Source organism: Lissotriton helveticus, chromosome 5_1 (assembly GCF_964261635.1).
Source record: "Lissotriton helveticus chromosome 5_1, aLisHel1.1, whole genome shotgun sequence".
NCBI classification, from domain to species: Eukaryota; Metazoa; Chordata; class Amphibia; order Caudata; family Salamandridae; genus Lissotriton; species Lissotriton helveticus.
Window position 1 is genome coordinate 143,494,373 of NC_136065.1, and position 144,179 is coordinate 143,638,551.

The 144,179-nt window shown below is 45.8% G+C and overlaps 1 protein-coding gene across 1 annotated transcript; it reads right to left on the minus strand.

The window, feature by feature from the left end:
* Positions 1–4,462: 4,462 nt before the first annotated feature.
* NOTCH1 (notch receptor 1) lies at positions 4,463–105,582 on the minus strand. The gene is made up of 34 exons (XM_078641922.1): positions 105,269–105,582; positions 89,160–89,241; positions 53,983–54,251; positions 53,155–53,487; positions 45,531–45,653; positions 44,658–44,891; positions 43,380–43,535; positions 43,001–43,186; positions 42,569–42,682; positions 39,773–39,886; positions 36,687–36,920; positions 36,318–36,428; positions 34,456–34,648; positions 33,159–33,304; positions 32,092–32,205; positions 29,788–29,907; positions 28,398–28,550; positions 27,129–27,357; positions 25,543–25,744; positions 25,132–25,285; positions 23,892–24,076; positions 23,206–23,338; positions 22,242–22,499; positions 22,043–22,155; positions 20,560–21,128; positions 19,334–19,762; positions 12,740–12,888; positions 11,891–12,107; positions 11,577–11,661; positions 11,196–11,361; positions 9,760–10,058; positions 8,696–8,843; positions 8,510–8,607; positions 4,463–7,801 (listed from the first exon to the last, which is right to left on the minus strand). The coding sequence occupies exons 1-34, from the start codon at positions 105,321–105,323 to the stop codon at positions 6,386–6,388; spliced, it is 7,587 nt and encodes a 2,528-aa protein (XP_078498048.1). The 5' UTR covers positions 105,324–105,582; the 3' UTR covers positions 4,463–6,385.
* Positions 105,583–144,179: the final 38,597 nt, after the last annotated feature.

Sequence of the window (144,179 nt, forward strand, 5' to 3'; positions counted from 1 at the left end):
TTTCTTCACTGCTTCACTATCTTTCTCTTGCTTCTTTATTCTCCCTTTTCTGCCTCTCACTTGCTGTGGGTCGAAGTCTGATGATGAACAAGTCCCAGGCTATGAGTGTGGATGACCTCCATCAGCAAACATTAAGCACTACCAGGACCTTCTTTGCCCTACACGCGTTTCCTGGACCACATGCACTCACTCATTCATGTAGTCTATCACAGTGTTCTGTGGACCCTTCTCTGCGCTAACAGGGAACTCGTCCTATTGTGGTTTGGATATTTTAAGAGTACCCTACAGCCACAACACTCATTCTGCTGTCACCTAGGGGCATCGCCTGTTACAATGGGTGGTCGGAGTTGTCTGGTTTGCAAGCATCCAAGGCATGCCTACTTAGCCGCCTTTATCCGTATGAGTTATGCATGTGATATATGGTTATGTTGGAATATAGTTGGTTTGTTTGACCAGCAGTACCTCTACTGCCCATCTTTCTCTCTTATGCCACACAATTCAACACCACTCCACTCCATACAATTCAACTCTACGCCACACAATGCCACTCCACCACACTCCAATTCACTTCATCCCACACCACACATTTCCACTCCCCTCCACACAATTTCACTCCCACCCAACTCCACACCACATAATGTTGCACAATTCCAATCCACTTCCTTCCACTCCACACAATTTAACACAATTCTACTCCAAACAATACCACACAATTACACTCCACTTGCACGCCATACAATGCCACACAATTCCATGTCACATCCCACTTCAGTCCACTCAATGCCACTCCACTCAACTATAATAGTATTTATATAGTGCTTACTACCCCTGATGAGGCGCTGAAGTGGTTTGTGACATGCTTCTCCACTCCATGCCACGCCATGCCACTCCTTGTCACACAATTCCACTCCATGCCCACATTACTTCACAACACTCTACTACACACAATGCCACTCCACGCTACACAATGCTACAGAATCTACTCCATTCCACGTCACACAATGCCACTCCACGCTATACATTGCCACTTCACTCCACACAGTGACACTCCACCAAAGTCAGTAGGTCTCACCTATGAGGGCTTTGGCAATGTTTTGTAGTCATGATGTATGACAGCGTAGATGCTTAGCAGTGTAGCCAAAACTAACTTAACCCTTGCATGCTGGTGACGAACCCCAGCCGTCAAGCTCCACGGTGCTCGTGTGCTGATGACGGCTGGGGTTCGTCACTGCCCGCCCTGTTCGTTTGTTTACCGCACAGCAGCGGAAACGGGCCAGCAGCGAAGGGGTTAAAGCTTTATGAGGCAGCCAGGAATAATGCATTTTTTTAAAAAGTGCATTAGTGTCGGATGAATATAGTAAATTTTTTATTATTGTTAGCCATGCTGCACAGCTGCCACACTGCTATACAGCAAGGCCACAATCATTACCAATATCAGCACTGCCCATGCTGTACAGCATGAACAAAAGGCAATGGCAGAGACAATAGTATTGTATTGTATTGTAATTATATTTATAAAGCACTTACTACACCTGACAAGGTGTCAAAACGATTTTTCGGCGAGTAGCATGCTACTCCAGAATCCATAAGAAATTAGTGGTGAATTAGTATAGTGAAATATGAAATTAATTTGAGAGGTGGACATGTTCATCTGTTATTTTGATTGCAAAGGATAGTGGAGGGATAGAAGAGGGAAGGATTTAGAAAATTATTTTATTTGTTTTAGAGGTCATAGCAGTAGGAGGAGGCTTGGGATGAGTAAAAGGGTTGTGGCGGTAAGCTGTCAGCACAGAAGACGGTGTTCCATGTTCATAGCAGAAGATGCTGCTATCGATCATACAAACAAATGGTTCCGGTAAATGTCTTGTTGTGAAAAACAATTTGCTGTAGGACTTGCATTCGGCCCCACCAACTAAATACCAGCAAAAACTTGCTGTTAACTTGTGATTCCTTAATGTCAAACACGATTAACAAGCAAGGGCACCATCTGACTAAGGAACAGCCACATGGCACACTCTCCCGAACTATATGGATCAAAATTTAAAAGAAATTAAATGTGAATACATTCGAAAATGGCAACCTTTTTACGTAAACTGATCAAAAGTTTTGTTTTTGATTTTAGCATACTCACAGAAAACGTAGCGCAGTGTATATGTATGTACACTTTTAAACTTAAATGGAAATAATGCCAAAACTAGAGAGTAGGAATAGTCTCAGAGGCGCAACCTACTGACTCTGCCAATGCTTGTTTTTTTACAGTCAGGACAGACGGTCTTTCTCACTCAGCTTTCCCCGTCACTATGCATGTGAGGTCACAGTTGTACATGACATGTTCGAATGAGTGGCATCCCTCCAATGACTCATGAAAATAAAGAGAGCAATACACAACAATCAACAAAACTTGGAGATGAGATTGATTATTTATAGCTTTTCCACACAATCAATGTCTTGGTAAAATAGAAATATAGTTGTAATTGTATTTAGTTAGTACCTACTTCCCCTGACGAGGCGTCAAAGCGTTTTTCAGCGAGTAGCAAGCTACCCCGGAACCCAAAGGTGGATTAGTGTTGAATTAGAAGGGGGAAATATAAATTGTTATTGGAAGTGGTAGACATGTGAGTCTCTTAGTTGGATGGATAGGATAAAGGATGGATAGAGGAGCAAAGAGTTTGGAAAGGGCTGTTTGGGAGGTCATAGCAGTAAAATAGGTTTTGGGAGGAGTCAGAGAGCGGAGGCAGGGAATAATAAATAAAAATATAGCATAATTTGTTGCATCTGTGTGTCTACCGAATTTGGTGCAGATGGTCCTATGGTTATGGTCTCGAATCGATTTGTCAGGAATTACAAAAATGTAAAACATCTTCCAAATTCCACAGTAAGAACTTGGCTTGTAATAATATGAAGAAATCTACGCATCGTTTGTTCCTGAATAGGATCTGTGTTGGCGTAGGCAATTTTAGAATTGCACAAAATCTTAAGATGCGGGCCTGCTGAATCTATGTACGTTGCCAGTTTTCATACCTATTCTCATCCCATATGCACGCTCCTGGGGAATGGTTTAAGGTGTGGAAAATGAGACTTTGTATATTTACTTATTTATTCACAAATGGAAGCACCGCCTTCGTTTGCACCCCTTGAAAATATGGGCACATTGATACCCAATTAGCATATTTACTTAGGATTTTACCCTCTCTAATTTTAAGTCCACTGAATGGGAGTGCAGCTTTGTACCACATTCCCAAAGCCCACCTTCCGGCCCCATCTACTGGGAACACCCATAAAACTATATTTATGACAGCTCAAGATCCACCACAATGGCAGCTTTTGCCATGGATGTAAGTGGGATTTAGGGTTGGAAAATTCCTGTTACACCACACTGTGAAGCAGGAGTTGGGTATTCTGACATTAAATATAACTTTCTCCACTTTTCGATGTAACTTATGATAACAATATGTGTTTATGAATTATGACATTAATAAAAAACTATTCTTAATTTTAGCATCATTGGTCCTCTCTTTTAAGATAAAAGCAAACTGAAGGCTTGAGCTATTTTGAACCTCTAATCATTACTATGGACCACAATCCATTCCATCATTTCTTGCTCACTGTTCGATTTAAGACAGGGAGAAACCATATGCAGCACGTTCTCGGCTCAGTGCCGAAAGAGACAGTTGAGTCCGACTGCTAGGTCATGTCCTTTTGGACGGGGTCCAAAGTAAATGGTGCAGATTTTGGGGCCTCGTGACTCTGCGAATTGCCTCCCTCCTTCAAGGAAGTCTAGATTTTCCATAAGTTATAATATGGTTCGCCCCCGCCTGTTAGGAAAGGTTACTTTCTATGTCTATGCGCTCTACCAATTAATGTTGGGTGACACCCGCAACAATCAAATAGTCATCTACAGGAGAGAGAGGTTTTGCCACTCTTGCCTCCCAACTGGACAATACATTTAAGGAAGAAACATCTGAAATGCATAAAACAGGGAACGTTGCAGTGATATCTCTCAGAAAATTGAGATCCGAAGGGGAAGTAGCATGAAATATTTAACACCCGGCGCCACTGGTCCAGTCTGCAAGCCTGTTCCCACCTCAGTGTATGATTTATGTAAACTGTGATAATCAATACTTAGATATGTTTAATAGTATACACCTTCCCCTGTTAGGTGCACAATTTAACCCGTTGCGTGCTTCTGTCGGCCGTTGGCCGACGAGAGCACTACCTCGCTAGTGCTGCTGACGGCCAACGGCCGACGCAGCCCCGCCCAAAATGCGGAAGTGCCGCACTGTCGCACTGTCGCGGCAAAGGGGTTAAACATTAAGTTGCAGGAAATGTAGATGATGAATTTACAATAAGATGCTTGTGACAAACCGAACAATCTTGCATAAAAAGAGGGGAGAAAAGAGATATGTGGGAGGAAAAAGATAAGACCACAAGAGAAAGGAATTAATGAAACAAAACAAATTAGTTTTATTAAAATCTAGACACCTTTTAGCATAATTTTTATTAGAGGAAGACACATCAGAGATTACAGATCAGTTAACAAAAAATACATTGCTTTTGCAAACTACAACTTTGCAGGTAGACACTTGTACTACAGCACTCTTTTGTAAACTACAGTATAAAGTAGTTTATAAAACATTACCGTAAGAACCGGCACCAGCTGACTTCACCATGCCTGATGGGAGGTGCTGCAAAGTCACTACTGCATAGTTTCACCAGCAGATAACACAGTTAGGAATAGGTTGCAGACAAGTCTATTTGGCAGACTTCAAATCTTGGTCACTACTGGACTGTGGCACATATTGGAAATTTGCACCATCTACATCCCAAGACAAGTAGTCACAGGTATATACAGTGTTTTGTTGCAGACTGTTCCATGACATTCTTCCAAGCACCATCCCTGTTGTCGGCACATGACAAGCGCGATGCATCTGAACAGCATGATATAAGAGTCACTTGCTGAGATTTTTTAAACAAAATCCTCCTTTTAAAAAGATATTTACAAACATAAAACATCGCCACAGGCTCATACAACACACTACATGGTTGCGTTTTTGTCTCAGTGAATGATGCATCCTGGTACACAGGATAAAATACACCGGCCAGACTGCAATGCCTCCTGCCTAGTCTTGTACAGAACTTTGTTCAGCTGAAAAACATCCATTTCAGTATATACATCAAGCTGATAAAAAGTTCATGCCACATTCAGAGGAAAGCGGATGTAGTTGGGAGAGGTGAATTTAGGATTTAGATTGGGTGACATCACCTTCTGTTAACTTTCCTTAGAATCTGAATACATTTCTGATGCATTTTCTAAGGGTGTTGATCAACTGAAAGGCAGAGTTCTGCCACCTTAGAAAAGTCCTGGCTAACAAACAGCTTACACAAATTTTCTACTCAACTTAATTCACAAAGTCTGGTTCACAAAAGCAGTAATTCCTGTTGGTGGGATATTTACTGCTAGTTAGATCCTATCAAAGAAGATCATTTTAAATCCTACAATGGGATATTACTCTAAGAGTTCTCTTTTGGTTCACGTGGCCTATCAGATATACCAATTTGCTTTTGTATAATAGTGCCTTTTCGCTAAACGTTCGTGTCCCAGCACATCATTTGGCTATTGGTATATCAAGTAAAGGGCACAAGATTTAAACTTCGTGATTAAAGGGGTTTTTCCATATATTCATATTCTTCTCAACTATGTTTAGTAAATTGTCATTCAAGCAATGTGGTTATCTAAATTTAGCTTATTGACTTTTTTGAAAATCTAGGGCCTAAACTTTCAGCAGCAGCAGCTGTTTACATTCAGGACATAAGGCAAAGCATCAACTAGTTATTAAAGTCAAATATATATACAACTTTATAATACTGAAACTTTAAACAAACATTGAAGATTCCAGGACACAGTTTATAGTACATTTTAAAAGATCAGTTTCCTGTTTCATTTCTCAGTGTACTGTTGATGTTCACCCCGCCACATTTCTTGTCTTTACTTTACAGGAAAATCAATAAATACATGTATTTTTCACAATCAAGAATCTTTGCGTATATCTTTACAAAAAATATGAACATTATATTAATGATATGAATAAAAAATCTCTATGAAGAGCTAGTTTCAAATTTCTAGAAATTGGACAAAGCGTTGAGCTTTGAATCTTTAGAAACAGAATGTATAAATAAAAAAAGGCAGTGTTTTCATGTAAAAGTACATAAATAAATACTAAAAAAGTTTTTAAAAAAAGTTTTCTTCTGTATAAAATTGTATAAAAGGATCCTTCAGTCAAAGCACAGTGTTTTTAGAGTTTTTTTCCAAAAGTTTCTTTTAATTATATATTTAGGTAAAACCTTTAAGTTCCACTGTGTACCGCTGTCTCTCGAACAAATTATTTTACTTAAATGCCTCTGGGATGTGTACAATTTGTGCTTGCATGCTCGTTGGGGGGCTTGAAATACCTTCTGACCAATCGGAAATGTTGGAATGAGGAGAAGAGCTTGACCATTGGTCTGGGGATTCAGGAGATGGAGTCAAAAAGGGGTGATCGGACACCTGAAGTTGGTGGCTAGGAGTGTTGTCCATTGCAGAAGAGTAACTGTGTTGGGATGGCGGTGTTAAAAACTGTGTAGTTGCTATAGACTGGGTGAGTGAAGACGGTAGGGATGATGTGAGAAGCTGGGTATCTTGAGGCAAAATTGTGTGAACTGCCATACTGTTGCTGGTCAACTGCTGCAGATCTGCCTGTGTTAAATCGTTGCTGCAGAAGACTTGACCAATATGATTATTAGCAGATGAGCTAGAATTGTGGTGTTGCTGCATAGTTTGTTGCTGCTGCTGAATTTGCTGTTGCAGGTTCTGCTGTTGCATTTGCTGTAGCTGTTGAGCCTGCATCAAATGGGGCTGGCTGCCTATCCTTGAGTTTGGCATTGCCTGGTAGCTCATCAATTGGGACAATGTTGTTGTGGGCAAGCCGTTCTGCAGAGATGTCATCATGCTGTGAGCTTGCTGGTGGGCACTCGACTGGACATTATTCCTCAGTGCACTATACTGGTTTGAAACCATCCCGTTTTGTAACCTTGAGAGCCAATCGCATTGCCCATTCATGGTCGGTGCTCCGCCCACAGTAAAGTTCAAAGAGCCACTGCTCATTACGGTACTGGGGCTTGAGACAGAGAGATGGGAAAGACGTGGAGGCACTGGCTCAAAAGTCATTCTGTTGGAGCCAGCCATTGTCATGTCTTGTTTTCCTGCTAGGTTGTGATGATTGAGGGTCATGTGACCATCGGTCATGCCTGGCAGGTGGTTCAGAGCCATTGAAGGAGACTGTTGAAATGGAGAGGTCATCAGTGGTGGGGAAGCCACGTCTGAAATGTAGCCATGGGGGGATTCAAGCGAGTCCACCGGCGATAATCCACCAGAGCTATCCAGAAGATTTTTTCCATCCTGGGATTTTTTCCTCCTGGCTTTGACGTCTTTGGACTCCTTTCCATTGCAGCCATTACTTTTAATACTTTGCTTTCTGGCTTTCTTCCCTTGAGCAGCAGGTTTCATATTGCTCAGGTAACTGCTGGGAGAGCAGATCTGTGGGGACAACGTGGGTGCCCCCAGGCTGTTGTGCATCTGTGGGCTCCGGACCAAGTTATATTCATCCAGAAGTCGCACGATGTCATGGTGCATACGCTCTTGAGCAATGTCACGAGGAAGCCGGTCCATATGATCAGTGATGTCCCTGTTTGCAAAGTGGTCCAAGAGAACTTTGCCAGTCTCGTAGCTTCCTTCTCTCGCTGCAAGGAATAGTGGCGTTTCCTCCTGTAAGTATAAGGAAAAGAAAAGACAACAGACATAAGCCTTGTCTTTGTTTTCATACTGATGCATATTGTTACAATGTGATTAATGTTGCAGTTTAACCCCTTGGGCACAGTCGGAATTTTGCCGCGGTGCGGCAAAATTCCACATGTGCGCAGATCGGATTGCCCCCGGCCGTCCGACGCACACGAGCACCGCGGCGTCGCATGCAAGGGGTTAAGCAAGGATTTGTGAATTTCCTGCATATCTACATTACAACGAGGCATTTAAAGCTATGCAACATGTTTATCAGTCTGACATGCATTTAAATTAAATACAGGCTAGGGGCTAGAGTTGGTGATTGCACAAGCATGCATGTAAACACACACACACAAACAAACGCATCCAGCATGCATGTATATACACACACACGTGCATCCACAACACAGGATGCATGAGTACATCAACACACACAGTCTCACACCACATCCACACAAACATTCATTGAGCAGAAAAAAAGAGGAATCCCTTATGATATTGCGCCACTCTGTTACAAACACAATAACAAGTGATATAGGGATTACAAAGCACCAAGTAAACCAACATTAAGTAGTGACATAAATATGCCAACCACAGAGTAAGGGATGCTTAAGAGAGACCACCGAGCTCCTCCTCTGCTTTTAGTGCTTAAGGAGTAATGTGGCTTCGACATGCGGCTGCTTGACGGGTTACCTTGTTGTCCTGCATGTCTTTGTTGGCGCCGTTCTTCAGGAGCACGATGGCCGCGTCCACGTTGTTCACAGCAGCAGCCCAATGCAGAGCAGATTTACCTACAATCATCAAGGTCAGAGGGATCAGTACTTGCTTCACAAACTGGACCCTTTCCTGTAGCATACGATGAAGAAACTTTTCTCTTACCTAAGTCATCCACTGCGTTGACATCGGCATGGCAGTTGATGAGTTCTTCTACCATGCCCTCCACTGCCAATCGCGCCGCCAGGATCAATGGGGTCGTTCCATCATGCATCCGGGCATCCAGCTCAGTGGCTCGGTTCCGGATCAATATCTGGGTGCAGAAAGAGAGAGGGTGGTCAAAAATACGAAAATTAAATGAAGAACTGCGGATTTAGTTAAATAAACTGAATGTACAACTAAACAGATAACTTCACAACTCTGATAATGTGCACTTTTATCACTAGCATACTCGCTGATGAATAAACAAATTTCACCTTTACTTAGTTTTATGTCTTTTCTTTGGACCACAAAGTGGCTTGGTTGACTAAGGAGCTAACAGAAGCATGTGTGACATGGGATTTTAGGTCTGAATCCCATTTGCATAATCATTGCCTTCCCTCTCTCCAATTAAGGAACAATTTGCCTTTATTCTCTTGCAAGAAAGGTGCATATTAGCAAGAAAGAGCTACACTTTTCCATACCCCTTCATTTGGAAAAATGTATCCTACTTTAAGACTTTATGTTACAATAAGATGCTACAGTATCGGGTGGGTTCTACACAATATTCAAGTTTTAATATTGCTCTGCACTTACATCGACTCCACAATATTGACAATCTTTGTAATGTATGCTTGTCTTGACAGTATGTCAGTAGTCAATACTGTAAAGTCAATTTACGTGCCAGTTGATCTTACGAACCTCGATATTGTGACATAAAGACCAGCTTTTGAAAAAACTGTATAGGGTACTTCATTGAAATCAGGCTAACACTCAGCAAACTCTACAGGATCTGCACCACCACCATCACCACACAAATATCTCTGCATTAACTTGGAGAGAAAAGTACACACCTGTAAAGAATAATAGACGATGGCAGGCAGAAGTCAAAAATCTTAGCTGGAGGTCAGAGACTCGATGATTTAGATCTTAATACCTACTTTTAGGTAGGAAGAGCTGACCTCCTGCATCTCATCTTCCCCTTATTTTCCAGAACCAAGAACACTGCGAAATCACGAACGTCCACGTACCTGGAAGACACCTTGAGCGTCAGCAGCCACAGCGGCATGGAGTGGAGTCCGTCCCATGTTGTCTTGAACATTGGCGTTAGCACTCGCCTCCAGCAGACGTTTAGCGGCATCTGAGCGTGCGTACCGTGCAGCCAGGTGGAGAGCAGTCTCTCCCGTCCTATCGGTTTGGTTGTGTAGATTGGCACCCTGGTAGAGGAAGTCAGAAATTACGTTGGCAGATGCGTCTTCCTCCTCTTCACTGTTCCCTGTTTCCAGTCCTCCTCCACTGCACGAGGCGATCATCAATGGGGTAAATCCATCTGAAAAGGGTGGAAACAAATCACAAGATTATACAATAAGCCTTTACACAAATATGATATTGTTGCACTGCAGAAAGTATGCATGTCGATTCTACGAGACAATTTTTTTAAAGTGTGCTTTGTGTCTTTTTAATATATTCTTTCATTTTTTTAATGTTCCGTAAGAAGTGGAAGCAAACATGTTGTGACCCTGTTTTTTAATCTCTTAACAAACTGAACCAATCCTGCATACAAAAGCACATCATGAGTGTAGCAGCTTTAGGGCAAAATATATTTGTTTACAGAGCTAATGAGGAGAAAGTCATTGAGTGAAGGATGTGTATTTTACCAAGATGAAGTGAGACAAAACAAAGATTCCAAATTAGAGTAGTGGGTAACAGGGTGGAAAAGAACTTATTTAGAAACATCAAAGCCTATATTATTCGACTGTACTTGTATATTAAACCCAGTAGCCTCTTCTGTGTTCTCCAACACCCTCATTATGCTACATACAAAGTTATATTCTCTGCAAGATTGTAGGTAAAATCCAAAAGGCATAAAACAAGGGTGATATCATGTGCAAGAAGCAGCAGTTATGTGGTTCATTGCTGTAACACATCACAGACATAATGCATGCAGTTCTTTCACCGCTGGCTTCAACCCCATTAACTTCCACCCCAAACATTCCCCTATAACCTCACAAGGAGCAGGATGTTCACAACAGATTCACCTACCCGGATAAGACCATGGCACAAGGCAAGTGTGACATTCAAAACCAGTTTCCGATCCATACACCGAAGACCTAATTTCTCTCCCCAGAGTACCGCAGAATACATCTTTGAATGCACATTTGCGGCTGCACAATGCCAGTGCAGCCTCTTCCTTCCATTAACCCGCCTTAAATTAAATATTTTCCAAATGCATCTCGAAGCTTTTTTACTTTCACACCCCCTAGAATGAGGATCTTGCTGAAATACTCAAGTCTTTTGCGCCATTTGTCCTTAAGGACCTTGAACGGCTTCCGTAAGGTTTGGCTTTACACTCCTTTCGTTCACCCTAGTCATATTTCAGTCTTTTTCATGAGCAAAGATTGAGAGCAGGTATCAATTTTACTCATTTGCAACTGTGCTTCTCTGAAATTGAGAGTTTTCCCCTTACCAGGACCGCGGACGTTCACATCCAGGCAGTCAGGATCAATCTCGCCTTGGGGTGGTGTCGGGGCCATGGAGGAGATGCGTAGGTCGGCCGCGTCCAGGTGCTGCTGAGTCCACTGCCGGCGATCCGTCTGATCGTTCATGTCGGGTAGCATTGCCTCCTGTTCGAACTAACAGAGAAGAGGGAATAGGCACATCAGACAACAAGGAGGACAGAGTGCGCCTACAAAGACTGCCATCACACAACAAAAGCCACAGGAACACTTTTATACCTTGGTGCAAATGGGGATACGTGTTTTCCCTTTGCCAACTAGAGTCCTTTAAAGTTTACACCTCAATCAACATCGTCTGGTACAACAAAAAGCACATATTTGCAATGGCTCACCCTAAATCTTTTGCTGTCCAATGTTTCTTCATCACCCCACTCAGTCTGATTATCGTCCATTAAGTCGGTGGAATTTTTCAGAGGTCTTTAAAAGAAAAAGACAAAAATGAATTAATATCTAACAAGGAGGCGAGGAGTCAAACAAAACATGATCCCAAGAAGGTATTTTTGCAATTAACAAAAATCTAAAATATACTTCTAGGCTCATAAGAAGAGAAATATTCCAAAGCGAAGCGTGCAGGACACATATTGCGCGTGCATGAAAGTTACATATCATTCCATGCAGTGTAGCGGAGAATTTGAAGATGACTTACTTGAGGCCCACGGAATCCTCCCCCAGGGGCGGCCGCCGCTTACTCTTGTTGGTCTCAGTCACTTTGAAGCCTTCAGGGAACCAGAGCTGCCCATGTTCCCGGTGTCGCTTGCGAGACACCAGGACCCCCACGCCGATGAAAGCCAGCACGACCAGGGCCGCCATCACCACGTACATAAGATACAACTGAGACCCCTTGGAGGGCTCCCCAGTTTCACCTGGAAAGAAGCAGAGGGCGGTGAGGTCCGGAGACATCAGGCTGCATTTCAAACCACTGACAGGAGCGAATATGAGGCGGAATGAGTTCATTACAGGGGAAAAAGCAGGAGGGAGGCTGAAGAAATAAGGTCATTTTATGCGCTATTAATCAGAATTGCAAACTATGCCTCCTTCCTCTCCTGTAAAAGGCAGCCTGTGCGCAGAGAGTGCTTTACTTGTACCCCTCTGGAGAGAAAGGATTAACAAACTTCAAATCAGCCGCACTCGCACTGAGCTGTTAAGACACAGGATTTAGAGGGGATTTTCAAGATACAAACTTCAACACCTTGCACAGGCCATCGATCAATTTCTTGCTTTATAAAAAAAAAAACAGTAATGATTTTGAAATAAATCCATCGGTGAAAAATAAGACAGAGTCTATTTACTTCATTGAGCAGGAAAAGGGGGGAATCCCTTATGATATTAAGCCGCCCTGAGCCGGGCTCCGGTGCAGTTGCTGTGAAAAATAAAAATGATTTCAAAGGATGCTGGCCCCCCCCTGCCCCCTCTCCCATCACCCATCCAATAGCGGCTGCATTCGATATTTCATAACCCGACGGTAGATGGCGATAGAGCCCGTGAAGCTGCTTACTTTTGACCGCCTCGATCTTGTAAGGGATGTTGAGGTTCCCGTGGGAGGCCAGCGCGCCCAGGAAGGCGGCCACGTCCGTGGCACTCTGGAAACACTGCGACGAGGACTGGAAGCACTGGCGGTTGTCAATTTCCAGATACACAATTGACCTACGTGGACGACAAACATGAAGGCATTCAGATGGGGAGTGGATATTCAGCAAAACAGTAACGTCAGACTTAACAAAAAACGTATATTTAAATAATGCACAAAGACTTTGCACTTTATTTATTTATTTATTTATTCAAAGTTTTATATAGCGCGAACAAGATCCTTACAGATATCAGAGCGCTTCACAAAGACAGGGAAGGGGCAACAGAGTAAACAGAGATAATGGGAACAGTATAATAATCAGTGACAAGGTAATAACATGGATGATAAAAACAAACATAAAACCAATCCATATATGATCAGGTAGGTAACATGGTAACATGGTAATAACATGGTAATAACATGGTAAGTAACATGGTAATAACATGGATGAAAAAAACAAACATAAAACCACTCCATATATGATCAGGTAAGGGAGTAGTATATAGCAGCACAGGTCATTGATCCCACTACCATGGCGTACAGGTGGATCAGTAAACCAACGTGTATCATATCTTGGTCGGTAGTAATAGAGTAGCGTAATAGTGCCCCCAACAAGTCGAGGATAGGCAGAGCAGCGATACAAGCAATGCAGAGTCTCTGACCCAACATCTGTAGCGATCAGGAGATCTTGGCCAGAAGCATTGTTTTCACCTCTTTCTTGAAGAGTGCAGTGGAGGTGATTAGCCTTGTTTCAGGAGGGAGCGCATTCCAGATCCTGGGTGCCATTCCTGAGAAGGAGCGTTTGTAAGTTTTCGCTTTCCGAAATCTACGAGGTTTCAGGAGTAGATTTTTAGTACTCCTATTGGATCTCGACCCTCCTGATATAGACAGCTTTTGAGCGAGGTAGTAGGGTGCCTTGTGGTGCACGGCCGCGTGTGTCATAGTTGCAATTTTTAGCTGTATTCTGGGTTCAAAAGGCAGCCATTTTAGAGACTTTAGGTCTGGGGATATGTGCGAGTGCTTTCTTGAGCCAGTAATGAGTCTCGCGGCAGCGTTCAGGGAGGCTCTTAAGGGTGCTGTTGTGGATAGCGGGAGACCGCTGAGGGTCGCAATTCCGTAGTCTATTCGAGGGATGACTAGAGCTTGTACAGCAGTTTGGAAGTCTTTGGCAGGGAGGAAGGGTTTAATTTTCCTCAGCGTGTTAATTTGGAAATTAGCTGCTTTTGTGGCTTTGCTGACGTGCTGCTGCATGTCGAGCTTGGCGTCGAGTGTGATGCCTAGGGATTTCGCCGAGTCCACGATGGTAGGTTGGACATTGAGTGCTGTTAGGTTGTTGAGCCAGGTTTGGGTGGTGGAGATTTTCGCCGGAGGTGAGATGAGTAGGAACTCAGTTTTTAGAGCATTTAGTTTGAGGTGATTATCGGCCAGCCAGGATTGGGTGTTAATAAGCGTGGAATTCAGCTGTTTGATATCTTCCGGGGACTGTAACTTTAGGTAGAGTTGCGTGTCATCAGCGTACATATGGAATTGAACATTGGATGCTTGAAGCAAGGTGGCGAGGGGTTCCATAACGAGGTTGAACAGTGTAGGAGAGAGGGTGGATCCTTGTGGAACCCCAAGATCTGCAGGCACCGGTGTAGATAGTACATTGTCGATCTTGAACCTCTGAGACCGGTTGTGAAGGAAAGACGAAAACCATTTGAGAACAGTTCCCGATAGCCCCATCCTAGTACTTAGCAGCTCCAACAAGTTCTCATGTTTGACCGTGCCAAATGCTGACGAGAGATCAAGAAGGATGAGGAGGCAGGACTCATTACGATCCAGAATTTGGAGGGCGTCATCAATTATGTGTGTCATAGCTGTTTCCGTGCTATGTTTCGCTCTGAAACCTGATTGATGAGGGTTGAGGAGGTCAAATTTATCAATGTGTTTTGTTAGTTGGAGTTGGACACATTTCTCCAACAGTTTGGCCAGGGTGGGGATATTGGTGATGGGTCGATAATTGTTTAGGTCAGACGGATCAGCTGTAGGTTTTTTGAGTATAGGCGTGACTTGCCCCACCTTAAGGGAGTCTGGAATGTGTCCTTGTCGCAACGAGCTGTTAATGATCTTGGTCCAGAGAGGGAGGAGCAAGGGGATAAAGTCTTTTACCGCATTAGCAGGTAGAGGGTCTGTGAGGTGATTAGAGGGCTTCAAAGTGCAGAGCAGTTTGTGTATAGCTTCTTCCGAGTAGGTGTCGAAGTACTGCCAAGATGCCTTGTTTTTAGGTTGAGTGTCAGCCATTCTGGTGTAGTTGGAGTATCGATTTACATCCATTATGAGGCCATTTCTTATGTTGTCAGTCTTATGTTTAAAGAAAGCAGAGAAGGCTTCACAGTGTGGAGTGTCATTTGTTGAGCTATTTGCTTGTGTGGGTTGTGCCTTTGTTTGGGTCTTGATTAACTCGAACAGTTTTCTTGGCCTATTCTTCGCTTGGTCCAACTGGCGGCTGAAGAAGTCCGACTTTGTGCGCTTTATTTTCCTAAAGTAGGCATTTCTCTTGTTCTTGAGCTTTTTGAGATGCAGTGCTGAAGGGTCCGATCTCCAGGTGCGCTCTGCCATTCGCATATTACGCCTTTCGTCATTGAGACTGTCATCATACCATGGGTTAGAGATTTTGGTGGAGACTCTCTTCAGTTGCAGAGGGGCGACTTCATTGACTATTGTATTCATAGAGTCAAGGTAGTGGTCAGTCAGTGATTGAACATCTGAGGCACCTGAAGGGGGAAGGAGGAGGTTGCCGATGTGGGGAGGTAGGGTGGAGGGGTTAAGATTCTTCAAATCCCTTTTCCATGTTTTGGATTTGATTGGTTGAGTAGGGTTAGGTTTAACTTTTTCGTTGATAAAGAAGGTGATAATGTGGTGATCTGACCAATCGCAGGGTAGAATCGCTTCCAATTGAATAGCGTTCTCTTTGGCAATGATGAGATCGAGTATCGCGCCTTTGTCGTGTGTTGGTTTATCGCATAATTGGGTGAGGTCAAGCGCATTGAGGAAAGTTTTTAGACTATTCACTGCAGTGTCTTTCTGATCGTTCCAGTGGAGATTGAAGTCACCCAGGTAGACTTGAGTGGTCTGCCGACCGGCGTTGGAAGTGATCAGGTCCATGACTTGTTGGGTGAATATGAGATTGTCACCAGGCGGGTGATAAATGAGATGTAAAGTACATACTTGTTTGCCCTCACTGATGATGTCTAGGCAGAGGAGTTCACAGGAGGAAAGGGAGGGGGAGGTGACTTGAGTAACGGAGATGTTGCTCTTAACAATGCATGCAATTCCCCCGCCCGTCTTGCCAGGAGACCTGTCCAACCTAATGATGTGATAATTGGGGGGGACTAGTATGTCCATAATCGGGGTGGAGGCTTCAGTGAGCCACGTTTCCGTTAGAAAGGCTAGGTCTAGCTCCCTATTTGAGACAAGATCCGCGATGTCGGAGGAATGTCTCTGGGCCGATCTGCAGTTTAGTAGGATGCATTTGAGTTTGGGACAGAGAAGGGTGGACGAGCTTTCTAGTGTGAGGGGAACTTTCCTGAGGTTGTTAGGGACGGAGCCTCTGTTGTTGTGTGTTGGGAGCCTCAGAGCGTTTGTGGGAATTGTGGGTATGGGGATGTGCGAATTGGAAAAACCTTTTACCGGGCCTGGGCCATAAGAGTGTAGGAGAGAGCAAAGGTCGAGGTCAGACAAGGGGCTGAGAACACGACGGGGGCGGTGGGAGTTATTGCGAACGGGGATAGTGGACCATTGCTGGAGTCGTCGGGGGCGAGTGTATGTAGGAAGGGTGCGTCGTTTGTAGGGTAATGGGATGGTGGGAGGTAGACTGGGCTGTGAGGAGAGAAGGTCTTTGATTGCGTGGATGTCTTTTTTGATTTGTAAAATTTCCTCCTTGACTTGTTGGAGTGTGGATAAGGTCAAGTCAGGAGGGTTGTTGAGGTGTTCCGCGGTGCTAATGGGTGGGATGGTATTCAAGGTGTGGACGTGTTTGTGGGCGAGGGGTGTGAGTGGTGAAGGTGAGGCAGGCGGTGGGTGGGAAGCATAGATAGTGACTTCAGTGGGAGACGATACAGGTGAGTAGAAGAGTGAGTGAAGGTTGAAGACAGTGGGGGAGACAGGAGGGTAGTGAGGGCTAAGAATAGGAGGTGGGAGAGAGGGGGGTGCTAGGGTAAGGGAGGAGGTATGTTCTGTATCTTGTGTTGGGAGGGGGATGACGTTATGAGTGGGAGTGGGGAGGGAGCGGGGAAGGGAGAGGAGTCTGCCGTGGGGGGGATGGGGTTGTTGGGTGGATAAACTCCGCGTGATGGTGTGTGCAGATGTAGGCGTGTTGTGGGTGGGAGTTGTTGTGTCGGGTGTGAGAGACACGTGGGTGGGAGTGGAGAGAGAGATGGGGAGGGAAAGGTGTCTGTCGAGGGGGGGATGAGAGGGGGTGGATAAACTTTGGGCGATGGCTTGTTCAAATGGTGGAGTGTTGTGGGTGGGGGATGATCTGTCCGAGGGGAGATGGATGGAGGGGGTGTGGGTGGGGATAAGAAGTGTCGTGTTGGAGGGGCTACTAGTATGTGCGGCGGGGATATTCGTGACTGTCCTTGGGGAGTGGCGTGCGTTAACAGCAGGTGGGCCATTTACTGGGGTGCTGGGGGTAGAGGTGTAGTAGGTGGTGGCTGCGAGGTCAGGGGGGATAGTGCTGGCGGACTTCTGGGTTCGGGTCCGCAGCTTGGAGAGGTGCTCTTTGAACTTGGGGAACAGGTTGTCTAGTAGTTCCAGGTTCTTGTCCGTGGTCCACTTTGCTATATATATCATCCTTTCCCATGAGCTATTTCAGGTCTAATCTGTAGTCAATAATGTTAGGATCGGTATGAAATAAGCGTTGTAGTACATATAAAGGGGGAGGCATGCCATTTTGCATGCCACAGCTTTCAGCTTTTAAATGGACATTGCACACTCACTCTGGAAGATTATGCACCGTTTCTGTAATCCATCATTTTAGGTGCACAGCTTAATTAAGGCCAACAGATCCAACACAGTTACCCCCAGAAGCTGACCAATGCTTATTTTCTCTTTGGACAAGGGTGGTACTTTGTGACAAGATTCTACAGAACAGGGATGGGTGGAATATGCCAATTTCATTATGCTGCTGGTTGCATCGTATTCAACTTTTTTCCAAGACTGTACTCACAGTTCCACCCACCCCCCAGCCAGCCCGTATTTAATGCGCTGCAGTGCTCGTTGATGCCGTGCACTATTTTGGACCACATAGCTGCTTTAGCACAGCATGGGGTGTTAAAGCCCTTCTGATTGGTTGAGCGAGACCAGTCAGATTGGCTTACACACTGGGCCCAGATGTACTCATTGTCTTGCAGCGCAGCATCCACATGTTCCATGCCACATTATGCCATAACTCCACACAGTGCCATATCTATAGAGACTAGCCTGCTGGTCGTGCCATCCCTTGAGCGGGTGTGCACACAAGGCTGCCTTGCTCGACACAGCTGTGCTCTATGCTGCAGAGGTTAGCGTGCTCTGTTATACTCCGGTATACATTTCTATGGGTAGACAAAGTCAGAAGCTTCACATTTATCTTCTGTGTTCTGTGTCATACATGCACTGGACATTTTGTTTGTGCAAAATGAACATGTTTTCTCTTGTGTGCATCTGCTTAAGTCCATAGTAATAGACAGTCCTTCAACCAATCAGAATCTGCCAATATTCAGATTTTCCCGATTGCTGAATAGCCGATAAATATGGATGTGCACTTGACATGTTCTTGGATCAGATTGATAGTTAATCAGAGCATGATAAGGCAACGGGCAATTGGGACATCCAGCAGCAGCGTGTTGCCACAGCAGGACTTCACCTGCTGTTTATTGTCTTGTCAATTTGGATCACAGAAATGGCAGACATGTTTAGGAATGTGCACATTAGCTCAGAGTAAGTGAAGTACCAACGACCTCTACCAACTAGGTACACTGCCAGGTGTGTTCTGCAAGAGAGAGCACCATTAGGAGGCAGAAATGCACAGGGATTCAAAAGAAACGTTGTGAGAGTGAGTACAAATACCACCAACAGTAATCAAACTATGGGTTAATTACTAGGATTCTGGCCACAGTGTGCGCATATTTCATGGTAAAAATACAAGCATTATCATATGCATGGATAAAATTGCATGGTCACCGTCCCGTCTTTCCGCAAGTTCCAAAATTCAGAAATCTAGATCACCAGTACCAACCAACAACCTCAAAATCTTACTCACTGGATGTCAATGCAAGTCAATCTCAGTAACTCAACTGGTTCTTGTGTTGTGGAAATGATATTTTTTCAATCAAGGAAGTATCCCTTCGGCCTAAGCCATCAAACCTCATTTCTATAGGCTCAGAAGGTGCGAGAAATCTGAAACATCCATTTAAGTCAAATCAAAACTAAACCCAGGTTTAGTTTTACTGTTGATGCCATATTCTAAAATGATATTTTCTGATCAAATGGTTTACTCACCCTTTGATTTCCATTTGATCCAACTCTCTGCGGTGCCTCCCATTGGATGACGTATAGAGGGACATTTTTACTTTATTGAAGACATCCGTGGAGACGTCTGACCAGGTTTCAGTCGACCTCTTGATGTGGTGTTTAGTCAGCTCTTCATCACTTCCGTAATATGGGATTATCATGTACTCGCCTTTGCTGTCCTTCTTGAACACTACGTTCGTGTGAAGGACTCGACTCAGCTCTCGCAGGAAGTTAAAGGAGTTATTCTGCAATTGTTCGGGAGGTGTGAGGACCACGATAACCAGGGTGCCATCAGCAAGCTTCTCGGGCATGTTGTTGGAGCAGTCCAAACCATCCCATTCACATTCTGCATTATTACATCCCTGGTCACAGTGGCCATCTTGAAAATGATCCCTACAGTATTGATCATACAAAGGGCTGGAAAAAAAAGAGGCATTTAGGTTTTTAATCATCTTTCTTTGCCCATACATTATAAAAACATACCAATGAAAAACTGATCTGCCTATAATATTACATCACAATGAGGTAACAAATACTAAAATCTGATTGAACGAAAAGCAGACTGAATTTTTTAATTTTCCATTAGTGTCAGCGTTTTTCAAATGTATTGTGAGAGAACCAACTGGAAATAACTACTTTCCCTCACTGAGTCTGAAGAGGTCTATGTTTATTGGAATCTACCCTTGGAGAGGCCAGAATTGAAGTACCACTACAAAAGCTCAAATAGATGCTAACCAACAGAGCTTTTGATTAAATCCATTGAACTTGAAATAAGTGCATGGACCTAGAAGAGGTTCTGTTCAGAGGTGCAGGGCAGAATGCTTAAGGCAAGTGTCATTGTTTTTACGCTGTTAATGGCAAATCAGAGCTGAAAATCTGTTCATCGGAAAATATCCTTGGATCAATACTAGTTAAATATTAGTGTTCATAGGCCAAATTCTGACATAGAAAATGACAAATTTACAGAACAGTGGTTGTATAATAAACTCTATAGCTAGTTTTTACGACTAAAAATACAAATTACCAAGAAATGTACAATTCGCTGCACGAGGTTTTTCGAGAAAGTTATCAGAACAAACTATTTCTGAACATGCACAAAGGCAAAACTAGAAAAACAGATGCATATATTGGTTGATGAAGTGACCAGCCAATAAACGGAATGCACAAGAAGGTGTTCTCTGAGTAGCCCAGAATAAAGCCAAAATCTCACTTACTTGCACTGAACTTCCTCTTTCTGACAGTCAAAACCATCGTAGAGGCATCCAGCGTTGTTGCACTGCGAGTCGCACTTGCCATCGTTGAAATACTTCCAGCACTGTAGGGACTGAGTGCAGTTCTTCCAGGGGTCATTGAAATTTAAGGAACAGTCGCCACCGTCCCAGCCGCATGCATGGTTGTTGCACTGGGTGTTGCAGATCTTGTTCCCGGCAGAGGATGCGCACACTGGGATATCACACGGCTCTTCGATTTCGGGCGGAATGATGTCCTGCCCAACGCCCCCACTGAACTTAAAATCCAAAATATGGCAGTAGAGGCCATTGAATTTCACGGGGCACATACACTGATAGAACGGGGCTTCAGGAACAAATTTGCACGTGCCCCCGTTGTAACAAGGGCTTGAGTTGCAGGGGCTGCTGACGGGGTACTGGCACTGGGGACCGGTGTAGGCAGCGGTGCACATGCACTGCGAGGTTTGGTGGGTGCGGACGCAGGTTCCGCCATGCAGGCAGGGGAGATTGCCACAGGACCGTGAATCGTATTGGCAGATAGCTCCATCAAAGCCCTGCAAATACAATGAAAAGTATTATTTTTCACATCTTCCCCCAAACATTTGATGGGTTTCTACAAACATTCAAGTGATTTTGTTAGCAACAACTAGATAGTGTTGTTTTTTGTCAGCTTTTTTCTCTCAGCACCCGGATACGGGAAACATCCTTTACAACAATACTTTTACCACGCAGTGCTGTTACAACGCAAGTATTACAACGAAAACCTTTACAACGCATTACACTGGGGGGCGCTCTAGGATAGGGAATAGTTTTAATTTACTATCCAACACCTTCCCTAGTGTCCACGATGACTGGAGTTGGAATAGTAAATTAAACTATTCACTATCCAGCACCCCAAAGCGCTATGCGTTGTAAAGGTTTGCATTGTAATACTTGCGTTGTAACAGCATGCGTGGTAAAAGCATGCGTTGTAACATCATACATTCCCTTGGATACCTTCGCGGGTGACAAGAAGTGCTTTACAAATCCACCTTATATTGCATTACATTACAAGAGCTGTAACACCCCCCCCCCACGCCCCACCCCCCACGCCCTTCCAAAGTTCCACAGGTCAGAACTTTACTATTAATATTCTAACCCATGTCGACAGAACTGGGATTATAAAAGGAGATAGTCGCCCAGGTGGCAATTTGCAAACACTTTGATGTAGCACTGAACAGCTATGCAGTATATTTGGTATACATGGAACTAGTGGTCACATCCTGTCCCCTCTGAACCGGAAGACAATCTATTCTGGACATGCTTCATCCTCTCTTGGCCTCATCCTACAGATGAAACTTCAGGGCACAACACATTTCGCTCAGGAAGTACATTTTTAAGTGCATAAACCTCGCAACCCCCCAAAGACCTCAAACTTCTACAGTGGCATTTCTGTAATATTACTAGACACTGAAACATAGTTACTTACAGGTGGGCATTTACAGATGAATCCGCGATCTGTGTTACTCGCAACAGAACATGTTCCACCATTTTTACATGGCTTGCCCTTGCATCCATCAACCACTGTGTTGCAGCGTCGTCCTGGATAAAAATGAGATGATTATTAAAGGGAACTGGCCAGAAAGGTGTACGGTGCTTGGCGTAACGCAGAAATAAGCTCTGCTTACCTGAATATCCATGTCGACACTCGCATCTGTAATCATTAACCAGCTGAATGCAGTTCTGAGTTCCTCGGGGGTCGCATGGGTTGGACAGGCATTCGTTGACATCTCCTTCACAGCGCTCGCCAACGAAGCCAGGTGGGCAATTGCAATTATAACCCCCAACCCGGTCAACGCACTTGCCATTGTTGAAGCACTTCGGCTCATGGTTGACGGGATCGAAGAAAGGATTGCAGTCGTCAACATTGATTTCACAGTGCACCCCTAATGTTAAGAAGGGACAGACAGATAAAAGTGTCAACGCATTGTATGTTCTATTCTTTCAAAGTGACATACATTTTAGTGATGGAGACCACAGTGTGGTATGTGAAATCCAGTGAATGATGTCACAATACACCTCAAAACACCTGGTGTTGTCATCAAACACAGCTGCATTCCACGATGACCATGACTGGTGATTGTTTGAGATGCAAGGTTGGGTAAAGTGAACTTTTGTTATGATTTATACAGCCATGTCCCTTTAATAGTAGAGTACAGAACTACACTGGGGCACATTCCAAAATATGGCTATTGATGGCAGACAAGGATCCTCAAAGCTTATCTAGGCTTGCTACAATTCAACATCTTCCTGGTCCTCTTTCACCCACTGCTTTGTTCAGCTTCGCGCAGCCGGCAGTAGAAAAACAAGAGGAGCCCATACGAAGGGAGCAGAAGTAGCACTGGAATGGTTATTTTTCACCAAACCCTAATACTCACAGTTAGACTAGGTATGGCAATGCACCAAAGTGCGTGCTGTGTAAGGCTGTGTTAGGCTTATGCTGTTGTAAGGGCACGTGACCTAGTCGCCAGGGTTTTCAACACGTATCCTTTCCCCGCTGGTGATACTAAGTAAACATGGCGACCAGCAATGGCACTTGCAGTCATGCCCCAGGTCTGCATGCATAATACTGCCTTGGATATTCATAATCACCTTGTGTTCCTCTGGGACAAGAGCATTTGTAGGTATTGACGAGGTCGATGCAGGTTCCTCCATTCTGGCAGGGGTGAGACTGGCATTCATTGATCTCCTGTGAGCAGTTAATCCCGTGATAGCCAGGTACACACTGTAAGAAGACAACGCAAAGAAGCATGTTATGGTTAAGCTTTCTTTATATTGGATGCATGACCAGTGTGCAAAATGAAAAGTCATAATGCATTGCAGCTACAAATTCAATTTTATTTGATACACCACAATCATGGTAAACGCCTTCCACTTTCTTGCAGAAGGAGACATTGTGTTATAACCTCTCAATGGTTCGAAAGCTTTTGGATTTAAATTAAAAGGCTTGCATTTTTAAGTTTAACATTTCTGTGATCTGATGTGACATGGTTTAGACTTGGACATTTAAAATATGATCAATAACAAGGATAACTATTAAGGTGGATAGTGGGATATTTAATGATATGCATTGCTCTTGTTTAGGAGTTGCCTGAGTATTTCAAATATTCAGATATCTTCTAAGCTATTCATGGTATTTCTATAGCATGAACATTATAACCACTTTGGTACCTGGACTACTATTTCACTACCATCACATCTGCATGTGGAAGGATCACAGTAGTGCCTTTCTCTACCTACTAATTTCATCAGCTTGTGAAAGTAGGGTAATGTCTTACCTCACAAGAATAACCTCCGAGATAGTCTGTGCAGGTGGCGCCATTCTGGCAAGGGTTGGGTGAGCATTCGTCGACTTGCTCCTCGCAGTAGCTCCCGGTGTACCCGGCCTGGCACCGGCAGTGGTGAGTGTTGCCCGTGTCTTCGCAAAGGCCAGAGTTCCTGCACAGATTGGCCACGTCGACTCCTAGAATTGGAAAAGAATGGTCAACGGCTGAGAAACACAGAGGATCACTAAAGGATTAGCAGCCCTTACATCCAATCATGTACAAACAAAGTTTCTGGATGGAAGGGATATTATAATATCCACAAAGTAGAATCGAGAACAATTATTTAAGTCATTGGTGATTCCATCAATGTCTAGCACTCTTTTCAAAATTCTAAATGCAAAAAAAAAGTAACTGCAAGTGTTTCCTTGGCTACGGGAGTAGTTTGGTTGAATTAGAAGCTCGCTAGTATGACACTCTATGGCACGCATGTGATCACACACACAATATTCAGCAGAGTCTCCACCAAGAGGGTTGGTGGTATTTATTTATTTATTTATTTATTCAAAGTTTTATATAGCGCGAACAAGATCCTTACAGATATCAGAGCGCTTCACGTAGACAGGGTAGGGGCAGTAGGAATGAACAGAGATAATGGGAGCAGTGTAATAGTCATTAACATGGTAATAATAATAACATACATAAAATATATCAATATACAATCAGGTAAACAAGTAATATAAGACAGCACAAGTCATTGATCCCACTACAGGGGTGTTCAGGTACACCTTGGGTGTGTGGATGGCTTATACCAGTGTTATAGTATAGAGAGAACACTGAGTGAGGGCAACGGGAGAGTGGATCAGTAAACCAGCGTGTATCCTATATTGGTCGGTAGACGAGAGTAGCGTAGTAGTGTCCCCATCAAGTAGAAGTATAGTGCCAAAGGACAATGTGAACAGTGGTACAAAGCAATGCAGAGTCTCTGATCCAGCACCTATGAGGTTCAGGAGATCTTGGCCAGAAGGATGGTTTTCACCTCTTTCTTGAAGAGTGCAGTGGAGGAGATAAGCCTGGTTTCAGGGGGGAGCGCATTCCAGATCCTGGGTGCCATTCCTGAAAAGGAGGCTTGTATGTTTTCTCTTTCCGGAATCTACGAGGTTTCAGGAGTAGATTTTTTGTACTTCTATTGGATTATGATTCAAGCAAAGTCTGCAAGCCTCAGCCCAAGCTTTTAGAGTCGCACTCTATTTACCTTGCTGTTTAGCAGCTACCTCGCAAGACACGCTGGGCACGTCGCAGTAGAGCCCAGTCCAGCCGCTGTTGCACTCGCAGCGGTACAGGTTGTTGGTTTGCCAGCACTTGCCTCCATGCTTGCATGGGGAGGAATCACACCAGCGCACAAGATTCTGGAGGGAGAACAATCAAATTGCACATTTGTGTTAGTGTGTGGGTGCTATGAAGAGCACAACCCCACCATTTTAGATATAAAATAAAAACAGCAGTAACACATGGAAATGCTACAGGAAGTAGGTACTTCTTCCATAGCCACAGGAGATATAGGAACAACAATTCATTTATTGGCTTCTCCATTGAGTGGACCAATGGGTGAAAGGGAAGAGTGCGTGTCCTTTAGTAAGTTACAGTCCATTACATGCATGCCTACCTGGCAGTTCAGGCCGGTGTAACCCTGGGGACAGGTGCATTTGTAGGTCCCATAGCTGTCCTGACAAGTCCCACCATTCAGACACGGCTTGGAGTCACACTCGTTGACGTCATGCTCGCAGTAACTTCCTATGAAGCCAGCTGGGCACCGGCAGGTAAACGTGTTAATGCCATCTATGCAAGTGCCACCATTGAAGCAAGAGCTGAAACCAGAGAAATGCAGGCCTTTTAGTGCTGGTAGCCATGGCATCTTCAAAGCATTATTACAGAATGGTGTCCAAGTCCAACAGCCCCCCCGCCCCACCTTGATGTCCAATTGGTTTCACAAGCTATGAAATGCAGTGGCTTCCTTACTGAAACCTACATTAGAGGGCATGAAGGAACTGCCAATGTGGAACTTTACTGAGGATGTGTTTGAAGGCTGATCAGTTATGACGGCCAAGGCTGGTGGCTGAACAATAACCTAGTCTTAACATGCTATAGTCTACTACTATCCTAAAAGGATTTATAGTTCTACATTTTGGACAATAGCAACATTACACTCTTTTAGTCTTTCTTCCTAAATTAGAACCCTCCATACCTTGCATTCATTTTCTCACTATTCCCAAATTATCTTGTTTGACACAACTTTCCAACTCTGCCTTGGTGACAAAACTGACCAGAACATTATTTTTGAAGAAGTATTTCTAACTTAGGTTTCACATTAAATGAATACATATTTATAGGTGTTGATTATATAAAGTAGTTTATACTAAGGAACAGAATATAATAAACAGGTTTCCCAGTACACTGTAAAGTGGAATTACTACTCCCATATTGTTTCTTAATAAAGTTATTTTCAAATGACCCAAAATTATATTTTTGTTACCACTAAGATACCTTGACCATTAATATTTTATTTTCCACCATTTCCCCTATGCTCTTCTGGGAGAAGATCTAATTCTACTATCCTAACCCTTGCATTCTGAATTTTTGGGGTGTATGACCTGCGCATGTTTCACTGCCTTTTCCATTTTAAGTTTCATAGGCAAGTTTCTATGAAAACTTTGACAATTAAACCCATGACTTTTCCACTTTCCAACATTCTCTGCCAGTGGTTATCTAATAAGTTCATATTCCCATCCAAGGAAACGTTGTGGCATGTGTAAAGAGATAGAAAGGAATGGGCGTACTATTTTTGACAAGCTGTAGAGGGAATCGTTACAGAACCGCACATGCACATCTGTAAATGTAAACTCTCTAAACTCTCTCCTAACCCACATGATTACCCAAGAATTGTAGTGCTTGCCATGCTTATCCCACAAACATCTGGACACGTTCAAAGTTATCCACTGTTCAGAGGTCTATTTCCCCTCAGCACTCACAATAGTAAATGCACACTCTGCGAATGAATCTCAGATTGTGGTTTGTGTTGTGGTTTGTTGTACGTTAACACAAGTCTTGTAAAACTGCAAGGCGAGGCGCTTGCAGGCTCCATATGTGCCGCCTACATATTCCAAACCTGAACTGGTTTGGTTGGCAGGAAAGTGGCCCACCCTATGTGCTTGAGGTGTATGGCTTTGAAAGAAAAGATGTGTAACTTTGTACCTCTCAGTGCAGTCAGGGGTGTTGTTTTCACAATGAATCCCGCTGAACCCTGATGGGCAGGTGCATGTGTAGCTATTCACGCAGTCGGTGCAGTTGGCCCCGTTTTTGCAGGGGTTGCTAGCGCACTCGTTGATATCCTCCTCACACTTGGGCCCGCGGAACCCGGCGAGGCAGTTGCAAAAGAACGCGTTGACGCCATCAGAGCACGAACCTCCACTGTGACAAGGATCTGAAACAGGTCAACAAACAAAATGAAGTCAACATTTCAATTCAATGCAGACACCACACCGATTCCCTACAATCTAGCTCATTAGGACAGACAACCAGAGGGAGGGCCTCAGAATGCATTAGGGTTTACAGCATGCAAAAAGCATAAAACCACTGAATGAAGGGCGTCAACAGTACACCATGCTCTCAGAAACCAAACGAGAAGGGCCAGATCTTAATGTGTTCCCCAGTATTTAATCTGTAAAAAATATTAAGTGCCTAGTCCCAAACTTTTCGTCAGAAGCCCCTCACCCGGATGTTGGTATTGCTCAATACCAAGGCAGCAAAGCCGTGACCCTAACCTCATGCCTCTTTTTCAACCCTTAATGTTTCCAATTGTGATTGTTTTTTGCTTCTTTTTCTTCCTCCTTCTTTTGTGTTTTTCTCCCTCTTGCTCTGGGTCTAAGTCCTATAAAGGAAAGTAAGTGCCAGTCCCCACAAATAAGTTCAGGTGGGCTCCACTTACAACCACCTGCTCAAATTGAGCAAGCCCTTATTTTTGATCTCATGGTGCAGAGATGGAAGCAAAATCTGGAGCTCTGTACCCAGTTCACCAAAATGCCTGCTACCACTGTTAGGTTTGTGACATTGAGATGGCCGTGTAGGCTTGTTTTCTGTAGCTCTGAGTGGGGCATGCCATATTTTAATGTGGATACAGGAAATCTAGGATCGCAAGTCTAGCAGACATCTGGGCAAAGCACAAACAATGACATTGAGTCTCACACCAACTAGAAGCCACTGCAAAACAACAAACCCTGTAACATACTAAAGCCTGGTGACAAGTTAAAAGGCTCCCCTGGCAAAGACATATTCTGTTTGAAAATTCATCAACTCAAACACTTGTGTCACAGGCCAATGCCAGTCTAAACATTGATTTATGGCACCCTTTAAAAGAGATCCAGGAACCACAATTTGTGGTCCAAATTACTCCAGCATCATTTTGCATCAATCCCTCTTTGCACAATTGTAAATTAACCACTATTACTTTAAGTGACCACTCACTAGGCAGACAGTCATCTATGTCCGTCTCGCAATGGCGGCCAGAGTAGCCAGCTTTGCAGTTGCACCGGTAGCTCCCATCTGTGTTCTGACACGCCGCGCCATTCCTGCAGGGACTTTTGACACATTCATTGATATCAATCTCACATGTTTGGCCTAAGGAAAATGAGAAAAGGGCAGGGTGAGTTAGCATTCAGGCTGCTAAAAAACACCAATGTTCAGGACAGGCTTGTATTCAACAAGGGAAGGACCAGACATTAGTGCAGCAGACAACTGGTACCGAATGTCTATTCAGGATTAAAGAGCGACTGCATTTCCAAAGGAATGCTTTAAGCTATCCGATTACTTGACACAGGAATCTCTTTCATCTGAGTCCCTTGCAGATTATGCAGTGGCCGAAACAAGGGTCCACTGTTCAGCAGCAACATTCACCTACATCTTCAAGAAAATCATATGCAGGATTTGCTGAGCACTCGGCGTTAACGCTTTCAGTCGCGTCATTTTCATGCACGCAAGAAAAACTCATGCAGATTGCAGAATTCTCCATAAATCCCACAGAAGAAACAGTGTAAACAAATGACATCGTCTGTAAAAAAACATTAGACTGAGGAAGGTTTTCTTCAACGCGGAACTACTTCTAGAGCTCATGTCTGTTCCCCAATTAAAAACACTAGAATATGCAATAATCCAAATATGTAATCCTGAAGCATTTAAGGTAATATTTATTTAGCATACAAAACAATGTGACATTACTTTGAGGAAGGGCTACTTTCAAGAACAAGCGTTGGCAAAGCCAATAGATATAGCAAAAGTTTTTTAAAAGGAGGCTGCAATGAAAGGAAAAAAAGATAGCTTTCTGTATACAATGCATCTATGATATAAAGGATATAGTGTGTGATGATTCAGTGTACTTCAACAATAGGATGTGGACTGATATAACCAGCCGCCAACATGCGGTAAGAAAGTAATATTCCACTAGGTAGAGCCAAGGCCTACCCTATGTATATTTTAAAGCGTCGTTAACAATAGGTTTAACAGACCAAGAAAAAGGCCTTTCCACTTAGGTGCACCACCCTCTCTTCTAGACCCGAGACTGTAAAACATACCAGAGTTCTAACAAGACAGCCATATACCCCAGCCTTTTTAGAAAAGCAGGTAAAGGTTTGGAGAAGAAGAACAATCTTGTAGGATGTGAAACAAAATTTCGTCAAGAGCAAAAACGTACTGCAGTTAAGAGACACAGTCGTTTTACAGCAAAAATCTTAAGTAACCCATACACATACAGCAGCATATATGATCTACATACATGATCTGCACAAAAAGACGAACATGCACTCACTCGTTAATGCACTTTTGGGAAACAGCCCCATTCAGTAAATAACTCTCACAATACCTTGCCAGCCAGCAGGACAGGAGCAGGAGAAGCTCTCGTAATCATCAGATTCCCGGCATTCGCCTCCGTTCTTACATGGGTTATCAGAGCATGGAGCCAAGACCTCCCCGCATGTGGGACCTGCAATGAAAAGTCAACCTGTATAATCGTATAATGGGAGCGGCCACACAGTGGAAAGCCAAGCTAAAGTTCAAATGGCGACAAGACGGGTTTTCCATATTTCTGATCTGCAAGGGGTCTGTCCAAAAATCCTAGTTGTGTTTCAATGTTGGGCTCCTCTGAAGGACCCTCAAGACATTAATTAAACTTACCACCAATGCTTTAGTTTGTGACGATGAGCGGTACATTGATTTACCGACCATATAAGTAAACAGACAACACCCCCTTGTAAATGTGGCCTAAAAGCAGGTAATGTAAAGGATCATAAATGTTAAAATAATACTGTTCATATATGCCAACAGACAGTAAAAGCACAGTTGGACTTGCCTTATTTTACCTTGACGAACATGGAACCAACATCTGTGTTAGGCTATGTTACGGAACATGCAAAAGAACCGACTATAGCTCTTGTGTTTACAAATATGTGAAAGGGATAAAAGAAATGAGGAAATGTATGCTACTTGTCAGCTGTTATCTTCTAAGGAGGCCTTCTGTGATTTTTCCAGTGACTTTTTTTTTTTACTCTACTGGTTTCTACGGTAACCAGCAGAGACAGGAAACTCGACACAGCTTCCTGCAATTGTGCATATGTTGCCATTCTGCGAGAGGAGGCAGGAAGTGAGCCTCACAACCGGGTCAGCCGCTATTCCCAGCCCGCCACAATCTCCAGGCTGTTATTCCAATGATTTGATGTGTATTTTTCCAAAATGTAGGGCCAGTTTGCTTCTCCTCCCTAACATAAAACTTTAACACCCTATTGCTGTGTTTTCTTGAATAACAGTTTGCATCATTTGCAGGGGGAAAAGAGTCTCTCTGCGCTATGGAAAATGTTATTCCATTGCTGAAATATGCACAACGCGTTCTGATACTTCCTAATCGGTCGCGGGGGTTCTGCTTTTTTAACGTTTGCAATCCCGCCTATTTAGCATGAAATGCAAAGGACGCCAACTTGATCTGCCTCACATAGCTGCCCAGTCGCCCCATGCCATGTGTTTCATTTTTAGCCAGTCCAGGCTTTACCAACTGTACCTTCCATGATGTAATTTGTAGGTCCATTCTGCTTATGGGAAACGTCGCAGAATGAAAAGTGTTGCGGGAGAAAAAAGGTTTGGAGAGCTTAAGATTTTAGACATGGTATGAGGCCACTTGTCAGCTCAGAATAAGGTGCTTGACGCAAAAAGGTGTAAAAAAAAAAAAGAAGTCTGCCCTCTGACTTGAAAGCTCTTTTTTGTTCGATAGGATTCATGGCCTCAGTCGAACACACCTGAACCTGTGCGAGATTCAGCAAAAGGGTTCCTAACTAGATAAAGAAGGATATTGTGTGATTATAGAGATGAGAATTATATGTAGAGAAACAATATGATTGAATCAATGACCAAGCAGCATCGAGTACTATAGGAAAGCAAAAACAATCAAATCAAATAAAAAAACATGACTTGAAGTCACCAGCAAAGCCAGTCCTGGGCTTTCCTTTAATACATGATGGTAAAGTGGCAGCTGAGACCAATTGATGTGAACACAATCTGCAACATCTGGCATGGAGTTGGTTGTAAAAACGAAAGGTCAGTCCTGCGCATAGTGTCCCTTAAGGACATGGAGTAATCTGGCAATAGTAGTTATGAGCTACAAAATAACTGCAATATTACAAGAAAATGTAACTAATTCACTTCTCATGCATGTTGACCGGCCTAGGTTCATGACTTTCCTGAGAAAAGCTCAATGGGGGCAGGTGAGAAAAATGCCCGTCTACATTGCAGGTACGAGTACATTACTGCTTTTGTAAGTCGGGAGCTTTGGTGTACAAACTAGCATTTCTTCTCTAAAGTTGGGTGGAGATGTTAGACCCAACACACGGTCTGCTACACCAGTTCCTCCCCCATGTGACTCATTAGAGCTAATGAAATCCAAAGAGGTGTAAGCATGCCCCCTGGTTCCAAATTCATGGAAGGACCTCTTTAACCATGCTATATGGGAATAGCAGGGCCAGGCCACCCTTATGCTGCAAACCCTACATCTGCATTCAGAGACCAGCTGCAAGTGTGTGTTCCTGGGTGTATTTGTGAATATCACTTAGGCCTGGTAAGTAACCTCATGTCCTCAGAATATTAGCACCAACACTGCCCTCAGTTGACGCTCCATCCTTACCAGTATACGGCAGCAGGCAGTTACAGTTGTACCCTGCCACGTCATCAATGCAGGTTCCCTGATTCAGGCACGGGTTAGAAGCACACTCATTAATGTTAGTTTGACAATTGGGTCCTGTAATGAAAAGGCACAAAGTAAACCACTAGTCAAAAAGCAATTGGGAGGATTATCTGTTTATCAGTGGTGTTAAGGTAGATGCAGACATTTCAAGAAAAACATGTAAAAATGGTACCACATGATAACTTTATGTTCATGCTTGGAGTAAGCTCAATTCTTCACAAACGTTCTAGCAGTCTGTTCCCTGCTTGCTCAAAGTCTCTATACCTATTCATTGTGTCCTTTATATGTTTGGTAGAAAATATGGTAACAGAAATTGCTCTATCTTTTGATGCCATATATATATATTTATTTTAAAGCCTCAAAATGCAGTGTTGTTGCAGTCTTTACGTCATTGAAACAACACTAAATTTTATGGCTTTTGGTCTTTTGATGGGCTTGAAACTCTTTGAAACCCTTGGTGGGCTTAAAACTCTTCATTAATCTTTCTTTTGGATGTTGGGAGAATGCAACTGTATTGCTTCCAACAATACTGTGAGTACAAATTTTTGTATGGGGTATTTGTTTTGCGCAAAACAAGCCGAACGTTTGCAGAGCGCAGTACAGGGTCAAAGGAAAAGATACAGTCAACGAGTAACTGGAAGGAAAGCTGGTCTCTGAGAGCTGGGGTGGAATGCTACTGTGTTGTGATATTGTTTGTTAATGGGGGGGTCTCTTCAGCTCTTTCCTAAACATTCCTGATCGTGGTAATAGTTGTGAGGCTATAGAAAGTATGCAGTTCTAAATATCACGTGATGCCTATTCGGTTACTACCCACTGCGGTCCTTCTATGGAATCAACCCCACAGCTGTACTCAACCACACAGCTTCAGCCACCATGGAAATGCTCAAAACCGAATGGGGGTTACGGTACAAGATGCTGTGGACCGACAAACTAAAGATCTATCGTTTCTGGCTCCGAACAGAGCCCCATACAGCTTCCACTCATCGCAAATAACAAGCTGCTCTTACCACTGAAGCCGTCCCGGCAGGCGCAGAGGTATCCGCTAGTCATGTCTTTGCAGGTTCCTCCATTCATGCAGGGATTGGAGTCACATTCGTTGTTGTTTATGTCACAGTTTGTACCACTCCAGCCCAGGTCACAGTCACAGCGATATCTGTAGTCCGAAAAGGCAAAGATGAAAAAAATACCCAATAGCAACCTATGCTAACTGCAGTTGATTGGATAAAGCATCAAAACTTCCTAGCGCCCAGGTGCTTTTCTTTGCCTTGTGCTCTGTTCCCCAATGTTCAAGGAAATGCAGTTATTACTTTGCTGCAATAATAGTGTACAAAGAAGCCCCCTTCCTGCAGAGTTCTCAGGGGCATGGTAAGGGCAAGATCAGAGGACTGCTGAAGAGAGGAAGAGCTGCTTCAGTGTTAGAGGAGGAGCTGGTACAGGAGCAGTTGTAAACAGGAGCGTAGCTGGAAAAGATAATGCAGCCATCACTTCCTGGTACAAGTATCCACTTCGAGGACAAAGGTCCACTGAATGAAGGACTTTAACAGTGTTTGTCTTCTCTCACAGTCAACGTGAGCAAGAGGACTAGCATAGTGCAACAATGTGAATCTTCATTAGTGGCTTCTTGGGCAAAAAGACTAAATAGCTCACAGTGGCTGCATTAAATAACCAATAGGATTATCTTCTGCATTTAAGGAACAGATAAAGAGATTATGATTAGCTTAATCTGAGTGAATGCACAGATTCTAGTGCATCTGGGACATTCTGCTACACCTAAAGAAAGTGATCATAGCAACCTGCTCCATCCGTCTGCCCTAGAGGGCAGCAAAAGGAACCCGGATGTGAGGAAATACCACTAACATCATCAGCAAGCCACTTCTCTTTCGCGCCACTGGTGTAGAACAGGACGCGGCCATCTTGGAGCAGATATAAAATGACCATCATGCCACCATTCCAGATGATGTCAGGACAAGTAGAACCAATCCTGCCCTTCACACAAAATTCTTTGGGGTATTAACAGTGAAAGGAGCGGTGAGCGGTGGAAACAAAGAGCATGCAGAAAATTTGTATTGAACACTTTTCTTTAAAGATTATAGTGAATCTAAAATAACATGCATCTTCCTTCTGTAGTTGAAGTTTGAGACTCAAAATCAAGTTGGGACAGACTCACCAGGATTTCCTAAAAGCGAATGCGAGCTTACTCGCGCTCCCAAATGGTTAAGTCCCACCTCCTCTAGACAACCGTACTTCTTTCTATTCTTGCACAGTCAATGTATTCATTTATAAAGCTCAAAGTTCTAAACGTACCCGTTGATGCCATCATGACATCTTCCGTGAATGCAGGGGTTGCTGTTGCACTCGTTGACTTCTGAATGGCAGGTGGGATCCTGGTAGCCCTGCGGGCAAACACAGGTGAAGCCATTGATGCCGTCCTTGCACGTGCCGCCGTTGTGACAGGGGTTCGAGTTGCACTCGTCAATGTTGATGTTACACATGATCCCTAAAAATAGGAAAAAAGATTTAAGATAATCTTGGATCTTAAAACATCTCAGGAGGCTTCGCTGTTATCAGCTATGGGTCAATGTTCAAACTGATGCCCAATGTTTATCTGCTGAGAACCACACTTGGCTTTCTGTTCACACTCGACCACATTGTATTGTTATTGCATTTATATAGCGCTTACTACCCCATACGAGACGTCGAAGGGCTTTTTCGATGAGTAGTTCGCTACTCCGGAACCCATAAAGGATTAGTGGTGAATTAGTATAGAGAAAATATGTAAGTAATTTGAGTGGTGGAAACATGTATCTACTTCCTCATGTAAGCAGACAAGAGATGCTTGCACAACTGGCTTAAGGTCTTGGGCCATCGCTCAACAACTTATTGGCTATTAAAAATCATGCTCATCAAGAAATTGTACGCATTATCAAATAAATGCTGCAGGCATTTCTCCTTTACTGTGAGCCTCATCTATCGGATAAAATGCGACGGGAGTCTTTCTCTTGTAAAACAACACCTGTAGCATCATACAAATAAATACTAAAGGAAGCGGTCCTTGGCTATGAAGGAAAGAAAAGCCCCTTTGTGCCTGCTCTATACGCATCCTTTGGGTGAGCAGCTCCACGATTAAGGAACCCGTATCGCAGGTGAGCAAAAGCGCCGGAGGAGAGGGTCTTCATTTTTCAAAGGGGGCCTTTTGAGAGTTGCGGTGATCAAACAGAACCAGTCTGACAAGGCGAGCAATGTGATATCCACCAGCCTTCAACAGGCTGGAAGCCTGGTTTGTGAGCTTCTCTTTCCTTTTGTCGTCTTTTGGGTCTGGCGATAACAACCTTGTGCTCAGTGCACCGTCGCTGGCTCAAAGTCACTACCTGCGATCCCATTTCTAATTATAGTCTAGATTTAATTCACCAAAAGAAGCTCTATCCTGAGAATCACTCCTTTATTCAATGTTAGCGATATGAGTCAAAGGCGCAGAGTTCAAATAACACCAATAGTGTAGAATAGCTTGGATTATTTTGGCAGCCTCAAGACCAAAACCACTCTGATAACTCTGCCACTCTTTACTCATTTATATCAATTTTTCATAGCAAGCAAAGCCACCACCATACACATGCATTAAATATGTTAGCTTTCCACCTGCCCTCTCCTCGACTTTTGTTGGCCTTTACTTAAACGAGCTATGGATTAAGGTTCGCGAACACTCATGTATATACGAGTGCCGAAAAACAATATGTATGAGCCAGTTAAAAAAACATCTCTTTTCATGGGGAACAATACTGTACATCTCTTTCAAGCCCCTGACCCGAGGCACTGTTTTATGTTTCAAGCAGTTATTGTAATGCACTGGGCCTGAAATTTAAGCCTATGTACTGCAGACTAGGTTTTCTTTTGTTAGTTTATGTCGGTTCAAAACCTTGAATCAAGTATTGCAGCCGTGTGTAGACATGCAGGGGCGGCTAGTTGATGGCCCTTCATTCCTGTATGGCATAGAAAGGGCTGAAAGTGCTGACTAAGTTGGATTTATCGATTTCCATTTCAATATGCTTAGCTGAGCTGCCCTGATGTGTAATGGACAATGTCCTGGACATGTGATCTACCACAACCAATGGTGAACACTCAAATGTAAGTAGCCGCATCAGAATGAGCCCGCTCCATGGCAGTCTTACCTGTGTATCCAGGCTCGCACGTGCACTCGTAGCCGTTTATCCTGTCGATGCATTTGCCGTAGTCGCAAGGGCTGCTGGCACAGTCATCCATGTTGATTTCACAATTGACCCCTTTGGAGAGGAATGTTAACAGCAGCTGTCAGAGACCAGTGCGCACTCCGCAGACACAAATAATAACAATCAATAGCATGACAATTACCACCACATACAACAAAAGAAAGACCATCATGATATTTCTTCAATGCTAATGACCATTGTCAGGATGTGCAAAAATAATGCTGTCTGGTGTCGGCATTCGAAGCGCCTTCATAGGATGACCTTAAAACAGAGCTCAAAACATGAGAACATTAAGATGAAGAAGGCAGGTACCTGTGGTTCCTTTGTGGCACTTGCAGGCATAGCTGTTTTTGCGGTCCTGGCACTCTCCTCCGTTCTGGCAGGGCATGCTCTGGCACTCGTTGACGTCGATTTCACATCGTTGGCCAGTGTAGCCGGGCTCGCAGTGGCAGGTGAAATCTGAGATGCCGTCGGAGCAGGTCCCGTAGTGACAGGGATCAGGATCACATTCATCGATGTCCGTCTCACAGTGGAAGCCTGAATATCCTGACAATGCAAACATACACACAACATGGGTTTACTTGAGTATTCGCACAGGCTCCTGATAACCGGCTGCGGCAAAATGTCCGCTGAGGTCAGTCTGTGAGAATTTTGGGTAAGGCAAATTACCTGCGATAATAGCTTTAGCGCTTGCAAATATTCTAGATCCACATGATGCGCAAGATTCTCCACCTAATAGCTGGGTCCGGAAATAATATGTTAAATATAATCTGTTTGGAAATTGACCAAATGCGACGTCTGTATGGATCATACTGACGTCCACTGTACACCGACAGAGCCCCAAGGAGGGGTCCCCATCTTTAGAGCCTGTTTTACATCCGTCTTCTCATTAGGTTTGGAAATTATAACCCCAGAATGGGGGTGTGTGGGATCCACTCGATCACTGATGGTGGTTGGTGAGCATGTGCAGTAGATCAGTCCAACCTCTGAAGCCTCATCACTCTCCTAACACGTCACCTGAATAAGGCTGAGTCTGTCTGAAAGGATGTTTCAGAGCAGCCAGGTGGGCTCTTTTCATGAGGGACACCTTGTGTCAATTCACACCTTGTAGGCAAGAGCACTTTGCAGTCGGGGCTTGTAGATTAACTTTTAACTATATTTATATGAACCTATTTATGGGAATCTAATGTTCTAGCGGGCAAGGAGCAGTAGATTAACAAGCCGCTACTGTCTGCAGGCATCGCCCGTGACCAGGGCGACTACTGCACCCAAGTTCACTTCATGCTTTGAACATGCCAGCACTGTCTATAGGCTTTACCCGTGACTGAGGCAGCTATTGCACCTAAGTTCACTACATGCTTTGAACATGCTGGCACTGTCTGTAGGCATCAGCCATGACCAAGGCAGCTACTGCACCTAAGTTCAATGCATGCTTTGGAAGATGTCTGCTATTAACTCACAAGTTCGTTTCAGTAGCCCTGCATTTAGGATATGACCATGGTATGCAGTTTTGCTTGAAATCGTGATTGCCAGTAAGAATGTGCCCCCTGACTGCATCTGCCCTCGCCGCTGTGCCGGCCTCAAATCTCTCAATGATGGTCACCGAGGGAACACCAGGTGTAGACCACGATGGGCTGTGCATCTTGTCTACAGACCAGAATGAAGACATGATCATTCTACCAAAAGAGACTTAAGTGAAGCCTGGCTACTTCCTGAACATGTTTATTTCACGTGAGGAAACAATCATGCTAGCTGGAACGCGCAGATCTTGAAGAAGTTCCGTCGGAGAGACCAGCCCCTGTCCTAGCAGCAAGTGTTCACCAGAGAAACTGCAACACCAAAGGGTGTATTTTTGCTGCGACCACTGGGGCAGCAGAACCCTGGAAGGGTGAGCAACTAAAGGCAACGCCCTTCAAAGGACCACCTAAACCACTGCGCATGTCACATCCGCAGACAGAGGGAAAAGCATGGGGGCGGGGCATCAGGCAGAAACAAAATACCTTCAGCTTATTCTGCGTGGACTCCACATGCCTTCTGTGGAATTCTACAGAATTTGGAATAATAGACCTCATTATTTTGTATGTTAAAGGTAACATGAATAAATCTGTCGACTTTAAGACATCTCCATTTTCTCGTCCATGGACTCATCGTCAAAGACAACCCGGGGCATTAATGGCCTGTTTTACCCTGGGCCACTGCACCGAGTGAAGCTTTTAGACAACACCCCGGATAACGTTCCCTATGGGTCATCCAGCCCGCGCAGCATCTTTTCATCGCTGCCCGCCACCAGCGGGGCCATAATTGGAGGGCATTCAGCAGTAGAGTTCTGGCGGGAGTTCTCCACAAAAGAGACTTTGTTTGCAGCCAGGGCTCATATCTTCGCTTTTTGTCCAGGCTCTCCTTTGGTTTCACTCGCAGCCTCGACAGTTGCTGCCCTCCCATTGGTTAATCTGTTGGAAATGCTCAGTAGAATGTTTTCCCCTAGAAGCAGCCTCCTCAACGCTGATTAAAAGCCGCCCTTTACCCAACGAGCCATGCTCATTTATTTATTTATTTTATTCGATTTATATAGCACAATTATAACCCGGGGGTCTCTAAGCGCTTTGTCAGGTAGCACAACAAATTCCTAAAGGGCCCTACCAGGAGTTAAAGGAGTTAAAGGCCACCCCAGGCCCTCTGAAAAAGAACAGTTTTCAGCTTCTTTCGGAAGGACATCTGATTGGACTCCTTCCGCAGATCAGATGGCAGATTATTCCAAACTGCTGGGAGGGTATTGGAGATGGCACGGCCACCCACTGTGGCCAGTCTGAAGCGTGGTTGGGTAAGAAGGATTGCTTCAGCAGATCTTATCGCCCTACCTGGTATATATGGAGTCAGACGGGTCTTGATGTATCCTGGGCCCTTGCCATAGAGTGATTTGTGTGCAATACAGAGCCCCTTAAAGAGCACCCTCTGCCTTACTGGCAGCCAGTGTAGCTCACGCATAAGTGGGGACGCATGCGAGTTCCTTGGTTTCTTAAAAATGAGCCTGGCGGCATCATTCATCACCACTTGGAGCTTATCCAAAAGTTTTTGGGGCAGTCCTAAATACAGTGAATTGCCATAATCCAACCTTGATAGTATCATTGCGGAAACCGCATGTCTGTTGAATCGATTTATAAACCTACTGCACTCTCTATTCACTCTGATATGTCTTTGGAAATTGAGAGGTCAAAATGTTTGTTGTGAGAACTAAAACAGAAGACTTCCAAATAGTTATTTATTTGTGACAGTTGAATCCGCTAACATTCTCATTGCTTGCAATTTTAAGACATTTATTAAGCATGCAGTAGGTGATTAAGGGAATTCCCAAGCATCATCTTACAACAATGTTCCTCCTTCCCAGGCTGATTACATACCTTCTGCACAGTCACACGTGTATGAATTTGCACCGTCCAGACATTTGGCTCCATTCTTGCATGGAGTACTGGCACACTCATCAATGTCGTACTGGCAGAGGGGACCATTAAAACCTGCAAGAGAGCAAAATGCGTCAATAACATCGTTCATGGTGACTTTTGTCATTGGATTAAAGTATTCATTACATATTACATCACTCTGGCCCTCTCACACGCATGACGGGCAATGTGGTCTGGTCCATGGGCCTTATTGTGACACCAGTCGTTTGCCGGCTTCCTGCCCATGCGATATGGAAATACGACTGAAACCTGTCAAACCCCACCACCACCATACACCGGGAGCATGAGATGCGGCAACAGGAACCAGAAACAGCCCATCACCACCGCTCCGTCACATACATGTCTCACTAAATTAATGCTAGGTTTTATTCACAATTCTGGTTTAATACAATTTGAAAGCAGCAATTAGCGATGCTATGGCGAACGTGTCCATGTCAGAAGGATCGTGGCTGTTATCCGGGGCAATTTGTTTGCAGGCTAGGGGTAAAGAAATTCTCATCTGACCCTCCTAATTCACAAAAAAAGCCCCTGCCTTCTGTAAAGTTCTATACAAACTCATGCAGCTCTCCCCAGGAAGGATTAACAGCCATGCCTGGCTTTCACCGGCTCCTCGCTGGACCCCTCCTTTCAATTCCCAACAATAAGGTGGTGAAAAGATTTCCCCTGCTGTCCCCAAGCATAAAACGTTCCGGCATACCTCTACCTCTTACCATTGCAAACCAAATTCCTCGCGAGAGCAGGCCTTTGTCCCCCTGCCTCGATTTCGCCTTTGAGTGCAGGAATGACCTCAGCCTTGCCTCGCGAGCATGCAAATCGTAAAGGATGCAAGTCTTAAAAATTCTGCTGGCGCCCGCCTTAAGAGTGCACCCATGACATGAGCCCTTTCTATGTAGGCGTAGGAAGGCGGGAGAGAGGAGCTCGTGCCCCTTTGATCGAAGCTTTTACCACCCCAGGACAAAGCTACAGGATTTATTTCCATCCCTATGGATTCTGACACGTCCAGGAGCCCACACCGGGTTTCCATGGATAGGATTCTGGGGGAATGTGAATGGAGGCCCAGGCAGGCATTGAAGCGCTGTCTCTCCATTCTGAGCAGAACATATAAATCTTCGACGCCAGGATGAAATGGCTCCCCATTCCCTCTGCACTGCCACCTTCCTCTTACCCATAGGCTCCTTCCTGGTCTCGCACCCTCATGCCTTGGGCAAACATAGGGTTCCTGTTCTAGATACTCTTAAGAAGAGGCGATGTTTGTCAGAATTCAGCTTGCTTACTCTATCATGTTTAAAACTATGGGTCATATTATCAACAACTAGCGATATTTATCGCTAAATGGGCTTAGCGATATTTTTTTATCGCCGCGCATCGACGGATTTTATCGCAGAGATAATGTGCTATTAGCAACGTTTATCTCCAAAGCGATAAAATATCCGTAGATAGCGGTGAAATGCAGGAATATCGCGGGAAATCCAGCGATATTCAGGCATTGTCGCTAATAGGGTCTTAACCTGAATATCCACCTCCAATTGGATATACAGGTTAAGACGTTGTCTGAGCAGGCATTAGGTTTTGGCGATATTCGCGCCGAGCGCAAATTTTTTTATCGCTTCACCTGCGATGATAATAGGCGATAGTGATGTTAGCGACTGCTTTCAGTCGCTAACAGGTTGGGTACGCCAACTTTGCATGTCATTAGCGATAAATATCGCTGACATGCAAAGCGGGCCCCAAACCAGTCGCTATCGCCTACAAGCTGTCGCTAACTGCTGTTAGCGATAGCTTGCTAATAGGGTGATAAAATTATCGTGAAAAACGGCCGCAAAAGCGACGATAATCTCATATCGCCCGCCTTGATAATATGCCCCTATCAACCTTAATGAACATAACACTGAACCTGAAGAAGCAGGATATGGAAGAAATAATGCAGAAAACCCTGCATATTTCATTTTTCAGGCTACTTTTCTTTACGGCTGAATTGCACCTTTCAACCACGGTTATTTTTAACACTGTGTTAGCCCACGTTCGTAATGAGTTCATTCTTACAGACGGATTATGGATAAAACAGTGAAGAGCAGATATAAAAAAATAGTCAAGACTGGTGTGCCGCAAGGTAAGAGAAATTGACAAAGAAGCAACGACTAATGAAAAATATTTAAAATTCTGCATGTTTGTGCAGAGTACATACAGACATATCAGTGGCACTGGGAATGTAAACACACCCTGGACTAAAATGCACTTTGATGTCAGGCTAATAACATTGTGCTTCACGTAAATGCTAATTAACAATAACAACAAGCAGACAGAAGACACACAAACATAGAACTACACATCAACAATTCAGAACACTGGAAGGAAATCATACATCCTGAGTACACTTGCAGAAGGACTTTTACAAACTGACTCCAAACTTGATGAATTTGAGGAAGAACATGAAAAGCATCTTGACTCACATCTAGAAATGCTAATCTGACAGTCACATAAAAAGTCTTAACTTCACATTTGTGCAGCAGAGAATCTAAAAACAGAGGAGACATACTGGGACACAGCGAGTTTACCACTGACGTCATGGTAAGTGCTATTGACTCTGTCGATGGTCGGTGCCCTAGCAAATAACTTTAAAATACATTTCAGGACCCGAACACCAATGGGCAAAATAGTGAACAGCATGTGAATCTAGAAGAGATTCACACTGATGAAGCCTAGGCTGACAAAAGGGCCATTGATCAGGTCACTTACCTATGGGGCACTCGCAATGAAACTCATTGATCTTGTCAATGCAGCGGCCGTTGTGCAAGCAGGGGCTGCTCGCGCACTCGTCTGTGTTTGTTTGACAGAAAACACCTTCGTAACCTGGAAAGTTAAAGTACAGAAGCTCAATATGGGCGTAAAGTCACTTACAAAGAATCCGCACCGCAGGTTTTGTGACAGCAAACACAAACAAGGGTTAGAATTTATTGGCTCATTCCATTTGCAATATCTGAATTGGTCCACCATAATAACTTCTGATAATAAAATGCTTCCACATTTTTTGTAAAAATGATTGCTGATTTTTGTTCCAAGGAGTACTTACTGCACTTGACATCTGTTGTACCATGTAAATTCTCCAAGTAAGGACACTGACCTAGTGGTCCATATCTGTCGGCACTTTCTCGGTGCCTATACACTGACCTGGCATGCAGATGCATTGGAATTCCCCAATCTGGTCCAGGCACGTGGCATCATTCTTGCATGGATTGGACAGGCATTCGTTGACATCCATCTCACAGCGGGGACCCGTGTATCCCGTGGAGCATTGGCACTGGAAGGATCCTAGGGTGTTCAGGCACCTGCCGGCATGCTCACAGGGGTTGGAACCTGCAAAAAGGAAGGACCTGCTTTAGGACTAACAAGTTTACTAATTCACAATAGCAAGCTCTTTGCAACTAAAACTTTATGGAAATGTGGTTGGTCGGGCTATCTTCATGCGGTGCATGCAACAAGGCCCGGTACATTGAGCTTAGAATTAGAGATTTGCAAGAAACTGGAAGATACATGAAATAATGTTTACCAAGAGAGCACTCGTCGACGTCTTGATTGCACGCTGGCCCCATGTAGCCAGAAGGACATGTGCAGATGGCCCTTCCATTCACTGGGTTGGTATCACAGTTGGCACCCTCATTGCAAGGGCTACTGATGCAGGCGTCATTGAGGTGGCAGAGGAGCCCTGTCAAAACATAGGCATCAAGTTAGGTGGCAGCACTTGTTAAGAACCCCCCTTATGTGTAATTAAGGGTGCTTGGTAGAAGATGTGTTGGGCGAGCTTTCGTTTCTGTAAGACAGCAAGAGGCTGACTGAGGCCTGTGCCTTAAAGAGACCATCTGGTGAATGATGTCACGAAAGGTCTCAAAACCTCTGCTGACATCATCAAACAAAGCAACAGTCTAGAACGCCTTCTGTTGATCATTGTTACTTATGCAGGACTGGATGGCCCCTTTAAACTACACAATACATTCATACTCCATGCCCTTTTACAACCTTGAAACATAGCAGACATTGGGTCAGTGGACGTCATATGACAAACATGTTACTGAGTGAGGTGGTAAGTTGAGGTTTGAAACTGACTATAACCCCATATGCTTGTTTTGATAGCCAAGAGTCCAAAATGAGGTACCTGCCCCTAGCTTAACTCCTTCCACGATGATAACGGAACCAGGGGCGCAACACAGGCCCCTGCAGCCCCCGCGGTGCTGGGGGGCCCTCACCCTTCAGGGGGCCCGTCAGCACCGCACTTCTGCTGGGGAGCTCTAGATTGAGTCCGGAGGGGGCCCCTTCACATACCCTGCAGGGGGGCCCCCTCAAGGTTTGTTACGCCACTGAACGGAACCGCTCCGTCATCAGCCGCGGTGGCGCTGTGCTGATGACGGAGCGGTTCCGTCATGGCCCGCTCGACGCGCCTGCGCAGCGCTGATTTTGAGCTTGCGCGGCGCGTTCTATTGAGCGGGCAGGGCCATGAAGGAACGGCTCCGTCATGAGCACAGCTCAACCGAGGCTGGTGACGGAGCGGTTCCGTCACCAGCATGGGCGCGCCGCGCGCCCCCCCGCCCCCTTAGCGCTGCGGCGGAATAGCCGCCGCAGCGAAGGTGTTAAGGCTCCTTGTAATATCTGCAGGGTTGCAAAAGCATACAAAATTGCTTATAATGGTACGGACAAGGCCGTGAGAGTTCGGTTGCTGAGGCGGAGTCTGGAAGAAGTACTGGACCCTTGTCATTGTAGAATAAAAAACAGGCAATAAGGTATGAACTCACTCTCCTGCCTCGAAGGGAGATAAAGATGTCGGATAGCTGACCTGTTCGTCCATGCGGGCACTCGCAGTAGAAAGATGCCACCCTGTCATGACAGGTGGCCCCACCGAAGCAGGCGGCGTTGGCACAATCGTCAATGTTCTCACTGCAGTCCTCGCCAGTCCAACCATTCACGCACACGCAGTTGTATCCTCCATAGGAATTGTGGCATGTGCCCCCATTCTGGCAGGCATTTGGCATCAGCTGGCATTCGTCAACATCCTCAGTACAGTACTGCCCTGCAATGAATAGACCAGAAGGCACATTTTCAAAAAATGCTTATTCCACCCAACAAAACCATAGCCCCCTCACAAACTTTTACAAAAAGAAACATTAAGGAAGTCAGGTTAAGCAATCATGCCTTCAAAATACTGCACTTCTCAAATTTCATTACTTAATATTTTTGTGTATTTTTTCACTGTTTTTATCAGACTCGATTCCAGGAAATGGGAAGGTCTGATGGAAGGGATCTGTCATTAACGACAACGTCCACGCCCTCAAAAAGGATGCCTACGAGACATATATGATAAGGAAAAGCAAAATATTCCCATATCACAAAAATCCGAGCATGGTAATTTGTTGGAAATACAACTACTTATTTCTCCACCTGAAACATGTCTGTCAACATTAAGAAAGGGGAAAGATGGCGGCTGCAAAGGGTTCGCTTTTAGTTATTAAAGTTGGAAAAAAGTTACAGAATTTACCCTGTACAAAATCACGAGAGGATGTTTCTGGGATTTTATGTACAAGACAATGATTTGGCCCTTAAAAGGGTGGAGTGGAACTTCCCCTTTCACTTCTGATCTGTAAGGCATTAAGGGTAACACAATACAGATGGCTGTCCCATGTAGGAGATGGGTGGCCCAACTGTGACTTACCTGTCCACTCTGGGGGGCACTGGCAGTTGTAAGTGTTCACCCCATCGACACAGGTCCCTCCGTTCTTACAGGTGTTACCGGGGCAGTCGTCAATGTTCACCTCACAGTTCTGGGAATCGAAACCTGGAATAAGAAAAATGTTTTGAGGGATGTTTTGAAACATGACCCAAAGTCTCGAAAGCAAGAGGTTACATTTTCACTTTTTCTCTTTCCCATGCCATAGAGGGCCATCAGAAGGGGGGTGGGGGGTAGAGAACATTATTCCCCAGGCCCGGGCCTTTTCCGGGCCCCACACTGGTGCTGCAACATGTATTTGTAGATTTCAAGTTAAGCTTGGCTTGGCTAACAATGGCAAGGCCGCTGATGCCACAAGATGGTACCGGATGCTGCATTTTCTCATACCTGCAGGACATAGTTAAAGGGAACTGGCGCTTATCCTGTGGGAGGCCTCCCTGAAGTTGTTGACCAAGGCCCCGCAAAAAAATTTGATAAGACGAACTTTATATATCATTGGACGGCAACCCCAGGTGCTAGACACATGGCACTGTAGTTTACAAAGTAGGTTAACATCCGAGCCCGATGGCGGAAAAAAACAATTTGAGGATGGAGCCGATGCCCATGCGCAATGTGGTCCAAAGGAGGAGTCACCTATCTCGTGACTTCCAAAGAACTTTTCAGGACAAAAACAACTGCAAACATCCGGGCCCAACACTAGGTGGCGATATATGCACAGTGTGTAATCTGCAGCTCATATGCCTCTAACATACAATAACACACCACACAGCCAGATGCTGCTACAAACTGAAGAAGTCTTGTCATCTTTAGAAAACGCATTGTCATGCCAAAACACAGTGTGTGTCAGAACTCCCATTCTAATGCTACAAGCACTCTGCTGCCGTTCGACCTCCCACTTTCCTTATTTAAAAGTATAACCAAGCACTGGCAAAGCCAATAGGCCCGGCCTATGATGCAGATACAAAGGAAGGAGCCAGAAGGAACGCACAGAGAGTTGTAAAGTAGTCCATCATGCAGTTGAAAGCTAGCACTCAAGAGGGTGCTAGGATACACAAACCAGCCAATAGCATTAGCCGAGATATGAATAAGCAACTGGGCGGAGCCCAGATGTGACTGACAAAATGTCCAGCCAATGGTTGAAAGAGGCTAGTTGAAGAAGGCTTAAGGGGGTATACCCAAAACCTATTCGGATGTGCTGTCAAACCCCAGACATAAGAATGGAAGATGCAGGATCCTTTAACATTCATCAGATTAAGACTTTTGTAAAAGGTGCTTCATGCTCAAATCCATGCACTGTTTATTTTTTCTGTGACACTGTGTTACAAACAACAAACGAGTCACTCTGTAAGATTTCTGAGCCAAGAGACGGTCACGTGCCGCTGCCCCAGACCTGTAAACACCGATCAGTCTTTGAAAATAATACCTCCTTCCCAGGACAATAAACCTAGACCTGTTGTTTGAATGGCTAACCAGACATGCGTGCACGGATTAGTCAATATTATATGGACTCCCTGTTGTACTGGAGGCGCGGGCATCCACTGGCACACACCAGGCACCGATATCACAGGGGCAGGTTACCTATTCATTTTTACGACTCTGGCTTGAGCAGCCATGATAAAGACGGGAGGTTTCCACTTAAGATGCCGCCAGACTGAATGAGGCCCTGCCACAAGCCTCACCTGTGCCCAGTTACTGATTAACCTGCCCACGCAGCACAGGTAACTGCGCGTCGATCTGAGCGATGAATGTTGGAAACCCTGCCCTCTTCTCAGGGGCTTTGTTCTTTTGACTTATCCACTCAGTTGTGTTTATAAAGCGCTTCTTAGCCCATAGGAAGCGCCTAGGTGCTTTCTGTGGACAAGTATCCTGTCACTCTGCTTCCTTTGGAACTGGTCGCTAAAATTAAACTACTTACGTACTTCCTTAGCCCAACTGCAACTCCTCTCCCCCCAAAAAAAAAACAACAAGCCCCATTTTAAGACTTTCACAACTATTACATACTGTATGAGCGGCTCGAAAATGATGTCCACGTTGCTCAGTGGCTAGATCCGGACCATATAAGTAATAAGTCACATACGTACTTACACAAAATAAGTGGGTTGTAACAGGGCCCAAGTGCTAAAAAAAGAAGTGGGGGGACGCTGTCACCGATAGTGATGTCACGACAGGAAGTGACATCACGAAAGTTGGCTTGCACCATCGGGCTCATTGCCTCCCCTCGCTCACCCCTTATATGCGATTGCATCTGAGAAGTCAGCGCGTGAGCAGCGTGCTGTGAGCTCCGATCTCGTCCGAGAGAGGCCAAAGAGTGAAGTCCATCTGTTTGGCAGGGGGACGGTGTCCACCCGGTAAAATAAGTGGGGGGACGCCGTCCACCCGCGTGGTACCCCGACTAGAGCCTGGCCTGGCCGTAGAGAAACATGTTAAAGCTCACATGTCGGTGCTCATGTGTTGCATAGGCCTGCCCGTGTCTGCTTATAAAAGACAAAAAGTCCTGTGTTTGTTCGGATCGAGGTGGCAATCGCTGGCCCCATTGAAGACAAAACACATTGGCCCAGTTTCTGCCTCGTATAAGAGATCGAAGCTGAAGTTTTACACCTCAGTCTGCCAGGGGCCCGGCAGTGTTTGGACCAAGGACCCGCCTTTGGCCCGGCTCGGCTCTGCCTGGTGTGAAAAGTGCAGGGTGGAGCCTGATCTCCGGTTCTGACCAATCAGGGCGAATGGATTGCTTTGTTGCTTCTGAACATTCCAAGAGAGCCCGCCTTTTTGCTATGGGCCATTTGGACATGTTTACTGTAAACAGATTCTCCTCAACCGAACCTTTAATTTGACCTTTCCCTGGTTGCCAACTCAAAACAGAGCAGTGAGCCCATGGGGGCCGAAAAAGATGGATTGCATCGGCACAACAACCCCCCCCCCAAACAGGTGCAACCTGACCCGGTTATTGCACCTGGAAGGAGGCTACCAAAACAGCCAGTCCCCATTGATACAACAATTACTGGCAAAACTAAGCCTTTGTTTCCAAAGTTTCAAACTGCCTGCGCCTGCACACTCCAGCCTCTGTGTACAGACAACAAACAAAAAATCACACATTCACTCGCGGCCGTTTGAGTGAAGTGCCGACAACTGATTTTTATGTTTTTTGTGCAAACAGACCCGGGGCACAGATAGAAAAATTAAGATATTAAATGTTCTTAGGCAAACACGGGGCAGCTGTTTACTGCAAGCCAAACACCGAGAGACTGATAAAAGGTATCTTCGTGAAGGCAGGCACTGCTTGGTAAGGTGTGTCCTGCCGGTGCAGCGGGCAGGTGGCTGGTTTCACAGCTTCTCAAACTAGAAAGAACTTGGGGGTTGGCTCGGTGATCTGATGGGGGGGCAATAAAGGACTGTCTGGAGCCCACGTGCATGCTCGTCGCCCCAACTCTGTTGCAACTACCTCCTGTCCGCATTTGGGATGCTGTTAAAGTGATAAAGCGGGATTCTTGTTAACTTCTTCCCTGTCTCTGCAGGGCCACAGTTGTGGTACAGGTTCACTGCTGCTCTTTTTCAGGGGCGGCCCCAATGACTGCCTGTTTTGCAGTGCTGCAGTAGTGGCACAAACGTAACACTACATTGTTAACGAGAACGGTAATGTAAATGTGTTGTATTTGTAAAGCGCACGGCTGCCCACGCGACAGGGCGTCCCGGCGCTGCACTCATACCGCTGTGGAGCCCTTCCTGGCTTTTCCATGTGAAATGTCCACTCCTGGGCACCCCCAAGGTGAAGCCAGGCATCCCAGCGCTGCTGGGGCCGTTGTGGAGATTAAGCAAGCTATTGCCCAGAGTCACAGAGTGGGACCCATGATCAGACTAGGCACCGAGGCGAGAATTATCAGGTCCAGGGAAATTGAGTCCAAGAGCCGCCGAGGCGGGAATTGAACCCTGGTCCCAGGCCAGACCTCTGCATCAGTGTCTGCCGCTCTAACCATTGAGCCACGCTTCTCTTCGGTAATGACCGGCTCCTCTACAATGCTGCCACATGGGAACACATGTAATGGATGATATGTTTGGAGGCCATACGTCACAGCTCGATTTGTATACATATATGGCGCATCACTGCGCACTACAAGTAACAGATGTTATTTTACCCAATTTTTGGAGCCCAATTTCCTGACCTCGACAAGAGTTGGCCTAGCTGGGATTCAGACACATGACCTTCAGACTACTACATATTTCACAAGCCAGCATGTCACTGGCAGCGCCATCTTGTCATGTCCTCTGCATGGCTACAGGGCTAGTACAATATAAGATTTGCTACAATACGCAACTTCAGCAGTGACTTCTAAGAACTTCACAACTGACACAAATGACATGCCTACTGGTGTGTACCTTATGACATGAAATCTCACCGCAGCTACGTGTAACCTCCTGACCCGGCATCAAAACAGCTCAGTAGGGCCCGGCCAGAGGAGAAGCCACTGCTCCATTTTCTTCCAAAGTTTTCTTTGAAGGAAACGTGACTAGTCAAAAGGCAAAGCTTGACTTCCTGTTTCGGAAATGCTTGCGAGTCTAGTGTTGAATTAAGCGACAATCTCGCTTCCCTTTTCTGTCAATGCTGCCATCCCCCAACACAGCCCATACAACATGCGCCATCATCAGCGCGGCGTCCTGCGCCTGAGACCCAGGGGTAATTCAGCGCTTAATTTGTTAAAAAAATAAGTGCCAGGGCTCTTGTCAGGAGGCCACTGCAGCTTGCACCACACATTGCCCCTGCAATGCTGCCAGTTACAGTAACAACACAACTTCTTCTCATACCATTCCTACAAGTGTGACCAAATGGACTATTTCAAGCCCCCAAATCTATGAAGGATGTCTTGGGCAGCAGGTAATAGTCATCCTTAATTGTATATTGAATTAATAATTAACAGTTGTTGTGGTCATCTCTAAATTAGGCAGACAGCGCCACCCAGTGGCAGACTGCCACAAGTGCCAGTGTTGACAATTAAGTGCCGGGGCCAGCACCGGCAACCACAGGCTCAAATTAAGCACTGGGTAATGTGTTCTATATACATGTGGTCATTAGTAGTAAGAGTGGTGGGCAGTGGGGTGGGGCGGGGTCGTCGAAGTTGACAGGTTAAGTAATATTAAATAAATAAAACCACTCACTTTGCGCTCGCTGCTTCACTGGTTTTTATTCATTATTTAATATTACTTAACCCGTCGTCGGTTCACTTCCACCCCCCCCCCCCCCACACACCACCACTCTTACCTGTGTTAGCCGCTACTGACTTGTGGCTGTGGTAGAAGTGCCCCCACCCCCTGCAACTTCTGGCAGTTTGTAAACAATAATGTATTGCTTGGCTAGGGGCCCAGTTGGGATATTTGATGCTTGCAAACAAATGATTGGCAGAATAGAAGCATGGTTTAAGTGGATATAATCCAAAAATTAATTAGGAGCAGTCGCATCTTAAAAAGTTTTTAAACTGAATTACACATATTTTACGTGCCACCAGATAAACTGTAAAGTTTTGACTTTGCTAGCTTCTACGTTCTTTGGCTCTCTATGTAACATACAACTCAGGGCTCCTTTTACAAGCTCTGCACTGCTCCCTACTGTCGAGAGGTGGCTGGGACGCCTACTGATGACATCACAGCATGGCTGCTCCCAAGTTCCCCTGAACGACAAGTCAGGCTGAGAAGACAAAGTCCTCAGGTAGGGCTGCTTCTACAGGCCAGAGAGCCCAACAGCAGCCAGTTTACAAGAGATTGGGTTTAATGGCCCTCCTTTAGCAGGAATTATGTTTTCTTTGCAAGGAAATGTGAAGGGGAAAACAATCTGCATTATTATCATTCAAAACTAATCTAACTACTCTTGGCCCATTCTGCATTCAGTCATTAGATTAAAAAAAGTTATCTGATTAACAATGGCCTCTAATAACCTTTCGATGTTGTCTTCACGGAATAAACTGTTTCTCTTATGTTTGATTTGTTTTTAGAATTCAGAGCACTTGAAATGTGTTAAGCTTGTCAAGTACAGCTGTGAACAGGAAATCCATCTTCTTTCCTGTCACTAAAATATCTACACGAAAAAAAAAAACACCTCGAAACTTGTTGAACTTTTCACTTATTGGTCGGCATGTTTTAGATTTGGCAGAAGGAAGGTGAGCAGCTGGTTCCCTTGTACAAGAAGGCGTGGTGCACAGAGTGGTCTCACCACTGTGGTATGGATGGACACCACACTTGAATCCGCGACAGAGGTTACCCCTGGGTGTCCGACACTGGCGCCCACGCCAACGTGACGCTGGTATGATGAACCACGAGTGGTAGGAAGACAGGCTCTTCTAAGATACCGCCTACCAATACCAGATCCTAGACACAGGCTTATTTGTCGATAACGCCTATTGGAATATGGCTATACAATAAAAACACATGTATATAATATTAACAAATTTAGTTTTCTTTCTAACCAGAAATGATGCTCTCAGAAAGCTCCTCAACTCATAAGCAATTTCCCTTTAGTGTCGGCACATGTGCATTCATCTAAAAAAGAACTGGCTGCCACTTACGGTGTAGGGTTGAAGCTTGGGTTGGGAGGAATCGACACACAGAAGACAAACTAGTAACTTTCTTTTTGCAGCCCTCCCAGGAGCATGCACATGATGCTGTGAAGCCTGTAGCATATTGCCTTTGCCTCTCTGGGAAGTAAGGTTGGCTCATCCTTGTTTGAAACCAGTTGTGGTCCTCTGAATGTGCACAGAGCCTAAAGTCAGGGCATCAAAGAAGGTGAGATACTTTGCTAGGGCAGGTGCCGCATAATAGCAGTTTCAAGAGAGAACCGACCTAATGGAGCCAACAGAGCGTAGTAACTGTTAATTGGAAAAGAGCCTTGCTAAGTCCTTCTGGAGTTTGTAGGTTGGGAGAGATCAGGTCATGAACAGGCTCTGGAAAGAATTTCCAATAAAAATCTAGAATATGACAATAGACAAGAGTGTCCTGTCCCATTAAATCCACTACCAGCTTACACACCGAGCACTTGAGTACATGTAACATGCCAAGTCTTTTCCAAGATTCTACTTCCAACATTCCCTCTGGTTCTAGAGTTTTTCAGATACTAAAAAAGGTTCACTTTTATATTGCTCGTCTTTGTCTTCCTTCCCCTGAAGAATTTGAAGACCACTGTCCTCGGAGGCTGACTCCGGTGCAGACCTTCTGTAGCAAATTGAAAGGTTTTTAGATAGTTGCAGAAATTAAACCTAAATATACATGTATGCTTTAAGTCAGATTTGGAAACTGAATAGTCCAATGATATGATTATGTCAATCTTTTATTTTAGGTACAGACTTGGAAATCCTTTTATATGATATGGGTAAATAAACTACTTTTGCATATAATATTGGGGCTCGCCTGCTTCCAAAGGGTCTTAATTCCCAATTCCAACAGCAATTAAATCATCCTAGAAAGATATAGCCATTTGTCCAGGAAAACACAATTTGATTAGGATGGATGCTGGGAAGCATGATTTACCCACCACTGTCCATTTCTCTCAACATATACAGGTGTTTATCACACAGGTAACAACACAAAGCCCCAAGGAGCAACAGAAGAGGCAGAGGGAAACAACACATACCTGGAAGACATGCACATTCATAGGTGGTATCCCCTGTCTGGCGGCAGGTTCCGCCATTCTGGCACGGGGAGGGGTAGCAAGGCACGTAGAGATTTTCGCAGTTGCGTCCCGTGTATTCCGGTCTGCAGGTGCACTGGTATGATCCCACCTCGTTTATGCATGTACCTCCATTCTTGCATGGGGCAGAATTACATTCATTGGTGTCCTGTTTGCAGGTGGGCCCATGGTAAGCTGGAGGGCACTTGCAGACATACTGAGCTTCGAAAGGCACACACTGTCCTCCATTGCCGCAAGGGTTCGAGGCACAGGGATCCGCCTGCTGGCAAGTTTCACCTAAAGAGCCAAAGGAAAGGAAAACATTATTTAGCTCCAGATACCCAAATGTTTCTTCCTTCCTAAATGTGTAGCCATTGCTTAATGTATAACAAAATATGTACTAGTACCCAAAACTCTCTTGCAGGCTCAGAAGGCTGAGCTAAGAGGCAAGATGGGCCAGGGAGGAAGGCTTTGCCATACCCCATGTCCTCCCAGATCTACATAAGGCCTCCCCGGAGAGCAGCATGCATGCCGTCAGGAGTGAGAACAACAGTCCTTCATTTACAATATAAGGACTGTCTATAGAACAACTAGTAAAGGATAACTTTATTGGTTGTCCTTTTTCTATTTCCATAAACCACAGTGATAAATAAAAGGGACTGGGGCAGTGTGGAAATTACTGTGGAATATGAATAAGCGCATGATCCCCAGAAATAAGCGCCCACTGGTAACTACAGACACAAATTAAGTACAGTGTGACGCAGACATCTGTTCATTGGTTTTCCACTTTACCTGTCCACCCCGGGGGACATCTGCACTTATGCTGGGTGAGGCTGGACAGCAGTTCGCATGTCCCACCATTGCGGCACGGGTTGTTCAGGCAAACATTATCCGTGGGAGTCAGGCACAGCTTGTCGGAGTATCCCAAGCGGCAGATACAGCTATAATCCACGGTGTTTCCACGGATCTCGACTTGGCACGTTCCAGAGTTCATACATGGAGAGCTAAGGCAGGGGTTGGAGTATTCGCACCTTTCACCTACAAATGCACTGCTGCTACACCTGCAACAAAAAAGAAAGTTTGGGTGATTTCAACGCAACACATATCTAATCTTGTGTCCTGAACAACAGTTCACTGTACTTCAATTTGCCTCATGACTTTATTTTCCTATTTCTTGGGCCTCTCAAATACCTGAGTACAATTGACTTTTTTTGGAGTGATTATCTAAAATCATAATTTCTTCCAGCATCGATCCAAAACCCAACAAACCACATTCGAACCTTATTAAAACAACCAGCCAATATTCATCCAACACCCAACGAACAGCCATTCAACTTCCTTCCATCACCCAACCAATAACCTTTCAAAACCCTTCCAACAGCCATCCTGCACTCAACCAATAGCATTCCAAAACCCTCCAGCACTCAACCAATGGCCTTCCAAAACCATTCCAGCACCCAACCAATAGCATTCTAAAAATCTTCCAACACCCATCAAATAGCCTTCCGAAACCCTTCCAATACCCATCCAGCACCCAACCAATAGCATTCCAGATCCCTTCTAACACCCATCAAATAGCATTCCAAAAGCCTTCCAACACCCACTCAGCAGTCACTAAGGGCCAGTCAACAGTCAGCCAAAATCCTTCCAAAAGACTTCCAGAAACCATCCACCACCCATCAAAGATCCATTCAACAGCCTTTCAAAACCTCTCCACACACTTTTAACGATTGTGTTTCAACAAAAACAACAGACCTACTAGCCAGTCTGCTCACCAAGGTAACCGGAAAACTACTCAGAACACTTTACAAGACTCCTATAAATAAATACATTTGTTATCCATGGACAAACAACAGACAACCGAAGCAGGTCCTCTTAGAATTGCAAAGTATCAAGAGTACATAGAGATCACACATTGTTCGATCACAGGAAACAAATGGGATCTTTGTGTGTTCATCTAGCAGGCCTTTTCATAGGAATCAGTTACTCCCGGAGGAGGAGATGTGGTCAGAAGGGAGCAGGGGAGGGTAGTGTGCAAGGAGTTTGCTGTCCAAGGGATGTGACTTTTTTTTATGTTCTTTCATGGCAATGAGTCCACATCTACTGTCTGTAAGGCAAGTGGTGCCCTTGTACACAACCTTGCTTACAGCCCAGTATAGGCTCTTCTCCAAAATTTAAGATGCAGATATGTATAGTGTTTGTTCCCATACACGTGGGGTTTGCAACAGCTGTAATAGCTACCTTTCCTGCTGCATGGTAAACTACTAGACACTGCCTAGCTGTCTCCTGTAGGCCTGGGCGGTAAATTCTGTTCAGCTCGCGGAATTTGCAGAATTTGGGTAATTTCGCGTTCCGTGGAGAACGCGTAATCGCCAAAAATTCTACGGCACTTTTTGCGTGTTCGCGCTTTCAAAATGCGTCTTCACTGGATATTCCCCCCAAGCACGCAAACAGTGTTCGCGAACAGGAAAAAAGCGTAGCGAACGGGCAGAACAAGCAATTCCGCGTTTTTGTGGAATTTCTGTGTGCTTGCGGAGATTTTGTACCGCTTCGCTTAGGTTTGAGTAGCGCGACTACGCAAATTCCGCTAACCCCTATCCTGGTCCCTCGCATCTGGGTTACGCAGCAAGCACTAAGCATTCTGGGATTTGTAGTTCAGTTTTCTCAATATAAGTAGGGATAAACAAATCCCAGAATGCTCAGTGGTAGTGGATGAAACATCAGAGTTGTTTGAAAGTTTCCTGTGTGACAGGGTGGGCCATTTGACAGCGACAACTCTGTGTTGCCTCCTCGTACAGAGCGCCCTAACTCCCATCCTAAAATGAATGGGTTTTGTTTTGGGGATGGGGGCAATCAATCAGCGCCGCCCTTAGGACGTGACCCCTCCGTCCAAGTGGACCAGCGGTTCTCTGGGAATCCCTCCCTGGTTCACACGGGCCATCCCTGCACGGTCCTACCTGCCTCCTGCATCTTCCACCGACCCCCCTAGAGCCATAAATCATGGAGCTTAAAAGAGCTTTTCAGGGGAGTCTTCTCCTGCCCCTAGCCTGCCAGATGAACCGGAAAAGAAACCCTCCAGAGACCAGTGCTCTCTGCCCCTTCTCTGAACAGATTCACTCAAGCAGGCAAGATAAATATGAGCCTCCCGCCTCCCAGCCAGGCGCAAGCACTGCACATCACTGCCCTGCAGATTCCAGATTAGCTGTGGCAGTTTCCATGTTTGGGGAGGGAAACTGATCTGTTTCACTTTGTGACACCCTAATGAGAATGGACACATTCCAGTGGCTAAGGGTGCGCATGCGCACTGGGTCAACAAAGTCTATTGGTTTGCTGGATGTTGCATCAAAGTACACCTGACTCAAGCAGAAGGAGCCGTGCGCCTGAATCCCCCCCCCCACCCCTTCTGGGGTGGGCAACACAGGTGACAGGAGGTCAGGTTCCACATGTTTAGGGCATTTGCCTAAGGTTAATTTGCAAACAACTTGAATAGAAGTTCTTTGCCTAGTTAATGAATATCCTGAAAATCCAGCTTGGATCCAGACCCCCACCGTCATGTGATAGACAGATATGCAGCCCGTGCCAACCCCTGGGTTACCCTGTAATGCCCATGGCAGGGACGGTGTACTTGTTTATTGGACTGTCATACTTTAGAAGGCCCTGAACCCAGCAAATGAAGGGCATATGGAACCGCATTCAGACTCTGCGAAAATCCTCATGTGGGATACATGCTTGTAGAAGAAGTACATGCGTGTCAGAGGCTGATCATGCTAGTAGGGTCCAGCGAGAGAACAACAGCATCAACAATCTCAAGAAAGTTCCATTTATCTAAGCCTGCACTGCATGCACCCCATGAAGGGCCGTGGTGAAGACCCATAGGACCTCCATGTGCACGAAACGTCATTGCGAGCCATACAGGGAGCAGAGCCCAACACAGCACGTCCAACAGTTAGAACTCAGGAACGGTGGCAGGAACTTCTTCAAAGTGGACTTCCAAAGCCAATATCACAAACAAGTTATGGTTTTCCTTCAAAATCATCAGACTGATTGCTATTCTTTTATTCTTTATCGAAGGCTGTATTATGCATGATCGTTGTAATAAGGATAACATTGTAAGAACATTATTTTTCATGATCAAAGGCACTTTGGAGAATAGCAAAAATCAGTCAAACTGGAAAATATGAGTTTCAGAAGTTTCACTGAGTGTCGCCCGTGCAGTTTCCCGGAACAGCTGTGCGTCATGTGCGGCAGATCTTAGAGAGATAGACACTGTGTTCTGAGCACACCTACCTCCTGGGCAGTGCAGGTGTGTGGGAAGCTCGCAGCCACGGGGCTGGTGCGAGGGGGCGAGGAGCCCTCTTGCAAGGGGCACAAGGGCGCACCATCTGCTGCCCGAAAGCTCAAAGGTCTGGACTTGCACAAAGCAAGTGCGAGAAGACGAATTACTGGCCATTGGGGTGGGTTGTTTACTGACAGAACAAAGAGGGGTGCTCTCAGCACACAGAGCCCCGGAGGACGGGGAAGGAAGACAGACTGCAAGAGGCCAGCAGCAGGCAACAGATGGACCCTGGGTGAGCGAGGGCAGGGGACAGACACACGGCCGACAGCCTGCGTCAGGGCACCTCAACTCTCTCCTCAACTCTGAGAGGCCACGATTGCATTAATTGTTTTATTTTCCAAAGTTACTAATGCCTTACTCAACAGATTCCTAATTAACACTCTGATCATGGTGCACATGTTAGAAATTTGATGCTTATTTTTCAGCTTCTGGGAGTAATCACAAATATACAATTAGATTAATCTAATTAGCGTCACAAACCCTACATTCACTGCACAGAAAGTGTGACAAAGTTATCACTACACTTTAATAACCAGCCCCTGTCCTGAAAGTTGTACGGCAAGGTCCCCTCGCCGGCCAGGTCATCCCCTTGGGGCAACCAGGCACTGGTGCTTGCACTTTTCACAAAGATCGCTGGACTTTCATCTTAAGGACAGAGCTAAGCGCAGTCACTGTGAGCAGTGTCAGGCTTGTGCGGGTGTGGTCTCCTGTTCTTTTAAAGTCTGGTGGTGTTGCATCTCGTGGATGTTACCAGGGGGGTTTCTGAGTGTAGCTTGCTTAGCTAAGTTCTGGTTAATGACTTAAGTATGTTTCCATATCCATTTCTGGCCTATTTTACTGGCATTTGTAAGGCACGCTTTTGCCTACCATTGTGCTCTGGACACTCTTTCCATCCTCTACTGGATTTTTCATAAGCAGGGTGTGGTTGATAAGTGAACAAACGTCTGTTCAAGTATTATTTATTATTGGCCTGGATTGGTTCATCTGAATAATGAAAGGTGCCTGGTTGCTTTTGTTTCTATTAAAAAGGGTTTGTGTGGATGTTTGTAGCTGGTCAGTATCCCACAGCAAATCAGCAAACATCTATTGAAGACATATTTGGGAGAATGGCTTAGTACAGTACCCTACATAAATGAGAAAATGTAATCATATGTCAGGGGGCCGAAAAGTCTCAGCGAATGAGGGCCATTGATCAACATGGATCATGGGTCTTCTGAAAAACGATGCATTTTGTAATTAATAATAAAGTACTGAATTGGAAAAAACAAACAGGGTTCCCAACTATAGTCTTGAGGCACTGGAGATCTGGGCCATCATCACTTGCCTGGCACACTTTCTTCATCAACCTTTCTTGCATCAACACTTTTCAACGCAAGGTGCTGTTTCTTCCACACTCTAAACCCTTCGCCCTTATCAGGGTGCTTGAAAATAAGCTCACGGAGAGGCTACACCGGTTATCAATGCAGAACAGCTATCGCAATAAAAACAAGCACGTCCCCGCTAGCAGTTTTCAGCCTCAGAAAATTCAGTTCTATTTCAGTGGTCATATTCTTGTCTTTGTGGCGTACAAGACCTTCTCGGAAGGTCAGGCCCTTGTACTGACTGACCCGCAATATTGTAAGTCGTGAGAATCCGCCATTTTGGGCACTTCTCGCCATTTTGGGCCCTTCTCGGGGGTTGAGATAGAACCAGCAGCTCGAGAGAGGCAGGTGATGGCAGATACTGACAGACTGGCTCTACGCTGACACAAAGAGCACTTCTATAATCCCAGGTCTTTACGGATGGGGAAAGACACTTCTTGTCCAGGATTTACTAGGACAAGCATCACTCAGAGATTTGAACCAAGACTTCATCAGATTCCTGTGTGTGGTCTTCACCCGTCTGACCCCTACCCCAAACCAGGCCAGGGATCAGCCTTTCTTTCCGCTCACCTGTAAATAAACTCGCCCACTGGTCCTTTGTCTGCTGACCGACCCCTTGACCTCGGGAGACACACCTACCTAGATGAAGCTAGGTTAAAATCACTTCTGTACTTTCTTTGCTGGGTAAAGAAAGCGGGCTCGCTTTGCAGTGAATCCATTCATTCCTTAGACTCAAGCCTCTGTAGAGTGAAAAATTGAGCACTGATTTTTGAAGGATTTTTGTAACTCCAAATATCTCCAGCACTGTCAAGATGCTGATCTGTTCTAGAAACTTTACTTGTCCAGGTATAAGATGTCTAACTCTGCCAGCTGTGCACGATGTTCATACAACTCGAGTAACATCACCAGACTGCTGTTTGTAACCCCACAAAATCCATCTATTGGATTACGAAATGAAATGAAAACTGTACACCACTTCTGACAGAAGTGTTACTCAATACTTGCAATAAACGATCAATTAATGTATATTGAAATGTTTGAGATGGAGGACTCGGGTGAATTGGACATAAATTGGCCACCCCACAAAAGCAGCACTTTCCAAACGTGCTGTCAGTGTTTTGCCAACATGGCCCACAAGATGTATCCAGGTCAGGAATTGGGGGGGAAGACAAGAGAAATGGCGGGCTAATCCGAGGCAGCAATGTGCCAAACTCGGGTTTTTCCCGCTTCCTTGCCAACCTCACCGCGGATTCACTGCTTAGAAATGTCGGGAAGGGGTGGGGGGGCCCGGAGACTTTTCAAGCAAACAAGTTTGCATTCTCCAGACCCAGTGAAAGAAAATGTCCAAGATAAATCTGTGCATCTGCTGCGGGCGCACAAAAGGCGCCGGGAGCAGGTGTGTGCATGCTAATGAGAGGCGGCAGCTGCTCTGCAGGCCCAGCCCCCAGCAACCTTGAATGGCTGCTGGGGGCTCGTGGAGGCGGGGGCGAGTGAATTATACAGCCCTGGGTAGTGCAGCAGGGCTGCTTTCTGAGGCCTGCTGTCGGGATGAGAGGCGGCCTTTGTCCATTGCTCCGGGCTGCACTCCCTGGGGGCAGCAGTGGAAGCATGCTGACTGCAGAGCATTCAACAGTCCTCCCAGAAGCAATGTCTTCCTAGAACCTCTCGCCTCCTTTTCTATAAAGTATAGATGCAAAGTGTATTACAACATGTGAATAAGGCATCAAAGTCACTCTACATGCAACCATCAAACCGCAATAAGAAAAGTCTTCCAGCAAGCCACACCATGTTAAATGCACTGTAGATTCACTACCAAACAAAAAACATTTCACCATTACTCAATTAAAACAAGTAAAGCGATTGCTACAAATTGTTTGATTGTCTGATTGGCTACTAGGCAGACCATTAGAATTACTCCTGCAAGAGTCATCCTTCGTGAGTAGGCGGTCATACTATTGCAGGGTCTCTCAGTGGTCTTCGCGAGCCCGCTGTGGGTGCTTGTGTTATACAAAGGCTGCGAGGAATTAGGACCCTGGATGTGTTGCCTAAAAAGTGGGATGCAGGTTTGCTATATTGGGGTTCACCTTATCTCTGCGACTGCATTACGGACCAAATACAGACCACACAGGCATTGCATTGCAGACCGCACTGAGATTTTACAACACAAGAACTTACATTTTTCATCTTGAAGTTCCCATATAGCCTTAATGCCCTGAAAAAGCCCAGGCAAACCTACAAAGGGGCGAAACGTGTGGGCTCAAAGGGTATTCCCTTGGAAAAAGGAAGGGAAACATAGAATACACCAAATCTCCTTGTTCTGTGTTAAAACAAGAAATAAGGTATATTTTATTCAAACATGTTGCTGGTGTTGTTGGCCTGCAGATAGTAGTCAAAATCTGGTCCTGTGTGCCACCCTTACAAGTAGAAACTGTGACTCACTACTGTGCAGAAACTAACAGAATGGTAAGAAATTGACAAGTGTCCATTTCAAGCATTTGTGATTGACCCTCTAACTCCTCCAAGGAAGAGTTATGTCCTCGCCCAGAGCCTGCCCGGCAGCCACTCACAACATTCCTCACCACCTCTGATGGGCGTTGTCTGTCTGGCCAGCTCTGCTGAAATATGGCGGAGTAAGCATCTTTCATGCGTCGCATGGATATGCGGATGCCTTTAGTCAAACACCAAGGTTCCAAAATAGCAGCTCAGCGCACGCTCTTGGGGCATTTCTAAGTGTGGTCTTTAACTTTGCACTGACGCGCTAAATACATCGCCAGCACAAGTCGCGAATTCATGGAGCCCGCGCCTCCGGAACCATGGAGACGAGGATACATTCAACATGGCTGCCGCAGGGCAGACTGGAACAGCAAATGTTGAAAAACCATCCATTCCTTCGAAAAGGTTGCAAAATCCAACACAATAGATAGGTTGATAGATTTTACAGGAATCGATTGGGGCAAATTCTGTAAGGCCTGGCATTCAGCGTAGGCGCAGCTGCGTCATCATTGGACCGCAACCCTAAACCTCACGCAACTCACACAACCTCATGCGTGACGGTGGAAGTCCGCTTTCTATCTGAACCCAGAACCGGTTGATTCACTCCAGATCTCCGTCCCTCATTCCGCTCAAGTTACTGTCGCACAGACTCTATTTCCTGCTTGTTGTTGTTTTATCTATATTTGCTGTGAAGCGCTCTGATACCTCCGGGTCCAGCTAGCGCTATACAAAACTTCAATAAATAAATAAATAAATAAATAAATAAAACAACACCCGATATATGCCAGAGTTCAACCCTCATTAACCATGCACTAAAGGGGGCCAGGAACTCGATTTGAATTGGAGTGCTTTGAGGCCTTGTCAGGGGTTGGAAGCCCTATATAAATTCTACAACAGTATGACTAGAAGGGAATAAATCTAGGTTCTACAACTTTGGTCTGTAGCTCACAAGGTTGGTGCATCTGCTGCACAGCAGGATCAGTAACGTAAGAGTCTAGGCAGGGTCCACTCAGTCATATATCCATCTGCGTTATGTAAAATGAATTCAAATGAAATGGGCTATGGCGCTACGAAGCTCCATGACTGTGGGTGTAAGCACTACACAATATATGTGTTAGTACGAATAGCATCGCCCTTCTCCATTTGATTTCTGAAAAAACTCAGACTTTGGACGTCTCCTTTTTAGAAACAGGTACTAGATTCGTTCCAGGCAAGCCGAGGCTTTGAAAGATGCCCATGGCATTCAACCAACCTCCAGAGTAACGGCTGGAGAACATTTACTGAGACAAATTTCCCAAGATGAGACACAACATTAAAGGAATGAAATCGTAGGCCCGTGTTTACAGGACCTCCGGCTTTGGCAGATAAAAGATAGAAGGCAAAGGAAGATGAAGTGCTTTGCTCAAGATCACATCATTTGGTCAAATGCGGAAGCCAAGATTTTTACTGTGTTACCCAGCTCCACAAAAAACATAGGTCGCATGCAACAAATTAGCACCAAGTGCACGCTATGATTTTCTAACTGTTTGAGCACGGGGCTGGAATTGTGAGAGACGCCCACGGGAAAATTCACATCTCTGCGAATTTAGAAATGGGAGAAAAAATCAACTAAAAAAATCACAAAATAGGAAAGTGCCTTTAAAATCTATTTCTCCTCAAAAGCGTCGAGTACAGCTCGCCGGAGACACGCCCACCGCAGTTGTCCAACAAACATCGTCTGCCCTTTTGTTGGCCGGCTTCATCACTTCCCTTTAACCCCTCGAGCAACAGGTTGTGTCTTTTTCACGCCCTCCCCCCCATCTGCAGAAATGTGACTCCTGGAAGCATCCCGGGGCAGATGTTCCTATGACCTCTGACCCAAGGCGAATGCAGACTTCTGCCGTGGTCCCTTCGTCTCCATGCCTCCCCCCTCCGCCTCCTCCCAGCCCCAAGCTAAGCTGCCATCTGCCGCCCTGGGACAGACAATTAAATGGGAAAAAAGCTAAATGGAGGGAGGGGGCGAGATTAACCACTAATTACCGTAGGACTTTGGCACACGGCGTGTGATAAACATGAATTGTGGAGGTGAAGCGATATACCAGTGTATTTGGCGCTACCTGGCACGTTTTACCCAGGATCACACGTGTGCATGACAGCCAGCCGAGCTTAAAGTGTTAAAAAAATACTGGCGACACGGCCTTGATCGGTAGTCTAAAGCACGACTGGTTTCAGTAGGCAAAATCGTGGCACGTGAGCCTGTTATGTTGTGTGGCACAATAGCGCATTGGAACAGAGTGTGTATACACACATTCATCAAGAAATGGAGTGAGGCGCCGAACGCCGTGAACCTCTAAAGTACACAGAGGCATTTTACGCATGTCAACAAACGGGCAGAATGTGTGTGACATCAGAGCGTTGGGTGAGACAGCGGAGGGAGAGAGAGCAAGAGAGTCAGACAAAATAAGAAAGAAAGCGTCAGCCACACGGATTCAACATGGCTTCAGGTTTGATCGCCTGGCCACTGGAAAGCAGCTTCACTTTAGACTTACTTTAATGCAAAAAGCTAGAAGTGGTTTTCAGAGGCTGGAATCTCCCGGTGAGACTCTTTTTCAATGGAGTGACACACACTAGATGCAGTCTCGCCCCAGGCCAGATCGAGCCCATGTGAGGGCCAGGGTACAACGTCCGTGCTTTTTTTTAAACATCTACTTTTACTGTAAGTTGGAAAGGTGGCAGTTAAACTTCATATAAACTCAGCAGGGACACTGCACACTGCCTCGATCTATTCTCTCAAGGCACAGGATCCGTTACAAATGTGATCTCAAGCCCCCTAACCAGGCAGACAGGCGCCTGGAAGGCGACTGGTAAGATAGCTCAGCGGGATAATGCATGTACAGCGGATAGCTGTCTGTAAGTCAGGTTTTCGAATTCTGGTGAGGCCCCGCAGACTTTCATGCATATAAGGTCGATTAAATGACTATGTCTAAGAGAGCCAATAATGCCATCTGAAACAAGTGCCTACATACAATTCGGTTTATATAATGTGCTATGTGTTGTAATTACCTTATAACTAGGCACAAGCACTTCACTCTATTATAGGATTTTGTTTGCAAGTGGCTTACAGTTTTGCTTTTCCCATTACACACGCAGGACTACAAGTTCCAGAATTCAATGGAGAAACAGAGGTAGACGAGGTACCTACACCTGAGACAGCAGACATCGACATCGCTACTTATAGGTACACAGATATAAGACTCGCTTGGTATAGAACATAATGTGAGACTGGTTCCTGAATGAATGTGTTACTATGGATTCTTCCTGCACCGAAGGCCGGGCTCCTCCCTGTATGGTTTACTTTCACTGGCCCCACTCTCCGATCCCTTATCTCACGCACTATCGAGTATGCTTTCCAACTTCGCTCTCCTGTAAACACAAATGCCATGTTTGTTTGTCTCCATGGTAAAGGCACCGTGGGAAAGGCACCCAGAGAGCCAGGGGTCAGAGATTTAACGATCCTCCCCCGCTTCCAGAATAAATGGTTTGTGCCAGCGGTTTGCTCCGTGCCTCCCCTACGCCTGTAATTGCCTGCAGGTGCTGGCAGGTGAGACGGCGGCCTACCCAGCCCGGGCACACGGCGACACGGGGCTGCTGACATCTGCCTGCAAAGCCTGATTCTCCCCGCCGGATCTGGTCTGCACCCCCAGGCCATTCCCCTCGGCGCCATCGGAGATATGGGGTACCCCGCCCCCACCCGGCCACGTGTGCTGGGCAGAGACCAGGTGATCCTCGCGCCTCATGGCTTACGATGCCTTATGGGTGATCTTCAAAGTCAAGGTGTGACAGATAAAGACATGGTCTCTGGATTGGCTGATGGAGAATGGGCACACTTCCGGGGTCCATGCCTTGCAGAGGGAGACGAGGAGAACTTCCGGGACCACTGACCAGGTGTCATTGATGGAGACAAGGAGCTCTTTCCGGGGTCCTTAGCTTGCTGGTGACTACTTGGTATTCTTCCGGGTCTAGGGGTCTCTGCAGAAGACTGGATGCTATTTGTGGGACGGGTATCACTGAAGTTGACTGGGTGCTTGGCTTGCTCTTCTGGGGCCTGGGTACCAGTGAAAGAGAGTGGCTGCACTTCTGGACCTTAGATGACGCTGCTTGAAACTTTGTTACCTTCCAAGTCTCAGGAATCACGTAAATGTAAATGTATTGCGACTTATATAGTGCACGTATCACCCGAAGGCATCAAGGCGCTTGCTTAGGGAACCCTTCCTGGTATTCCCCTGTGAGATACCCCGGCAGGGTATCCACAAGGTGAAAGCCAGGCATCCCGCCGCGAGGGGCCGTAGTGGAGATTAAGCAAGCTATTGCCCAGAGTCGCAGAGTGTGACCCCGTGAGTCGAGTAGGCACCGGAGCGAGAATTGTCGAGTCCGTGGAATTTTTGAGCCCGAGACCCGCCGAGGCGGGGAATAGAACCCTGGTCCACGGCCGATCTCAGCTTCCGGGTCTGCCGCCTCTAACCACTGAGCCACGCTTCTCCACGTACAAGAAAACGAATGTGCTTCTGGAACCCACGTGCCCCATACAAGATACCCAGCACAGGGGCTTAGGTATTGACTCAATATTCGAAAACAACAACTGCTCTTTGCCATACTGGACGCCATTTTGTTTTGCGTTCCCAGTTCAGAGGTCACACATTCATAGTTTATGCTTATAGCTCTCAACACCAATAAATGACCAAGATCATAATCTCGCTCATTCCCTTCAGAAGTTGGAACCATGAAGGTCTGGAGATTTAGAACTAGAGAGCCTCGAAAGCACTTTGGGCGCTATAGAGGTGCTATTGAAGTGCCCCAGCACAATAGTTGATCAGTCCATGGTAGGAAAGCGCTATAGAAATGCTGCAACACAACACAATACAATACTTCATTGATCTGAGGTTGAAGAGTATCGGACAATCCTACAAGCAGGAGAGATGCCAATTTTATGATCCGCCAAATATTTCCAAGATCTAATTCCCGTACATCCAATGGTAAGCCTTCTCCTATAGCAGGCGCGCAGTGGTGACATTTGGGATTGTGAGTAGCAGAACATCCCTGTGTCTAGCCTGTGTCTAGCCTCCTGCGTCCAAAGCACACTTCACAGACATGCAGATCCTGCATGGCTGTATCTTTCTCACAGCTGAGGTACCACACCTGAGATGTTAGTGATTTTGCGGCGCACCAGTGTCCTTGTCAGCATCAGATGTGGTAGGGAGTCCCTTTTGAGCTATACGTCCTTTGATGGGGGTACGATGTGCAATGCGTGCCATAACAGGCACAAGCCGCTGTTGATCCATAGTGCGTTGGGCTCATCTGTTCCTCATCTCTCAAATGAACTGTACATTCTTTATGTAGTACATTCATTGGTCAAAGATGCCTTTATCGAGCTCACTTGGTGGAACATTGGAGACCAGCATTTCTAGCGGTGGTTAAAAGTTTTCTTTATCAATCCACCCGTGCCTTCTATAATTAGCGATATCTTGGTTCTTTGACTTCGCTGTTCTGCTAATCTCGGGTGGCATTTCCTGGTGGATCAAGGTCTACCGCTCTCCAGTGGGAGGGCTGGCAATCTCTGCTTAGCTACAGACTTTATGGTTATAGTACTAGGTGTGTTTTATTCCCTCTTCGGCTGTGTGCAAGGACAAGCATGTGTCGGGGAGGACTGCACTTAGAATCACATCAAACACCGAACATGGGACTCTTGCATGCCAGAGCGACGCACTGCAACAGAGAGAATTTGTGGAGTAAACTCTACTCCGGTCCCATCGAGGAATACGGCTTTCCATGTGTGAATGCTGCTCATGACAAAGAGGGTAGCGACAGCCTGAAGGACTTGATGTCAGTCCAGGGGTGGTGTTCTGGGTAGATTCTTGCCCAGGAGCCCACTTTGGTTCTGAAGGTGCTGTTGGACATATAATAAAAAGTACAATTTATTTTCGCAGTTGATCAAGTGCCCATGATCAACTGCCCCAAAAGAACAGACCTCATGCGTCGATTCCAAAAACATCTTCCAATCACATCAATTATCCTATATAAGCCTCCTGACTTCTTGGCCATGCTCTGACAAGTGTATCTGGCAGATATCCAAGCCACCTGACCTCTTGGTCGATTATAAGTGTACTATAGTAGCGAAAGAACGTAGAGGCTGCACTGTGGCATGTCTAACGTAACAAACTGGATGGAACGGAACTGCCTAAAGCTCAACACAGATAAACCTGCAGTCCTGATCTTCAGAAACAAGAGCTCTCCATGGGACTCCTCCTGGTGGCCAACAGACCTGGAACCCAAGACCACCCCCACTGACCACGCCAAAAACCTTGGCATCATCATGGACTACAGACTCACGCTGGCTAAACATGGGGCCGCCGTCACCTCCTCCCCCTTCTTAATCCCATGTATGATCCATTGGCTCCCCAGTGACACTAGGCACACGGTCACCCACGCCCTCATAACCAGCAGACGAGGCTACGGCAATTCACTCTACACCGGCATCACAAATCAACTCGTACAAAGATTCCAGAATGCACACAATGCCGCCGTCAGACTGAGCCTCATCATACCCCGCAACGCACACATCTCGCCCCACCTCAGAGAGCTATACTACCAATCCAGAAGCATGCCAATTCAAACTGCTCACCCACGCACACATAGAGCCTGCATGATAGCAGCACAAGGCACTTATAGAGTCTAGTCAATGACAACCCAGTGTAAAAGATTTAGAACACAATCCAGGTGCCACTGCATGCACCTTAACCTCTACTGCAACAAACTCATGAGCCTCCTGTTCAGTGAACACCAGCGTACAAACATGCACCCACAAAGACATACGTGACTGCAAACACACGTCTGCGCATACAGGTAAGCACGCATAGAGACACATACAGCTCTAGGCCCACTGAGGGTCTATCTTGACAGGTTGCATTAAACGTTGATGGCACATTTAGGGTGAAAGGCCTACTTTTTTGAGAGTCTTGTCAGTAGACCGGCAGTGCTAGCACCAATGGTGCCTCGCAACACTTGAGAAAGGCTGGACTCTGCTGCAAAGAGTTCTAAGTAAGATCCTGATAACAGGACAGACAGGCTGTTCCCAGGGGCAGCCTCACGGGGAGACGTGCGGGGTTAATGAGAGTTAACAGGACACTTGCCTGGCACCCCTTCCCATCAGTGCACATACACGAGGGAGCCGGCTTGAAAGCGACACAACCACTTGGGTGTGTAATGCAAGCACACTCAACACTCCTGCGCCAGGCTGCGCCTTCTGATTGGCTTCAATGGAAGGGGTCAGGGTTTGCATACCAGTCTGTGATAATGTCTGCTGCAGCCCAGGCACCAGGGACCTGTTATCAGGGAATAGCTCCTGAACACTTATTCGAGGAATGCGCCTTTCTGAGCACTCCAGGAGTTTATTCTTGGCACTCAGTCCCACTGAATAACCTCGCCACACCCAATAAAGGCAAACAGCATCACATGTTTGGGCCTCAGAGCCCTGACAGCAGTTAATTTCCAAGAATCTGAGCTGCTGAGGATGAGAAAGTGCCCCATTCTAGATGTGAGGCTATGGTGAAGGCTGAAAATCTGAAACATAAATCCTGTGCGCAATCCAGACGTAGGACAGGGAGGTAAGCACGGGTTGTGTGTCCTTCATGCATTTGAATGGGGTGTCTTTAAAATGAGGATGGTGGGGTATTTGACGAGGCGTGGTCTTCTTCTAGAAACTTTTTAGCGATTTTTTTTTGTTTAATATTTAGACTTTTTATATAAGTTAAATGGTGCTATGTTCTGGAAATGATTGGCCAGGGCACGTGTTACCAACACTGTAATTTGGTAAGTAGTGTCACCGGTTGTATGTAGGCTGCTTGTAGGAGCTGTGCTTCTAGTGAAAACTGCATGGATCAGGGAAGGGGTACATGTGTATGTCGGACTTCTACAGGTCAATATGCCAACTCCATAGAATGATTGACACGGGGTTTGTTGGCGAGATGTCTTCAGAAGCAGCTTTAAGTTCAGTGGGTGCAGAGACGCATGCGCCATTTTGGATTGGGGACAGCCATCTTGTAAACCGGAAGTGATGGGATGGTGGGATCTGCCCCGTGCTGAAGACTACCCCTCTCTTCATAAGGGAAACATCACTTACAACGCAACTTTTACCACGCAATGCTTTTACATCGCAGCTTTTACAACGCAAACCATTACAACGCATTGCGCTGGGGGGCGCTCTAGGATAGGGAATAGGTTAATTTACTATCCAATAACCTTCCCTACTATCCACGGGGACTGGAGTTGGAATAGTAAATTAAACTATTCACTATCCAGCACCCCAAAGCGCTATTCGTTGTAATGGTATGCGTTGTAAAAAACGCGATGTAAAAGCATGCGTGGTAAAAGCATGCGTTGTAATGTCATACATCCAGGGCCGGTCCTAGAACTTCTGGGGCCCCGGGCGAAAGGGAAGATGTGAGGCCCCTCTAATTTGCATGTAAAATCCAGTCGCGGCTAGCATGACTCGCGGGTGAGAGGTCTCGCAGGGGTTATTTAAAAAATTAAATAAACTTACCTTCCCAGGTCTCGTGTCATCTCTGCTCCTGACCTGCTCTCTTTTTTTCCTGCCTCTGGCAGGAACAGGAAGCAGGCAGCCTCCCTCCGTTTTCTCCATGTAGGGTGCATTGGTGCCTACAAGGAGAAAGGCCAGAGTGTGCATGACTGGTTAGGTCGGTCCCGGAGGGCCGACCAAACAGTCAGGGCCCTTAGCAGGGGGCAAGGCACTCCTCCCCTGCCCTGAAGAAGACCCGCCTGCCCCCAACCAAACACTTCTGCTTTCTCGCAGTGTGAGTAGCAGAAACATAAAATGGTCGTTTTTGCATTTTATATTTCTGCTTCTCGCTCTGCGAGAAAGCAGTGGGGTGACGCTCCTCCGCCCTAGTGGAGTCACTGAAGTATGCCCGAGCAGATGACATTTGCGGCGGAATTCGCTGCGGCCACGAGGCACCCATGCTGAATTGCCGCTCCTCTCCTTTCACAAAGTGAGTAAGTGCCTGCTGTTAAAGTAATTCAAGAATAGGTGTGTAGTAATGCCTTGAAATAGCGAAGCGACGCCCTTCAGATGTACACTAAGCAGACCAGAGTCACTGCCTGCATGCGCCACAGTCGGACTCCGTACTGACTCAGACTCATCTACGGCCGTGGCCCAAGACCGTAAGTACCAGGCACTGTGAGCCTGTGTGTGTTTGTAACAGACAGTGATGGTGCCAGTGCAGCGCACAATCACATCAGGTAGCTGCAGTCGTTCCTGCCGGTGTTACTTTAAAGTTGTTACTCTGTAGAGTGACATAGGTGGATTGATCCGATCGAATGTATATATAAATGACACCTGTTCATGTTGTTGGGCCCTCTCTGACATAGGTCCGTCCCCGTTCCCAGTTGGCCCAGGTCACTCACGTGATGTCAGAGGCCCCGAGTTCGGCAGCGGGGAGGGGGGGCTACCACATAGGCTGGCAATCTGTATTTTGATTTTCTGGTGGCCCGCCCGCCCGCCAACAGTAGGCACCGGAGGAGTGTGTTGTTTGTTAGGGCTGTGTCCCACGTGGCAGAGAGGCCCTTGATAGACTGATGCTCTAAACAACAGCATCATTAATTTCAAGGGTGGAGCCAGGGGACCCAGTACGAGTCGCCAAAGGCTGGAAGACAGGATTCTGCCGGCCTGCCCCTCAACACAGTTGTCCAGGCAGGTCCATGATGCTTTCGTGCCTCAGTTGGGTCTTCACACACCCTGTTTGGGCTGGGTCCCACGTTATTTTATATGTTTTCCTCGTCATTGTTGCTTGATTTTGCGTACTAGAAAGGGTCACTCAAGGTCGTTGAAATGTCACTCATAATGACACTGAATTATGAAGATTTCACACATAGGAATTTGAAACCTTGGCAGCTAAGATGGAGGCTAAGGTGTCAATTTCCCATAGCTAAAAACCTGCTCCCTCAGTGACGGCCCGGCATACTCCCACCTGCCCCCACCCACCATTGCCTGGCAGGGGAGCGGTCGGGGGCAAGACAATTCTTTGCGGCCCCAATGTGGGGCTGCGGGAGAATGACACAACACTTAAGGCAGATTGCCACACTTAACACCTTTGCCCCGCACACAAAAGCCAGAAGTGTGATGGCCTGGGAGGCAGGAATGAAGTTGAGGCCCTTTAACAACCGGCCCACATGCCACACCTTTCAGCACCAGCCCATCAGCCAATGCTCGACTGCTTGCCTTCGCAATCCGACCCTGTCCCCAATTACAGGTCAAAGCTGCAAATGCAGATGGGCCTCGCACTACATGTGGGCTGCACAGCCCTGGGGAAAAGGGGCCCCCTCCCTGGGGTTAACAGCCATTAACCAGTGCTGCGAGGCACAGGGGAGGGGGGCCTCTTCTCCTATTCTTACACATGCTTGCGGAGCCCAGAGAAGAGGCAGCCCTTCCCTGGGCCACGCAGTGCTCACCACAGGCGCGAGGCTGGTAGGGAAACACTTTTGCGAGGCCCCCTGTTGATGGGCTGAGCTCGGGGCCCTGGGCAGCCGCCCATGCTGCCCATGCCTAGCGCCGGCCCTGCATACATCCCTTTATAAATATCCTTGCTCCCCAGAGTATTGGAAACAGCACAGGCCCTGGCATTTTGGGTGCCCAGGAAGCGAGGGACGCTTCGTCATAACACCGTATTTTAGGCTGCACGTGGGGTGGACTAACACTCCATCTGTTTGAAACCTAACGCGCATCACCGAGGTTAAAGGTAACTCGCGTCGCTGAGCCCGGGGTCTACTTCTCACTTGCCTCCCCGGGACCTGAAGCCTTCTTTGCCTGGGTGAGACACGCCCCGGATTTTATTGGCCAAAGGAGAGACCTGCGCGCCTCACCTCAACAGAGCTCTGTGACATTCCCCTGTCAAGGGGTGATAGTTGACCTTCTGCCCGTTCTCCGTTATTCTTAATTAAACTTCACCCAGATTCACATTTTGTCGTCAGGCGCGTGATGTCTCAGGGCAGAGAGCAAGTGCTGCCCTTTAACCTCCAGAAACGTCATAGAAGTTTGCTAAGTAATAGAGGGGCGGGGGAGGTCAGTTGGAGTCTTGGGACTGCTTTGTGTTTTAGGCCTTTCCCGGCTGTCCTTATCTAATAAAAGGGAGTTTGTTTGGGTTAAAAAGCGGCCTTTCCGCCTCATGAAAGTGTATGTTTGTGCACAGCCCCGAGAAGTGTTATTAAGGCAATGTCCTCAAAAGAATTCAAACAAATGCTCAGTATTTATCCGGGCAGTAGATATACTTCCGCATTTTGTGTCTGAACCAATTAGAGTGAACCAGTTGTTTCCTTATGTTCGAGAACTTCCAGATAAAAACTTAGAGGAGAACTTTAATTATCCAAAATACCCCAAGTGCTAGGGGTGGCACCCCCAGCTAGAGAATGCTTCTGCTGCTTTGGTCTTCAAACTGGGGGGGGGGGGGGGGGGGGGGGGGGGGGTCTGGCCCCATCACTCCTGCCCCTCCCAATTCACACGCCCGATGGGAGAGAACAGATGCGTTAAGGCTATCTATGGTGGTACAAAAATACGGCCCCACCTTTCTGGGTTTGCTATCTGGTGTCACTGACTGGGCAGAGAATGTTCTTCTGACCGTGATACCAACAATCTGGGGACACAACAAGTGACTGGGCAGACTGCATGGCATATGACTATTTCTGCCCACAGCCTATTTGGATTCATAGACATACTGGGGGTCTCAGAAGTCTCCCTATGTCCAGCGGTACAAGTCTGCATATGGCCGCTCTAGGTCAACCCAACATCAACTACATCTCTCCTGGAGTAAACTTTTGTACCCAAAACTCCAAAGGCGCAACTGGGCTGAGACGAGGAGAGGCCGCGCTCCCCTGTCACCTCATAAGAAGTTTTAGGCGATGTTTACATTCATAAATGGTTACCTCCCACAACCACGTCTAAGAAAATCTGCTCTTGAAACCACAGGATTTAGGGGAACAGTAGGACATTTTCAAATACAAATTACTTTTCCCACAAGGGCTGTTGTCACTTAAGATGTGGCGTGGTGATGCCTTTTCACCTACACATTTTGATGAATGTTTTCATCCCAGAGTCAACTAACCTGGGATTTCCATTTAATTCCAGCGAATTGTGAGGCAAATTTCAATGATGAGGTCAAGCTCTTTTACAAAACGGACACTTTCCTACACCTGTGTGGAGTGCAAATGGAGGTCTTTTTTGACTCTCACTTCTGCAGTCACCCTGAAGGGAGGTCTTGTTCGTCCCTCCGTACTGCGCTCACCCTGAAGGGAGGTCTTGTTTGACCCACCCTACTGTGCTTACCCTGAAGGGGGGTCTTGCTCGACCCTCAGTACTGTGCTCACCCTGAAGGGAGGTCTTGTTCGACCCTCAGTACTGCGCTCACCCTAAAGGGAGGTCTTGTTCGTCCCTCCGTACTGCGCTCACCCTGAAGGGAGGTCTTGTTTGACCCACCCTACTGTGCTTACCCTGAAGGGGGGTCTTGCTCGACCCTCAGTACTGTGCTCACCCTGAAGGGAGGTCTTGTTCGACCCTCAGTACTGCGCTCACCCTAAAGGGAGGTCTTGTTCGACCCTCCATACTGCGCTCACCCTGAAGGGAGGTCTTGTTCGACCCACCCTACTGTGCTTACCCTGAAGGGGGGTCTTGTTCGACCCTCAGTACTGCGCTCACCCTGAAGGGAGGTCTTGTTCGACCCTCAGTAATGCGCTCACCTTGAAGGGAGGTCTTGTTCGACCCTCCATACTGTGCTCACTCTGAAGGGAGGTCTTGTTCGACCCACCCTACTGTGCTCACTCTGAAGGGAGGTCTTGTTTGAACCACCCTACTGTGCTTACCCTGAAGGGGGGTCTTGTTCGACCCTCAGTACTGCGCTCACCCTGAAGGGAGGTCTTGTTCGACCCTCCATACTGCGCTCACCCTGAAGGGAGGTCTTGTTTGAACCACCCTACTGTGCTTACCCTGAAGGGGGGTCTTGTTCGACCCTCAGTACTGCGCTCACCCTGAAGGGAGGTCTTGTTCGACCCTCAGTAATGCGCTCACCTTGAAGGGAGGTCTTGTTCGACCCTCCATACTGTGCTCACTCTGAAGGGAGGTCTTGTTCGACCCACCCTACTGTGCTCACTCTGAAGGGAGGTCTTGTTTGAACCACCCTACTGTGCTTACCCTGAAGGGGGGTCTTGTTCGACCCTCAGTACTGCGCTCACCCTGAAGGGAGGTCTTGTTCGACCCTCCATACTGCGCTCACCCTGAAGGGAGGTCTTGTTCGACCCTCCATACTGTGCTCACTCTGAAGGGAGGTCTTGTTTGTCCCTCTGTACTGCGCTCATCCTGAAGGGAGGTCTTGTTCGACCCTCCATACTGTGCTCACTCTGAAGGGAGGTCTTGTTTGTCCCTCTGTACTGCGCTCATCCTGAAGGGAGGTCTTGTTCGGCCCACCCTACTGTGCTTACCATGAAGGGGGGTCTTGTTCGACCATCCGTGCTATGCTCACCCTGAAGGGAGGTCTTGTTCGGCCCACCCTACTGTGCTTACCATGAAGGGGGGTCTTGTTCGACCATCCGTGCTATGCTCACCCTGAAGGGAGGTCTTGTTCGGCCCACCCTACTGTGCTTACCATGAAGGGGGGTCTTGTTCGACCATCCGTGCTATGCTCACCCTGAAGGAAGGTCTTGTTCGACCCACCCAACTGTGCTTACCCTGAAGGGAGGTATTGCTCGACCCTCACTATGGCAGTCACCCTGAAGGGAGGTCTTGTTCGACCCTCAGTACTGCGCTCACCCTGAAGGGAGGTCTTGTTCGACCCTCAGTACTGCGCTCACCCTGAAGGGAGGTATTGCTCGACCCTCACTATGGCAGTCACCCTGAAGGGAGGTCTTGTTCGACCCTCAGTACTGCGCTCACCCTGAAGGGAGGTCTTGCTCAACCCTCACGACTGCAGTCACCTCGCCACCTCCCCTCCAGCCACAAAAGGTTTGCCCATCAGCAAGACTATGCAATGCAGTGGTTGCTTCTTAACACCTCACATGCGCTCCTACAGAATGTTGTCTTAACTAAACCCATGAACCGAAGTGCACAAGGCGGTGCATAGACTGGGCTCTAATTCAACAAAGTCACCCGAAAACATGCCTCCTGAATGTAACAAGGCATGGCCAACCCATGCAATACACCAGGAAAAAGGAAACAGGGACCATTTAGCATCAGTTTCATGTGGGAGAGGGATGGGGCTGTGGAGAGACAAGAGGTTTGTAAAAATGGCGAATGAAGAAAGAAAGCAGATGGAAGGAGAGGAAAGAAAATTAGATATCTGTTTGCATAGCAAATGTGTTGCTGTGGAACTTCTTATGCGTGCTGAAATCAAAGCCATATCGACAACAAAAAGTATTGACAGATGAAATATACTTTCATGGATGCCTTGTTTTCTTTGCTGTGTCTGGATTCAGAAATGAGTCTATACAGTGGGTCCCTCATGGCGATAAATTCCATGTGTCAACACAAAGCCTTAGTGTCTAGGGATACACAATAGGAGCGTGCCGGCAGCTTTCAGGGCCTGCATACTTCCAACCTGCACCTTAGAAACGCGGATCCTCCTGCACCTCTGAAGAAGCCGTGCATGTGCATGCCTTGCATTCTAACTCCAAGTCCATCCACCTACCATGTTTCATAGGAACCCCTGTGTATGGTAATCCACTTTTCATAAGGTACCAAAGCACTTCCACGCTGTCTCCCACCCGAATACTCCCTCTCATGGACAGCAGAGTTCTGGGGCAGGACAGTGGATTTCCTTCACACATGAGATTGAGTCGTTTCTGGTCAATGAAGAAAGTGATGACTACAACTGAAGGATTGGAAATGTATACCACACACACTTTTCCATCGCTGCTTAAGAAGGCTTTAAACACACTTGACATGAGTGGAATTACAATTCCAACATTGTAGAAAGGCAATCAGTTCCTTGTAGTCTGGCCTCTGCACTGTTACAGTCAACTCTACACATCCCTAATAAATAATCTGTCCATGGGTTAAAGTTATTACTTAGTTCCAATTTACCAGTGATTTATTCTGGAAGAAATAATGCTGCCTATGAACCAGGCTAAACTGGGCACTTTTTGCTCTTGTGTGGCCTGCACTGCCCAAGACATTCAAGCCAGAGGTGTCCAATCCAAAGATCTCTTAATCTAGGCTGAGCCATAAGTCTATCGTGTCTCCAAGAGCTAATACACGGTCCATCACATTGGTTTCAACACACAACAGAGCCATATAAAATATACCAAGCATTCAAAGAGCCATGGTGCAAACTAAGGGTACAAGTAGCTGCAGTGAACATAGTAACTTTTACTTTACTAACTTATGTTTGCTTGTTAGAGACAAGTAGCTTATTTAAAAGCTCGATTGCTCCTTCCAGAAAAACATGGCACTACCCGCAAAGACAATGCCAAGCCTACATTCCTTCATTGGTTTGCCCACCACAACTGGCAACATGTATTAGATCACTGCATCTTCTGCAAGTGCTTAAAGGTTGGCATGAAACACAAGTCAAACCACTTTATTCAAACTGCAAGACAACACCCATATAATACACACACCTCCCATCACAAGGGGTTGTATACTCTTACTTTGTACATGCCAATGAGCCCCATGTTGTTATTTCTAATCCATGTCATAGTACTTGCACAGTACAACAAGTATGATTTTATAACAACAAAACCTTGATTATACAAGTCATCACAACAGATATTAATACCATGTAGCTGATCTCAACTCTTCCCACTTGGTGAGTTTCTAAACAAAGGGTGCCCAACATTGGTCCACAAGGGAAGGGTTGACGCCAGATGATTCCCATTGTGGTTTATTGTATGTAGAATGATCCCTTGAGGATGCCAAACGCATTCGCCCCATGCAGACCTATGTTGGACGCCCTGAAACTAAGATGGTCACCGACAAGCTACCTGTAACCTTTCTTGCTCAGAACTTCAGAGAAACGAACGGAAAACCAGTCCACATCTGCACAACTTCCATTAAAGTTATGGTTGGGTGCCCGACCAAGTGCTAAGCTCCGCAGTTAAACACTTCTTTGTAGTGTTTCTCATTTATGGGCGCTTTAATGGCTCGTTATGGTTAATTTCTCACCCAAGGTTTCCAATATCGTTTCTGAGCAGCCTCAGGCCTTCAGATAATGGGGGGACACGGAAACAAGCCATAAAGAGCTGTAACGATTTCCAACCACGGGGCCTACATCTCGTTAGACTTCGTGTTAAAGCTGGTGGGACTGAATATTAAGCGCCAATAATACACGGTTGGTGAATGATTCACTCGGTTGAAGTGTCCTGCATAAGCCATGCACTGCCCAACAATGGCCTCTCCATTGTAAGCAACAGGAGTTGCTTCAAAGACATGTTTTGAAGGCTGAGGGTGTGGGAAAAACATCAGGCGGTGACTTCCTTCTGCAAGTCCCATGGTAATGCTCATCTTTCTATGGTGGTAAAGTTTGCTAATTTCAGAGAAGCGTTCTGTGATCTGCTAATTGGTGCGCATGCTTGCGCCCTAGCATATCATTACACACACCTGCACGCCTGCTCACCGCCAGCAAGCCCCAATTAGACACTGCGCTGCAGGCATCCAAGGAGCCAGTAAAACTTGCGGCTAACATGTATAGCCACAGAAAATACAAAACAACCTGAAGATGTAAGAAAGTCACATTTTTACAGGTACATTTGTGAAATGGTCATAGATGTGTATCACCAAAACCTGATCCAACCTGTAAACCTAACCTAAGCAAAACAACACCGCCTACCGCAAACCTAGACCTTAGCCCTGACTCGTATTCCAACCCTCGTCATAACTCCTTTCCCAGTTCCTTCCTCTATATTAATCTTTACTGTTACCTCATCCTCTAAAATTAATGTAACTAATTCACAATCTAATACCCCACTGCCTCACTCTTACCGCCACCATAACACAATATCTCTTACCCGACCCTTATTTCTATACCACACTCTGCATATCTGTATACCATACGTACCACCCCGCACTCTATACCTTACTCAAGCCCAATCTTAACCCCTAAACATAACTTAAACCTTAGATTACAGTCGAACTAATCCTGTCACGTATCTCTGTTCTTATGCGTTTACGTTTAGCATTCATACCATCCTGCACTCCAGATCTTACTCAAACACAATCTTAGCCCCTAAACATAACCTAAACCTTTTCTACCTAATCCTATCCCTTACCCCTGTGCATATCTGTATACCATACCTACCACCCCACACTCCATATCTTACTCAAACCTAATCCTAACCCCCTAAACATTACCGAAACCGTAAATTACATTCTACCTAATCCTATCCCTTACCCCTATCCTTTTCTGTATAGCATACCCACCATCCTGCACTCCATATCTTACTCACACCCAATCCTAATCCCAAAACATAACCTAAACCTGATGTTACATTCTACCTAATCCTATCCCTTACTGCTATTCTTATCTGTATACCAAACCTGCTACCCACCCTCCGTATCTCACTCACACCCAACCCTAACGCCTAAACATAACCTAAACCTTAGATTACCTTCTATCTAATTCTATCCCTTCCCGCTATACTTATCTGTATACCATACCTGCCACCCGCACTCCGTATTTTACGCGAACGCAACCCTAACCCCTAAACATAACCTAAACCTTCGGTTACCTTCTTACCCCCTTACTCAATCCTTATATGTATAGTACATGTACCATCCTGCACTCCTTATCTCACTCGAACACATTCCTAACCCCCTAAACATAACACAAACCTTGGGGTATCTTATACTTAATCCTGTCCCATGACCCCCCAACACATACCCATGCATTTTATTTAATACCTTTTAATACACATGTGAAAAATATATATATAAGCTACTTTTTATAGTAAATTGTCCACTTTTTTACTATTTGGTTACTCGACTTTTTCTATTTTTTTACTCTCAAGGTGAGCCTCAATCTAAAATGTGTTAAGTACTATCTCAACTTCTCCCAACTCCTTATTGTTGGAGAAATGTATAGGATTGTTATCTGTATAAATACTGGTGTGTTGTTATATACACAGACAGAAAGTGGCCTCCAAGTAATTCTATTCACAATACTGTCTGGCATTGCAAACAGTCAATATTTACCCTGCTTTGTAATTCAAACTTTGTGATCACTCAGTGGATGCACTGTGTCCCGTGGCCTGTGGGACACAGAAATGACTCACAAATGACTACTGACACAAGCATGTTTTCGAAGAACACTTAAGTAGAGTTTACCAATTAAGTTGGTTAATATTTGTTGGAATTTGTTGCTTGGTGTGGCTCTTCACCTGGTGTTTCTATGTGTGGGTCTTCATAAGTCTTCACCCCATATAGTCAATACTTTCGAAACAATTTCTCTAGCCTGTGTTAATAGGATACCTGGACTCCCCCCACCCCCGTTGCGCTCAGCAATCCACATATATTCCCTATAACTTTCATTAGCTCTAAGCCTGATGTCTGCAAATATCTGATTTCGGAATTGCCACCACTGATGCAGGGAAATATTATATGAATCCACTTATTCAGGGTAGAAATGCTTTCGGAGGTGACGCATAATTCTCGGCCCTTCTGCCCTTCACAAAGACTCCAGCAATGGTCCGCAAGTCATGGATGGGTTCACCAACCTCGCATCAACAGGCCATTTGCAACCAGCAGAGCATTAAACCTAAGGAATGCTAGTTTATTAAGCCTCTGCGTTCACCTGTAGCTAAACGCACCTGCAGACAAGAAGTATGGTCTCGGCGATCCGCCTCAAAGGAAACAGGATCTTTCTGAAGCCAACCACGCAACAGGTAAACGAAGGTTCTTCGCCAACGCGGCAGAATCCCGTCAATGATTTACCTGAATGAGTCCACTTCGGTCCAGTTCACAACTGTACCCGTTAACAGCACTGGAACATCGAATCAAATACCCGCTTCCAGTACAACCAGTGCTCGGTAAGATTTGCTCAAAATTTCCATAAAGCTCACCATGGAGTTGAGCAAATTAGTAGGGCTCGAATCACAAAGATCTTTGCGCATGTAAGTGTGACTTACAAGTGCAAACAACCTGTACGTGTATGAAACTTTGCTGCTTCATATTGACAGAATCAGTTTCAGTGGACAATTCACCTGCAGAATGAATTTATTTCAGGAGGGAATCTGTCAGGTCTGAGGAAAGTACACTTGAGTAAGTCTGCCATCAGTGGAGGACAACAAAGTATTTTTGGGCGACTGTCGGAAAACGAAAAAGTAGGGAACACTCTAAAATGCCTTAGTCTATGGCATGGACAAAGAGTGTCAAGGTTACAGAAAACAGAGGTTCAGCAAGTCCTTTCCCACCTTGAAAAGATCACCCTGGAAAGTTCTTGGTTAATCAACAATCTGCATGGGTTTCAATGGCATACGCAGCCAAATCACTGACATTTCCTAAATCCCATCTAATCCAAAAGTTTCCTTTTTACATTTCCCTCAAGTTGAACATTGCAAACATTTGGGAAATGTCCTCAACTATAACTAGCACATAGATTGCATCTTAAGGCTAACTAGCTAGTCAAATCGTTTTTTCTTCTCATGTAACCACACATTAAACAGCCTGAGTAGTTAAACATTTGCTAAATGTGTTTTTTTTCATTGCTTAGATTAACACCTTCTCTATTAACTGCAGTCAACTGTAGTTCAAGCTACAAAGCCACATATTTAAGGCAGACACCTCACTTTCATAGAAAGTGTCTTTACAGCTGACTGAATATAAAGAGACAAATTAACTTCTTCCAAAAACTTTTCAGCGTAAATTGCTTCAAATGTGCCAAATCCCAAAAGCCTCCTGACCAACTTAAAAAAAAAAGCAATATTTTCAAACTATTTTTTTACATAGATTTTTCATTTCTGGAATAGATGCTTACTCCATACCAAAATCAAAAGAGAGATATTAGATGTTGTCAAATTATTTTACGTCAGCTTGATTCCCTGCACAGTGCTTGTCCTGCCTTAATGCTGCATCGAGGAGCTAGCGTAGGGGTGGAAGCGGAAAGAAGAGGCATGAGTGGGAGGGAAGAGAAAATGGGCCCAACCTCGAGGGATGTTCTAAGAAGGGTGAAATGTAACAAGATCCGCAATATCAGAAGTTTTCTTAAAGAGGGAAAGTCCCTTTAAAAAGGGGGTGTTGGCAAGAATGCCCAGGCAGGCGGGAGGATGAGGGTTTCATTAAGATGGTGTTCAAGGTTTGAGTACAAAGGTGAAAGGGGTGGGCTTTCCTGCACCAGGGTTTGCAATTTGCAGTGTCTCCCCCTTGCATGATTTGCCTGTCTGCCACGCTTCAATGGTTTGACCAAAGTGCATGACTCATGTTAAAAGTCTGGGAAGACATGATTCTCAAAAACAACTCACTCAAATCGAAAAGGCGTCTGGGAACTAAGCTGAAAATCGAATTCACTTATTTTTTGTTTACAATTTTTCGTAAATCCTTCGTAGAGCATCCAGGTGTTAAAACTCCAAGTAACACCTCAAGTGAAGCGTGAGTGAGCTGTAACCCTGAACATTCATTTAGCTGTGTTGTAAGCCATAACAGAGCCTTTGCAGATGTAATTTTTCTTAGCTTTACTGTAAACTTGAAAGAGGTGTTGCTTTCATCTAGATAAAGGAACTTTCAGATTTAATGAGACTTAATGAGACCGTTCTTTTTAAATATACCGATGAGAACTTCAAGAAAGTTAAGAGAAAAAACAAAGCAAAAATAAATAAAAAACTAGCAGAAGTAGTCCAGGCCAAACTACTACTTGGCAGAATAATGCACAGCATGTGAATTCCGAAAAGATTCACACTGCAAAATGAAATTTCCTTAATATTTCTCTATAAATTCTGGGGAGCCGGAAGACACTGCCCTGGAGTAAATACTTATTTTTGCTGTTGGAAGTGCTCCTCTTAATTTAGTCTGTGCCACAGTGGCTACTTCACAAAACACACAGCAGTCTCAACGAAAGAAGACAATTCACAAACTGCAATACCGAGCAACTGTGCTCAAGCTGACATCATGAAGGCACAACTTGAACCCAACATGGCTCCTGTCATGGCGCCTGTTCAAAACGTACCCATGTTGAGTACATTAACCGCAAGAACAACAAAACTAAAGGATGGGTCAGTTTAAAGCGGGGATACCCACAAACACAAAAATGTGGCTGGATTAGTGCCAGATTTTCGGGATAAACACCGACCACTGACATCAATTCTACACAGTATTCCTGTATGGTAGGGATGGCGAGGACAGCAGGGCTTTAGCGCCACTGCTGAGCGGAGAGATCTTGTTCACTGTAGTGTGCGACTCTGGAGAAAGAAAGGTGAGTGGACAGGATGGAATGTAGCTACATTCAGGTAATCAAAAGACAAATTGTAGCATGTAGCCACCCAAAGAAGACTTCCATACCCCCACTACTGCTATGATCTCCAAATAAACACTTTCTAGACCCCTACCTCCACTGGCCCTCTGCTGTCATTTTCAACTCTACTACTCACATGTCCACCACTTAAATTAATTTTATATTTCCCTATACTAATTCACCACTAATCCTTTTTGGGTTCTGGAGCAGCGTGCTACTCACCGAAAAGCACTTCAACGCCTCATCAGGGGTAGTAAGCGCTATATAAATGCAATTTGCAATTACAATACAAGACAACAGAGTTGTGCTACTCTTCGAAAAGTGCTTTGATGCCTCATCAGGGGTACCAAGTGCTAAATAAATGCAAACCCTTCCCTCTTCCATTCCTCCACTATCCTTTTCAACCCAAATAACAGACTCACATGTACACCTCTCAAATTATTTTCATATTTCACTATACTAATTCACCATTAATCGTTTTTAGGTTCCGGAGTAGTGTGCTACTCGCCGAAAAGGACTTCAACGCCTCGTCAGGGGTAGTAAGCACTATATAAATGCAATTAACAATTACAACACAAGACAACAGAGTTGTACCATTAAGACACAACTTCCATACTTGGGTCACAATCTGAAAACCCAACCCTGGCCCAAACTGAATAGTGCAGGAGAAAAAGATGGTGGCTAAAATGCAGGATCTTATGCGCACTGATTCACACAATTGCTGTGGTGTGACCCTTACAGGACAAAGAAATTCACACAACACACCCCAGACAGTCCCAAATATGCCTCCAAGATCAGTTCACTGAGTCTGTCTTGTCGCGCTCCAGGCTATGACAGAAGGGCTGAACAAGGTACCAGGGAAGGTTGCAGAACAACTTTTCAAGCTCACAACCAGCTGATTATGCAGCCTATGTAATTAAGTACACTTTACATTCATTGTATGCAAATTGATCTTATGTGGGCGGATATCATGCGAATCCTGCCTGTATCGAGCCCTCAGGAGCCTAGTGGCACACTCTTGCGATTAAAATGTAATAGTGCCCTGCTCTGCTAACAAGCCTCAGGGTTCAGGGCGGAGAGCGTTGCATCTCATTCACAGCTGGTTTCTGCTGACGCCTCTAGAAACAGATTGGGCCCATCGCCCCAGGGGCTGGCAAGTCTGCTTTCACCAGTTACCCAATTTCTTAAATGCCTGGTTTGCGACACACCACAAAGCCCACACTTCTGCTTGCAGCTGCTGTGTAAAGGTCGGCGTTACCACTTCCGGTTAAAAGTCTTTTACTTTCAAGATCACTTGAAAAAAACACAAATACATTGTCACGCAACGGGTCAAATCCAGGAACACGCTGCTTGCCAAAGTGAGAAAAAAACACTTGCTCTGGAGAGAGAAGTTAGAAAAAACGTGTTTTTATAAGCAGTAACAGCCGCATCAAACCACAGGTATACTGAATATTTTAGGTTCTTATGGGTAACAGGTTATGGTGGCCGCCTCAGCAGAATAGTATTTTATTATCCGACCTCGGAAGGAGGAACAGCTAAACTATGACAGGTCAAGGTATGACCTGCAGGCTCTAAACCAATTACAACAGAGGAGCTCAACCCGCTGAGCTAACCTACAGTTGCACATGTTATGTTATGTTAACAGGGTTTTTATAAAGCGCACAGCTACTCTGCTGAGTGTCCTGGCACTGGGTGAGTGTGGCTAACATAATGAGAAAGGGGTAATACCCTGGAAACATAGTGCTGGATTATTGCTGAAACAACCATGTTTTAGGGCCTTTCTTAAGTACATGAATTCTGTTGTAAATAAGTTGTAGTAGGCAGCAGGACATTTCTTTCTAGTTACAAGTTGGGTTTATTAAGTTACAGCAGAGCAACACACCTCGCCAGCTGACCAGACCATCCACTGTCAAGTGTGGAACCTCCAACAGGCATTCTGGGAGGCTAGTAGGTAGGAGCATAGAGGAAAGTGTGATGACAGCAGGTGGCCAAGTTGGGAGAAGAACCAGTTTACTACAAATTCTCAGCAATCTCCAGATACATATGTGGTCCAAGTAGAGCTAGAGGAAGCTGCAAAAATGAGCAGGCCTCAATGTCAGACTCAGCCTGTGTTTGGACAAAGCAGTGGTTGCCTTTGCTATGATATGTTAGGTGACACTGACTTCTGATCTTCAATTCTCGCCCCGGTAGCAGGACCAAGTGAGAAGTGTCAGCCATATGTTGGCGGATGGCCTATATTCTACGGCTCGTCATAGGTTAGACTTGCACCATCGGTCCTCCCTTGCAGTAAGCATGGGGCCCACCTCGGTACTCCGAGCCTTTTAGAGCCCATGGAGCTAAATTCCCACTCGAGGTTCATCCCTCAGCTTTTGAAGTTTAGGAAAGCCAGGAAAGCCCGCAAAGCCTGTCTGTTTACCAGTAATGCTTCCATGTGATGTTCCGGTATAACACATCAGCGCCAAGAGACTCCATTTGCTGAGGTAGCTGCACCTCATAAAATCCCATAAAAATATAATAAAACCTCTTCAAGCTGCACGGGTGCCCCTAATCGACCATCAGTAAGGGTCCTCTCTATGTCTCCATGTTGCCTTTGTACATCACTCTTGTTGGTCGCCAGCAAGAACGAGGCTATAAATGACTGTAGACAATTTCCATTGCACGCAAAGCGGGCATAACCCTCCTTTTGAAGGGCAGTCGTTTGTGTGGTTGGCGTCAGCCTTCTCCTTTTCTGTTTCTTGAAATTGATGTTTCCACATCAGCAATCAACAACATAGGTGTTCACAAAGTGTTTTTTTTTACTTCCCTCCAAATTGCTGTAGAAGTGTTGGTACTTAAGGTGTCCAGGTAGCCTTACCATGATTATTTAAAGAGTCAGTAATATTTGTACACAGATTAAGTAATGAATCACTGCTAGTCACATATGGATCAATTTATACAAAGAGGAGGAAAGACATTCATCCAATGTATAAATGTATGGACATTCATCCACTAGATCAAAAAATTGGTAGCGGAGATCTGATGCGAGGTAAATTAATTTACAACCAAAAAGTCACAGGCTACATGTGTTTTGCCCTATTATGACTTGTGGCGTGCAGGCCTGGGGTCTTTTCAAGGCTCAAATGGAGTGGGATGGTGCCAAACCATTCTCAATGTATATCACTGGGTCATAAAATCCAGGGTAAAGGATCTGAGAAGTGTTATTTATAGTCCATGAGCGGTTGTAGCCATATTAGCATACGGACCAGTCAAAGCTGTGATGTGGCCATTTGTAACAATGGTGTATTTCGCCCAGGATCTCCTTTCTTGCCCCCTGGTCAAATGTCACCTTCGTATTCCTTGCCATACACTTTACACTTTGTTATATTGATAATGTTTGTTAGCAATATATGGAGCAACCAAGACCCCAAAGTGCTCCACCATTAATTTAAGGGGCTGCCACAACTGCATATAATCTGAGGATTCCTTCTTTGAAGGACAAAAGGTCACCAATGAAATAGTCTAGATTGTCTAAAGTCAAGTCACTGAGATATGTAGAGAAGGTGCCTGTGGTTATCATACACCTGTGGCCTTAAGATGTGTACGTGGTTGTCATACCACTGTGGCCTGTGTTAATATCGATTCATTTCGTTGACATCAGCACCTTTTATGGAAAATCAACCCTTTAGGTGAGTGCGGCTTAAACTTAGAACTGCATCATGTACAAACTTTTTACAGACTCATAGACCTGAACTAAAAAAGTGACAACTCCTTGTAACGTGAACAATAATAAATTGAGACGTTCAGTGGAAATGTCTCACTACTTTAGATGCAAGCAATTTTAATAAAAACTCCACATATATATTTCGAGTAAGTACAAAGGCAACCATGTAGCTGACAAACCCGCTTTACAAGTACTTATATCTCGGATTCGCTGAGGAGTTGAACGTGGGTAAACTTTCTGTAATTTAAAAAAGAAACAATAAAAATTGGAGATTCACTTGACTGAGTAAAAACTCCTTGTTTTTTGCGCTGAAAGATTTTACATTCACTGAAACTCGCCAGCAAGAGATTGCAATAGCAGGAGAGTGTAACACGTAAACTACCAAAAAAAATGAATTGTTCATTGAAATTAAAATGTATTGCCCAGCCTGTTTTTTAACAATGGGATGACACCTGCTCTATAAAAACCTGGGCCCAGTGCCACTATCACACTGCATACTTGGAGGGCAGCGGTAATTGTGCACAGTAACACACCCCATAGCAGATGTTTCCAGTAGTGTCAAGGTTATCCCACGCCCAAGGGAGATGTTCCATGAAAACAAAGAGTGTCAAAGAAGCTATCTCATCATCTGCTCCACTGACATGTAAGTATCTGTGGGCCTGCACCAATGGGAGGCGTGATAGCAGCCTTGTTGTCAGTTCTGAGGGAATGGATAGCTGTGGCACATCAGATCTGTTGCCTCCAATATGCCAACAACAATCAAACAGCCTAGCACACACACCCCTGTTCTTATCTGAATGTGCTTGCATTGAAAGAGGCCTGATGAAGGCCGAACACCTGCAGACACAACAGCAAACAACGAACATGATTGGTGAGGCTCGCACGTTTCATGCCAGATTTCCCCAGAATGCAAAAATTACAGCATCTGTTGCCTCCATAGAATGCACTTAGCCACGCCTCCTCATAACACTGAGTAATCTATAAATATGTATAATTATGTGCAATTTCACTACAGGAACACTCTTGTCACACCTGCTGAAAGTCATTACAACTGTTGTGTCGGGTGCTGTAGACATGATGCAGAACCAGGTCAAACCTCTTGCGGAAGCGCGCCACTGTGGACAACCATTCTCTAAGCAACCCTTCTCTCTAGTTAGCAAACTGGATATTTACTCTTGAGTTTTGTGGAAGAGTTTCTGAATTTCCACTGACTTGTTTTGATGGATCTGGCAAAGACCTCTCCCGGAGCAGATTCCGCGGCCATCTGCGCATGTATTAATGCAAATCAGAAGCCGCAGGTTGTAGAAGGAGTGAAAGGCCACGAGGAAAAGGGGCCATTTATGCATTCGGGAAGCCACACATGATTAGTCACACGGCATTAATCTGTCTCCCCTAACAATGGCCGCTGGATATCGACCGAACCCCAGCTGTCGCGCTTTCAATGGAAGAAAACAAGATTTAGAGCATCAAGCGTCCGTACGGCTTCAGTTCGCGGAAAAAGTGGCGTGCATTCATTAGCGGGCCACAAAGACATGCTAGCCTTTGTCTATTAAATTGCTCATGGGCCCGATTAATTTACAGAAGTTTTTCATTGGAGGATAGGCCTGGACGAAGGGAGTGGGCTTGGAAAAGCACTAGAGTGTCTTCAACAACACCAGTGGCGGGAGAAGATCCCCAAACACGCTACGGTTGCCTGGGAAATCCAGCACTCAACAGTTGGCATGAAGGTTCCTTCTACTTTTACTGTCACAAGATGGTTTGATATTTATGGCTTTGGAGAAATGTTTTACAACTGTAAAAACCACCTCCAGAGTAGGACGGGAGAGTGTGGTTCATATTTTTTTCAACAGATTCTGGCCCACATCTGCACAAAAAGCAAATAAACCTGCCTGTCAGCTCTCTCAAGAGATTGAATCTGCATTCATTGTGATAAAGTCCTTTCTTGGGGACTGGAAAGCAATCAACAAGGCCCTGATGCTGAACTGTTCAAGGTCTGCCAAACGTCTGCCTAGATCCATGGATAAAAAAATACAAGACCCTCCCTAATCCCAAGCAGAGAGGACACAATGCAAAGCAGAAAAGACAACCGTAGACGTGTAGCTACACTTGCTATACAGTGTGAAGGAAATTGTTTTGACGTGTAAGGAGAGTTGTGTTTTTTACTCCTTAGCTGTATAGTTTTCGATGAATGTATGGGATGACACCAAAACTGACATTGCGCAGAAACCCACTACACGACAACTCAACATTTTGTGTTGAACAATAACTAGTCGAATTAATTCATGCCATTACAATGAAATTACATTATTGAAACTTCAAATTGGGAACATTTACCAGATTCGGTTTTTTTCTGGGAAATTTCTAGGTTTTACAGTGGTGATCCATTTCTCCGAGGTATCAATATCTAACTTAGCCAATAAAATCACAAGAACCATGCTCAAGCACGTATCTTTAAAATGTTCCAATCTAACATCCTAACACCAGGCGTTAATAAGATCTATTTTCTCAACTTGCTCTAATAAAACACCTGATGCTCTCTTTTCTAGGGCTAGGCAGTTTGTTTCTCCATATAAGAAACCTTGATGTTTCATGATTTTGGTAAAATGACTTACGTGCAGGTGAAAGTCCCGTTCGGAAGGGCTTCGCACTTTCCACCATTCATGCATTTTTCACTCTGTAGAGTACATCGTAGCGCTGAAAAACATAAGTAAATGTTTTGTTTCTACTTCACAGATCATCAGACACCTTAATATTCACACAAGTAAATATAACACTCAAAGTGATATTTTGGGGGCTGTGTTCGGTGCCAATTCGACTCTTTCCTTGCTTTTGGTCGGATAAAGATTATAGGAAAGGAATCTGAATTTGACACTGAATGATAGTTTGTCAAGTTTAAAAGTCAATATATATTTCTTAAGGGTTTGAAAATATAGCATGTTATTTACATTTGTCATATATGTTAATGGCAGTTTCTCTTCATGGCCAAGTCTCGACATCTAATACCTTCACGAAGCAGGTCACTTCCATGGGCGACCCTATTAGTTGAAAATGCTAGTTTAAGGCCTTCTCCTTGACACGTCAGCTGTACGTCCATGGCAGACAGAAAACGCTAAGGGACTTGACAAGCTGAAGTTAAGAGCTGAGATAAGCAGGCAGCAGAGTCAGCCAAGGGCTACAGATTTCGATGGAGCAGATTTTAAGCCCTGGAGGCGGCTGATAAGGGCAGCCATTGGTGTGGTAGAGGCCTGCGGCACGCACAGACTCGAAAGGGCTTAGCAGGGAGTCTGGGGGGCCGGCTTCAGTGTCTGCGGGGCGAAAAACTAAAGCTGGCACCGGGCGCGCAAAAGAAGAACCCATCAGTAGCGCCATGGGCCCTAGCGCAAGGGTGGAAATGCCCCCTGGTTGCTGACTGAATTATCAAATACAGCAACAATTAGGGCTCAGTGGGCCCCTCAGGCCTCTAGGCTAGGCCCTGGTGCCACTGCACCTGCTGCACCAAAGGAAGCTAGGCCCCTGGAACCCATATGGATCATTCCTAGAACATTACAATGGAACAGGGCTTTCTTTGGACTTGGTTAAATAATATTTTAAGGTGCCTTAGTTCTTCAGACATTTCGTTGATGCAAACTTTGACCAACAACAAAAGTTGATGATGCTACGGAGGACGACGCCCAGCGTGGATGCTAGCGCCCAGAGAGGAGTGCTGCAAGGTGGATGGAGAGGTGCTACATGAACAACAGGTGCCCCTTAGCAGTCGCTTGTAACATAATATAGCATGTATATGATATTTAAGGACACTGGTTTTAAAACGAGTTGCCCCTGTGAGAAGGGCGACAAAATGAGTTATTTCTATTCACCTGCACCAAACTACTATCAAAAAATGAAGCAAATGAGAACTTTTTAGACAATAGTAAACTGAATCCAGGAGTTAGACTTAAAGAAGGGAAATCAGAACAATACACACAAACCCACGCAGGCAACACACACAAGATGATGCCCTTGTGTAAAGGAACCGGTGTGCTGACCAAAGATCGCCTATTACTATGCGGCCCTGGCAATAGAGTTTTAATATTAATGTGGGGCTGAGAGACAACAACAGAGCACTCTTCCTACATCACCCACTCGGAGGAGAGAGGCTGTGGGGGGACCCCCTCAGAGATAGTGTCCCTGTAGGCAAACAGCGTGCTACCAGAACACCCTGGTGCCCTGTTGATGAGACAACTTGCCCAAAAACATCTGCCTCGCCACAGGAATCCCAGCCCAGCTGCCAGTGGTGAGGCCAGGCCTGCTCTGGCCACAGCCAAGAGACACTGCCTGTGCCTGGTGTTATTCTGCGTGGGATGAGATTTGTGTAGCACCCCCTGGAGGGGGTGCGCAGTACTGAAGGCTACACCTCACTAGGGACAGAGGCCGCCATGATATGGAAGAACTGAATCATACAAAGTGCACTGGGGACCCCGCGAGGACAGTCACATGCATTCAAGTATGGCAAGACTGGGAGAGAGAGGTGCTCCAGGAGACAGACTGTCCAGGTGTATCATAGAGTTGAGGGTGAACATGTTCCAGATGAGCTGAGCCTTTAAAGGAAGACATGACGTGATAACATGTATAGAAGGAATAACAAAAGAAGTGTTGCAAACACAAATGTTAAGAACCTTCTATGTTATTAACATAGATGAATCTCCTGTAGCTAAGAAAATTGAAACCAGGCACTAGGCGTGCCATGGCCATCCGCGTGCCACCAGTATACACGATAGGGCCGGCTGGCACGGTTTGCCACAGGTTCAGTGACATCTCTGCTGGCACTGCGCCAGCCAGTGTGCTGATTTCATAACCTGAAGTGCCTTCATGAGTCTGTCTAAATAACTAATTTACAACTGCCCTTGCCAAGTATGTGCGCCAAGAAGTCCAGTGTAATGCGTCAGTGATGATGATAGCAGGGAGTGAAGTTTTGTCTTGGCATAAAAAACACTTTGAAATGATATTTGTATTATTTATGCTGGAGTACAGGCCCCTCTTTTGCTGGGATTGTGGAGACCTGGCATAACAAGCTCGAGAAGCGGTACCTTCTGTGTTCATGAGATGTCCTGAGTTACTCTACCCCAAGCGTTGCCCAAATTCACTTCTCAGCACTGAATGAACCAGTCTAAATGACTGGGCACTCCATATGAGACCACTGATGCTGAGGAAGGGTGGATTCGAGCAGGATTTCTACCACACGGACTCTTCCAAGAGTACGTCCATCGATGGACAGTGCCCGGTTGGGTTTTATGGTTTAGAATATCTTTTTGGTTGATGATGCCTGGTTGCGTTCTGTATTTTACAAAGTTGTATTGGTTGATGGGGCCTGGTTGGATTAGAATGCTGTATTGCTTCACGGTGCCTCGTTGGGGTTTAGAGTTTAGAATATCTTATTGGTTGACGTAGTCTGGTTGGGTTCTGTATTTAACAACGTTGTATTGTTTGACTGTGCCCAGTTCAGTTCTATATGTTGGAATATCTTACTGTTTGAAAGTGTCTAGTTGGGTTCTATATTTTAGAATGTCTCATACATGATGGTGTTCAGTTTGATAGTAGATTCGGGAATGCCTTTATGCTGGATGCTTTAAAATGTGGTTTTAGGTTCTGGAATGTCTTTTGTTAGATGGTGTCTGGTTGTTTTTTTATATTTTAGAACGCCTTATTGTTTGACAGCATCTAGTTGGCTTGTACATTCTAGAATGTTTTATTGTTTGTCAGTGTATAGTTGGGTTTTATAATTTAGGATGTCTGATACGTGGTGGTGTCCAGTTGGATTGTCTTTATGTTGGATGCTGGTAAGTTTGGTTGTAAATTCTTGAATGTCTTAAGTTTGGTGGTGTCTGGTTGGTTTTGAGCTCTGTAATTAATGTATTGGTTTCTGACCTGGTTATAGATACCAGGATGTATTTTGTTAGCGGGTCACGCATGCTGTTAAGATTCCGAGATACCTTAGTTTGATTGTATTAGGCCGATATGTTCCAGAGTGATGGTGTCTGCTCAGATCTCTGAATACAATGGGTTTGATGATGTGTGGTTGTGTTTGGAGACCGGTTGTGACATCCTTCGTTGATGGCCCTTGCAGAGTAGTTGAATGGTTCTAAAACTCAGCTCCAGGTCGGATATTTTAAAACTATGTCTTTGCGGACGGACCTTTTTACCGGTGGACTCTGATGTTCAGAAATTTAGATACAAGGGTGACTTTTCCCAAGATCTACCGTAACGTTACTGTTGAAATATTTATTGCGGCCACTGGGTTGCCACAATAACTGCATATATTATTAATGTGATAAGAGACAACGCAATCTGCAAGAAAGTGTCTACCCTGCACAACACTACTCGCCGACTTAAGACTGTTTTTTAAGGCAGTTGCTAGTTTTTAATGTACCTTTATGGCCACTTTATTTAGAGCCAATCAAGTTATTTCTGATTCTGGCTTAAGACTGTTTCTGGGCGGTGTGTGGAATGGTAAAGCTAAATACGAAATAATGCCCAGGAGCTGCGCCTGTGCGCCAAGATGCGCCGTGAATGGGTGTAATGGTGCCACCGAAGGTACAGGAAGAAAAGGACAACTGTTGCAATATTCATGGTGACCCCACCCGCGATGCCCGGGAGGGGTCGAGGGTGTTTGTGTCTCTCCGGCAAACATACGTTGTCTTCTCTCCCGAGCTCGTGGGAAAAAAATAGCAACAGCTGCTGAGCAGGGAGCGCTCTGATTTTAAACAAATGGCACAATCAGAGCCGCCCATTGTGCAGCGCCGGGGACACTTGGCGCTTTGTTTACAGCCGTGATACCTGAACCTCCTGACTGGGGGCCGTGGGGGGCCCCGCCCCCAGCCCAGCAGGAGCGCACACAGCGCCTCTGTCTCTAGTGGCAGGGGGGGGGGGCGACCACAGGTACATGAAAAGGGAGTCGAGGCACCTTGAGAGGTAAAGGCGGGAAGCGCCCCTCATACAGTGAGTCAACTCCAAGAAGTGATCGCTCGTTGAGTGGATCCCGCAAGGGCAGGGATCCCCCCTGCAGGGACAGAACGCGGGCTTGGGAAGTACCAAGAAACTCCGGAAACTGCGCTTAAAGAAAGTTCCCTCCTCACACTTCCCGACAGACACAATCCATACGAAACAAAAAAATGCAGACGCGTCTGCTCTTTATGCAAAGTAACCGTGAAGGAGAGGCGCTATATGACAATGAGTACACTGAGCTCCCTGTATATGCCCCCTGGAGCCGATAACAGCAGGTGGGGTACAGTCACTCACAACACTTTCTGAGTTTCTGCCCCCCCCCCCAAACACACACATATAAAATAAAAGATGTTCCAAGTGCTAATCTGTTTTTTATTTAGCGCTGCAGGTCGCAATTCTGTCGTTTCGAAGCGCCGTGCACAACAAATTGGCCGGTGATAGGTGGCCAGAGCATGTGTACATAGCGCCGCACATTACGCTTTGGTCACTTTTGAGTGCTATAGCCGGGCACAAGTCTACCAGTTTACTTTTGATGTTCCATCGGGTCCTTTTATCACTCACCATCCTCCTCCAATTTTACGAGTAATGAATAGTTTCAGACAAGGTCCCTACAAGCTTTCTCTAAAATCGGTCTGGATTGATTCAGGGGGTAATCGTCTCCCCCCACTCCCCAGAACACTAGGCCCACTCAAATGGCTCGCGATAAAGGCCCCCATCAAACACCACCTAACAGGTGTGAGCACGGTTTACGGTGGGCTACTTTTCAGCTGCATTTTGAGACTTGTGGTCCAGCATTTCTTACACAGCGCGTACAATAGCAAGCGCCTGGAAGCCAAGACAAAACTAACACAGGAGGAGCGTCTCACGCCTGATATGAGACAATCACCCCCACCCACCCCTCTTCCGAAGGTCACCCGAGGGCGCGAGGCAACCAGTGTCTGCTATTGGCAACGACTGGATAATATGAAAACTCTCTCCTCACAGAACAATTAACCCCCCTCCTACCTCCCACCCCTCAAAAGGAGTTAGCTTCCCTGCGCCAAAACGCAATGTATGTATTTATTTTTAACGTTTTATATGTATTTATTTTGACAGTTTAATATAGCGCGAACATGACCCTTGGGGGTATCAGAGCGCTTTACAATTGTTCTGTGTGAGGACACTCTTGACTGCTCCCTCAACTTTCTGCACCCGGTTGGTGGTGGGGGAGGGGGTCTGGTGTGTATAATGCAGAAGCTCCCCTGGGGTAGAAAGAAGCCAGACGAGGCTCTGTGGGACAGGACCCATGATTGTGAGCAAAGCTGCAGTTTGCCAGGCTGGGCTCGCGTGAACCACATATTTCATAATGACAACTGTATTCAGCATCAGCACGCGGCGCCCGGGTGCCCACATATCAATGCCATCCACCCGTGCCATCACCCCCACGAAGATGCTGGCCTCAGCCAGAGGGAGGGTGCTGATTTGTGCGCCTGTGTGTTTGACGTCATAGTTCATCTGGGCGCTCCCCCGCCCCTAAAAACGTGTTCTATCCGGGTCTGCGAAGGCACACCCGCCCAGAAGCAAGACCGAGAACAGCAGCCGCCAAAGCGGAAGCCTGACGTCAGGGGACATTTCGGAGCTCCCGGAATCGGATGGAGTCCGACAGCGAGCATCTCTGGTGGGGGCGGGGGAGGCTGCGCAGGGCTGGCCTCTGATCTGCTCCAAAGTTTTGCAGTTCAAGGACACCACCCGACACTTTAAGGGCACCCTACAAGGTCTGAGCGACCCCATATAGAACCTCAAGGTATACGCGGCCAGTCCAAAGCCCAGCCACATTACTCAAGGGCCCCACTCTTAAAGGGGCTAGGCATTAAATGACGTCACAGTGCTCCTCAAAACAGGAGCTGACATCAAACACACATTTTTTTTCCAAGAGTTTTATATAGCGCTGGCTAGACCCGGAGGTTCAGAGCGCTTTACATGTGCATCAGATCATAGTTACAGGTTACATCATAACGAAGGTTACATAGTTCTTAGAGCCTGGCCACATAGTTACTGGTAAGGTCGAGATAAACAATAAGCACAAATACGTAAGGGGAGAAGCAGGCAAGGTGAGAGATTCAGGGGAGGGGGGTTGGAGCAGGGGAAGTAGACAGATAATGAAGGCAGGAAAGAGGAGGGGAGGGTGAGAGACACAGCATGGGAAGAGGAGGGGAAGAGTGACATTGTAGAATGCCTATTGTTGAGATGGTTCTAGACGAAGGACAGGAAAAGAGAACAGTTGTGTTTCCTCTACACTGGATGGCACGGTGTGTGCGCCCACAGTCTGGGGCTTATAGAGTTAAAGGGTACCTTTCTAGGAAGTCAACCTTTCTTACAGACTTAGAACACTTGTCACTGATTGGCAGTGTTCACTGATTGCCAGCAAGGGACTACAGGCCCAAGCTCTCTTATAGTCTGATTTACTAATGACTGCCAAGAGGGCCACTCTTGGACAATTCGAGGCCTCAGATTCTAGCTAACTTAAGGCCACCACTCTCAGTGAAATGGTAGGCCCAGACACAAGCATGCCACTGGTGGCGAGTTTCATAGCCCATTTGTAGGGGGCCAATCTTCCTTATAGACTAAAGAGAGGTTGTAAGGCATGGGCAAAGTGGGCCCGGGCCCAGGGCCCCAGCTTTTCAGAGCCCCCCTGATAGAGCCAGCTCTGTTCTGCAGAGAATCTTGGTCTGATGACCTTGAATCATTCTTAAACAGATTGTTTTAAATAGAGTTTTCCTTTAATTTATTTTTAATGTGGGCAATGTGCGGGAGTCTATGAGACATTTTGCAGAGAAATGTTTAAGTTTTTCAACTCCATCCAACACCCATAAACAAAGTTCAAACAGCATCTCACATATGAAAATGGGTAGTGTTTGCAGAGATTAATTGCAATAATATTAGTGAGTTGCTATTTTATTATAATATTGAAAACACACGTCACTGACCCTGAATATTAGATGTAAACACGTTTAGAATTTGGACCAGTGTGTCTGTGCAGTGTTAGTGACCTGGCCAAAGAGGGCATGAATAAGATGAAACTGAACCATAAATTGAACCATAAAGTGCCTAACAAAAACTGAACCATAAAGTGCCTAACAAAAATGAATGTGTGTCCTCATGTAACGTAACTGGTGCTTTGCAAAGCGCTCTGATACCCTATTCGGGTCATGTTCACGCAATATAAAACTCTGCACAAAAAAAAAAGAATTAAAAAAAAATTCAAAGCTCTTTGAACAGGGGCCCGCAAATTACTTTTGGCCTCGGGCCCCTGAGTGCCAACAGGAGTACTCTTTTCCCAGATAATTCAAAGGCACCACTTTTAGAGACTCTGTAGGTCCAAAAACGAGGGCGCCATCCTTAGCGAGTCTGATATTCCATTTCTAGAGGGCCAAACTGTCTTTTATTCTAAAAATCCCACCCAGTTATTTTCAACAGGATCACTATTGGAAAGTTGGCGGTCCCATACCTTAGATAACTCACGGGCAGCATGCACGAGATTTGGTGACCCCAACCCCAATGTTGCCACTCTTGAGAGACTCAGAGGACCCACATTTGGAGAACCTAAGTGACCCAGTCTGTGGTAGCTCATCAAGAAAACCTTACAAACCTTACCCAACAATGGCTAGATCTTGAAAGCCCAATACCCACTTTTAGATATCTCTAGTGCCCAAAAGGCACCAACCACTACTCCTGGATAGCCCATATGGCCCTCCCAGACAGCCCAACAGCCAGTGCGCAGGGTCCCACACCCTAAGAGATCCCCATGGCCTACTCATGATGGACCATGAAGCCCACTTGGAGAACCCATGGGCCGGCAAAGGAGTTACAGCCACAAACCTGCTCCCGAAGAGCCAGACAACCATTCTTAAGCGGTGCAGACACCCACTTCTGCATGGCCCAACTGACCCACTCTGCTGATTCCTAACAGATGTCCTGCACGTGCAAAGGCCACAGTCAGACGACCCAGGAGCCCGCTGCCTGCAGTCCCAAGGGACCAGTGTGAGAAATCATTAAAGTTTGCTCACAGTGACCCAGGAACAGGCCTACAATTCAGTGGGATAAGTAGTTACTAATGAGATCTGTGTGCGCAAATTTAAATCCTGTCAAGGTGAGCTTGGCTTTGCATCCTTCTGAGGGCCACACATTGAATACCATTCATTAAGGTTATTGTAAAACATGTAATTTTAAAGAAACATTTGATGGTCAATACTGCAGTACAAAGTGGTATATAAAACAAGATGGTATTATTAATACTCAAAAAGAGGTCAAGAGCCCACTGTAGAGACATTGTGTGGACAGCCCAAGAGTACACTCTCTGAGAGCTCCAAGCCCTACTGTTCGATAATATGTTGCAAATAAGACAGACCAGAGACACTCGTAGACAATACAAGAGCGCGCTTTCCAATAGCCGACTCCTAGATAAAAGTTAGGATAATCTAAGGACACATTTTAGAAGAACCCAAGAACCTAGTCTAAGCAGCTTAAGGACTCTGCCTAGGACAACTCAGGGTTTTTAGTAGCTGGCTCAAGGTCACCCTCTTACACAGCCCATGCTGTCTCTTAAAAGGGCCAACTGTTGGCTACTCCAGAAGGCCAATTCTTTAACCGCATCGATGCTCGCAGATTTACAACCATGCGCTGGGATTTTCAAAAACCCATTATTCATGACGAGCTGGGCTCGTCATGAGCGTGTGAGCAGGCTACTGCATGACGAGCCCAGCTCGTCATGAGCGTGGAAGGGGTTAATAACCAAAAGCTCCACTCATAAGGAGTCCACACGTCCACTCTTTAGAGTGCATGGACTCACTCTGAGAGAGGCACCAGCCAAAGCATTTGAAGTCCCTTGGACCACTTGACGAAACGCCAAATACTGACTTTAGGTATTGCAAGAGCAATTCTAAGACAAGTAAACATTCCACTCATGGAGCAGTGAAGAATGTACCCTAAATCATCTCACGGGCCGCTCAGTCTTGGAGGGACCAAGGACCCTCTATAGGGCAGCCCAGGTAGTCACTCTTTAAAAACGAGGGGGTGGGGGAGAACACATTTTTAGATAGATCAGGTAGTCACATGAGGACATTGCAGCTCACGGCTGCACAGACCATGGGCATACTCTGAGAGAGCAGAAGACCCACTATTAGAGAGCCCAAGATAACATAACATAAGTATTTGTAAAGCGCACATTCACCTGCAGGCCTCTTGGCGCTGAATAACAGACGTTTATTGTTACCCAACTCAATGGTACTCATTTTATCGACCTCAGATGGATGAAAGGCTGAGTGGACCCACCAGGATTTGAACCTGTGACCATGAGGTCGAACACAGGCCCCTGTAATGGACGCATCAGTCCACAGAACCACCAGACCCGGCCAAGAACCAACCTACAGGCCTACTCTGGGACTGAACAAGGGAATTTAACGCAGCCCAATGGCTCACTCTTACCGACTGGAAGAACCCTCTCCAGATCAGCCCAAGAGGACACACTACACACTAACAACGCCCAAGGCCCCACTTTTAGGGCGTGTAAGAACCCTGTCCAGGTCAGCTAAAGAGGACGCAAGGACACAGCCCACTCTTAAAGGGTCTAAGAACTCTGCCCAGGTCAGCCCAAGAGGACACACTAACACAGGCCAAGGCCCCACTCTTTGAGAGTCTACTAGGCCTCTCAAGGTCAGCCCAAGATGTCATGTTAACACAGTTCAAAGCCCACCCTTTGTCTACGAACCCTCCTCTCCAGGTCAACCAAAGAAACACACTAACACTCTTAGACAGACTAAGAACCCAACTCCCATTGAACACAAGACAACACAATAACACATACCAAGGCCCGCTCCTCGAGAGTCTAAGAACTCTTTCCAGGTCAGCCCAAGATGACAGGTTAAGATAGCCCAAGGGCCACTCCTAGAGAGACTAAGAACCTCACCGGGTCCGCCCAAGAGGAAGCACGAACACAGCCCAACATCCCACTCTTACAGGGACTAAGAACTCTGTCCAGGTCAGGCCAAGGAGACACACCAACACCGCCCAAGACCTCATTTTTACACAGTCTAGGAACCTGTCCAGCTCAGCCAATGAGGGCGCATGAACACAACCCAAGGCTCTGCTCCCAGAGGGCCTATAAACCTTCACTGGGTCAAACCAAGAAGATGCACAAACACAGCCCAATGACCCATTCTTGGAGGGCCTACAAACTCTCTCCGGGTCATCCCAAAAGAATGCACAATGTCCAAGGCCCCACTCTTCAAGAGTCTAAGAACTATTTCCAGGACAGCCCAAGACAACCCTCTAACACAGACCAAGGCCCCACTCTTAGAGAGTCTAAGAACTCTCTCCAGGTTAACCCAAGACGATACACTAACACAGCGCAATGCCCCATTCTTAGACAGCCTAAGAACCCTCACTGGGTCAGCCGAAGACGATGCATGAACACAGCCCAACACCCACTCTTACGGGGACTAAGAACTCTGTCCAGGTGATGCCAAGAGGACACACTAACATAGCCCAAAACCTCATGTTTACACAGTCTAAGAACCATGTCCAGCTCGGCCAGAGAGAATGCACGAACACAGCCCAATGCCCTGGTCTTAGAGGGCCTACGAACCCTCACCGGGTCATCCCAAGAGGATGCACAAACACAGCCCAAGGTCCCTCTCTTGGAAAGCCCATGAGCTCTCTCCGGGTCAGCCAGAGAGCACACACGTACATATCCCTAGGTTCACGCTATAATAGGCCAGGAACAGTCTCAAAGGGTGTCAATAAGTCACTCACTGACAGAGCTCGCTCCCATGCTGAGGGCACAATGATCTACTTAACGAGAGTCAAATCTTTAACATCGCAAAGTATAATTATATATTGTAACACTATAGTGTTTAATTAAACTTAAAGGCGTTCTGATTATCAAAAAAGAGAACAAAAGTTAAGTCAAATATTACATTTTGGGCATTTCCACTGGCCCACACATAGCAATCCCACTCACCCCCTCTTAAATATCCCCAGGGCCCACTGATCTACTGTTTGAGATGCCAATGAGTTTCATGTACAGATCCCAAGGGCCCACTCTTAGATATCACAAGATAACACTCTTAGAGACACATGAGATCCTATGTGTGGAGATCCCAAGCAATGTATAAACGGGGGTAAGGGGGTCCTGGGGAGAGTTTAACGACCAGCACAGATATGATCCCAAACTGAACTGAAAAACACAAAAATATATCTGTGGGTCTCGTAAACTACCTGGCACCTTAAACGTCCTATACACAAGTCAGAATAGTAAGATATGTTTAAATTAATATGATCTCTCGCTGAAAATTCCTATTTAAAGGACGAAGTCCCATCACTCACCGAAAGGTCCCAAGCACCCATGTTTAAAGATCAGAAAGATCCATTCGAGGCGATTAAAAAAACACTTTCACAGATCCCAAGAACCTACCAGTAGATATTTAAAATAGTCCACTTTTGGAGATTCCAAATAACTCACTCTTAGAGATCTTAAGAGATTCGAATGACCAGTGGTTAGAGGCCCTTTTATGAGATCCCAAATAATCCTCTCTTGGAGATCCTGGGACCACATATTTGAGATACAAAAGCACCCACTCATGAAGATCGCATGGATCCACTCTCAGAGAGCTCAAAGGCCCACTCTTTAACAACCCTAGGATCCACTCTCAGAGATCCCATGTGCCCGCTCTAAAACACCCCAAGAAATGATGCTTGGAGATCCTGTGTGCCTGCTCTAGAACAGTTCAATGACTCACATAGATCCCATGTGCCCGCTCTAGAACAGTTCAAGGACTCACGTAGATCCCATGTGCCCGCTCTAGAACAGTTCAATGACTCACATAGATCCCATGTGCCCGCTCTAGAAGAGTTCAATGACTCACATAGATCCCATGTGCCCGCTCTAGAAGAGTTCAATGACTCACATAGATCCCATGTGCCCGCTCTAGAACAGTTCAATGACTCACATAGATCCCATGTGCCCGCTCTAGAACAGTTCCATGACTCACATAGATCCCATGTGCCCGCTCTAGAAGAGTTCAATGACTCACATAGATCCCATGTGCCCGCTCTAGAAGAGTTCAATGACTCACATAGATCCCATGTGCCCGCTCTAGAACAGTTCAATGACTCACATAGATCCCATGTGCCCGCTCTAGAACAGTTCAATGACTCACATAGATCCCATGTGCCCGCTCTAGAAGAGTTCAATGACTCACATAGATCCCATGTGCCCGCTCTAGAACAGTTCAATGACTCACATAGATCCCATGTGCCCGCTCTAGAACAGTTCCATGACTCACATAGATCCCATGTGCCCACTCTAGAACAGTTCAATGACTCACACGCAGAGCTCCCATGTGCCTGCGGTAGAACAGCCCAAGGACACACGACTCAGAGATCCCGTGTGCCCGCTCTAGAACAGTTCAATGACTCACACTCAGAGCTCCCATGTGCCCGTGGCAGAACAGCCCAAGGACACACGACTCAGAGATCCCGTGTGCCTGCTCTAGAACAGTTCAATGACTCACATTCAGAGATCCCATGTGCCCGCTCTAGAACAGTCCCATGACTCACATAGATCCCATGTGCCCGCTCTAGAACAGTTCAATGACTTACATAGATCCCGTGTGCCCGTTCTAGAACAGTTCAATGACTCAAACGCAGAGCTCCCATGTGCCTGCGGTAGAACAGCCCAAGGACACACGACTCAGAGATTCTGTGTGCGCACTCTAGAACAGTTCAATGACTCACATTCAGATTTCAAGTGCCCGCTCTAGAAAAGCCCATGGACCCACGCTCAGAGATCCCATGTGCCAACTCTAGACCAGTCCAATGACTCAAATTCGGAGGTCATGTGCCCACTCAAGAACAGCCCAAGAATGATGCTTGGAGATCCCGTGTGCCCGCTCTAGAACAGTCCAAGGACTCACACTCAGAGATCCCATGTGCCCACTCAAAAACAGCCCATGGACCCACGCTCAGAGCCCCCATGTGCCTGCTGCAGAAGGGCATAAGGACCACTCCGAGAGACCCTAACAGCTCAAGTGTCTAATTTTAATGGACGGTCCCACTGCAGACACGCGGCTGACCTGCTCCTGAGACGTACACATGACAACAGGTGTCTGTTTCCCGTGCACACACGGCAGTGACTGCACCTCCCACCCTGCAGCCACAAACAATGTACAAACTCTCCCGTCTTTCGGGTGCCGGGCGGCACTTCCACCCCGGTACCTCCACGGAATGTACACACGGAGCACTGGGGGACGTGGCCCCTTGTTTATCACCCACATATCAACTTTAAAAAGAGAAATATACACAGGGCTCCGGGCTGCCTTGGGGCAGACTGCATTTTGAAAGGGAACAAAAGAAACAGCATTGAAAGGGGCCAAGTCCAGGTTATCCACATGGGTGCCGTCTGCTGGGGAGGCAGAGGGAGATAAAAGAGGGATTTATTCCGGCACTGAGCCGCCCTTTGAAGTCTTTCGGCGCGGTCTGCACGGAGCACATGACAGCAGGCAGGGCCGTGCGCCTCACACTGGCCCCTCTGTGCGCCCGGCGCGCAGCCCCGTTTCCTCTTCACAACATCCTCTTCTAAAGCAGCGAGTGAGTGTCTTTCCGGCCCAGGCCCGTGGCGCACTGCGCGCACCCAGGCGCACTTCACCCACACCAAGGCTGGCCTCTCCCGTCCCCTGCCAGGCCTAGGCCCGTGGCGCACTGCGCGCACCCAGGCGCACTTCACCCACACTAGTGCGGGCCTCTCCCGTCCCCTGCAAGCATTACTGGACAAAGCAGGAGACATTCTGCATTTTCGTTCCAAAAATGCCCCTCGGGGTCTGCTCATTGCCCCATCCCCCAGGCATCCTTCAGGCCTCGGTGGCAATGCCCCCGTGCGCTGAGAGTGGCCGGCGCGTTCCTGTGCCCATACACTCGTAAAAGTACAAGTCGAGTATCTGTGGCCATCAACCTAAACTGAGAGTGCCCCACGGAGCACCGAGGGGGGCATCTCGCAACTCAGCTGTGCCCTCTGCTCCATAGGAAACTGTCTCACGGGACCCTAAAAGGATAACCGGGGCCTCTGAGCTGCATCTGGAACCCCCTACCTGATCTCAGGACATGTTCTATCGGACCCCAAAGACACCTGTGTCCTCTAAAAATACCAAGAAGGTCACTGCACCCACCTAAAAATACCCCATTGGGGTTCAGATGCGCACCCAAGTTCATCTGAAACTTCCCCTAAGGCCTCTCGCAAAATATTCCGAAGAATGCTAATTCCGCACCCCTCGAACGTCTATGTGTCCTGATCTTTGTGAGACGTCATGCGCCCCTAACTTTATCTGAAAGCATTTTGCGCTCTGTGCCCCGCCGCGATTCTAAGTTATCCATCGGGGCCTCCCGTCTTCCCGGGTGCCCACAACTGCATTCGACTCTTTCCTCAAATCCTCCTCTGAAAGGTTTCTGTCCCCCCCCCCTTCTCTGTGCACTTTAACTCCCCTGCGCCCCTTTGTGCTCCTAGTATCAGCAGCCTCCCAGTGGCGTAGGCAGTTGTTTATCATGGACCTCGGTGCAAGAACGGAAATGGGCCCCACTGCCTTTTTAAACTGTGAAATACAGCAACAATCAGTGTTCGGGTGCCACACCAGGCCTCTGTGCCCTGGTGCCACTGCACATGCTGCACCAATGGAAGCTTCTCCCCTTGTGCGCACTCTGCGCCACCTGCGGGTACCACCATGCGCTTCAAACGCCACCTTAAACGTGCGCTCTGACGTACCACTGTACCCAAAGCATCACCTCTGAGCCATCTACCCTGACGAAAAACTATCATGCACTCACCGGTGCCCACTTCAGCATAGCTGACCTCTGCCCTTAAGTGCCACCCAATCTGTTTCCGTGACACAATCACAACCCTCGGCAGCGTCTCTGCCCAAGCCCCCCGCGCGCCCCTCTTGCACAACATGACCTGACGAGCACCCAACTCCCCGTGGGAGGTTGGTAGCATGACCCATCTTGCACTCCGGGTAAAATATGCTGCCTGAAATACAAGTTCCGCGGGCGAGTCTCTCACGGGGGTCTGTGCGCATCCTACACCGCCTGCGCTGCGCACCTGGAAACGGGGCAAGTCGCTCTGCGAAGTTTGAGGTGCTTCACAGACTCTGAGGTTTTACCAATCTGCGCCTCTTGGACACTTTAGAGGCAGCCACACATAGCACACACCCTCCATCCAGTGCATTTGAAAAGAGCTGTTGTTGCTCAACCACAAAACGAGTGTTAAAAGCGTCCCCCACCACTTTTTAAGAGTTGGGGAAGCGTGACACTTTTTTAAAGCACGATAAATACATGATGCCCGGCGCGTGCACAAGACCTGAAACAAACTCTCGAGTTGCAGAAAGTTCTGTTGTGTTACCACAGATTAGATCCGCGCAATTTTCACCAAAAAGTTATACATTATTCTAATTTATAAAATCAGGTTCACGCATTCTGCTTCAAGACACACACCAATCACTACTGACACACAATAATACAATATTCCGTCGGGTTATTCTCACGTCCAGGGACTCCTGGATAGTAGTTCCCCTCTAGTTCAAGGGGCATCGCTCACAAACCCAAGGGCTGTCCGGATCGAATCCAAGCTCCGGACTCCAAATCAAAACAAATGAAACAAGGTGCCAAGAAGCCCGCAATGTCCTAGGACCGAGTTATCCAAGTTATCAATCCGTGTTACCTGGTGCCAGAGAGGGCAGGGTCAGTAGCAGCGCCGCGAAGCCCGGTAGCCGCATCCTTAGGCTGCAAGAGTCCGTTTTAAGGTGTCATAGGTTCCAAGCGGGGATGAAGACGCTACTGTAAGTGTCCCTGTAGGTAAGTATCTCTCTCAGGTGCGTAAATAAATAAGCTCCGGTCCCAGGTGGGTGTCTCAGTCGCTCCGGGCACCCGGTGTCTCCTCGGAGCAGGTCGGTATCTTGCCTTCTTCTTGGCTTAGGCGCCACTGACTACAAAAGTGAAGCAGCAACCCTGCCAGCTCCTGCAGCCAGCAACCACAAAGGATCAGCAAAACAGAGCCGGAGCAGGCCCCGCCCAGAAACAACAAGGGCGGAAACAAGCCCCGCCCACAAAAAGACGCACGACGTTTACTAACAAGTACTTGGGACTGACAGATTGCACACATTTGACAGACTGCACACATTTCATTCTTCACTTTACTTTTTCAATTTCCTTCGTCAGTTTCTTCCTTTGCTGTATATGGTCAGTACAGTATTTGGTTACTTTTTCTTCTTCCCTTATTTACTCCTTTATTTTATGTTTTTGCTCGTTGCATCTGTCTCTCCTCCTAACTTGCTTCTGTTATTTAATATACTTTTTACATACATTGTATTCTCTGTCCGTGCCCTAGATGCTTTGCTGATTCTTTCACGCTATCATTTCCTGGCTCTAAAGGATGTCTGTTGAACATATTTGTGCCTTTTCTGTCAGTTTGTAAACTGTTATGGCTTCTATGTTGACTTTCCCCTTTGTGTGCACTCCCTTTTACAGACTCACTCTTTCTAGCTTCCCTCTCATACGCTTGTTTATAGCAGTTTAGGTCGTTAGTTTGGCCCATAGTCTTCCTTAAACTGCATCATTTTCTCTCCCCCTTCATATGTGGCTTTGCTTTTTGCCTTTCTGCTTCTTTCCGTCCTTTTGTTGCCCTTTGCTTCTTTTTCTGTTCCTTAACTTTTTGATGATCTTTTTGATTTTTTAGTACATTTTAATTTTTTTTCGCTACGTACAATTGCCGTTTGCTTGTTCTTGGTCCTTTTTGTTCATAGAATAGACATGTTTATGTTTTATTCTGGATCTTTACTGCCTTTTCTCGCTATTTGCATTTTTTTGGCCTAACCAATCATGGGAGAGGAGTAAGCACTACTTTTCCCTACTGGTACTTCTAAGAATGTGCATGACTCACTCTGCCTGTCTAATGAGCTTGCTAAGTGACGTACACCAAAGAATATTGGGCTTGGACTGGCAAAATACTACTATTTTAAATTTATGATCAGCTACTTATAGCCAGTGTTTGGCTTGTTTTGTTGAAAGGTCACGTATTTGTAGTGATATGTATTTAATTAACCATGTATCTATGTATTAGTGTCATAGCTGTATCACTCGGCCCTAGTGGATTGCCACTTTGTTTAAACAACCAAAGAAGTTATCATGCCTAGCCAGGCAGGGCCGTCTTAACGTTGGGCCCCATGCAGACCAGAATTTAACACACATTTTCTGTTAAACATTTCTATTCCTGTGAGTGGTTGTGTAGTCAGGGCCCAGTGCACTGCTTTGCCTGGGGGCCTATAATGCTACTAAAACAGCCCTGCAGCCAGGGCCTACTGTGAGAAAACATTCAAAGCACATGTTGATGTGTGCTATATATGGTGCTAGTGTATAGAATACCAGAGCAGAATTCGTTACACTTGTGCATGGTGCCCAAACCCTCCTGTAGGCACGTTAGTGTAGGTCATTGGCGTTGCCAAACTACTTAATGAAGGCAGGAAGGAAGCAATGCAGGGTGTAATTTTGAAGTCAAGTGGCCAACACTGATTGGGCATTCTCAGCCATTAGCCTAGTACAATCAGAGTGGGAAGGGTCAACAGCTAATTTCCCCTGCCTTGTGCCAGCCATACTGCCAGAGATTAAAAAAATGTAGCGAATGATGAACAACAAAAGAAACAACATAAGTGACAATAAAAAGAAAAAAAATAAGAAAAAAAGAGAAAATGATCGCGAAAAATATAATAATGGAGGGAAGGACAAACATTAAGAGGGTAATGTGCAAAAAATAGTGACAACAAAAGCAGGGTACGCAAGCTAAAATGTAAAGGATGGAGTAAAAGGGGAAAAGGTGGTTGTCAAAAATAAGGTAAGTGGGATAGACCATTGAGATCAACAAATGTAGTCAAGGGCAGAGAGAACTTATGAAGTAAACAAACATCACGCTGTATACAATTAAATGTGCAGAAAACAGCCACGAGGAAAACAAAAATAAGCAGATGGCAATGCTACTTTGTTACTTCTCTATTCACTCTGGTTTATGCTTATTGTCCACAAAGCTGTTCACTCACATCCAGACCACAAGAGGCCTTAAGAGCACCACTAGTGTATTTTCAATACCGCAGCAAGCGCGCGTCATAATGCACGGTGATGGATGGCACGAGGCTCGCACCTTTCAGTGTCCGCGCGCACCTGTTCAGGACATGACACCTCAGGACACAGATACAGTCACGGATTCCTACGCGATCATGTTAAAACGCACAGGCTTACCGCAATAACTGGGACATGCTTACATTCGGGGGATGAGTCACATTTGGAGGTTGGTAGTGTAGATTTTCATAAACATAAGGATTGCACACAAGTGATCACGTGCACTTTATCATGTTAAGTTTTTTCAAAGTTGCACATCGTGTTGCAAAACCGTTTAAAACGTCCCCAGGATCCTGCAGCAAATGCTGCCTGGCACACAGTGTTGTCTTTTGTTTGCTATCCCATAGCTTTTCTGGAGGGAGGTGTCAATGGCCATTCCACTCAAGGGGCGGACTACTTTCAGAGGCGCGAGGCGGTGCGGACGGCGGATAGATCCGTGTCATTGGTCGGAGCGCAGAGCAGCCGGCGGAGGGATCCGCCTCATCTGCATGTGAATGGAAGCGTGTGGAGCGCGGCGCTGGCGGCAGCCGGCCAGTGTGAGGCAGGCCGCGGAGGAGGGCGGAGGAGGGCGGAGGAGGGCGGGGGCGGAGGCTGTGCCGCTGCCGACGCCGCCGCTGGGCCTGCCTCCCCCACTCGCCCTCCCCTGGGGCTTCTTTATTGTACTTGTGGTGACACACGGAGGGAGACGCACAAAAGCGGGTTCTTTTCTCCTCTGAAACTTCTGTCTTGTGTTGCTTGGCAGGGGCGCGCGGAGGGGGCGGGGCCGGGGGCAGGCTCGCGCGCTCCACTGCCAGGCGGACTGCGCGTTCCAAAGAGCCCTGAAAGGAAGCTGGCAGGGTGGCGTCTTTTTATTACAGACAAAAAGCAGCCAGAGAGAGCTGTATAAAGTAGAACATGCGCCTTTCCATCCCCCGTGCTGAAGCGAGCTTGGAGTTATTAGTACAAATCTAAGAACTACAACTTTATTGTATGTATGATGACTCATTGGAGTTTCTGTATACTTTTTGGAACATTTCCTTAGTAGTATACACAAACTGCGGCTTCTGTAAAATTCGTAAGAGCCCCCCCCCAGGCTACCATCAAGCAAATCATATATATTTTTGTACACATAATTCGCATACTTTCCTACACAAATAATTATGTTCAAATACACTCAAATAACTACATACACGCACATCTATCAAAACAATGTGGCCTAACCTTCTCACTTGCATACCCAAAGCAAAATCAAAATATAAATAAAATGCTCTTTCTATGCAGATGATCTTGCACAGCGTGAATGGCCGGTAGATAAATCTGCAGATACTGTCCCCTATGTCATCATCAAGGTGGTTATCAACACATTGTTGTTGTAAGTCATCAGGACCGCGATAAGATCGGGACAGATGGCTAGAGCCGGGCAGCTGAAAGCAAATGAGCAGGTGCATTGCTGCGTGTTTTCCGACTCCACATTTTCAAGGGGGTTGGCCCCTGCGGTGTTGACAAAACCATTTGTTTTCCCCGCCCCGTAAATAGCGTCCAATCCTGTTTAATAGGGATTGAGTTGGATTACGCTATCTATATAGGGCCACATTAATTATGCGACAAGGCTGACAAAATTATGGGGCAGGGTTGACAAAATTATGCGTCAAGACACGGCAAATTGTGCGGCATAATGAGGCACACTTTTTTTTATAGCTTTCATTATTTTGTAATGAAGGATTTCTAACCTACGCTACATAAAACTGCAGATTTTAACAAAACAATGTTTCTTGCTCAACTGGATCAAAAGTTACTAAAACGTGGCAATATGAGTTTGCTGGTGTTGGAAGACACTTCACAAAGGTTAATTGGTCATCTTTCAATTGCTTATTTATGTGTATTTGAATGTTAAACTTGAACTAGTGAGGTAAAATATTTGCCCAGATAGTATTAACGTGTAAATATTTTGCACACAAAAAAGCGCACCCGCAGAATCACATAATTCCAGTGGCCCTTGCTATAGCAGCCTAAAATTAATTCTTGCCAACTCTTCATTTTTATAGGAGCCTCTAAACATTTCCAATTGAATCTTTAAATATTTTGATGATATGAATTTCTCAGTATTGATGATCTAAAAGTTAAACTTATCATTCTTACATACATACGTTTTTGCTCTCAAAACATATATATAGATGCGACTCATCAGGCAGGACATATACTTGATGGCATTTTTTCTGACAATCCACATTTACGAGTAACTGATATCATTCCGCTACCATGGTAGGACCATAAGGCTGTGGTATTTAAACATAATATTCCTGAGCGCCACTCTCAGAAGCCAGCTAAAAAAAGAAAACTGGAGAAAAGAGCGTGGAATAAAGTAGGGGCCGAGGATTTGTGCAACATACCGTAGTAAGACCGTAGTTACGCCGCCCGTAAATTTAGAAAAGGGAACACATTCCTGCATTTGCTGGCCAGAAACAGCAGGGAACAAGCTTGCTCCTATAAAAAAGTTATATCCCACTAGACGGCAACCCTCCGCTCCTTGGTACTCACAGGAACTCAGGAAAAAAAATTGAGTTGTAAACAACTGGAGAGAAGATGGAGAACGGAGTACATGGATAGCGATAAGGAGGAGTATAAACAGGGTCTTGCCATATATAAACAGCAGATTCATTAGGCAAAGCTTTATTTTTTTCCATGAAGATCAATAGAGCTAAGAACTCAGTTAGGGAATTATTCAATACAGTTACCAGCTTGGCCAACCCAGTGGCTATTACATTTACACCTAGGCAGGCGCTCCTTGAAACATTGGCCAATATCTTCTAAACGAAAGTGGGTGCTATTTTTTCCACGTTCACTAATGTTACTCCGAAGACTATGGCGAGCCAAGCATATGACCTGCATCTAGATATGAAAGAGTCATTGGACAATTTTGCCCACCTCACAACCACAGAAACTGCTAACCTCCTTATGCAGGTGAAATCCGGGTCCCCTTCGAATCCTTGTCCGATAGCGATCCTAAAGTTAGCAGCAGAGCCAGTCGCTCGAGTCCTGACACCCATTTTTAATTAGATGTATAGAGAGGGCTATTATCCGCTGGACTGGAAAAAAACTCTATTCTGCCCTTATTAAAGAAACCAAATCTTGACACTAAAGATCCTAATAATTTAAGACCAATATCCAGACTTCCGATACCGGCTAAAATTATCGAGAGACATTTAAATACGCAACTTCGCCAATTTCTGGAACACACATAAGCTCTGGATCGACCTCAGTATGGCTTTCGAGGGGGCAACAGTACTGAAGCCGCACTTTTGAAATCCACAGAAGAGATTCGGACTATTTTAGATCAAGGTGGCAAGGCTGCGTTGATTATGCTAGATCTCTCTGCAGCGTTCGACACGCTCCATAACTACCTGTTGATGGACCGGCTGCAGGAGCTTGGTATACAGGGTTCAGCTTGGAGACTCTTAGGATCGTTTCTGTCGAACCGGAGTCAGCGGGTGGTTCTCAGGGAATTTGTATCAGAACCTTTTTCATTGCCATGTGGGGTCCCACAGGGGTCCTCACTGAGTCTGAAATTATTTAATATATATGTATCATCCCTAGTGCCTCTTATTCGGTCATTTAGGTTTAGTCTGACTACTTACGCGGTTGATACTCAAATTGTGGTGTCTCTTCTCCCATCTGAGGTAAAGAGCACGGCTCTCCGTTTTAAAGAATGTATGAATGCCGTAGGGATTTGGATGGACCAAAATTGCCTTAAATTAAACTCCAGCAAGACGGAGGTGGTATGTTTTGGCAATTATCTAATTTCTGGATGCCGGAATGGTTACCAGATACCCTGGGCCCCCTCCCCGCACCCAATAGGAAGGTAAAAAATCTAGGTGTGTGGGTGGACCAGAAGCCTAACTTTAAAGACCAAATAAATTCAGTGAACTTGGCTACGTCTTTTGTTCTTAGGTCCTGTAAGAAAATGTTGTCACTGCTACCCACAGAATGCCGAAAAACAGTTATCACTTCCCTCACTATGTCGAGGCTGGACTACTGCAATAGTCTGTATTTTAACATTCAGGAAGGCTTAATGCAGAGGCTGCAGCTTCTGCAGAATGCTGCTGCTAGACTGGTTTTGGGCATTCCAAAATACGCTCCAATAGCGAAAGAGATACGGAAATTGCACTGGTTGCCAGTTAGGAAGCGTACCCGGTTCAAGGCGCTGTGTCTTGTCCACAAGGCACTTTACGGAGCAGGACCGGCCTATCTAAAAGAGCGGCTGTACTGGTGTACTGCAAATAGACCATTACGCTCATCCGACGCCAAACTTGTCTATGTGGCGTTTGTAAAAAAAGGCCACATGGGGTGAAAAAAGCTTTGTAGTTAATGCAGCCAGAGCTTGGAATGAGCTTCCTCTGTATTTGAGAGGTATGTCGAGCCTTCTGGCCTTCCGTAAAGCTTTAAAAACTTGGCTGTTTGCTGATTAGCATTACCTTGGTTTCGATCCTCAGGCAAGATTTCACATAGCGCCAGGACACCCACTGGTAACAGTGCGCTCAATAAATGTTATAATAATAATATAATGTTAAGGTGAAAATATATAATGTTAACATCCTACATTCCTGCCAAATTTCCATAAATGCTCAATAAGTGTTAAGATGTTTAGGTAGCTTGACGATAAAAAAAATAAGCAACCCAGCAGCTCTCCTGGTCCAACCAGGACCCGACAGGATGTATAAATAACATGTACAGCGAAGCAGCTTACTCAAATTTTGAGAAAGTGCTTTTAGTTTCATAAGAGTCAATGAAAGCAATATATATAAGTGTTATACACAACAATACCAGGAAGTTGCTTTCTGTCCGCTATGCCATAGGGCATGTTACAATGAACGTTTGTAAATGCCCACAAACACTTCATCTTGTGAACATTCCTACATATTTTTCTGTCTTGATGCTCACAGTGACATTCGCTTGACAATATGGCACATACCGGATGTGGGCAACTGGGCTATACAGCTGTAAGATGCTGGTGCTATAGAAATCAAGAATATACGTACCATGAGTCCGATCACACCAGAAATCATCATCAGGAGCTATGAAGTTGTAGCCTGACAGCTCAAATCTGTCTTTTCCCCATTCTGCCCTGTTGTGCATAAAGGTATTCGGTTGTAACCTCTTAATGGTACATTGTGGTATGCATTGTGTGAAAGCTGACGTTTTTCAGCAAGCGGGTTTGATTCATTAGATTGAATCTTTTGGAATCTGTTTTTTGGTCTTTTATTGTGTTGTTGACATGCAGTAAGTTTACTTCTTTTCTGTGGAGTCGATCAGCGCTTTAAATGGGCAGGTACTCACAGTTACTGAGTACCTTCACTTCTTTTATAAAAGAGAGATTAGTGGCACTTCTCAGCACATGTGGAATACTTATAATGAGAGAGTACCAGCAATTCTCAGTAGCACTTAGGTACTATAGAATACTAAGTACCCACACTTTAATTTTTTCGTATAAAGCACATGGAGTCGATACATTTGATGAGCTTAGTTTGGTAGCTTTTTGAAAATTTCCTTTAATCTAGAAAAGGTCCAGTTCCCGAAAATCTAAACATGGTTATATAGTGCACAATTGATGAAGCGCAGTTTTGCAACAGCATTTGCACTGATCAACAAGTGCACTGGTTGGTTAATGGAAATAGCACAGAATTGCACTGGTTCAATTTTGCACTATGTAGTCTACCTACAGATTGGAAAAATAAATGTTTCAACATCTGATTTTATAAATCGAGGACCCTCATATGGATTGGGGTGACATCTCTGCCACGGATTCGCTTTACAACCATCCTTCTATAGAATAGCTACTGACAAGGGTCTGTGTCCTGATCAGGAAATAACCGAGATAAAAAAAAATCTTACCAGAAATTCTTTTAACTTAAAGCAGGAATTGGATGTAAGTGCAAATTGACACAGATAACCTTTGATGCTAATTCACTCTGTGGCTAGTTCCTAAATTCAGTGAACTTGCACCATCAATCCTTGGAAAAAGTCAGTGTTAAAAATGGTATACAGTCATGCTCCCCTGCTGTGAGTTCCTGACTACCAGTCTGCACGTATATATCATTTTTTTTGCCTTTTTTTATATAGTACGAACTTGATCAAAGGTATAGGAGCACTTCACATGAGCACCAGTTACATTACATATAGATTCATTTTTGTAAGACATGGGGAAATTAATTGATTTGCTTAGAATCACAGGATTTTGAGCTGACGCAGAGACTCTAACCTGGTTCCCCAGTTCCAAAGTCAGCAGTTGTGGCCGTAGTGCCACATCCTCACATATCTGATATCTTGACTTTTATTTTGGCCCTTGCGTCACGTTTCTTTATCATATGCTCAGTGGCCTGGCCGGCCCTTGCCTATGCGTGGTCCTGGACCTGTCCTGTGAACTGGAGGGACACATCAAGCATGACCTCCTTGTGGAATAAGAGCAACTCTCCCTGTCTGGGTGTAACACATGAAATGGTGGTGGCAACATACTGTGTTTTGAGATAGTGTGACAGGGCTGTTTTTCTGAGTCCTTGTCAGTATTTTCTTTAATTAATAATATCTGTGGGCAAAATAATATGGGTTTGCTATGTAAACCAACAATCTTTGATGTATATTAGTGTTTTTATAAAGCTATAATATGATTTATTAATATGTAAATTCTTTTGCTTGCGTCATGCTGACATTGCAGTTTCTATAATTTCCTATGGTGAATTTAGATACATAAACCCTCAATTTTGGGAGCGAAACAGATCTTTCCGAGTCTTTACTAGGGATGCTGCCTGATTCTCTGTTGATTTACCGCACACTCAGCTTAGTTAATTTCCAGATTGTGCTCATTGTTGCATCTATTTTAAATTGCTAAAGCCTTTATTTTGCCTTTTGTATTACACTTTGATATTTTAATAAACCATCCTGGTTTTCCACATTTTTCAAGTCAAAATCACTTTTCAAATCCATTCTTACTTTTGGTTGTTTTTCGAAATGCTGTTTTGACTCTGACTTGTGACTTGAGTTGTTGCTATGCACCCTTTCCTTAGTAATATTTTCCCTGCTGCTCAGCCAGAAAGAATACTGGTGTGCTTGGTGATGCAGTAGAATGCTGGTGTGCTTGGTGATGCAGTAGAATGCTGGTGTGCTTGGTGATGCAGTAGAATGATGGCGTGCTTGGTGATGCAGTAGAATTGCTGGAGTGCTTGGTGGTGCTGTGGAATGCTGGTGTGCTTAGTGATTCAGTAGAATACTGGAATGCTTGGTGATGCAGTAGAATGCTGGTGTGCTTGGTGATGCAGTAGAATGCTGGTGTGCTTGGTGATTCAGTAGAATACTGGAATGCTTGGTGATGCAGTAGAATGCTGGTGTGCTTGGTGATGCAGTAGAATGCTGGTGTGCTTGGTGATTCAGTAGAATGCTGGAGTGCTTGGTGATGCAGTGGAATGCTGGTGTGCTTGGTGATTCAGTGGAATGCGGGAGTGCTTGGTGATGCAGTAGAATATTTCTGGAGTGCTTGGTGATGCAGTGGAATGCTGGTGTGCCTGGTGATGTAGTGAAATGCTTGAGTGTCTGGTGAGGTTGAGAGTATCCGTTGGAGTGTGCAGGCTGAGCAACAAGGAGGCTGCTCCTAATGGGACTGCCTTCTAGGTACTTATCTACTACTTACCTGAAGCTTACCATCTTAATTAACTGTAGCTAAGTCTTAATAAATCTTATTCATGTAACCTACTCTACGGCGGCCTGTACTTCCTTACCGTTACAACACTGGCGACGATTTGGAGTAAAACACCTATGTGTTGTGGAAGATGAAGTGTATCTGAACCTGCTGAAGAAACTGAAGTAAAGTAACCTACAACTTGAAGGAAGAGAAACACCCTGGTAGCCCCACCAGTGTCCCTTACCATCTGGACAGCCTGCAGTCTGGGGCGTATGTTCTCCTTTACATCAATGTACTTGTTGAACTGACGCCTGTTTGCCCTGATGTGCTTAAACAGATGTCAGTAAGTGTGGGGGCACAAGGAGTTGCTGGAATAGGTAGATGCAAAAGACACACAATTGATGCACGGAATGTAGAACAAATCATAACATACACCCTCAGTCAAGAGATATGGGTTAAATCCATCATTCATTTGCTCACCATGTCAACCCAGTTTAGACCTGGCCATATGCAAATCAGTCTTGACCCTGTGCCTCATGGGAACAGTCCAGCCCGAACTGCCAAGCCAGGTCTTCCCTGGACCGGAAATAAGCATCCTAGGACCGGTTTTGGGGTTTCACCCCTCATCAGCCAGGATAGCTTGATTTCAGTGGCACAGTGAGCCCGGGACCCACGTCTGGGCATAACCGGCGCACTTAGGGCAAGGAAGAAAAAGACACACAATTGATGGATGGAAAGTAGATCTGACCAGCAGCATTGGTTTTGAAGGAAATCGACATGCCTCTTTCTAAGGCATGCAGGATAGCGCAGACATTGAGGGAAAATGTGAGATTCAGTGTGTGATGCAGACTCACTAAGCCTTGAACAGTTGGGCCTGAAAGCTACAACCTTATTTGTTTTGTTTGGTCCCTCATGCATTTGGGGGGCATATTTCTATACTTTGGGAACGAGTCTCCCCTGTTACCATTTGTGCGCCAGTTGAAAAGGCCCGGGTGCAGCCGTAAGTGGAGGACGCCATGCGCTGAAGTTAACGGTCATCAATGGTGTCTGTGTAGACGTGCATGCTGGAGCCTTACTGTGAATATACTGCGAGGTGGTCCTGCAATGTGTAGTGCACGTGCTCTTATCATTCAGATGTGCAGATTCTATGCAGCATTCAAAAAGTCCAGCGAGTACTGCTGCGTTTTGCTTACCCAACGCATGGAAGTGCAGCTGCGTTCGGTGTAATCCACGGGTGGTGATGTCGTCATCCAGCGGAGTATGCGCATGCTGGAGCATGCATGAGTGCGACATAGCTGTCACTGCTCTTCCTCAGGAATTCTGTAAACACTATGACCCCCACTTAGCAACAGGCTCAGCGTCTGTGTCTATTGTTGCTGTGGTGATTGCTAGGATGCCAACAACTAGACCGCGGATAAGTGTAAAGGCCCAATGCGCGTGCATTCTTCTCGTTCTGGTGATTGCTGGGAAATCAAATGAAGTTGCCAGGTGATGCATGGGAACAGGAAGCATCCAGTATTTGGTAAAGAACTTCGGGTGAGAGATCACTCACTGGAGGTTTTAAGTGTCATTGTTTGATACTGCCCTGTTCTTTCAAGACATATTTGCTGCCATTGTGTTTCTTTTTGGTCATAACACATTTGCTGCCCAATTGTATGCCATGCGTAATTTGCTGCCAAGGTTTTGTTAGTACCATGTTCTGTTTGAGCGCGAAGATATTTTTGCTATGCTATTGTGTTGATGCTGTCGTTAATATCTTGCCTAAGTGTATTATGCCATGCTTGTACGAAGGTCTCATGTTTTTACCCCTGGTCTTGTAAGGTGTGTCACTTGTGTTATGTTGAATGATTGTAGAGTCATTTCAATGGTTAGAGCGGCAGACCCTGATGCAGAGGTCTAGCCCGGGACCAGGGTTCAATTCCCCGCCTCGGCGGGTCTTGAGCTCAAAATTCCACGGACCTGATAATTCTCGCCTTGGTGCCTATTCCAATCATGGAGTCCCACTCTGCAACTCTGGGCAATAGCTTGCTTAATCTCCACAACGGCCCCCACAACGCTAAGGATGCCTGGCCTCCACCTTGGGGGTGCCCAGGAGTGGACACCTCACAGGGAAACCCAGGATGGGTTCCACAGCGGTATTCGTACAAGCGCCTTGAGACCCTTGCGGGTGAGTAGTGCTCTATACAAGTATCAATTTTACAATTTTACTCTGCATTGGGGTCGTGTACCCTGCAGTGCATTGCCTGAGTCTTTAGGTCCCGTCAGGCGTACCGTATGTGACTGTGTTGTAGGGTTGTGCACCCTGAAGTGCGTTTCCTGAGACTGTTTGTCTCGCAAGACGTACAGTATGTGAGTGCATTGTAGGGTTTTCTACCCTGAAGTGCGTTGCCGGAGTCTCTTGTTCTGTCAGGCGTACAGTATGAGTGTGCGTCTGGCTGCTATGAGTATAATGACTATTGTGCAGATTATCGACGAGATCCAGCCGACTGTCTCCTGGCCCTCTCACGTAAAGTTCTGCTGGAATGTGCATCAATATTCTGTGTCCATGTCAAGTGAGTGCACGCGTCAGGCATGTGTGCAGTAGTAGGAGTCTATGTATATGAGTCTGAGTACTGAAGACAGTAGGATCCATTTTGAATACTCCTCATTGAACAAGTCGCTCGACGGAGGACGAGGACAACTTCCCAGAAATTGGAACTGTACTGCTTGCATTCCTGTGGCTGGAGGCCGGAGATCTAGACACTGACATGAGTAAGCTAGGGCTGCTTCTATAAATTCCGTGAAAGGTTTATTAGAAAGGAGCTGTAGATTTGTTCTTCCAGAGCACTGCCTTTTGGTGGATGGTAAGGGTGACTGCAGTGTCTGTGGGAGGAAGCTTCTGGGTCAGGCCTGCCATTTGGTTTATCCTTGATTACTGCTTCAGAGAAGCTGATGGAATGCAGGGGCAGAAACCTCAAGCTTCATTCTGTCTGTTTTGTGGGGGCTTCAGTTTGGAGACTTGCTGTGAGAAGCATCACTTTACACAAAGGCTGTTTCTGGAGAGCAGCTTGAGAGGGACCCCAATACCTGCTCTTAAGTTCCAGATAGTGAATCCACATCCCCTGTGTAGAAAAAATGTCTATAAAAGTGGGACCCAGACCACTCACTTTTTACCAGTTTCAAGTTCTTCATAAAGAAAGGTAGAGAGTGTGCCTCAGAGTATTTGAAAGACTGCTGTGTGACCCAAGCCGGTGTCTATTCAGCTGACAGAGACAGGGGGGCATCGGCTGCAGTCTGCACATTCTGCTGAAGGAGCCGATGGCCTGCCTAGAAGCCTGCCTGTCTGCCGAGAGAGGGAAAGAGTTGCCAAGCACTGCAGGAGGGTAAACTGTGCTGCAGGAGTATCCCAGCATGTTCCTGGTCCAAGGAATAACCAGAGAAAGCAGACTGCCTGTGAGCAAAGCCAGGAGCAACCCATGCTGCACAGGGCCTACTAGTATCGATGCAAATCCTAGCAAGAACTGCAAAAAATCTGTAAGCGTTTGCACGTCGGCATAATCGGGGCTATAACTACCTTGGTATTCACATCAGCCCATTCAGGGCTACAGCTATCTTGGTGATTGCATCTGTCCAGTTGGTGCTGCAACTCCTTTGTTGTTGGCATTGGTCCAGGTGGGGCAACAACTGCTTTGGTGTTCACATAGGCCCAGGTGGGGTTACAACTCACATGATGCTTGCATCAGCCTGTTTGAGGCTCCTATTCCAAGGTGTTCAGATGAGGACTGTTTGGGGGCTGTATATGCTTTGATGACTTCAATGGCCGGGACTGGACCATAGCTGCTGACCAGTGCGTGTACGACGGTGCCAGGACCTCCGACAAACACTGGACAGACATGGGCCACACTGACCCCCTCAGTTATCTTTGAGTGACTGCGCCCGTTCACTGCTGGCCTCTGCCTGTGGTGTGACAAGCCCCAAGTCTAGTTGAGGGCAAAGTACTGAGACCCTGGATTGAATAGATGTGTCTCAAGTTGTTTCCTGAAAGCCCACAGAGGTATTAATATCGAGACCAGTTAAACTTTTTAAAGGGTCTGCCAGTACACAAAACAAGTGTGGACATTTTTTAGCAACTTATCATCTGTTTGAGCAATAAATATTTTTTAATACCATCTGTGAATTATGCAGAAGATGGCAGATTACGTGGCAAGTGTGGTAAATACGTAATTATGTAGAAAAACTGTAGAATCGCTTAATTCCAATGGCTCTGATTAAAGTTGTGTGGTTCATCAGCCCAACTTGCACTCGCTCCTCCCTCCAAAGAGATGCCAACACTACAATATCACAGCCCAGTTTGTGTTATATACTACCATCTTAACTCTAGGATTCAATACACCGCTTTATTGCCACACCTAAATCCCTTATGTGTGCACTGCATACCTGTGGGACCCGAGTGTGCACATCGCCTGAAGCACAAATATCCTAGGATGGGGTATATATTCAGAGATTTGGACTCCACAAGGTGATCCTTACGGTGAGTGAGTGCCTTGTATGGAGAACAGTTTAAGCAGCACTACACTGTAGGCCTTGGGCCGCCAAAGGTATGTCCAGCTACATTGCTGTAGACATTCACCTAAGCTGTGCTAAAGTTTTCGGAAATATTACCAGCAGCTCCGCGTGCAGGTAATATGTTAGCGTGCAGGTAATATGTTAGCCTTTAACCCACTGTAGAAGTCGGCTTCCCAGATCAGATGATTAACCCCTTCAGTACTTTGTCATTATATGAACAGCAGATGTAGCAATGAGAAAGCATAATTTATTTGACATCTTGCTACTATCCTCTGACGTCAGTGCCTGAAGAGAAACTATCTTGTCTGTCCCCATCTCTACATGTAGCTAAAGAAGAGCCTTCTTAACCACCAAATAGTCAACTTTAGTCTACTTTTATGATGTTCACAAAAGCTATGCATGAGGTAAATGTTCACATGTTACGTTTTATTAGCGATTAGTTATATGAATGTTGTGGGTATTCTGAAAATCAACTGGGTAATATTTGGTGGCTAAAATGTTGAGAAGAATGAACTTGCAGGTTTACTCTAAAGGGGGAAACATCCATTACAACGCAGGCATCACAACGGCCTACCTATACAACGCAACTGTTATAACGCAACTGCCTTTACATCGCATGTCATTACAATGCATGCCATTACAACGCATGTTACTACAACGTATGCCATTACAACGCATACTGTTACAACGCATGTCATTACAACGCATTATAAGGTAAGTAATGGAGATTTTTTTAGTATTAGGGTGGGTGTGGGTTTTGGGGTACATGGGGATAGTAATTTTTACCCCTACACTATCCAACACTTTCCCTACTGTTGCACTCACTGGAGTGGGAATAGTAATTTTTACCCCTACACTATCCAACACTTACCCTACTGTTGCCCTAAAAGTAGTATGCGTTGTAATGGAATGCGTTGTAATGGTAGTTTAAAAAAATGCGTTGTAATGGCATGTGTTGTAAAATCATGCAATGTAATGGTAGTTAGGATGTAAAGACTGCGTTGTAAAAGCATGCGTTGTAATTGCATGCATTGTAACGTCAGATTTTTCTCTAAAGGAGAATCACTAGTGCATAGATTCATTGAATGGTTTGATTTTCTTTGTCCATAACATAGATTGTTATTTTTGTTATTGAGTGGTTTCCATTCAGAGATTCCACACTACTCAGGACGAGTTTTTAGGTGTGCTTCTTTCGTTCACACATGGTTTCAGAGCTTCTTTATGGGGGCATTTTTTTTTATAGTACGTTGCAAAATCACCTTACTTAATATTTTGCCTTTTTTAGATTCTTTACCTCCTAGATTTTTTTAATTCTTTTTGTCATTAACATAAATCAACTGCTTTTATCCAACCTACACTCATCTATCGTAAGCAGTCACAAGAGCTTGCACACGCATCTGTTACAACGATTGCTGTCTTAGCAGGGTCCTGTGTTTTCCAGAGATCGTCTGTCCCAGTATACTCTTCTGATCGACCTCTTCCAAGAAGGGCCCTCTGGTCACTTTGCGTGCCACACAAACCAAAAGATTAATTTGCTACAGTATTGCAGTCTGTCTTGTTTCTTTACTAGAAAACAACAGCTCTCCAATATTTCTCATTGGCAGTGTGGAATGACACAGGCAAGTGTTAATTTGTTGTTTGTCCGGAGGAAGGTCCTGACAGGCCATGTTTTCCATATTAGCCGAAACATGGCACGCTCCAATTATAAATCTATTGAACTTGAGACTGCATTGCAAAGTTATGAACACTGCTACCTCCCTGAGTAGCCCTACACGTGGCACTGATATGGGTTGTGCGTTTGCAATGTCAAAACCCCTCATCTCATGAACCGCAGTTTATTCTCTAAAATGTGAATCAAGAGAGAACCATTTATTGTTTCCACTTTTTCTGTGTCAGGCCATTTACTTGTCATGTTTTGAGCATCCAAATGTCAGCGCTCGCATGAATATATTCTCTGAACCAGCTAACGTTAACTCTGTTTCGAATAGATAAACCCGGCTTTATAACAAGACGTTGTGATATCTTCATAAGATATGACCAGACTTACATCTTCTCACAGACTGTGGTCCAGATATTGCTTCCTTGGCTCAGCGTCATTCTCCTTGAATCTCAACTCTATTTGCGCTTTTCTTTTCTCTCCTCCCTGCCTGAAAACATTAAGTAATAGAGTCTGCCCCTTACACAGGCGCTTGCAACTTGTTACATTCATCTGTGTTGCATTGTAATCCTATTTGGTTTCAAATAATGTTATTTAAACTGTACTGAATTGTGTTACATACACCACGGCTCGGCGCAAGGAGGTTGGTGACTGGTTACCGCTTGTAGAAGAGGTGGAACCTCACTTTTTTTGGACTTTAGTATTTGGAGGCAGCAGATAAATCTCTCATCTGTGTAAGTCATTAGCCTAAGAAAATGTACAATCCTCCGATCTCTTTCCTGGCAACGCATATCTGGTGGTTGAATACCAAGTTGCCCATTCAAAAGACAGGTGCTGCCTGGCAACGCTGAGGCACGCGTGGCCTCTCAAGGGTACTCGTAGGTGCCATGTTGCACCCTGGAAATATATGAGGTGTTTCCAGAGAATTTTGAATTGATTTCCTACATCATTGAAGGCCCCAAATGAGGTACCCGTCTATTATATTCAGGTGTCATTTTGCAGAATTCACCAAAGTGTTATGTGGCACCATTATTATATAGTTTTCCCAGGGTATTTCCATATGGAACCGTCCATGGATACTTTATATTCCAGACTATTCCCTCATGCAGTATGGAATATTGGTACTGGTGCTCCTGCTACTATACTTAACATGCAACACACAAGATAACGCAAGATAAGCTTGGTTAACATAACATTCTTGACTGTGTGTGTAGCTAAGGCCAGCCAATGAGACAAAACAGCTCAGCCTAATTGGTTGCCTGGTTGTGACCGCAGCTTTTTAGGGCCAATTACTTTCTGATTTCCATTACAGCAAATACCAGTGCAGGCAAGACTCATCAACGTTAGAATTTGAAATTCCCTCCTTTGATAAATTTGGCCCATAGATTTTTGACCTCCAAATAAATTCCATTCCCAAAATTTGTCAAAGTAGTAGAGCAGGAAAACACATTTATTTTCTTTGTTTCAATAGAAAATAATTGTACCAGCTATACAGGACCAAGTCCAATTTTCCAGAACACACTGATGTACATTGTAGATCACATATTAATCCAGAAATCCTATAACAGTATATTGTGAGACATACATTTAGCAACTCACCTTCCAAGTGTCATGAGTAACTAGACATTTCCTTAGCTTCAATCCTGTCCTGGTCCCTGATCAGTTATGTCCACTGAGCGCTCTGCAGCAGCCTTTTATCGTATGCAGCACTATATGAGCACCACAACACACCAACAGATATGCTATTGCCAGCCTTAACCGGCCCCCATCACCTTCCCTGTCTCCCTCCCCCCTCCAGCAGCTGTGATGTGTGCTTACAAGCAGTACCCTGTCAGCCTGGCCTAGTATTCCTTTCTGATTTAGCAACAGCAGGTAACTAGGTTTGGTATCAACTGTTGCTACATCATAGCAGTGAATGTTCGGATTTAGAACTGGCGTAAACGACAGAGGCTTCCCATGCAAGCCATGCATAACAAATGCATTTTTTAAGGGACTGCGCTCAGTTCCTTCCTCAAAGCATCTTTTTAACTAGTATCACATGCTTCTGTCTGCATGAATCACTGACTTAATCTGATTGCGTAGATGCCCATGGGTAAATATGTGCTTCTAAATATTCATTCAGCAACTTATTCAGAACATTCAACCAGCAGCGTAGCTTGGTCAGTTTGATTGGGGAGTGGTGGTGGGGGAGGGAATGGGGGGAGAGGTGAGCTGCAGATTTCGAATCATGCTTGAACATCTTGTTTAAAAAAATCCATAAAAACAATAATGCATTATTGTTTTTATGAATATTGAACCCTGTCCCTCTTGTTTAGAAGGGTACCTCTCTCACAATTGTGGACCGCTTGTTAAAACACATTATATGAGAAGCAAGACATGAGGGGGGCTGAAGGGACATTGGAAAGAGCGAGGAGGGTGGATTGTTAGGGGTACTTAAAACCCAATATTTTTCAAACTAATCACTATTTTCTATGGCCTTCAAACCATAGGAGAGTGAGTGTGTGTGTTTTTGTCATTCTGGGCACGTAAACATTCCAGGTGAATTCCGACAGACACTTCACATTACCCGACTGAAAGCCTTTGCGCCCAACTATCTACTAAACAATACATTTTTTAGGGAGATGTAACACCCCAAACACCGCCCCTCAAGCTACACCCCTGCATTCAATGCAATCAAATGCTTTGTGGCACTTCCCAGCCCTTTGACTCTTGGGAGCTGTAGTTTTGAATTTACCATCATAGACATGGGCCTACAAGGCCCAATATGCAAACTATTGATCACTAAAGCCAGAACTGGCGGAAAGAGTCATATTTCACATGCTGGTACCTGACAGTTATGAAATGGCAGTGTTAAAAAATGCCAAACCGATGGGATGAGGCACTTTATAAAACTGGACATTTATGATGAACCTACGTAAGATCTTCCGGTGGATCCCAACCGAAACCAGGAAGACGGTCACCCAGGCCCTCGTCACCAGCCGACTGGACTACGGCAACGCCCTCTACGCCGGAACCACCGCAAAACTACAGAAAAGACTCCAGCGCATTCAGAACACCTCAGCACGACTCATCCTGGACATCCCCCGACACAGCCACATCTCCGCAAACCTGAGAAACCTGCACTGGCTCCCCGTCAACAAGAGAATCATGTTCCGACTCCTCACCCATGCACACAAAGCTCTCCACAACCAAGGCCCAAGATACCTCAACGACCGCCTGAACTGCTACACTCCCACCCACCGGCTTCGATCGACCAGCCACGCCCTCGCTGCCGTCCCCCGCATACGAAGAGCCACAACGGGAGGAAGATCCTTCTCCTACCTAGCCGCCAAGACGTGGAACTTCCTCCCCACCCACCTCCGCCTGACCCAAGACCACCTCGCCTTCAGGAAGCAACTCAAGACCTGGCTGTTCGAGCAGTAGCGAACCCCCCTACCCCAAGCGCCTTGAGACCCTCCGGGTGAGTAGCGCACTATACAAATGCTTGATTGATTGATTGATTGAACCTTCCTTCCTCTGGATGAAGTAAAGGGGCCAAAGTCATTCATTTTCTATTTTTATTTTCATTTTTTCATGTTGTACTTACTTTTCGAACCATGAAAATCGATACATATTTGGGGAAGTGTCTGCCATAGGCTACATACACATCAGCTGAATGTAAAAACACAATAACAAATGGAAACCCCAGTTAGTGTTACATTTTTAAAGGGGCCATCCAAAGCAGAGATAAAACAGTTCTTTTTACCCAGTAATGCATCGCTAACAATCACCAGCAACAGACATTCTAGAAGGTTCCTTTGTTTTATGACGTCTGCTTGGGCTTTGGGTGTATTGTGACATCATGGCCCCTTTAACGTTACCGTAGGTAAAAGGGTAGCGCCTAGTGCCGGTAGCTTCAGTGTTACTTGCTAGCTGAGAGTGTACTCGGGCTAGTTTTATCCAATCTGAGCAAGGATTTGTTTTTTAAACCAACATGCCACGTTTAACGCATCCAATTGGCAAACAGCCTGCTTATTCATGTGCGATTGTATTTGAACATCAACAGAACCCCTGCCAATTACATCAAGGTGGAGCAGAGACGGCTCGCACGCCCACCCCGAGCACAACATTTTGACAATTTTGACAAAACAGCAAACCGAGCAAAATACTCACTTCCTGTGAATCCGTTTTTTTCCTTAATACGCCACTTACGCCCATTATTTTCTTTTAAATCCAGGAGATGTTACCAACCGCCTGCGCAGCTGCACTGGAGAGTTTCACTGCAGTGTACTGAAACTTGCTCTGACAAAGGCATCATGGCTAACTCTGCCCCAACATGTCCAGCTTCTGTGAGAACCGTCAACATTGCTGGTTCTCAGGTGGGAGTGCAAATGGTACAGGCTAACAGGAGCCAGCTTGGATTTTCTGAAAATGCATTTTTTTTCCTTTCAAAAAATGCTTAAGTACTGCGAAGTTTCGCTGAGTGGCAAATATTTCAAGATCCCGCAGGGTCATGGCGAGCAGGTTCTGCATCAAAGAGTTGTGGCAGGACCCTGTATTTTTAACAAAATCTGCAAAATTGTGAGAAGTCATCGACGCTGACAATCATAATGCTGGATATATATAGACATGGCCACAAAGGAGAGATGTATGCAAGACGATGAGTAATGAATGACTGGCCTGAAAATAAGAAGTGGAGGAATGTGCCAGTTGTGACATATAGCGCCAATCTTGGTACTGCTTGAGCCTGATTTGAGGCGCTAAGGTTTGTGTCGCTGGATACTTGCTTAGAGAAGCGTCCTTATACACAGATATTTACAGGAATTTCTGTCTTGTCTTGATAAAATGCAAATCCACCTAGCTATCTCCCAAACTCGCCCATCTCTACCCCAGCTTCCACCTGCCTGCAGCCTATTCTTCCTCCCTTCCACCTTTATTTATTTATATTAAACGTTTTATATAGCTCAAACATGACCCCTGCGGGTATCAGAGTTCTTTACAGAGTTTCAGTGAGCAGAGTAATAAAAATCAGTAATATCACATTCAGTAAAAATTCAAAATTCACTAGCAAACCGAGCATCATAGTTCCACCATTAAAAAAAGCCAAAAGCTTACACTTTCCTAATGCGAGTCCTATTGGCTCTGGCAATGCTTGTTGGTAGCAAGCAAGGATAATGCTGTTGTGGTGCTGAGTGATGATGTGATGTGGTGGTGTATTAGAGTGATGTGGTGGTGTCCCAGAGTGATGTGGTGGTGTCCCAGAGTGATGTGGTGGTTTCCCAGAGTGATGTGGTGGTGTCCCTGAGTGATGAGGTGGTGTCCCTGAGTGGTGCCCCTGAGTGATGTGGTGGTGTCCCTGAGTGATGTGGTGGTGTCCCTGAGTGGTGCCCCTGAGTGATGTGGTGCTGTCCCTGAGTGATGTGGTGGTGTCCCTGAGTGATGTGGTGGTGCCCCTGAGTGATGTGGTGGTGCCCCTGAGTGGTGCCCCTGAGTGATGTGGTGGTGTCCCTGAGTGATGTGGTGGTGTCCCTGAGTGGTGCCCCTGAGTGATGTGGTGCTGTCCCTGAGTGATGTGGTGGTGTCCCTGAGTGATGTGGTGGTGCCCCTGAGTGATGTGGTGGTGCCCCTGAGTGGTACCCCTGAGTGATGTGGTGGTGTACCTGAGTGATGTGGTGTGTGAGGGTGAGGGTGTGTGGGGGTGAGGGTGAGTGAGGGTGAGAGGGTTGTGAGGGTGAGGGGTGTGAGGTTGTGAGGGTGAGGGGTGTGAGGTTGTGAGGGTGAGTGAGGGTGTGTGAGGGTGAGGGGGTGTGAGGGTGAGGGAGGGGGAGGGTGATGGGGTGAGGGAGGGGGAGGGTGATGGGGTGAGGGTGATGGTTTGACAGTGAACAGCATCTCCCCTGAATACACCACCGAATTCATGGACACAGTTGATTGGCGAAGAGCTGGCGTCATCATCTGAACAACATCATTACAAGGCATTCCTATTCCCATTCTGATTTTATAGTAAAACAAACTTCACCACTTCATAAAAAGGGAAGATAACCACTGAAGTCCATTTTATGTTTTTTTTCGAGAACTATAGACTTAAATACAGAGTAATGCCTGAGATTTCACTTATAAAAATATGTACTTGCGCTAATGGCAGCAACAAGAACGAACACGTTTTGCTCGGTCTTTTTATTTTTTGGGAGTTTTACATTCCATTCATCAGCAAGCGCACTGAAGAAACCCAGATCCGAGCACTACACAGTAGCTACTTCTCTGTATCACTGCTACCGCATTTCCGCACAGAAAAAGTATGACAAACTCCATTTGTGATTGCTAGTGAAAGATGGGTAAGTGGTTCATGCATGAGTTTACAACACTGGGAAGAGAGAGCTGAAGGGAGAGAAGATGAAAAAGCAGTTCCAGGGAGAGAAGAGAAAATGGAGCGGGCACGGGACAAAAGAGAAGGAAGGGGAAGGGAAAGGAGTAAGATGTAAGATGATTAAGCATAGAATAGGACACAAGAAAGATAGGCAAGAGTGAAACGGAGCAAGCACCAGGATTAGAGTAAGGAACGAGAAAAAAAGCAAACAAAGCAAAGGACAAAATGTGACGAGGGAAAAAAGTGAAACGAGACAATAATGTTAAAGAGACAGATGGAAAACAGGAGGGAAAATGAGGAGCGACATTAAGAGGAAGGCAAAAGAGAAATAATCAGAACCCAAACAGTGGGTAGGGAAAACACGCATACCATACTGATGAGAAGATAGACAGCAGAGAGTACGTGCGGGAGGGAATGGGATAACAAGCTCTCGGCATTGCTGTGGTGGGGGGGAGGGCGGGGGAGCTGCAGCCTTTGAAGTCTGATGCCTAGGCATAGACAAATGGTGGCGCGCGATATGCACGCGAGGGGGCGGGGGAACGGCAGAGAATGGAACGGGCAAGAGACAAAAGAGAAGGAAAGGGAAAGGAGTAAGATGTAAGATGATTAAGCATAGAATAGCACACATGAAAGATAGGCAAGAGTGAAACGGAGCAAGCACCAGGATTAGAGTAAGGAATGAGAAAAAAAGCAAACAAAGCAAAATAGAAATGTGACGAGGAAAAAAAGTGAAACGAGACAATAATGTTAAAGAGACAGATGGAAAACAGGAGGGAAAATGAGGAGCGACATTAAGAGGAAGGCAAAAGAGAAATAATCAGAACCTGAAACAGTGGATAGGGAAAAATGCATGCCATACTGATGAGAAGATAGACAGCAGAGAGTACGTGCGGGAGGGAATGGGATAACAAGCTCTCGGCATTGCTGGAGCGGGGGAGCTGCAGCCTTTGAAGTCTGATGCCTAGGCACAGACAAATTGTGGTGAGCGATATGCACACGGGGGGCGGGGAAGCGGCAGCTTTGAAGTCTGATGCCGAGGCACAGACAAATGGTGGTGTGTTATGTGGCTGGCGTGCACGTGCCTGTCTCACTTGAACTGTATGGGATCCGCAGCCATTTTGGTAGACTTTTCTTTTCCACTTACTATAATTCTCGCCAGCATGCGCAAGCGTATTGGCAGGCGAGACCTAAACAGCATCTTGTCATAGTTCAGACCACTGCAAGTACCAGGCAGTACGGAGAAGCAGGGGAGTAAAGACGTTACTGTGCAAAAAAGTAGCCGGAGATAAGTAATGGAGTTCCTTGACTTCTTTCTTTACCTTCGATTTTCCCTTTGGTCTCGGCTGTGACCTCTGTTATTAACTCCCCCTTCGATGATAAAAACTTGGAACTCTCCAGTCTGCTAACAACCTCTTCCCATTGGGGTGGAGACTTCTTGCACCACTCCTTGAAGTTGGACAGGCCTTCTTCTGCCCCTCCCAGCGTTTTAGCTGGTAACGGGAGACTTATCAGTGGAACCCCTAGGAGTCGGTGGAACACATTTGTGTAGGCGGCTTTCCTATTCAGGTGATGTCCCATGTGATCTTGGGAGCTGATCGGCGTGGTCTTCGGGAGCTGAGCACTGTGCTCTGTCGGCAGGGGAAACCCACCGGCAGACAACAGTCCATGTGACCAAATTCAATGTTTAATGCATGTGCTCCATTGTATTGTATTGCAGCATTTCTATAGGACTTATTACCCCTACCTGGGTTGCTAAAGCGATTAACCACACAGGTATCTTGCTACAACGTGCGGGCGTGTCGATGGAAGAGTTATCTGTGTTTTGAGCCTTTGTGGGAAGGGTTTTCATGTCATGCATGAGTGATCGGACAGGTGCTCTTGTTTAGTTTTAAGATGCAGCACTTATCGTGTGATGAATGAGGAGTGTGAGTGATAGGCATCCAGTTTACGGTTTACAGTGTATCATAATTGCAGTTGGCTCTGCAGGTGCCAATGATTGTGTTTGAGATTACTTTATATTCAGAGTCGAATATTTATGTGATGTCTATGGCAAGAGGTTGACCATCCTGAGATCTTATGGATCTTAGGGAAGCTTTGACTTAAGAGACGGAGAACCACCAAGATGGACCGGGTTACAGTCATCCTCTGCGCAGCTCTTATAAGACGTTGTAAGCTAGAAGATTCCAACAGATTTTCAGAGTATATGGCTAGTCGGGACCTGCAGATGTGGACTGTGTTAGAGTCAGGTCTCTTTAGCAATTCGGTGAATTGGTTTCCAGTGGACATTTATAGTGGAATGGCTGTTTACATCTCATCCACGTCAGCAACATCAAGATTGCATAGTAACAGAGACGTGGTTATTCATGCAGACCTGGGATTGGCTAAAGTACCCTGCTGAAGTGGAGGTGAATTACACCCAAGAGTGACTACCCCAAGAAAAACACAGGAGTGACTGTCCCACCCCATGAAGGAGGAGGACGGATCTGTACTGCAATTCTTTTCCCCATCTGTGCTTGGGCGAGCCAGTAACGCAATAACCCTGATAGTGGTCTGTGAGTATTCTAGGGTTTCCTGATTGCTTTGGGTAATTTGTTGTTAGTAATGGTCTGAGTGCTTTCAGGGAGTCTGGATGAGATGTCACCTGGTGTTAGCGAGGGGTAGAAACTGCTACCCCCCACTTGCACTTTGGGAGACCTCCTGCCACCCTTGGTCTTAGCTTTAAAAGTCAGTGGAAGGAATATTATGTCTTTTCACTATCTCCTCATCTCCTCAGCAGCTAATAGGAGGCTGTTGAGAAATAAAGGGAAGGGAAATAGGTCATCTCACTGATATCATCAGAGGACAAAGGGCGCATGATGTAATTTCCACTATCCTGGGCATTTTGGTGAATCGACGCCCATGGGCTTGTCTCTTGTCCTAGCAGGGGCGGCCTTAGGCATGTGCAAGCTGTGCACCTGCACAGGGCCACCACGCCAATATATATCCTTAATATATTAATCCTCTGAGGATGGATACATATTTGCGTGGTGGCCCCTGGCAGGGATTTGGCGGCCTCCGGCTCTGTTCCACTTCCAAACACCCTGACCCCACCCCTCTTCACTGGCCTCCTCGCTCCACCCGGCCCGGACCCCCTCTTCCGGGGCCCCCTACCTACGCTCCCTGCCCAGGGCCGCCATGAGCCTAGAGCCGCCCCTGGTCCTAGGGGCTGCAAAACGTTACCTTTGCATTCTCTTTGTTTTTTTCAGGGAAGTGTGCATCATCTCTGATCAGATAGCACATAGTGAACATTTTCTGCATACTCCTAAATGTCTAAAGATTACCTTGATGGCACTTTAGCCTATAGCTGGGGCCACTGGAATTATGGAATTCTGCAGCTGCAGCTTTTTTTTTGCATAACTATAGATTTGCCACATAATCCATTCTCTGCCACATAATCTTCAGATTTGAACAACACCAAAAATTCTAACTCAAACGGAAACTTGGCGACATGTATTTTCGCGCAGTGTGTGGCCCTGGGCAAATGTTAATTGGTCATATTTTAATTGGTTATTTCTGTATTTGGTTGTTAAAGTGGTACTCATAAAATGGAATATTTGCCCAGACAGTCTTACCATATGTTAACATTACAAAAGTTAATAACATACTATCAAAACATGCGCAATGCTATGCCGCATAATTTGCCTTTTCTTGCTGCCTAATTAATCAATCCCGCCGCATAACTTGGTGCTCCCCTGCCGCGTAATTCCAGTGGTCCTGCCTGTAGCACATGATTTTTAATCCATTGTCCTGCGACTAATTGTTATTTTATTCGCCCGTGTTTTATGAATTTCCCCTTCAGGCCAAGGCTGATCCAAGTCACCGCACGCAAGGCAGCGCAGCTCACGCACGCAAACTTTAGACCAATCTGAGCAAACAGCGCGCACCTGTCAAATGTTTTCCTTCCGTCTCCCCCTCAGGACGCGAAAATCCTAAAGAAACAAGCACATCCCGCGTCCAATAATTTCCTTGACAGCTATGGAAAAATGGGCCCAAAACAGAGTGAGTGGGCGGCGTCGGTGTGGGAATGTTGGTTTTAGCGGCAGGGCGGCCTCCAGCAAATTAAATAAAACGAGCTTAGCGTCGCATACCTGCCGATGGCCTTTCATGGCTACCCAGTGCCAGGAGCGGGGCCAGGTTCGGTCGGAGGGACAAAGGCGGGCGGCTGGAGGGGGTGCTGTTTGCTCAGGACATGACGCGGCCCGTCGCTGAACTCAGCTCGCCGGGTTCTTAGCAGCTGGGGAGGGCGCAGACAGAAGACTTTACTTTGCGTCTGATAGATGGCTGGCACCCTTTTAGAGGCACACAATGCGAGCGAGCAGAGTGCATTCCGGGAGGATTCCATCATGCTTTGCGGTTAGCCTTGGGGGGTGAAGGGGAAGGGTACATGTAGTACTATTGTTGTGTAGCAGGTGTACTTAGTATTAGGTTTTGCATCTGGGTCCACACTCAGAAACGTACATATCGTATTGTATTGTATTGTAATTGCATTTATATAGCGCTTACTACCCCTGACGAGGCGTCGAAGCCCTTTTTCGGCGAGTAGCACGCTACTCTGGGACCCATAGAGGATCAGTGTTGAATTAGTATAGTGAAACATGCAAGTACATTTTAAGTGGTGGATAGGTTAGTCAGTTATTTGGATTTGGAAGGACAGCAGAAGGATAGAAGAGGAAAAAAGGTTTGCATTTATGTAGCGCTTTTACCCCTGATGAGGTGTTGAAGTGTTTTTTTTCCTTGTTTTTTTTTTGGCGAGTAGCACGCTTCTCTGGAAACCCATAAAGGATTAGTGGTGAATTAGTATGGTGAAATATGAAAGTAATTTGAGTGGTGGATATTAGTCAGTTATTTGTAATGAGAAGGATAGTGGAGGGATAGAAGGGGAAGAAAGGTTTGCATTCATGTAGCATCTGTTACCCCTGATGGGTGTTGAAGCACTTTTCTGGCGAGTAGCACGCTACTATGGAGCCCATAAAGGATTAGTGTTGAAAATTGATGGCTGTAGTGCTTCAAACAGGCCATGGCTTGCCAGCGACGAGCATGTCAAAGCCCCAAAAATGGACATTGGACATTGAATCAGGGTCATGTGGCCCAATCTCTAGATTTCTAACTATCCTGAAAAAACATTTTTAGTATGTTTGGTGTCCATTTTCATCAAGTACACAGGATTACTTGCCTCCCACAGATGTAACCATTAAACCTAGGATGCTTATGGTGCAAAACATTGTTATCCTAGGAACAGCATTACACCAAGGATGGACACCATCATGCCATGCTTGTATGATAGAGGCATGCATGGCTAAACCATGCGTGCCTCCACAAGGCTGCCCGAACAACGAATGTGTCTTATCAACGCATTCCTTTGCATGCATGCCTTAAACACGCAATTTTGTGGTAAAGGCATGTCTGATAAAGGGATATGTGTGGTAAAGATCGCACCCCATCCCTCCCGCCCTGAGCCCTAAAAACAACTCTGACTCCCCCTGTGCCCTAAAACAACCCAAAACTCTCGAGCCCTAAAACAATCCAAAACTCTCGAGCCCTAAAAACAACCGGACCCCCCTGAGCCCTAAAAACAACCCCAACCCCAAGCCCTAAAAACAACCTGAACCTCCTGAGCCCTGAAAACAACCCTGACCCCTGAAAACAACCCGACTCCCCAGCCCTAAAAACTATCCCAACACCACTGAGCCCTAAAAACAACCTGAACCCCCTGAGCCCTAAAACCAACCCGACCCCCCGATCCCTACAAACAACCTCAACCCCACCAGGCCCTGAAAACTACCCTGACCCCCCCTCACCCCCCAAAACCCCAAAGCCGGCCCCACTTACCAGACCACGTCTCCCGATCCTGCCTCTTCCTGTGCCCGCCCATTGACGCATCTAGACCGCGCATTGCCTTTACCATGCCTTTGAGTGGTTAAGGCATATGCATGGTTAAGGCAAGAGTGGTTCCACTTGTGGGGAATCGGCACGCATGGCTCACCCCGGTTGTAAAGGCTGCTTCCCTCATGCCATATATGGCCACACTATACCAAGAGTTACCACCAGTATGCCAGTGCCAACATTAAACCAGAGCTGGACATCATCATGTCATGGATGCTGACAATATGATAACAATTACCACTCCTTCGCCGGGGGTTAGCATTGCACAGTGGATGGCCGCCATTAGGTGATGGGTGGCCACAGTATGCCACATAATACTACCAATATCGAAAGGTGACATTATCCACGAAGGACCATCATTATGCCAGAGGACCCTGGGGGGTGCATTTACATTGTGATGGACAGTACATGCGAAACAGCTGCATGTGACTGGTTATATTACGGGCTTTATGCTATCAATCACCCAAGTGTGTGAAGGAGGGCAGTGATTGGAGGCGTTGATGTGCGCATCTCTGCTGGAGCACTTCCAGATTCGATTTTTTTCCCCGATTCTTTGACAGAATGCTAGTATGATTTTCATAAAGTATGGTATGCTCAAAGTGACTGCGCAAAGGTCTTGGCGTAGAATGTGATACAACCTGGATTTATTTTGAAATGCCATTTGAACCCTACGCATATATATACATGTATTACCTACTTGTGGTTGCAAGTAGGTAGTTATAGTTAGGACCAAAGTTTCCAAAAGCGTTTTTTGTTTTGCCAAAACTGTTGACACAGCTTGACGGATCTTCACAAAATTTTCACAAAACTTCCCCATTTTGGTTCAGCTGCTCTGTTGAAAGTTTCAAGGGGATCAGTGAAACGGGGGGCGAGTAAAAAGGGGGCGTCTCGAAACGCGTTTTCCACGTTATGTTTATATATATGTATATTCATCCGGGGCACACTGGAGTGCCTAAAACTCAGAGAACTCGTACAGAACCCCTAAACCTTTTTATTAGTTGGTGAGTCGCGGGACCCATGGTGGATGGTAATCATGGCAGATGGTAACTACAAGTCCCAACATACTTTGCAGCTACTTAAGCTTGAACTGGATTTGCTCACTACTAAAATGCAACGAATCATGGGAAACCATTGAGGACTGCCAATTCCGCTTTCCATCAACTAGCCCAAGAAGAAGGAGTGCACAGCTCCGAAACGCGCGGGCTGAAGGAAAAATAACAGCTGAAACGACATCTTCATCTCTGCAATAAAGTGGATGTTCACTTATCTGCCTGTCGAGTGCTTCTGCAAGCTGCAGGAGCGATTTTGAGGACAATATGTATTTATATATATAAACCATGTATTTGTGGGGGGAGACCTCCCAGTCTCATCAGTCCCTCAAATTTACCTTAAATGCTTGGTAAAGGCATACGTTTTAAAAGCATATGTTTTCTAAAAACATGCTTGGTAAAAAATGCATACAAAGGTGCAACGTGGTAAAAAACACGTTTTAAAGGCTGTTTCCCGTTATAATTAGCTCAAGTAACTATGACTGCTGAATTTCACTGGTTTTGTACGAATGAAATCTGAGCCTAACTATAACATCCCTGTAACCTTTGTTTTTTTTCTGTGAATTTCTAAGGTTTTTTAAATTCTATTTCCTAACTATAACGTCCCTTTAACCTTGGATTTTTTAAGTGAATTTCTATAGTTTTTTAACTAGTAGTCGCGTTTGTAGAGTGATGGAGAAAGGGGGCGGGGCCTCCAACCAGCTCTCAGGAATCCCTCTGTAAGTGACTTACAGGAGGTAACAGGAGGGCTTCTTGGCCCCAAGGTCCCTCAGCATCAAAGAGGACTTCATGGGCCAGGAGGTGCATTTGCAGAGTCGTGGAGAAAGGGTTCATGGCCTCCAAAGTCCTTTCAGCAATTCCGCTGTTTGGGACTTACTGGAGGTCACAAGAGGGCTTGTTGGCCCCCCAGGACACTCTGCAGCCAAGGGGACTTCATACCCCAACCAGTTGTGCACCAGGAGGTGCATCTGCAGAGTGGTGGTGAAAGGGGACGGGGACTCCGTCAACTTGGCGGAGGGTTATTTCAATTTCTTTAAAATGTATTTGGTGAGGGGGGCTGTTTGGTACCCCTTCCCTGGGCCAATATGGGCCCATGGACCCCATTCCCCGGGGCCAGCCCATTTTTGAATGGGGAAGGGGCCATACAGCACCCCCTTCGGCCGATTTCAGCCCTGGGGACCCTATCCCAAGGGGCCCAGCAACTAGAGTGGTACCCATCGTCGACCCAGGGCACCCACTTTGTAGTGTTGGGGACTGCGGGGGGAGCCTCAACGCCCCTGCAGTCCCTGACATCTCCTGTGGGAGCCTGCAATGCTTTGACAGAGAAGGAGCTGCTAGCATGCTCTGTCAAAGCAATGGTGCTCCGCTTCTAGCAAGCAAGAGCATTTTCAATGCTCTCACTTACTAGAAGTGGAGCACAGTTTGCTATGGCTTGATGGGAGCAGTAAAGCTTCTGCCAATCCATAGCATACAGCTATGTCCAGGGGGTTGGCACCCCGGGACATAGCAGGAGCCGGCTCTGGGGAGGGGCCTTCCCCTGGGCCACATATGGCTCCAGGAAGGGTGCCACGCGGACCCCTCTTTTCTTGTAAATTTCCCCAGGGAGATGGTGGTCCCGGGGCTGGTGTGGGGCTGTACGTCCCACCCTGCATTATTTATCAATAAAGCCAGAGGAAGTGGCGGTCCTGGGGCTGCATGGGGGTCCGCTGCATTATTTTATGATTAAATCCGGGGAGGTGGCAGTCCCCAGGGTTGGAGCGAAACAAAAGGGGATGATGGACGGAGCGTTTGAGCAAATCAAACACTCACCCCCAGTCAACTGATCTGGGTTTAATCCACCACCATTCTTTAGCCCACTCAGCCACCCCATTTCAGACATGGCTATATGCAAATCAGTCTGACCCTGTGCCTCATGGGAACAGTACAGCCCGAACTGCCAAGCCATGTCTTCCCTGGACCGGAAACAAGCATCCTGGGACCAGTTTTGGATTCATAATCCTCATCAGCCAGGCTATCTTGAATCCAGTGGCCAAGTGAGCAAGGGACTCACGTCTGAGCATACCCTGCCACACTTAGGGCGAACAAAGCGAAACAAAAGGGGATGATGGACGGAGCGTTTGAGCAAATCAAACACTCACCCCCAGTCAACTGATCTGGGTTTAATCCACCACCATTCTTTAGCCCACTGAGCCACCCCATTTCAGACATGGCTATATGCAAATCAGTCTGACCCTGTGCCTCATGGGAACAGTACAGTCCGAACTGCCAAGCCATGTCTTCCATGGACCGGAAACAAGCATCCTGGGACCGGTTTCGGATTCATAATCCTCATCAGCCAGGCTATCTTGAATCCAGTGGCCAAGCGAGCAAGGGACTCACGTCTGAGCATACCCTGCCACACTTAGGGCGAACAAAGCGAAACAAAAGGGGATGATGGACGGAGCGTTTGAGCAAATCAAACACTCACCCCCAGTCAACTGACCTGGGTTTAATCCACCACCATTCTTTAGCCCACTGAGCCACCCCATTTCAGACATGGCTATATGCAAATCAGTCTGACCCTGTGCCTCATGGGAACAGTACAGCCCGAACTGCCAAGCCATGTCTTCCACGGACCGGAAACAAGCATCCTGGGACCGGTTTCGGATTCATAATCCTCATCAGCCAGGCTATCTTGAGTCCCCAGGGTTGGTGAGGTCCGAGAGCCCCCCCCTCTAAAAAATTTAACAAGCCCCAGGAAAGTGATGATCCAAGGGGGCAACGAAGAGGCCGTACTAGCCTCCCCCGCATTTTTCTAAATTCAAGCCCTGGCGAGGTGGTGGTCAGGTGGTGGTCACCTTCCCTTCTCCTCCCCTCCTTTTTGCCCCCTGGACCTGTCCCATCTTGGGGCCGATTGGATACAAAGTGCTGGAACCCGCTCCTCATTTAAAAAAGAAATTTCAGTGGGATTTGTGGATCCAGCACGACTCCCGACAATTTCTTTTACAAAAATTCCTTTTTTTGGCCCGCAGGGTCCCTGTGAGGCCAAGAGGCCAAGAGGCCTAGGGGCCTAGGGGTCAGGGTGTTTCTACCCTGCACCCTTTTCTTTTAAAACAATTTTTTTTCTGTGTCTCTGTTTAATCGAGTCACAAGAATTCTAGTTCGAAGTGTTGGCAGCCAATCAGATCTCAGCACGAGATCGTAAGGGGTCGTGGATCCTCCGCTTTCCTAGATATACATCTGGAAATTTCTTTGAATGAATCCACAACTACTGAAAGTATTTATACCAGATCACAAAAAGGTCGCTTTCTGGACCAACAGCTACCTTTTTGCCGTATTTGGTGTAATTCCGTTCACAGTTCGGGCTGTAGCCATGTCTAAAGTTCCTACGGAAATTAACATTGGGAAAATGCATTCTGGGACACCCCTTTTTCTCAGCTCCCGCTTGACGGAACACCCTGAATTTTTCAAGACAGCAGCTGAAGTGAGCGTCAAACTAGTTTTGAAGATTTCGCGAGGATTCATCAAACGACGCCAATATTCTTGCCAAAACAAAAAGCGCTCTTCCTATGGAAACTAGGGGCCCGATGTAGGTAGCCCAATACCGGTCGGTAACGGCCGATTTCGGCCGTTACCGACCGGTATTTGAAGATGGAGATGTAGGGGCATGTTAAAATACAGAATCGGTAATTTTACCGATTCTGTAAAATACCGAATCGGTAAAATTACCGATTCTGTATTTTGACATGTAGGTAGCACTTAAACCAGTGCTACAGGGGTTTAAGAAGTCGTTATTTACCACCAACTAGAAGTTGGTGGTAAATAATGAAAACCCTTTTAAAAGCATTTCTTTTGCTTTTAAAACGGTGCCATGTTGCAGACATACATGCCCTAAGGGCATGTATGTCTGCAACATGTGCACCCATGCACAATTGAGGGGTGCAACAGGGTGTCAAAGTGACACCCTGCCACCCTTCTATGTTTCCCCCAATTACCGAATCGGTATTTACCGATTCGGTAATTGCCCGATTCGGTAATTGCCATTCATTCCAATGGGCCTACAGGCCCATAGGAATGAAGGGCAACTACCGAATCGGTAAATATCGATTAGGTAATTACCGATTCATACAGATTCGGTAATTAATTTGGTAATATTAGGTACATCCCGATTGCCAGCCCTTAAATACTGAATCGGTATGATTCGGTATTTAAGAATCGGTAATCTCGGATTACCTACATCGGGCAGCAGCCACATGTTGCAGGGGACCCACAACCCTCAAGGGGACGGGGGACCTCCAGCCGTTCAAGGGGGGCCCATTCAGCTCAAGGCCAATGAATATCTGTGAGATATAGGAGACTCAGGGGCACTCATCGCATTCTGGAGGGGCCAAGGTCCCATCATTTTGTGTCACACCTCTGTATGTTAGGTAAAAAGTGCGGTGGGTGGAGATTTCTTTAAGAGTCGCAAGGGATTGGGGGGGGGCGTTGATTCAGCAGTTCAAGACGTCTACAACAATGCACAAAATATGAGAATATAACTTAAATATTTTCTATGTTGGGCTAAGTGCTGGGGAACCAAGGTGCCTGGTTCAGGAAAAGATCAGCAGGGGCAGAACAGACCTTTCTCTAAAAGGAAGGTGCTGCCCGCTTGGCAGGAAGGCGCAGAGGACTCCTAAAGTAATGTACAGTATGGCCCTAGCTGTTTGTTTAGGCACTCCCAAATAACAGCACATTAAGCAAAGTTTACAGAGACGTGATTTACCTGCTTTAGTTTCATCACTCTCAACTGCTCGCCTTCCCCACTGCTCTGTTACTACTGCCTTAAACTGGATCTGTTCAGCACTGCTGCTTTTGCCACCACTAAAAAAGTGGCACACTAGAAACCTACATGCGTTGATTGATTATTGTAAAATCAATGTGTTACAGAATTTCTTTGTGCTCATTCTAACTTGACAAGATCTTGGAACTGCAGGTCGTCTGACCAGATCCTGCAACTGAACCAGTAACAAAAACAAAACATGTGCACCATTTACGGCCTCAGGCTGAATTCAACAGCAGAATCGGGTGCATAATCTATCCTGTGAAAGGCATCTTATGCATTGTATAAGGTTATTGTTGCACCCAATGCCAAGTTTTGCACTCTGCAGTGAGGAATAATCTGCTAAAAAGGTCTTTTTGATGGATACTTCTACCGGCAGATTCCTCCCCTTTAGAATATTCCCAGGCAGAAGGCTGTATCTGGAGATTTGTTTCAGCTGTACTCCCTGCAGACTAGTACATGGCATCATAGCATCGGTAAACAGCATAGACTTCGCATGCCACATAACACATGCCCTAACAACGCGGTCGTTACAAGACCGCTTTGTTATTTCGCATACCGTTACAACGCAAGTCGAAATCACGTCTTGCGTTAGGGGGCAGAAGGCATAGCATTAAAAATCCAACACCTTCCCTAGTGTCCGCACAGACTGGAGTTTGAATAGTAAATTATACTATTACAACATCCAGTGCCCCCTAACGCAAGTCGTGGTTTCGACTTGCGTTGTAGCGGTATGCAAAATAACAACGCAGTCGTTGTAAAGACCGCGTTGCTATGGCATGCCTTGTAAAAAAAGGCCTATATACCATAGCATGAAAAGGTAATGGGTAACCCAATTGACCCCTGTAGGTATGGGCAATGAACAATTCAGAGTAGGGGAAGCTACAAGGGATTTTATTTGTTTACTTAGTTGAATTAATTTGCTAGCATCAGTCAATAGAGTTAGTTCTCAAGAATCTAACTCAAATGTAACCAAAGGATAACGGTACAATTTCTTTCAGTAAGGAAAACATTCAATGACAAAAGCCCAGGAATGAAAGAAGTAAAAAAAGCACACGGAACAATAATTATATCTGAAAGGGTGTTTATATTGAGTTAATCAAAAGATTTGTTTCACGGGGAATCAAAAACATATAAATGTGAGCAAAGCAAGTTATGGACAGATGTATGCGTAAATCAACAGATCAGAACATAACAATTCATCAACTCCTTTCTTTGGTACAGTGTAAACGAGTCCATTCATGAACAAAGGTATACTCTTGAAGCGATATTTAGCTTTGGAGATGATGATATGGTCGACGTTTCGGTCTTGAGTGCTGTTGTCTATAAGACCATCATCAGGACTAATATTTTTGCACCAACGTTGCCCCATAAGTAAAAACAATATATTGAAATTACTTACATGCCAAATTAGATTCAATGTCGGCAAACCATAAAACCTAACAATTTAAACAGAAAACCGTGTGCTTCACATCAAAATGATGTGATTTAAAGTTTATAACGTTTCCAAAAGTTCAATCAAATCCGTACCTTTATAAATACTCTCGTTTATAAATAGAACACATTTAAAACAAGCATTTACAATGCAATGGTCTCGGCATTGTTAAAGTTAGAGCCATTGCCATTGCTAATGACATTATTTTTATTTATGTTTTTGTTTTGAAAACATAAATAAATGACATTGTCATTTACAATGCCAATAGCTTAATCGCTCGCAAATGCGAGACCTATTGCATTTGAACCCACACAGAGCCACCCACACAAAGCCACCCACACACACATACAGAGCGCCCACACAGAGTCATTCACATAGAGCCACCCACACACACAGAGCCACCCACAGAGAGCCACCTACACAGACAGAGCCACCCACGCACACACAGACAGACAAAGCCACCCACGCGCACACAGACAGACAGAGCCACCCACGCGCACACAGACTGACAGAGCACCCACGCGCACACAGACAGACAGAGCCACCCACGCGCACACAGACAGACAGAGCCACCCACACGCACACAGACAGAGCCACCCACGCGCACACAGACAGACAGAGCCACCCACGTGCACACAGTAGCAAGTAAACAAGAGTGCCAATAAAGCCAACCAGAGGTAAGCAATGGGCTGGCTCCAAGTCTAAGCCCATTTAAAGTTGTCGGACCGCACGTGGAAAGCAAAGCAAGACTTCATGCTATCTGTTCGGCAAGACTTAGCCCGAGGGAATTCCAACTCTAAACTGAGGATCACCAGCATGGAGCGAACGAAGCAATGCGGAAGAAGAGGAGTCCGTGTAAATGCAACTCCATGGAAACATGACAGAAACAATTCAAAAACCAAACACAAAATACACTGGTTTTAACTGCGTGTCAATTAGACGGTACTCACAGTGGCAGGGCATGAGGTAACAGCAACAAACAAAAGCAGCGACCGCACCAAGACATTTTCTGCCACAAATCAGATATCTATTTTTCAAAATAGTACGGTCTGTAAAACTGTTCTCTTAATGCATGTTGAACCCTCCATTCACGCTATACTCAATGCAGAGAAGAAAATTACTTACTACACAGTAGGCTTTTTCTCATTAAAATAATCTTTCCTCCTGCGTACATAGTTATTTTTGAAGCACAATCTCTGCTGCACAGATTATCCTCGTTTATACTATATCACTATTCAAATATTTATGAAAGTAAAGCAAACCCTGTAAATCTGTAACTTAATGCTAAGCTAACAACTGCTTATCATCTCAAAGAGTCGGGCCAGGATAGGAGCGGGTACGTTTAAAATGATTCAAACAGTCAATTGCACGGTACAACTATCAGAAGGCTCTGGCGGGCGATTTTAGGTCATTATAATATCATAGTAAAATGTAAATTCTTATCGCGTTGGTCAGGCTACAAAAACATCTGGCTCTTCTCAGGCCTGTGAGGGTAGCGTTCAGTGTCTTATGCTTTCAGATGACCAGAAGCATGAGAAAGGCCTCTCTTCCGTGAAGCACGACAAGAGAGGCCATTATTTAGAGCAGCCCTTCTCTTCTAACCCCAGGGTTACGGCGTGTTTGCCAAAAAGGAGTAGCTGCAAACGTAGGTTTTATTTGGGTCTGGCAGTGGCCCGCCTTGGACGCAAACTCAATGTTTCTGTCATGCCCGGTCTAATTTCCAATGAAAGAGCCGGCAAAGATTTAATATATGAGGAAGGAAAGTGAGTGTCGGTATGAAATGAAGAAAGAGTGGCTTCGAGGTGCCCAGGGGAAAAGAAAAATGTAAACATTTTTTGGGAAGGTGGAAAAAACGGAGCTGGCGCTGCAAAACGCGTCCAGAGCTCATGAAGAAAAAAAAACCCACCAAAAAGAAAGTTCAAACACTGGCCAGGAGGGTGGGGAAGACACGATTTAAAAGGAACTTGGGGAAAAGATACGAGTGTGGGAAAAAGCAAAACGTTTCGCCACGTCTTCAGATCTTCTCATATAATGCCAAGAGGGGAAGCTTAGGGAGTATTTTTATGTGTAAGGGGGAAAGAATGCACCTCATTCAGAAATGAAGTCAGGTATACAATGACACATGCAACAGCACTGCTGATGAATTCTAATTGAACAACTTATGGCAGTCAAAGATTCAAGATGCCTTAAAAAAAAAACAAGCACAACGAACGCAGGGGGGCGGACAGCACAAAGGAGGGAGAAGGGACAGCAAGCACAACGAACGCGGGGGGGGCGGGCAGCACAACGAAACGAGGAAGAAGGGACAGCAAGCACAACGAACGCGGGGGGTGGGCAGCACAACTAAACAAATGATAAGGGACAGCAAGCACAACGAACGCGGGGGGTGGGGCAAGCAGCACAACCAAACGAGGGAGAAGGGACAGCAAGCACAACGAACGCGAGGGTGGGGCAGGCAGCACAACCAAACGAGGGAGAAGGGACAGCAAGCACAACGAACGTGCGGGGGGCGGGCAGCACAACTAAACGAAAGAGAAGGGACAGCAAGCACTCACCTGAGGACGACTTCTTCCGGCGGCGGTCGGGGGAAATGGCAAAACAAAAGCGCCGCCAAAAAAATAAAAGTAAACGCCCACCTCGGAATGATGAAAAAAGGGGCGGGGTTTAAAAAAAAGCAAGAAACGCCCATGAATCTGCTCAAGCCGGGGACAGAACTGAGTGACACACATCTCTTCCAATGGCTAACCTTCATTTATGAAGCTAGCCATGTAGAATCTGATTCGGGTCGGGGACAATCGATATTTGCCCGGCGGTATTGCCTCTGTGACCCTCTAGTTATTTAATCAATGAAGAGGCAGGCGCTGGAGACTGGAAGGCAGGAAACAAGGTTTTTATTCTCTCCGGAGGAGAACACGGCAAAACGGACAGCAGGTATCGTTCTGAGGTGCTCTAACTTATGTCTGAGGTCTGGCCCCTTATATACAGGGTTTTGCGGTTTTTATTACAGTTACATACTCATGACAAAGCTTTGATGTACGGAAAGACATTCCCGGAACCCCCCCCC

Coding starts and splice junctions, on each gene's coding strand:
- NOTCH1 (XM_078641922.1), bottom strand. CDS start 105,323: ATGCGGCTACCGGGCTTCGCGGCGCTGCTACTGACCCTGCCCTCTCTG. Junction 53,488..53,982: donor ATGTCCCCCGGGGTGGACAG/GTAAAGTGGAAA, acceptor TTGGCTCTTTAG/GTGAAACTTGCCAGCAGGCG. Junction 22,500..23,205: donor TTGTCCCAGAGGAACACAAG/GTGATTATGAAT, acceptor TCTTAACATTAG/GGGTGCACTGTGAAATCAAT.